The 139,095-nt window shown below is 57.4% G+C and overlaps 4 protein-coding genes across 6 annotated transcripts in view; 1 reads left to right on the top strand and 3 right to left on the bottom strand.

Annotated features, from left to right (window-relative positions):
• Nucleotides 1–13,937, bottom strand: part of PLEKHN1 (pleckstrin homology domain containing N1) — a 16,080-nt gene extending 2,143 nt beyond the window's left edge. Inside the window, exons 1-12 of the mRNA XM_054291865.1 lie at nt 13,858–13,937; nt 12,559–12,658; nt 10,174–10,320; nt 9,709–9,789; nt 9,450–9,537; nt 7,836–7,960; nt 7,192–7,326; nt 6,247–6,327; nt 4,160–4,229; nt 3,616–3,773; nt 2,724–2,918; nt 1,172–1,423 (exon numbers count right to left, since the gene is read on the bottom strand). Of these exons, the coding sequence (XP_054147840.1) occupies nt 1,172–1,423; nt 2,724–2,918; nt 3,616–3,773; nt 4,160–4,229; nt 6,247–6,327; nt 7,192–7,326; nt 7,836–7,960; nt 9,450–9,537; nt 9,709–9,789; nt 10,174–10,320; nt 12,559–12,658; nt 13,858–13,937 (1,512 nt within the window). The remainder of the gene's footprint in view (nt 1–1,171; nt 1,424–2,723; nt 2,919–3,615; nt 3,774–4,159; nt 4,230–6,246; nt 6,328–7,191; nt 7,327–7,835; nt 7,961–9,449; nt 9,538–9,708; nt 9,790–10,173; nt 10,321–12,558; nt 12,659–13,857) is intronic.
• A 5,026-nt stretch (nt 13,938–18,963) lies between these two features.
• Nucleotides 18,964–30,004, bottom strand: KLHL17 (kelch like family member 17). The gene is made up of 11 exons (XM_054292119.1): nt 29,717–30,004; nt 28,989–29,110; nt 28,370–28,591; nt 27,133–27,249; nt 26,554–26,767; nt 24,740–24,884; nt 23,569–23,736; nt 22,792–22,880; nt 21,884–21,957; nt 20,810–20,991; nt 18,964–19,265 (listed from the first exon to the last, which is right to left on the bottom strand). The coding sequence occupies exons 1-11, from the start codon at nt 29,925–29,927 to the stop codon at nt 19,037–19,039; spliced, it is 1,773 nt and encodes a 590-aa protein (XP_054148094.1). The 5' UTR covers nt 29,928–30,004; the 3' UTR covers nt 18,964–19,036.
• Nucleotides 30,005–39,258: 9,254 nt separating this feature from the next.
• NOC2L (NOC2 like nucleolar associated transcriptional repressor) lies at nt 39,259–59,312 on the top strand. Of its 2 annotated transcripts, none has more exons than XM_054292118.1 (19): nt 39,259–39,294; nt 39,412–39,588; nt 39,997–40,165; nt 40,550–40,669; nt 41,225–41,342; nt 41,679–41,769; nt 42,003–42,081; nt 43,790–43,900; nt 44,785–44,898; nt 45,101–45,289; nt 46,911–47,050; nt 48,775–48,886; nt 50,470–50,583; nt 50,770–50,871; nt 54,167–54,310; nt 54,691–54,804; nt 57,410–57,545; nt 58,224–58,358; nt 59,144–59,312. In XM_054292118.1, the coding sequence occupies exons 1-19, from the start codon at nt 39,275–39,277 to the stop codon at nt 59,305–59,307; spliced, it is 2,349 nt and encodes a 782-aa protein (XP_054148093.1). In that variant the 5' UTR covers nt 39,259–39,274; the 3' UTR covers nt 59,308–59,312. The 2 variants fall into 2 exon arrangements, with proteins under 2 accessions (XP_054148093.1, XP_054148092.1); XM_054292117.1 differs by having other exon boundaries at nt 39,994–40,165.
• A 2,239-nt stretch (nt 59,313–61,551) lies between these two features.
• SAMD11 (sterile alpha motif domain containing 11) lies at nt 61,552–136,394 on the bottom strand. Of its 2 annotated transcripts, none has more exons than XM_054292115.1 (14): nt 135,920–136,394; nt 134,066–134,157; nt 112,601–112,782; nt 109,782–109,832; nt 101,048–101,172; nt 87,986–88,078; nt 80,823–80,987; nt 76,435–76,582; nt 69,513–69,628; nt 69,113–69,191; nt 68,158–68,837; nt 64,046–64,170; nt 63,211–63,321; nt 61,552–61,783 (listed from the first exon to the last, which is right to left on the bottom strand). In XM_054292115.1, exons 1-14 carry the CDS (start codon nt 136,377–136,379, stop codon nt 61,553–61,555), a joined length of 2,658 nt encoding a protein of 885 aa, XP_054148090.1. In that variant the 5' UTR covers nt 136,380–136,394; the 3' UTR covers nt 61,552. The 2 variants fall into 2 exon arrangements, with proteins under 2 accessions (XP_054148090.1, XP_054148091.1); XM_054292116.1 differs by lacking the exon at nt 135,920–136,394 and adding an exon at nt 134,865–134,940.
• Between the last annotated feature and the right edge of the window lie 2,701 nt (nt 136,395–139,095).

The following is a 139,095-nucleotide window of genomic DNA, read 5'->3' as shown; positions in this document are numbered from 1 at the left end:
AGCCCCAGATTGGATCCTGGCTGAGCAGAGCTGGGAAATGCCCACCTGGCGCTGCCCACCTGGTGCTGCCCGGCCCAGATCCAGCCCTGCTGGCAGCACGCTCAGGCCAAGCAAGGCTGGCTGGTGCTGCCCAGGTGGGACACAGGGGCTCACCCCACTCCATCCCCATCCCACCTCCGTGCCGGGGGGAAGGCAGCAGGGTGGAAGCAGCTCCGGGGGTGCAGGAGGGCAGGGGGAGCCAGGAAGGACCTGCAGGGAAGGGGGGTCCAGGAGGGAAGGGGGTGCCCCCAGGGTGGGGTGACTCAGGAAGCCTTTCCCTATCAGATTCTCAGCAAGCCTTTCCCTATCAGATGCTCAGGAACAGAAATGCGGCCTTTGCAGGCACTCCCTTATCTCTGCTGGGGTTTCTGGGGTGGCCACAGAGCTCTGGCTCTGACTCATCCCCAGTTTCGGGAGCCTGGCTCTCATCCCTGTCCCTGCCTTTGTCTGGTGTCTGTTCAGCCCCAAGGCAGGATGGAAATGGGACGGGGCACCCACAGCTCATCCCCAGAGGGGCTGGAGTGGGGAATGGCCCTGCAAATAAAGTCCCAAGTGCTGCTCATCCCTGTGGGAGGACAGGGCTGGCTCCTGGCTGGGCCAGGGAGGGGAATTCCTACAGGAACAGTCACCCAGGGGTTGGGAAAGTGGCAGCACGCTGAAAACCTGATGGAGACATGCTGGAAAAGCCTGGGGAGAGGAGGCTGTGTCCCATGAGGCAATCCCCTCCCACTCATGGGCTGCCTCAGGAGCCGGTGCCCACGTGCCAGGGAGGCATTGCTCCATCTGCATTGCAACCTCCCTCCCACGGCCCCTTTTCCCACGGCAGGGATTGCACACCTGCTCTGCAGCACCTGCCAGGCCCCGGCCCTGCCAGCAGCACCAGCAGGGAAAGGTGAACCTCGCTCTTCCCAGGCAGGAGGATCCATCCCAATCCCACACCCAGCCCCATCCCACACCCAGTCTCATCCTACATCCATCCCGATCCTGCATCCATCCCCATCCTGCATCCAGCCCCCATCCCACATCCATCTTGATCCCACATCGAGCCCCTTCCCACCTCCATTTCCATCCCACATCCATCCCAATCCATCCCCACCCTCACCCATCCCCATCCCACCCCTCCATCCCTCACCGTGCCCGTGCCCGGCGGTGCCAGGGGGTGCTGCTGGGTGCCCTGTGCACAGTAGGGCTCCTGGTACACGGGGGACAGCATCTCTGCCCTGGGGTGCTGGGGGATGAGGCGGCAGAGGCTCCTCTCGCGCTCCTGCTCCTGGCCGGGCACCCCGTGCCCGCTGCCCCTGCCCCGGCGGGTCCTGGCGCTGCTCCCCCTGCGCAGCCCCTGCCTGGGCAGCGCCGGGCTGGGCCAGCTGGGCACGGCCAGGCTCTGCAAGGACAGTGCGGGGCTGCAGCTGCCTCTGCTGGGCTGGGAATGCACCGGGACATCGCTCCGGGCTCAGGGATCGCCTGTGTCCTGCCCTGGGCCCTGTCCCACAGCCCTGCCATCCCTGGGATGGGATTCCTGCCCCACAGCCCTGCCATCCCTGGCGTGGGATTGGGAATGGGATTCCTGCCCCACAGCCCTGCCATCCCTGGCGTGGGATTGGGAATGGGATTCCTGCCCCACAGCCCTGCCATCCCTGCGGTGGGATTGGGAATGGGATTCCTGCCCCACAGCCCTGCCATCCCTGGCGTGGGATTGGGAATGGGATTCCTGCCCCACAGCCCTGCCATCCCTGGCGTGGGATTGGGAATGGGATTCCTGCCCCACAGCCCTGCCATCCCTGCGGTGGGATTGGGAATGGGATTCCTGCCCCACAGCCCTGCCATCCCTGGCGTGGGATTGGGAATGGGATTCCTGCCCCACAGCCCTGCCATCCCTGCGGTGGGATTGGGAATGGGATTCCTGCCCCACAGCCCTGCCATCCCTGGCGTGGGATTGGGAATGGGATTCCTGCCCCACAGCCCTGCCATCCCTGGGATGGGATTCCTGCCCCACAGCCCTGCCATCCCTGCGGTGGGATTGGGAATGGGATTCGTGCCCCACAGCCCTGCCATCCCTGCGGTGGGATTGGGAATGGGATTCCTGCCCCACAGCCCTGCCATCCCTGCGGTGGGATTGGGAATGGGATTCCTGCCCCACAGCCCTGCCATCCCTGCGGTGGGATTGGGAATGGGATTCCTGCCCCACAGCCCTGCCATCCCTGCGGTGGGATTGGGAATGGGATTCGTGCCCCACAGCCCTGCCATCCCTGCGGTGGGATTGGGAATGGGATTCGTGCCCCACAGCCCTGCCATCCCTGCGGTGGGATTCCTGCCCTGGGATGGGATTCCTGCCCTGGCCATCACCTTCCCCCCCCTGAAGCTTTTGTTTTGGGGTTTCACAGCCTTGGAACCTCCTGTTTGCCCTTTTGTGATTTTTCTGTAATCCCCAAAAGCTCTAGTGCAGGGCAGAGGACTGGGATGGGACGGGGACTGGAACTGAAACTGGGATAGGATTGGAGCTGGGACTGGGATGGGAATGGGACTGGGACTGGAATGGCACTGGAAATGGGACTGGGATGGGACTGGGACTGGAATGGGACTAGAACTGGGACTGGGACTGGAATGGGACTAGAACTGGGACTGGGACTGGGATCTCTCAGCATCCCCAGGGGCACCCCAGGTTGGGTTTGGGGCTCACTCACGTGCAGAGGCTGGGAGTAGCCGGGGGACAGCGGCTCCTGGAGCAGGCGTCCCTCGGGGCCCAGCGGGAAGGAGGGGCCGTCGGGCAGGGAGCCGCTGCTCTGGGTCAGCGCGGTCAGCGCGGTCACTCTGCCCCCGGACGCCCAGGAGCTGCTCTGGCCATCGGAGCTCAGGGATCCCCTCACACTGCTGGGGAACTGCAGGGGACAAGGACAAGGACAGACCTGGGGAACTGCAGGGGACAAGGACAGACCTGGGGACACAGCCCTGGGGACACAGCTCTTGGGGACACAGCCCTGGGGACAAGGACAGCCCTGGGGACAAGGACAGACCTGGGGACAAGGACAGACCTGGGGACACAGCCCAGGCAGGAAAAACAGAATATCCCCACTTGGAAGGGACCCGCAAGGATGAAGAAGCCCAAAACCCATCCCTGTCCTTGTGCCAGTCACAGGCCATGTCCACCTCTGGTTGTGAAGGAATTCAATGTCATTTTTGCCCTGTATAATGCCCTGTATTCATAATTTAAATAATTGAAAATAATATAAAATAAATATTTTATAATAATATAAAATAAGTAATAAAAATAATAAAATGAAAATAAAAATAAAAATAAAAATAAAATAAATGAAATTAATAATAAAATAAATGAAAATAATAAAATGAAAATAATAATAACAGAATAAATGAAAATAATAATAAAATAAATAAATAATAAAATAATTAAAATTAACTAAATGAAAATAAAAATAAAATAAATGAAAATAATGATAAAAATAATAATTTAAATACTCCCCAGGGATCAGCAGCTTGCTGGCAGCTTGGAGCAGAGCCTGCCAGGTCACCAGAGTGTCACACAGGTGAGTTCCCACCCCAAACTGCAGCATCCCGTACCTGGCTGGCCTGTGGCAGCCTTGAGCCCACCGAGAAGCTCTCGGAGCCCGAGAGGGAGGAGTCGGCGTTTCGGAACTGGGCGGTGTTCAGGCAGTAGAGCCACTCCTGGTAGTCCTGGTAGCTGGCACAGGTCACCCGGATGGAGTTTATCAGTCGGCCTGGAAAACATCCCCACGCTGCTGATTCCTCCCTCAAAAATCCCTGAAAAACATCCCCACTGCTGATCCTGGGCTGGACCCTCAAAAATCCCCGAAAAACATCCCCACGCTGCTGATTCCCCCCTCAAAAACCCCCCTGCTCCATCCTGCCCTGCATTCCACAGGGTCTGGAGGTGCCGGGAACGCTCTGCCCTCCTGGCAGGACACAGAGCATCCCAAATTTCCCTGGCTGCCCCGCAGGAGGGTGGGCACAGCCCCGAGCCCCCCGTGGCTGTGCCAGCCTGCACTTCCCAGTGAGGTTCCCTCACCTCCTGCACATCCCAATGAGATTCCTGCACATCCCTTTGAGGTACCTGCTGTCCCCCCACCCCATGCCGGACACCCACCTTCGATCAGGAAGGAGCTTTTGTCGTTCTCCTCAAACAGCACCTGGATGGCGTTGAGGGGCAGCTCTCCCTGCAGAGACAGAGACAGGGCCAGGGCTGGGATCATGGCTGGGGTCAGGGAGCCAGCAGAGCTCCTGGCCGTGCCAGGGGGCACAGCTCTGGGGCACCTGGGCAGCCAAACTCTGCTCCCACAGGGGCAATTCCAGTGAGGTTCCCGCCTCCTGCACATCCCAGTGGGATTCCTGCCTCCTCCTGCACAACCCAGCAGGATTCATGCTGTCTCCTGCATATCTCAATGGGATTAACTGACCCTAACCCTCCTGGACATCCCAGTGAGATTCCTGCACATCCCAGCGGGATTCCTGCTGCCTCCCGGTGCTGAGCCACCCTCTGGATAAATTCCCACCTCCTCTGGATAAATTCCCACCTCGGGGATCTCACCAACATCCCACAGATCGCCCCAGCATCTCCCCCTCGCTGTTTCCCACCTCTCCCAGGGCCGTTTCCCATCGGAGCCCTGGGGTGAGCCCCATGGCAGCCCTTTCGCTGCCCCAGAGCCGTGCGGGGCAGCTCCTGCGGGGGCTGTGGATTTACAGAGCAGAGCTGCGGGCAGGGGAAGCTCCCGTGCCCCGGCACGCCTCTGGAAAAGCAGGTTCCCGTCCCAGGCCGGTGAATCAGCGCCGTGGGAAGGGAGCATCCCTGGCAAGGGAACGGGGGCAGGTTTAGGGTTTCAAAAGAGGTGAGCTCATGGGAGAGCCCGGCCCCGGCCCCTTTGCGGGGTGCCCCGTTCCCAGGAGATGCAAACGGCACTTTCCCAAAATCAGGCTGTGCCTGGGGCGAGTCCCAGCTGCTGGAAAACGCCATCCCGAGCTGCTCTGGGATGGGGAGAGCTCTGCCTGCTCCTGGCCCTGCTCTCCTGAGGGATGCTCTCCCCAGGGATCACAATAGAAATGCTCTGCAGGATGTGGAAAACGCCGTCCAGAGCTGCTCTGGGATGGGCAGGGCTCTGCCTGCCCCTGGCCCTTCCTAGGGACGACAATCGGAGCGTTCTGCAGGACGTGGGGCAGGGCCCTGGGGGGTTCGCGGGTTCACGGTGCATTTCACAGCCCTGCAGCCCTGCAGCCCTGCAGGGCTGTTTGTGCCCGGGGTTCCCGGTGCATTTCACAGCCCTGCAGGGCTGTTTGTGCCCGGGGGCTCACTGTGCATTTCACAGCCCTGCAGGGCTGTTTGTGCCCGGCTCGGTGACTCAGGGATGCAGCAGAGCAGCAGCTCCAGGGTCACAGACAGGCCACTGCTCCTTCTGGCGCATTTGTTCCAGCACAGGAGGAGCAGAGAGCTCTGGGTGAGCCATCAAACGGTGCTGCAGATCACAGGATCACGGGGAGGGAAGGGAAGGGCAGAGAGGCCCTGCAGCACCAGCCATTAACCAGCACAGCCCTGCTCGCGCTCTGCCGTGTCCCCAAGGGCCACCGGGGATGGCACTGGGTGAGTTCAGGGCCATTCTGACTGCTCAGAGCCTCTGCCTGCCTGTGCTGGGGATTCAGCACTGCTGCCACGGGCAGGCACAGCACAGAGCTGCTCTGGCATCCCTGGGATGCTCCCTGTCCCTGCTGTCCCTTCTGCTCCTGCAGAGGGAGAACGGTGCCAGCGCTGCACCAGCAGCAGCCTCCCTTCCCTTCCCTTCCCTGCCCTCCCTTCCCTCCCCTGCCCTTCCCTTCCCTCCCCTGCCCTCCCTGCCCTCCCCTGCCCTCCCTGCCCTCCTGTGCCCTCCTGTGCCCTTCCTGCCCTCCTGTGCCCTTCCCCACAGCCCCAGCTCTGCTGCCAGGCTGCGCCCAGCTCCAAAGTGGCACAGAGATGGGGGAAAAGCCCCCTGTGCCAGCTGCTGTCTGCAGCAGCTCCCTGCCAGCCCAGCCTCCTCCTCCTCCTCCTCCTGCTCCCTTGGCAGCAGCTCCTTGCCCCGGGCTGCTGGAGCAGAGCAGGGTGTTTCCCATGGGAGGGGATCCTGCCCCAGCCCAGCTGGCTCGGGAGGGGTGCCAGGAGCTCGGGAGGGCCGTGGGGAGCAGCAGGGCGCTCCGAGGGCAGCTCACCTTGAAGCACAGGCCGCCGGGCTCCTCGGACACGATCACCAGCGTGGAGGGGTACAGCACCAGCAGCCGCTCGTGCTGCTCCTGGGGAGGCACAAAGGGACAGGGCTAGAGCTCTGGGACAGCCAGGCTCAGAGCTGAGAGCCCTGGGCTCTGTTATCCTGACTGCAGCCGGGGCAAGGCTCTGGGAACAGCTGAGCTGAGCTGAGCTGGGAAACGAATTTGGGAAGGGCCAGGCTGCTTCTCTGTGCTCAGAGATGGATTTGGGAAGGGCCAGGCTGATTCCCTGTGTGGGAATTGGATTTGGGAAAGGCCAGGCTGCTTCTGTCTATGGGAAGTGGATTGGGAAGAGCCAGGCTGCTTCCCTGTGCTGGGAGATGGAGCCTGCACCAGTGATTCCATCCATGGATCCCTCCATCTATCCCTCAATCCCTCCATCCATCCATCCATCCATCCATCCATCCATCCATCCATCCATCATCCATCCATCCATCCATCCATCCATCCATCCATCCATCCATCAATCCATCCATCATCCATCCATCCATCCATCCATCCCCCATCCATCCATCCATCCATCATCCATCCATCCATCCATCCATCCATCCATCATCCATCCATCCATCCATCCATCCATCCATCCATCCACCCATCCATCATCCATCCATCCCCCATCCATCCATCCATCCATCCATCCATCGATCCATCCATCATCCATCCATCCCCCATCCATCCATCCATCCATCCATCCCCCATCCATCATCCATCCATCCCCCATCCATCCATCCATCCATCCATCATCCATCCATCCATCCATCCATCCCCCATCCATCCATCCATCCATCCATCCATCATCCATCCATCCCCCATCCATCCATCCATCCATCCCCCATCCATCCATCCATCCATCCACCCCTGTGTCCATCCCTCCCCGGAGCCGTGTCCTACCTGGAAGGGCAGGTGCTGCAGCTTCACCTTGGACAGGCAGAGGATTTCTCCCAGGGATTCCCGCTGGGTTCCCCTCCAGTCCTGCACGGGCAGGTTCTGCACGGACCAGCGCAGCTCCTCCTTGTCCCCGGGGCCCTGGGGACAGACACACGGAGCCCCCCTGCCCTCAGCCAGCCCTGCCCTGCCTGGGGGCCCCTTTTTGGGGTGGCAGGAGCAGGAGAGGGCAGGTAAATCTGGGCAGGAGGCAGTTTTGCAGCTGGGAGCGGATTGGCACCCTCCACAGCCAGCATCCCTGGGAACGCCTTTCCAAGGGGATATTTGTGTTTGACATGGGGAGGGCATTAAAGCACCCTCAGAGATGGGAGGGACAATTCCTCTCTAAGCTTCAGCCTCCTCCTGCTGATGTTTTGCAAGCTCTGGGTGGTTGCACAAGCACCAAAAGCACGAGAGCTTCCCTGAGGCTGACTCAAGCTGTGACCCCATGGAGGTTGTGCTGCTGGTGGCACCCGTGGTGGCAGCTCTTCCCCCCAGCACAGTGCCTCTCAGACCCCTCCTGCCAGCTCCTTTTGCACCCTTAATTCCCCAGGAAAGCCCCCAAAGGGAATCCCCCCCAGTGTCCCAGCTGTGGGACATGGGACACCCACCTGGGACAGCAGGGGCAGGGCCAGGCTCCCTCCACAGAGCTGGATCTGCTTCTCCAGGTGGTACAGCCACTGCTTCAGCTCGGCCTTGGACTGGCAGAACACCACCAGGGGGTTCAGCAGGGGCCCTGGGGGCGGGAGAGCCGGGCTGAGCAGAGCAGAGCTGGGCAGGGACGGCAGCACCATCGGGAGCAGCTGGCGCAGCTGGCACAGCTGGCACAGCGCCCAGCCCTCCTGGGTGTGGGGACACCAGGGCTCTGCTGCCACCCCTCCAGCCCCCATGGCACAGCTGGCACAGCTGGCACACTGGGAGATGGAGCCTGCACCAGTCACTCCATCCATGGCTCCCTCATCCATCCATCCATAGATTCTGTCCATCCATCCATCCATCCATCCATCCATGGATCCATCCATGGATCCATCCATCATCCATCCATCCATCCATCCATGGATCCCCATCCATCCATCCGTCCATGGATCCCCATCCATCCATCCATGGGTCCCCATCCCTCCATCCCTCCATCCCCAGCAGCCTGTGGGACGGCTCTGTGTGGGCAGGGACTGTCCCAGGTGCTGCTCTCCTGTGTCATCTCCCAGTGTCACGCTGGCTCTCCAGATGTGGAACACCAGCGCCTTTCTGGCACTGCTGGTTTATTCATTGCCTCCTGAACCCAGCCCGTGCCAGCCCAGCTGAGGATGACTCCGGACATCCCTGGGAGGCAGGGACAGCCCTGCAGTTGCTGATTTGAGTTTGCAGCTCTCGCTGGTCCCGGGGCACGAGCACAGCTCCCACACCTGCGCTGCTGCTCGGGGCAATAACCACCCCGGCAGGGTGCAGCGTGGATGTTGTGATTAATAATTCACCTCCGAGCCCGTATCCAGCCCTGCCTGCTGCAGGCTCACAGGGATCTGCCTCTGTGGGACCTGCAGGTGCCCAGATAAGCCCGGATAAACGGGGGGGACTTTGCCCTTCTCTGGTATCTTTAGTGCCCCAGTTCCTGCATTATTTACAAACAAGGTTTCACCGAGCCTTTGAAGTGTGTCTGGCTTGCAGGAAGTGCAGGGTGAGCAGAGCTGAGCTGGGAATGGGGGCACCGAGTGACTCCAAACCCATGACAGCAATTTGGTGTGGAGCCTTTGCTGCCCATCCACGTGGCTCTGGAGCTCTGGGGCTCTCCTGTTTCCTCCTCCCTTGCTTTCCCTGTTTCCTCCTCCCTTGCTTTCCCTGTTTCCTCCTCCCTTGGTTTCCCTGCTGATGCTGCTCTCGGGGCATTCCCTGGGCATCCAGCTCCTCACACCAATTATAAATGCAAATTAAAGCCAGCAGGAATCCCTGTGCCAGGGCATGACCCTCGGGCACCCCCGGGCACACCCCCAGGGCATCGCCCATTGCCACATCCAAAAAAGGGTCCAGGAGGAGAGAAAATGAGGAAAAGAACTGCAGGACACGCCTGGCACTGCTGCAGTGGGTGCCCAGACCCAGCCCTGTCCCCCTCTTTGGGTTCCCTGAGCCCAGTAGCCCCCCAGACCCACCTGAGATGTGCAAAGCGTGGTCCTGCAGCCCCCCAGACCCACCTGAGATGTGCAGAACATGTTCCTGCTGCTCCATAGACCCACCTGAGATGTGCAGAGCGTGGTCCTGCAGCCCCGGGCTCTGCTCAGCCCCCAGCTCCTGCACCTGCAGCTCCTTCAGAGGCAGCAGCTCCTGGGGAAGGAGGGCAGGGGTTACCTGGGGCTCCATCCTGCAGCACGCTGAGGAACACCCGAATATCCCACAGGGTTTTTCTCTCTCCATTCCAAACCTCAGCAAAGGAGGTTTGGCTGCCCGGCTCCCCCAGCGTGGCCACAGAGCCCAGCTGGCCCAGGTGAGCCCTACCTGGTAGGTGAGGCCATTGGGATCCGAGGACTGGAAGTACAGGTGGGACTGGAAGAGCTCCAGGAAGCAGCTGTGGACCTCCTGCACAAGGGACACCTTGGGGTTAGCTCAGGAAACCTCTGGAGTTATCTCAGGAAACCTCTGGAGTTATCTCAGGACACCTTTGGGGTATCTCAGGACACGTTGGGTTAGCTCAGGACACCTTTGGGGTTATTCAGGACACATTTGGGGCCATCTCAGGACACCTCCCAGCCTCCCTCTGCATCCCAAGCACGGAAAATCTTCTCCAAGGGTCCCACCTGTGCTGATGGAAGTGCCCCAGGTTCCATCAGCACAGATGTGGCAGTGCCCAGAGCAGCCCAGGGAATTCTCCAGGCTCCCATTTCCCACAATTTCCCCTCCCTCCCCAGTTTCTCCCCCATCCCCAGGCACAGCAAGCCCCACAAAGAGGCGCCTCAGCCTCACCTGGCAGTGCTGGAACTTCAGCTTGACCTTGGAGTAATAAATCATTCTGCCCAAATCCCTGACCACCACTTTCCTCCGGCCCCTCTTGAACAGGCTGGGGAGCCTCTGGTCCAGGTTCTCCTTCTGGCTCTCCTGCTTCTGGAGGATCTGTGCCGAGGGAAGAGCAGGTCAGGGCTGCTGCGAGGGGCATTCCCAGCACATCTTCCCAGCAGGATTCCTGGGACAGGGGCCCAGCATGGGCTGTTTGTTGTTGGGTCTCCTTGCCAACGTGCTGGGGGCCTGTGAGGAGATCCTGACCTAAAGCTGGGGCTCCTGGGCTGCAAAAGAGGAGGGCACGGGCACATTTCACTCCCAGGGCCTGGCTGAATGGGGGTTGCTGTTTTTAGGACAGGAGTTAACCCTTTCCTGCTGAAATCCTGCCTCCAGCTTCCCAGCTATGGGACAGAATTTAGGGAACAGTAAAAGTCTCACTGGGGCAGCTCAGAGTAGGAAAAACGGTGTTTGTGTCACAAATGCCGGGCAAAGAAAAATGGTGTTTGGTCACAAATGCAGGGCAAAGAAAAATGGAATTTGTGTCACAAATGCAGAGCAAAGAGCAGCTGGTCATGGGTGCAGCAATAACAAAACACAGGATAAGGGCACCGGCAGCACCTGGGAGTGGGGAGAGGGTGAAGTGATAAAATCGTGGGCACGGAGATAAGGAGCAGCACAAGCCACAGCTGCTGCTGCTGCTGCTGGGGACGGGGCAGCCGAATTTCCCAGGAATGAACAAGGCTGAGAGGAAAAAGCAGTGTGGGAGCTGGGAATGCAGCAGCACAGTGGGAAAGAGCTTCCAGAGGAGGGAGAGGCAGGGCCTGCACAGCTCCTGGTGTGGCAAGGAGCAAATGGGACATTTCCATTTCCCTCACCCAGCAGGCCTGGCAGGGGTGGCAGTGAGAGCCTGAGGGGATGGAGGTGATGACAGAGCACAGGAGCTGTGGAAAATCGGGGTCAGAGCTCTGAAATCTGCCCCAAACCCACGGGGATGCCTCAGCCGAAGGGGCCCGGCGCTGTCCCTCCCTCCGGGACCCTCCCCAGCCCCGTCCCGGCCATTCCCGTTATCCCGGCGATCCCGCGCTCCCGGATCCTCCCCAGCCCGCTGCCCTGACATGTTCCACCCCATCCTACAACAGGTAGAACCAGTTACTCATTAACTGCTCCGGCCCCCGTGAATCAGCAGCAGCACAGGAAGAGCTCAGCCGGCAGCAGGAGCCCCGGGGCTGCTGCTCCATGGGAAAAACACAAAATGAGCGGCTCAAAACACCAAAATGAGCGGCTCAAAACACCAAAGGAGCAGCCCCTGGGGCACTGGGAGCTCTGGGATCAGGGCAGGGGCTGCTGGGGGTGCCAGGAGGTGCAGGGATGTCACCTGTCCCTGTCCCAGGTGGGCAGCAGCGGCGATGCCATCTCCTGTGAGGGTGCCCTGTGCTGGCAGCTCCGCTCCGAGCCGGCCCTGCAGCTGCTGCTGCTGCAGCCAGAAATGCAGCAGGGAGAGGGGCAGAGCCCGGGCACCCTCCAGGGCACACAGGGAGCTCGTGGCCGAGCCCAGGGTTGGCATCCCCGTGCCCCAGGTGAGGGTCAAGGACGATTTCCATCCCACACTCCCTGGGCTCCCAGATGGGCATCGCCCAGTGACCTCTGCCAGCATCCCTTCCCCAGCACCCACTGCCTCTGACGGCTCATCCTGCCTCCCCAGGGGAGAATCCAGGGTGGTTTTTGCTGCCTGATCCCTCCGGATCCAGCTGATTCCCACAGGGAGCCTTCCCCGCAATTCCCTCTGCCTGGCACTGCGGCCGTGCCTCAGTTTCCCCTTCCCCACATCCCAAACGCTCCCAAAACTCCTCCCACACCCCCGGCCCACCCAGCAGGACCCACGGAGCCCTCGGGGGCTGCTGGCTCCCCCTGTGCCTTCCCCAGCAGGGCTGGGAACGGGGCCATGAGGCCACAAGGCTGGGCCGTGCCCGGGGCAGCCCTGCCCTTCCTGATTCCCTTCCCAGGCTCCTGCTAATCCGCTCCTGCTCCGTGGGAATGAATCATCCCACCTGCCAAAGCTCGCTCAGCTTCTGCCTTCCCTCCCAACCTTCTCCCTTCCCTCCCAGGCGACCCAGGAACAAAAGATCCCTCAGGAAAGGTGTGGGGGAGATGTCCCCATGTCCCCACGTCCCTGCAGCACCCCTGGCTGAGCCAGGTCCCCTCCACACCTGCACAGAGGCGCTCATCCCTTCCCAGGGGTCCCAATGGAACAGAGCTGCTGCTGCAGCCCCCAGACCCAAACCCAGCGTCCCTCCCGAATTCTGTGCTTGTGGAAGGTGGGGATGAACCCCTGGAGGTGCTGGGCATTCTTGCCTTGGCTGGGATGTACTGCAGGATTTTGTCCGTGCTCGTGTCCCGCTCCTGGCCTCCGTCGAGCCCAAAGAAGCTGGGCAGCTTTTTCTTGCCATTTTGTCTACAGGGAAAAAGGGGAAAAAAACCTTAAACACACATGGAAACGCAGGTCCAGGCTGAGGCATGGTGAATCCTGCCCTGAAATAAGGAAGCCGGCACACCAAGCATGCAATGTGTCACGGGCTTTCGAGTCATCCCAGGGATGACAAAGCCTGGGAGAGCTGAAAAGGGACTTTGCCACAGTTGTTGAGCTTTTTTCTTCTCTGCTTTTTCACGGGTCTTGGCTCAGCCAGATCTCTGGCTGGGACTTCCTCAGATTGCAGCAGAGACCCAGGACAATCCCCACGGGCGTGGGAAGCTGGGAGTCAGTGGGACAGGAGGGGCTCTGGGGCTTGGGAGCTCCACACAGGGCCCTGGAGCGAGACCCCCAAATACCCCAATGGATCCCCTCTCTTTTACCCCAAATTCCCTGAGGGATCCCCTCTCTATTACCCCACAGGAGCTCCTCAGGCCCCTCCAGGTTTTTCCCTGATTTCCGGCAGCACAGGGGACAGTTCAGGGTCTCCTTTCCATTAGAAACCCCCCAGCCCGGCAGAGTTTGGGGGTTTTTGGCACAGCCCTGACCCTGAACCCAACCCAGACAGGTTCATGAGGAATCCCCTGGTTCCCTGCAGGGTTCCTTTCCAGCTCTGGCCGTGCTGATGGGAGCAGTGGGAAGCTGGGAAGCTGCAGAGCATTCCCTGCCTGTGCCTATTTTGGGACAGCCACGGCACCTGAGTGTGGCCACCCAAATCCCCAAAGGGTTTCGCAGACGTTTTCTGCACCCAAATCCCCAGAGGATTTCACAGACATTTTCTGCTGCTCCCCCTTTGGGTTCACCAACACAAATCCTACAGCGGGTGCTGGGATTTGGGGCTTTCTCCCTAAAGCCCGAGCAGCGGGAATGTTGTTTTCTCACAAGTGTGAATAAGAGCTCTCCCAAGTGAAAACAGAGGAATATCGGGTGAATAACAGCACTCCCAAGTGAAAACAAGGGAATATCGGGTGTTCCGCAGCCTGTCCCGCCGGGGGAAGCTCAATTGCCCAAACAGAAATGAACCCAGCGGCGCTTGCCCCGTGAATTCCACCCCGGGCACTCGGGGCGAGCCGATCCCGGCTCTGGCAGTGCCCGGCACCCCCAAACCCACCGGGAATAGGAAATGCCCGCCGGGGAGATCCCGCAGGAGATCCCACAGCCCAGAGCCGGCTGGGGTTACTCACTCCTTTTTCAGCGAGGGTTTCCTTCGGAAGGAGCTCCTGAAGCCGCCGGGAGCCTGCGGGACACAGGCGATGTTCCCCATGCCGGGAGCGGGGCGGGATCGCTGGTGCGGGATCAGTGCGGGATCGGGGAGCGGTGCGGGATCGCTGGTGCGGGATCGCTGGTGCGGGATCAGTGCGGGATCGCTGCTCCGCGCCCGCCGCTCCGCGCCCGCCGGTGCCGAGCGAGTGCGAGCGCGGCCCGGAGCCGCTCCTGGCCCTCGGTCCTGCCCTCGCTCCCGCCCCGGGGCTGGGAGGGGCGGGCCCGGTACCTGCGCCGCGCCTGGGAATCCACCCCGAGCACCGCGGAACGGGGCTGGGGCCGCCCGCAAACCCAGCCCGGAGCGCCGGAGGGAATTCGGCACGGAAACCCATCCCGGAGCCTTCTCCCAAATGGAATTCTGCCCAGAAATCCATCCCGGAGCCTTCTCACAAATGGAATTCGGCTGATAAATCCATCCCAGAGCGTTCTCCCAAATGGAATTCTGCCCAGAAATCCATCCCGGAGCGTTCTCCCAAAAGGAATTTGGCACAGAAACCCATCCCGGAACTTTATCCCAAAAGAAATTCGGCCGATAAACCCATCCCGGAGCGTTCTCGCAAAAGAAATTCTGCCTATAAATCCATCCTGGAGCGCCAAAAGGAATTCAGCTCAGAAACCCATCCTGGAGGGTTCTCCCAAAAGGAATTCAGCTCAGAAACCCCATCCTGGAACTTTTTCCCAAAAGGAATTTGACTGATTAACCCATTCTGGAGGGTTCTCCCAAAAGGAATTCGGCCCAGAAACCCATCCTGGAATTTTTTCCCAAAAGGAATCCGGCCGACAATCCCATCCCAGAGCGTTTTCCCAAGTTTTCCCAAATGGAATTTGGCCGCCGCACCGGCGGTGATAAGGATGCAGTGAGATAAAGTTGGTGGTTGCTGTTTAAGCATTAACAAAAATCCCCGGGGTTGAAGGGTTCCGAAGGGTTCCCCCTTCCCAGCTGGGTTAAAGATATAAAAATAAACGGGAAAAAAAAAATCAAATGGGACACGAACCAAAATCTAGGAGTGGTGGGAAATGGATCAAGGGAGCAAAGGGCAAAAGGAGATGTGCATGAGCAGAAAAAAAAGAATAAATGCTTTAAAAGGAAGCAAACTGAAGGTTTCTGACTGTGCTGTGAGTGCCTCACTGCATGGAAATATAAACAATAAAAACGAGAAGTTAATGACAAAAGGTAAATGCAGACTCAGTATTTCTGTGCTGGAAAAAGCCCCCCAGGAATTACAGCCATAGGAAACAAGAAACCCTTTTTATTTTCAGGTGGCTGCTGAGAAGTGAACACAAAAATGAATGCTCTGGATCGAAATAGAGAGACAATTCACATTAGAAAGTTTGAAAGAGCTGAACACAAAGGGCTTGAGTCACTGTTGCAATTCAGTCTTGCAGGACCACGGAATTTGCAAAGAAATTGCATAATTTAGCAGGGATATCAGTGTTTCCATGGGTAAAAAACCACCCTGGTAATTATGGGGTTGCCAGTTGACAGTAATTCCTGGGAAAATGATGTAACAGCTGTGAGGGAGTTGGATTAACTTTGAGAATTACAGGAGGAGAATATAATTAATACAAATCAACACGGGGCTGTGGAAATGAGATCTTGTCAAAACAAATTGAACTGATGGCATGTTTGAAAAAAAAATCAGATGTAGTGAATACAAATAACAGTGATGTAAGAAACACCATAAAAGATGTGGTGTGACAAATCCGCAGGTTACTTCAGGAGGTTTTCCTGGGGAATCTGTTGGGATCAAGCTGGGGTTGGCAGACACACTCCTATTTGTGTTTTGCCCTAGCAAAATATTCCCCAAAAAGGGATTGCACGGCCAGGCCACACTCACCAGGAGAGAGCGGTTGAGAACGGATGTGCCACAACATTTCTCCCCATTTCTGACCTTTAAAGCAGCTCCTTTGTGGCCAGAACCCATTAACCCTTCCTGGCCCAGCGCAGCAGCAGGACCCCCCTCGGGAGGGCCCCCACCACAAATTCCCTGATTTTCACACAGGGGCTGCTCTGTGCTCTGCGCACAGCTGGGACAGAGCCCAGCACCTCCTGCCCATGGCCAGCAAACGGCCCCAGCTGTGCTCCGTGCAGGAAATGTGATTCCTCTTGGAGCCGTGGCTAACGCCGTCAGGCCGTGACCACGACGCGCTGCTCCTGCAGCTGGATCCCAATCAAACCTCCCAGCTCAGAGCAGGGACACAAACGCAGCTCCTGCTGCTGTCACAGGTGCTGGGACAGCAGTGACACCAGCAGGGCTGGCAGGGACAGGGGCACTGGGGCCACGAGGGGCTGACCTGCAACAGGGGCCGGGCACAGTTCGAGGGATAAAGGGGGGTTTGAAATAAATAGAGGAAGTTAAAGGCTAGGCAGAGTTAAAGGGATAAAGTGGAGTTTAAAGTAAATAAGGGAAGTTAAAGGCTAGGCAGAGTTAAAGGAAAAAAGTGGGGATTTATTTAAAGGCCTTAAAAGGATACACCTTGGGCAGAACAAGAGCTTGGCTGAGGTTACGCCCAAGATAGACTCAGAGTCAGGAGTTTTCACACTTTTATAAGTTTTGGTCCATTTCTATATTGGGGTTCACTGTCGGACCCCAGCTCCAGGCAATGCAGTCCCACTCTCCCAGTTTGCTCTCCTTCATTCTCTGCTGTTTGCACTTTTTGGACCTTTTGGGCCTTTTTGTTGTTTTCACTTTTTGGGGCTGAAGTTGCAGTGGTGTCCTTTGTTCTGGGGCTGGAAAAGGATTGTTCTGTGTGCCTGAGCTGTGAGGAGAACTTGCTGACACTTTATATGGAGTTCAGGGTTGCCCAACATCCTCTGGGGAAGAGCCTCTCCCTGATCTCCCTCCCAAACCCTCCCTGGCACAGCCTGAACCTCCCCTGCATGCTCAGGAGCAGCCCCAGGAGCCAGGGAAGGGACAGTGAAGGATGCACCAGGCAGGATCCAATATCCAAGAAAATGTCTTTATTGTACACGTTGGCTTCTATTGCTTGTATCCCCTCCCCAGCCCCACGTAGTGCAAAAAATTCAGAGAAAACAGAGTTCCACATAAATAAAGTTACAGAGAAATCAAAGTGACGACGCTCGGACATGGATCTGGACCAGGTGTGCCCAGCAGGGAGGCCCAGGGAGCCCCAAAGCAGGGCAGGGGCTCCAGCCTGGCCCTGCTGGGAACGACCCCAGAGCCCGGAGCCCCCCGGTTTGGGGATGCTCCTCTGCTGGGGGTTCAACAAGGAACATCTTGGGCGAGACAGCACGGACTGAAACCGGCAGGGAAGCCACACAGAGTTGTTCTCCTCCCCTCAGACAGCACAGACAGACAGACAGACACGGACAGGCGTCCCCTCCTCCTCCTCCTCCTCCTCGGCAGGGGACGGGCAGCACCAGGAGCGATCCCACCCTGGCACATGCCAGGGCGGGCGCTGACACCTCGTGTCCACACAGTGTGGGTCGGGGGGCTGGGGACCCCCAGAGGGTGCTGGGGGTTGTTTTTGCCCTTTCCTGCATAGTTTGGGCAGCACAGACAGGAGGTTCCCTCTTTGCTGGATTCCCATGGGTCAGGCTCAGGGGGATATTGCTCAGGAGCCAGCTGGGGGACACAGGAGCCACTCTGCCCCGTCCCTGCTCCTCAGGAAGCAGGATCTCCTGCTGCTTGACAATTCAGGCCCACAGGTACCACAGGAGTGAAATCTGAGCTCTGTGAGTGAGAACTGGGGAGCGGAGGGGGGGAAAAGGAGGAAGGAACGAGTTCCAAAGAGTTGGACCGTATTTCCAATGCTACATTTGAACATTTGGGCACATTGAGGTACCGGCGGTTGAGTCGTTCCTCTGCGGTGTGCAGAGCACCTGAGCTGTGCCTCAGCTCACGGCTCACACACACAGCACACCCTGAAACACCACAGCGCGGGGCCCTGGCTCTGGACAGGCCTCACAGTGCTAATTTAGCCAAGCTTTAGCTCATTAGAGGGGTTGTTTAATTGCCAGGGAGTCGCTGATTGGAAAGGGTCCCTCCCGTGCTGCTTTTGGCGTCTCACACATGCACACACCCCACCCATCCAGAGAGAACCTCCAGGGCACAGGAATCATCTCCTCCACAGATGGGAGAAGGAACTGCACCCCTCCTGCTGCCTGGAGAGCAGAGGGATGGGGAGTACCAGGGCAGAGTAAAAAACAAAGGGATATGGAGTCATATTAGCGCTCAAATAAAAAAAGGCAAATAAAAAAATTAATACCCAAAAAAGTAATGCCAGGCAATCCTCCTCCTTCGGAAGGCTGGACTGTTCTTCCTCCAAGAACTGATTCCTTTCCACACACCCAGAGTCTGCTTTGCAGAGAGGGGAACAGCAAACCCAGGGAGCCCCAGTGCGGAGCCTGGGCCAGCAGCGATGGCAGCGGTGCCACCGAGGTCCTGCACCACCTGCCCGGCCAGACCACGCTCAGCCGGGAGCCCAGGGGAGCCCTGGGGGGCTCGGGACCCTCCCCACCCTGCAGGGCTGTGCCTGGGCTGGGCTCCTTCTCTTGCTGTGGTTAAGGCATCAAAGAGACGCCCTCGGAGCGGGGCAGCGTCCGGAGCGGGGCACGCGCCTCGGGCTGAGCTGGCTACAGTGACATTCAGAGTGGGGGTCACATTGTCCCCCGGGGCCACCACAGGGCTGGCAGTGCCCCCACAGGGCCCCACAGGGCTGGCAGTGCCCGGTGGCACGGCTGGAGCACGGCAATCCCAGAAGCAGCAATGGTTTGGGGTCCCCCTTGCCCAGAGGAGCTTTGGGGGTGCTGGATGAGTCTGGCCGCAGGCAGAGCCCCCTGTGCCCTCCTGGAAGCCCAGATGGTGACCCCATGGGTGTCCCCAGAGCCCCCTGTGCCCTCCTGGAAGCCCAGATGGTGACCCCATGGGTGTCCCCAGAGCGGGCAGAGCCCCCTGTGCCCTCCTGGAAGCACAGCTGGTGACCCCATGGGTGTCCCCAGAGCGGGCAGAGCCCCCTGTGCCCCCATGGAAGCACAGCTGGTGGCCCTGGTGGCCCCGTGGGTGTCCCCAGAGCCCGCACAGGGCCGGGCCGGCTCAGGCGCTGTCCCCAGGCCCCGGGGCACGGCCGGGCCCGCTGTCAAAGGCTCGTGGAGGACACGGAGAGCGTGGGCGAGGAGGGCGGCGGGAAGTTGAGCAGCTCCAGCACGGCCACCCCCACGCTGCTGCGGCGCGTGAACATGCACGAGGCCGCCACCCACTTGTTGGTGCGCGGGTTGTACTTCTCGATGGAGTTGAGGCTGGAGCTGCCGTCGTTGCCGCCCACGGCGTAGAGCCAGCCGTCCATGGCCACCAGGTCGTGGGTGCTCCTGCAGGGACAGCACGGGGTGAGGCTGGGGGTGCTGGGGGGGCTCAGCACGGCAGGCACCCCACAAACAGCCCGTGGAGAAATGAACTGTTGGGGCACCAACAGGCAGAGCACAGCACAGAGCCACTGATGTCCCCCTTCAGTCTGACACTCTTGTCCAAACCTCATCAAATACCAAACCCCATCAAATACCAAACCCCATCAAATACCAAACCTCATCAAATACCGAACCCCATCAAATACCGAACCCCATCAAATACCAAACCCCATCAAATACCAAACCCCATCAAATACCAAACCCAATCGAATACCAAACCTCATCAAATACCAAACCTCATCAAATACCAAACCCAATCGAATACCAAACCCCATCAAATACCAAACCCCATCAAATACCAAACCCCATCAAATACCAAACCTAATCAAATACCAAACCCCATCAAATACCAAACCCCATCAAATACCAAACCCCATCAAATACCAAACCTAATCAAATACCGAACCCCATCAAATACCGAACCCCATCAAATACCAAACCTAATCAAATACCGAACCCCATCAAATACCGAACCCCATCAAATACCAAACCTCATCAAATACCAAACCCCATCAAATACCAAACCCCATCAAATACCAAACCTAATCAAATACCAAACCCCATCAAATACCAAACCCCATCAAATACCAAACCCCATCAAATACCAAACCTAATCAAATACCGAACCCCATCAAATACCGAACCCCATCAAATACCAAACCTAATCAAATACCGAACCCCATCAAATACCGAACCCCATCAAATACCAAACCTCATCAAATACCAAACCCCATCAAATACCAAACCCCATCAAATACCAAACCTAATCAAATACCAAACCCCATCAAATACCAAACCTCATCAAATACCAAACCTCATCAAATACCAAACCCCATCGAATACCAAACCTCATCGAATACCAAACCCCATCGAATACCAAACCCCATCAAATACCAAACCCAATCAAATACCAAACCTAATCAAATACCAAACCCCATCAAATACCAAACCCCATCAAATACCAAACCTCATCAAATACCAAACCCTATCAAATACCAAACCCCATCAAATACCAAACCCCATCAAATACCAAACCCCATCAAATACCAAACCCTCTGAGCTCCCCCTTCACTCTGACACTCTCACCCAAACCTCATTGAATACCAAACCCCATCAAATACCAAACCCCATGAAAAATACCAAACCCTCTGAGCCCAAAATCCTTGGCCTTGCAAGCCTTAATTCCTCCCACAGCCCAGCAGCAGCATCTCGGTGGGCTCAGCCAGCTCAAGCCCTGGCTCTTTATGGCCACACAAAGGGCAGAGGATAAATCCCTGTGCAGAACAGCCCTGCTGTGCCCTCCTGGCTGTGCCTCCAACCCCTCTGAGCACGGCAGCAGCGTGCTGAGCCAGCCACAAACCCCGAAACTCCGGTGTGTCTGTGTTTTGTGGCACAGCAAGGTGAGATCCCCGCTCCTGAGGCTCCAGAGGGCACAGCCCCTTCCTCACCTGCGGATGTTCATGGGGGCCACGCTCTCCCAGGTGTTGGATTTGGGGTTGTAGCGCTCCACCGAGTTAAGGCAGCTGGTGCCATCATTGCCCCCGGCCACGTAGAGCATCCCCTCGAGCACAGCCACACCTGCACTGCTCCTGCGGCTCAGCATGTTGGCAATGGGGCTCCAGGTGTTCATCTGGGGACAGGGAGCCCATCATTGCCATCCCACACACCCCTGCCATGTCGGCAATGGGGCTCCAGGTGTTCATCTGGGGACAGGGAGCCCATCATTGCCATCCCACACACCCCTGCCATGTCGGCAATGGGGCTCCAGGTGTTCATCTGGGGACAGGGAGCCCATCAGCCACCCCACAGAGCCCTGCCAGGTCAGCAATGGGGCTCCAGGTGTTCATCTGGGGACAGGGAACCCGTCATTACCACCCCACAGGGCATCTCCCACCCATCCCTGCCAGGTCAGTCCTGCTCTGGCCACACAGTCCTGCCATGAAAACCCTCTTGGGGGCATCACTTTGTTCCTCCCCGCTGTCCCGCAGTTGGCAGGAGCAATCTCACTGCCCGGCTCAGAGAGCACGGCAGCAGCTGGCAGGAGCCATCCCAGGGGCACAGGGATGCCCGTGCCAGGCCACCAGTTGTGCCCCAGCTGAATGCCAGCCCAGCCTCAGGGACTGAGCTGTATCTATTTCCAATCTGGGCGAGTGCAGCTGGGGCTTTGCAGCTCAGGAAAAGACTCCAGAACCTTCCCTTTGATGTCCCTGCAGTGACTGACCCTGCTGGGCAGAGCTGTGTCCCCAGCCCGCCACACTCCCAGCTGAGCTGGGAACAGCTCAGGGCACGGACAGGACCCTGCTGCCCTCAGAGCCACGGGCAGTGGGGCCAGGGGCTGTTCTGGGGTCCAAACCTCACAGGGAGCTCTCCCGGAGCAGCTTTGGGTCGCTGTGCTCAGGAATCCGCCCTGGCTGCTGTGTCCCTGCTGATCCCCCTCCATCCCCCAGCCAGGCACGGCGGCTTGAGGCCTTCCTGAAGAGGGGAGGAGCACAGGAGTCACCCAAACCCCCTCCCACACTCACCTGGGGCTCGTACTTCTCCACCGTGGCCAGGTGTGACGAGCTGTCGTAGCCCCCCACTGCATAGAGGTTTCCTTCTGCAAAGACAGAGCACAGGCATGAGCTGAAAACACATCCCTGTCCCACTCACAACGCCACCGGTGCCACTCTGGGGGTGCCCACACAGGTCCAGGCTGAGCCCCAGCACAGGTGCCACTCTGGAGGTGCCCACACAGGCTGAGCCCCAGCACAGGTGCCACTCTGGTTAAAATTAGGGAAGTTACATTTCGATAATTAGCACGGACTGAGTTATAAGAATTAAAAATACTTTTTAACACATTATTAAAATAAGGAGAAGAGAATTTACTTTCTTTTAAAGCTTGACGCAGTTCTTTTACATCATGGTGAGAAAGACTTTCAAATCGTGGATTTACATCATCACGATTACACCTTACAGGTAATGCAAAGAGTAGTTTCTTTGAATTAAAATATTTTTTAAAATTTTGATTAATATTAGACTAATTAGGTAATTGTAATGGAGGGTCAACTTTTAACTTAGATTGTTTTTTACTTTTTTTTTTCTCAGTACTACTGTGTCTGAATTGGAGGAGTAGGTAGCATTACTATTAGCTGTTTTGGGAGTTCTTGGCAGAGGTGTTGCAGAGGGGGCAGGAACTGGAGCAGAGCAGCACAAGGAACCCTCAGGAGCCTGCCCAGGACCCCCCAGTCCCCTGGCAGCACCCACCCAGTGTGGCCAGGACCCCCTGGCAGCACCCACTGGGCATGCCCAGGACCCCGACCCCCTGGCAGCACCCACCTGGCCTGCCAAGGACCCCCCCAGCCCCCTGGCAGCACCCACCCAGCGTGCCCAGGACCCCCTGGCAGCACCCACCTGGCCTGCCCAGGACCCCCAGCCCCCTGGCAGCACCCACCTAGCGTGGCCACGCGCACGTAGCGCCTGCGGGTGCTCATGGCAGCGATGGACGTCCAGGTGCCCGTCAGCGGGTCGTACCTCTCTGCACTGCAGGGACACAGGGACAAAGCTGGGACACTGGGAAAGCCCAGGGCAAAGCTCCCGGACACGGGGGGCTCTCGCAGATTGGGGACAGACAGGGAAATGCAGGGGGAGCTGACACAGGCTGGGTTCTGTTGGGGCAGGGGGATACAAAGAGGGGAGAAGGAGGTGTGTCGCTGACATCTTTTCATTAAAAATCCTTTCCTTAAGATTTTTTCCTCCTGAGAAGCTGAGAGGCTTCAGGAACAAAATGCAAACAATGGTTATCTGCTGCTGTGGGATGCAACAGGTGCATCTGGGATTGGTCTCGTGTGGTTGTTTGTAATTAATGGCCAATCACAGCAGAGCTGGCTCGGACAGAGAGTCTGAGGCAGCTGCCTTTGTTATCATTCTTTTCTTTTCTATTCTTAGCTTAGCTAGAATAGAAAAGATTTTAGAGAAGATTTCATTCTTCTGAGATGAAACCTTTCCTTCTATTCTTTACTACAGTTTTAATGTAATCTATATAATAAAATAATAAATCAATAAATCTGAAACATGGAGTCAGATCCTCGTCTCTTCCCTCACCCTGAGAGCCCTGTGAGCACTGTCACAGAGGTGAGCTGTCAAACATCCACTCAAGGCTGGGGAGCAGGGCTCCCAGCTCCAGGACAGGGCGTGCAGGAGCAGGGAGGCTGCAGCCAGGCCACCCTACCTGTTGAGGCACGAGGCCCCATCGTAGCCCCCGGCGGCGTAGAGGAGCCCGTGCAGGGCTGCCACCCCCAGGCAGCTCCTCCTGGTGCCCATGGACACCTCGGGCTGCCAGCAGTTGGTGACAGGGTCGTAGGACTCCACGGTGGCCAGGTCAGAGGTGCCGTCGTAGCTGCAGAGGGGGAGAAGGGGCTGCTCAGGGAAGCTGTGCCTGCCCCTGGATCCCTGCAGTGCCCAAGCTGGACGGGGTTTGGAGCAAAGCGGGATGGTGGAAGGTGGGATGGGTGGGAGGAGATGAGCTTTAAATTCCAACCATCCAACACAAACCAGTCTGGCATTCTGAGGGAAATGGGCAGTTCAGGAGGGGGCACTGCCCATGAGGAATGCCCATGGGGCACATCAGTCCTGTGGGGTCAGTCCTGCTCCTGCCATGAAAACCCTTTTGGGGGGTCCTCCTTTCTGTCCTCTCCTCTCTCCCACAGTTCCCAGGAGGAATCTCAGCTGCCTGCCCCAGAGAGCCATCCCAGTGTCACAGACATCTTTTATGGAAAATCCCTTCCTTAGGATTTTTTCTCCTGATAATCTGAGAGGCCTCAGGAACAAAATGCAAACAATGGTTATCTGCTGCTGTGGGATGCAACAGGTGCATCTGTGATTGGTCTCATGGGGTTGTTTCTAATTAATGGCCAATCACAGCCCGGCTGTCTGAACCGTCTCAGTCAGGCACAAACCTTTGCCATCACTTCTTTTCTATTCTTAGCCAGCCTTCTGATGAAGTCCTTTCTTCTATTCTTTCAGTATAGTTTTAATATAATATATATCATAAAATAATAAATCAGCCTTCTGAAACATGGAGTCAGATCCTCATCTCTTCCCTCATCCTCAGACCCCTGCGAACACGGTCACGTCCCAGGGGCACAGAGATCCTTGTGAGCAGGGAAGGGGCTTTTCCATGGCCACCCATGGGATCCTGGATCACGGTGCCCGTCTGTGCCCCCTTACCCTCCCACAGCATAGAGCTTGTTCCTGATAGGGGCGATGCCATCGGGAGCCCAGCAGCAGCTGGCAGGAGCCACCCCAGGGGCACAGTGAGCAGGGCAGGGGCTTTTCCAGAGCCACCCCAGACATCCAGGATCATGCTGCCCATCCGTGCCCCCCTCCCCGTGCCCCCTTACCCTCCCACGGCGTAGAGCTTGTTCCCGATGGCGGCGACGCCGACGCGGGCGCGGCGCGTGGACATGGAGGCCACCATGTGCCAGCGGTCCGTGCGTGTGTCGTAGGCCTCGCAGTCCCCGTGGATGGCAAACAGGCTCCCTCCACCTGCTCGGGGAGGGCCAGTGTTGGAACTCAGCACATCCCTCCTGTCGGGGTCTCTGGCTGCTCACAGCGACCCCAAGGAAAGCTGGAAAGGCTCTTCGCAGCCTGGCGGTCAAAGAAGGAGTCAGAGCTCTTCGTTTCTCAGTCTCAAGGTTGTTTATTGTACCTGATCTATAAAATTCTTTCTCCTGCCCTGCCAAGGTCCACTCAGCAAGAATGGCAGAGGCACTGTGCCTGCCCTCGGGGCAGTGTTATCTAACACAGGTGATAGGTATTGGAAAGTAATTGTAAATGTTGTACATGTAGTTTTTAGTATAAAAAGATAACACCGCCCTGGGGGCAGGCAGAGCGCCTCTGTCTGTCCTGCTTAGTAGACCTTGGTTGGACAGGAGAAAGAATTTTATAGATAAGAAACAATAAGCAAACTTGAGAATTAGAACAGAAGAGCTCCGACTCCTTCGACCGCCAAGCTGGGAAAAGAGACTTTCTAACACATCTGGGGGTCACTGTGAGCAGCTAAACCCCAAGAGCTGAGGGGAGCAAACACAGCCCAAACCCCTGGGATGGGGCAGGGATTTTGGGCAGGGATTGGGGCAGTGATTGGGGCAGGGATTGGGGCAGGGATTGGGGCAGGGTTTGGGGCAGGAATTGGGGCAGGGATTGGGGCAAGGTTTGGGGCAGGGGTTTGGGGCAGGGATTGGGGCAGTGATTTTGGGCAGGGTTTGGGGCAGTGATTTTGGGCAGGGATTGGGACAGGGTTTGGGGCAGGAATTGGGGCAGGGATTGGGGCAGGGATTTTGGGCAGGGTTTGGGGCAGGGATTGGGGCAGGGTTTGGGGCAGGGGTTTGGGGCAGGGATTGGGGCAGGGTTTAGGGCAGGGATTGGGGCAGGGATTGGGGCAGGGATTGGGGCAGGGATTGGGGCAGTGATTTTGGGCAGGGTTTGGGGCAGTGATTTTGGGCAGGGTTTGGGGCAGGGATTTTGGGCAGGGTTTGGGGCAGGGATTGGGGCAGGGTTTGGGGCAGGGGTTTGGGGCAGGGATTGGGGCAGGGTTTGGGGCAGGGATTGGGGCAGTGATTGGGGCAGGGATTTTGGGCAGGGATTGGGGCAGGGTTTGGGGCAGGGGTTTGGGGCAGGGATTGGGGCAGTGATTGGGGCAGGGATTGGGGCAGGGGTTTGGGGCAGGGTTTGGGGCAGGGATTGGGGCAGGGTTTAGGGCAGGGATTGGGGCAGGGGTTTGGGGCAGGGATTGGGGCAGGGATTTTGGGCAAGGATTGGGGCAGGGTTTGGGGCAGGGATTGGGGCAGGGTTTGGGGCAGGGATTGGGACAGGGTTTGGGGCAGGGTTTGGGGCAGGGATTGGGGCAGTGATTGGGGCAGGGATTTTGGGCAGGGATTGGGGCAGGGTTTGGGGCAGTGATTTTGGGCAGGGATTGGGACAGGGTTTGGGGCAGGGATTGGGGCAGGGATTGGGGCAGGGTTTGGGGCAGGAATTGGGGCAGGGATTGGGGCAAGGATTTGGGGCAGGGATTGGGGCAGGGATTTTGGGCAAGGATTGGGACAGGGTTTGGGGCAGGGATTGGGGCAGGGATTGGGGCAGGGGTTTGGGGCAGGGATTGGGGCAGGGATTGGGGCAGGGATTGGGGCAGGGGTTTGGGGCAGCAGGCCCTTACCCACAGCGAAGAGCACGGTGCTGGCGCCCTCGCAGCGGCGCGGGCGCGTGCGGCTGTTGCCCAGCACCCCTCTCTGCTCGGGCATCAGGTGGTACTTGAGCGCCTCGATCAGCAGGTCCTTGCACTCCGAGTGGTGCCGCACCAGCAGCTCCGTGTCCACGTGGCTCATCAGGAAATCCCGGCTCAGCAGCGGCAGCCGCACGCACTTCATCAGCTGGGGGGACAGCAGAGCCGGGAGTGGGACACGGGGACTGGAAGGGGACAGCTGAGAGCAGGGAGAAACTCCTGGGGCTGCCCCATCCCTGGGAGTGCTCAGGGACGGCTTGGAGCAGCCTGGGATAGCCAAAGATGTCCCTGTCCATGGCAGGGGGTGGAATGAGATGGGATTTAATGTCCCTTCCCACCTGGACTGGAAGTGGTAGGACGGGGTCCTGCTGCTCCTGCCCTGTCCTGCAGCTTCCTCCAGCCCAGGCACTTGGAGATGGTGGGCACAACCAGCCCCCTTCCAGCACTCTCCCCTTTTCCCAACCCACTCTGAGCCCTTCCCAGCCCACCCTCAGCCCGTTCCCAGCACCTCACCCTGGGCACGTGCTGTCTCCTGCTGTCCACGTCGTGCTTGACCCAGCTGAGCACAGCCCTGTACACCTCCTCCTCCGAGGGCACGTTGAGGCTGTCGCTGGAGATGAGGTCCAGCACCTGGGGAGGGCAGAGCTGCTCGGTGTGGAGGCACTCCCAGCTCCCAGCACAGGGAGCAGCAGTGCCAGCTCTGCCTCCTGGGCGTGCTGGGGGCTCCAAACAGCGACTGGGTGCCCCAAAGGCAGCAGGTGCAGCTCTGTGGGGACATCTCTGACCATTCTCTCTCCCTGGCTCTTTTCCCGTCACTGTGGCTGAGGCTGCTGCAACGCCTGACAATTCTCCCTGCAGTGGCAGTGGCAGCAGGGAGATGACTCTGCTGGCATTTGTCCCTTCTGTATTTCCTGGGACAGACCCAGCAGCCCTGGCTGCTCCCAGCCCTGTCCCTTCATCTGCCAAGGGCTGCAGAGCTGCAGCAGGGGCAGATGGGACCCTCCCCTCACTGTCACCTCCCCCTGCCCCAGGGATGGGTGACAGAAACGCCATCCCCTCAGTGCACATCCCTCAGGCTTGTCCCTGACACACAGAGCAGGACAAGCTGTGCTGCCCCCTGACCTGCACCATGCCAGCGGGGCCTCTGGCACAGACATCTTTTATGGAAAATCCTTTCCTTAGGATTTTTTCCTCCTGAGAAGCTGGGAGGCCTCAGGAACAAAACGCAAACAATGGTTATCTGCTGCTGTGGGATGCCACAGGTGCATCTGGGATTGGTCTCATGTGGTTGTTTCTAATTAATGGCCAATCACAGTCCAGCTGTCCAGATTGTCTCGGTCAGTCATTTATCATTTCTTACAACTTCTTTTTCTATTCTTAGCTAGCCTTCTGATGAAATCCTTTCTTCTATTCCTTTAGTATAGTTTTAATATAATATATATAATAAAATAATAAATCAGCCTTCTGAAAGAGGCGTGTTCGCTCAATAACAGCTGCTCGTAAGGAGCTCGCTTGGGTTTCAGGATAGCAAACTCAAATTCATTTTGCTTGGTTTTTCTTGCTAGACCATGATGCTAAAAGGCACAAGGGTTGATCTTTGCTGTTTATAGCTTAGTTTGTTCATTATTATTTCATCTTTCCCTTACGGTACGCAGTCTCTATCGCGCCAATGGCGTCTTTGCATGGAGTCAACACTCTCGTCTGTTCCCTCCTCCCGGGACCCTGTGAACACCACTGTCACAGGCCTCACCTGTTTGAGGGGCAGCAGCATGAACTCCTCAGTCTTGGACACCTCCACGAAGTGCTGGAGCACGTACTTGTGGGCAGACTTGAGCAGGTCGCTGCACGAGTGGGTGTCAGCAAAGCCCCGGATGCCCAGGCAGTTGGAGGGGTCCAGCTGGCTGAGCAGGAACTTGCAGCAAGCATCCCTCACACCATTGAGCTGAAGCAGGCTGGCAGCAGGGAGAAGGGTCTGGCAGGGTGGAAAAGAACGGGGCAAAAGGGAGTTCCCAGGGCAAGGAAACGATTTCACCCTCGTCCCACTGCGAGGCACGAGCAGAGCAGGTTTAGTGAGTGAGCACCTCCAGGCACAGAAAGGACAGAGCACTCTTGGTTTCTAAGGTGGAGAACAGCTGGGGAGGACACCTGTAACTCCCCCCAGGGCCAGGTGCTCAGGAACAGGGCTGGGAACTGCACAGAGCTTTGAGAAATCACCTCTGGGAAGGGAAGGGAAGCAGCTCAGCTCCCTGAGCGCTGCCAGCCCCAGCTGCCACCACAGGCACAGCTGGCAGTGCTGAGCAGGAGAGAGGAGAACCCAGGAGGAAAATGTGGAACAGCACAGCTTTGGGAGCAGGGGGAACAGCTCCTACCTGCACATTGCCCTCTCCCACCACGATCTCAGCCGTGTAGGCGTACTGCACCAGCTGCTCCAGCGCCTGCGGGTCGATGTCGTGCAGTGTCACATGGGTCTGGCGGCTCTCACTCATCTCATCTGGGCCAAAGGACACCCAAAATGAGCAAAACCCCCCCAGCAGGGCTGCTCCCCCACAGGAGGATGCGTGGCAGCAGCTGCATCCACCTCTGCATCCCAGCCCAGGGAGGGTTTCTGTCCAACTCTGGGGAATGGGGACCAGGATGGCAGGAGGGACACCAGGGTCCTGGGCAGGGGGACACCAGGATCCTGGGCAGGAATCCTGGGCAGCGAGGGACACCAGAATCCTGGGGAGAGAAGGACACCAGGATCCTGGGCATAGAGCTGTGGGCAAAGGGAATCAGGGAAGGGAGGGAAATGGAGGATTAAACCATGCATGGAACAAGTGGTTTGTTTCTGGAAGGTTTCCTGCCCAGCTCTAGGGACTGGGGGGCAGGTCTGCAGGACGGGGGACAGGATCCTGTGCAGGAGGGGGACACCAGGATCATGCACAGGGGCAAAGGGACTCAGGAAGGCAATGAAATGCGGAATACTCCTGCTCTTGCTGACAGAAATGACACATGAAAGGGCAGAGCAGTGAGAACAGGGAGGGGATTTGGAGAGGGGAGGGATTTGGAGAGGGGAGAGCTGCCAGCCTGTCCCTGGGGAAGAGAGGACTCTACTTGCTTGTGAACATGGCGTGGAAGTAGGGGCTGCACGACGCCAGCACCACCTTGTGGGCCTTGATCTCCTTGGTGGCCACGTGCAGGACGATGTCGCAGAGCAGCCCCCGCTGCCGCATGCGGTTCATGCACACGAAGGCGTCGTGGTAGTGGCGTTTGGAGTTGTGGGAGATGCTGTGCCCGTCGCGGTTCAGCAGCTGCACTGCCCCTTCCATGGCTGCGGTGGGCACCGGCGGGGGCAGCGCCCTCCCGCCGCCTCTGCCAAAGGGGCAAACAAAGGGTTAACGGCGGCAGGGGGCTGCAGGGTGGATGGGGGTACGGGGGAAATGGGGGGATGTGGTAAATGGGCTTCAAAGGGGTCACTGCGGGCAGGGGAAGAGCCACAGCCAAGGTGGACCCAAAACGGAACCAAGATGGGCAGAAGGTGGACCCAAGGTGGATCCAAAATGGACCCAAGATGGACACAAGATAGACCCAAAATGGATCCAAGATGGACCCAAGGTGGATTCAAGACGGACCCAAGATGGACCCAAGATAGACGCAAAGTGGACCCAAGATGGACCCAATATGGACCCAAGATGGACAGTAGGTCACGAGTTTTCACACTTTTATAAGTTTTGGTCCATGTCCATATTGGGGTTCCCTGTCCAATTCCAGGTCCATGTTCTGCAGTGCCACCCTCCCAGTTTGCCCCCCTCAATTCCCTCTTTGCACTTTTTGGGCCTGGAGCTGCAGCTTGGTTCTGGGGCTGGAAAAGGATTGTTCTGTGTGCCAGAGCTGTGAGAAGAACTGCTGACACTACACATGAAGCTCAGAGTCACACACCAATGCAGCACAGAACGTGGAAAACATGAAAGCTCAAACTTAAGGCATCAGTCCAGGCTTTAGCCCTGGGTGATCCCTGTGGGAGCCACCACAGCTCAAGCCCCCTGTGCTGACAGCGGCCCTGACAGCTCTGACCAGGCCCTGACAGGGAAATGTCATCTGCTTCAAACAAAGAGGGGAAACTCAGGCTCAATATGGGGAAGGAATTCTCCCCTGCGAGGGTGGGGAGGCCCTGAATGGATTTCCCAGAGAAGCTGTGGCTGGATGGAGCTCAGAGCCCCCCGGGATGGTGAAAGGCATCCCTGCCTATGGAACCAGATGATGCTTCACACTCCCTTCCAACCCGAACCATTCAGTGCTTCTAGGAAAACAAACGCCGCCTGCTCAGGGAGCATTTATTCACGCGGAGATTTCCTCCCCCTGCTGCTGTTTGCACGCACAAGGCCTTTGCGCCGGCGCTGGGGGGGCGAGCAGGGATGACTGAGCAGCAGGAGGAAGGAGGGGGAGGCAGCACAAGCAGCTTGAACCCGTCCCGAGGCCGCCAGCTGCCCCCGCATCCCTGCGGCGAGAGGATCCCCTCGGCCCCCGCTCCTGCACGCCTCCAGCATCACCCAAAATAGCAAAGCAGCATCCCGGGCCTGCTCAGCATGGCTGCAGCCCGCCCTGCCATTCTATGGAGCAGTTGTAGTGAGAGGATCCCCTCGGCCCCCGCTCCTGCACGCCTCCAGCATCACCCAAAATAGCAAAGCAGCATCCCGGGCCTGCTCAGCATGGCTGCAGCCCGCCCTGCCTTTTTAAAATAGCAAAGCAGCATCCCGGGCCTGCTCTGCCTCGGCTGCAGCCCACCCTGCCTTTTTATGGAGCAGTTGTAGCACGTACGGAGGCCGGGGGAGGATGGAAAGATGAATAAACATCTTTTATTTCCTGTGCGGGGAGAGAAGCCTGCAGTGCCCTTTGCTGCTGGCATCACCCGGGTGCCACGAGGTCCCTGCTGCCCCTGGCACAGGCAGGGCCTGCTGGTGCCCTCCAGAGGGACAGCAGCGTGGCACCGTGCCCTGGGCACCAGGGAAGAGCCCAGGATTGAGGTCCTGTCCTCCAACATCTCATTTTGGGGAGCTGCAGCATCCCCGGGACACCCCATCTCCTAATTGCCATGTGCTGGCGGAGGTGCCCACAGAAAACAGGGTTTTTGTTATTTACATCCCTGCCTGGGCTCCAGAGGGGCAGGGTTAAACTCCAGAGGGGCAGGCACAGAGCCCAAAACACCAGTGGGTTTGATTATGAGCCATGGAGCAAGTTACCAACCTTACATGAAGATCAGCAAGCCACCACAGTTTAAGTAGAATGATAGTGAAGTTATCACGGGGTGAAAAAGCAGATTTCGGGGTTTTTAGACTGGGGGTTCAGGGGGCATGACGGAGGGATCTGGGCATGCCCAGCCTTTCTCCTTCTTCTTCTTCTTGGCCTCCATCTTCTGGGTGATGGTGGCACTTTTGGATTGGTTTAGAGTAGAAGCTCACTGTCTAACACAAGTGATACGTATTGGGAAGGAATTGCAAACATTGCACACATAGTTTTTAGTATAAAGACATAACACTGCTCTGGGGGCAGGCAGAGTGCCTGGAACTGTCCTGCCAGACAGACCTTGGCAGGGCAGGAGAAAGAATTTTTTATAGATAAGAAACAATAAACAACCTTGAGACCGAGAACTGAAGAGCTCCAACTCACTCTTCAAGCGTTCAGGCTGGGAAAAGAGACTTTAACATTTCTGGGGTCACTGTGAGCAGCTAGAGACCCTGAGACTGCTCCCTGTGCCCTGTGCCACCTCGCTGGCAGCACCAAGCATCCCTCATTTCCCTGGTAAAACCCCATTCCCAGGAAATGAGGCTCTGTGGGGTGTCACTAATGGGAACACCAGGGACAGAGCAGCAGTGTCAGGGCTGCACAAACCCATCCTGTGGGCAGCAGCAGCAGCACCGCACGTGTCCCCACGGGCTGGGACGGATGTGCTGCCTCCCCTGGAATAACTCTGAGCTTGTGGCACACAAAAAAAACCCCAAAAAAACAAGAAAAGGAGGCGTTTGTTTGGCTCCTCCGCGCCAGAGCGTGGCCGCGCATAACAGCTCTGTTAATTAATGCAAATGATCCCTGCCCAAAGGGAGGCCTGTTCTCCGCACACAAAAACACCATATTTTGCTGGGAGCGAAGAGAAGTGTGCGGAGCAATAAACAGAGCATCCTCCGGGGAGAGGCTGCGAGGCTGCCCTTTCCCCAGGAAGGGCCTGCAGAAAGGCTTTGTGTGGGCAGCCTGGAGGGGCATTCTGTGTCTGCCAACAGAGCAGGGCTGGGGGGCAGCAGGGCCACATCCTGTGCAGCTGCTGCCGTGGTGGGCACAGGGAGCAGGGCACAGCCCCCATGCCCCCGGGCCTGGCACGCAGCCAGGCTCCAGCCCATCCCCTCCATCCCTTTGTGCCTCCTCCCTGCTGGAAAATCAGCTGTTTGTGCCCAGCCCCGCAGCTCCCACTCAAGGGAGAAGGCACGAAGCCCTCGGTGGCACTCAGCAGGAACCCAGCATGGCACAGCAGCACAAACAGCTCTGCCAGGTGGCACCGTGGGGCCAGGCCCCCCTCCAGGGCTGGACCCCCCAAAATGGCACAGCCAAACCCCACCTGGGATGGAGAAAAAGCTTGGATCCCCGGGGAAGCAGAGGATCACAGTGCAGCAGCATTTTTCCATCAATAATCAAGTGCCAGGGCTGTTTGCACAGCCACAGCAGATCTGCACCGCCCTTGCCCTTCAAACTGGGATATCTCAAATTATTCCTTCTTCCAGAGGGAAATAATAATAATAACTCCTATTTTGCAATTATAAAAATAATTTCTATTTTGCGATTTATTACGAAATAAATTTATTACAAAATAGCGCTGCCACCTTTCCCACAACCAACCCCAGCAGAGAGGATGGATGGGAACCATTCAGCTGTGCCCGTCCAGGAGCCAGATGCCAGGCAGGCACTGAACCCAGGCAGCTGTCCCCAGCAGGATGTGTCACCCAGTGCCACTGACACAGAAAATGAAACGCTCTGGGGTCCAGCCCTTGCTCAGCCTGCAGCCAGGGAGCTCCCACAGGCACTGACAGCATCAGCAGCTCGTTGTGAGCTCAGCTTGGGAGAGCTCAGCCTGCAAAGCTGAGCCTGGAAAAGCTCAGCCTAGGAAAGCTGAGCCTGTGAAAGCCAGGGCTGGCAGGCAGCAGAGGGAGGGATCTGCTCTGGCACCAAGGGGATGCTCTGAGCTGCACATCCTCATTGCTCCCCACAGCAGAGTTCTGCACCTGCACAGAGCTCAGGGCTGAGATTTTGGATGGAAGTGGCAGCAAGGGAGCTGTCCCTCCTGGAACCAGCCCTGCCTTTGGGAGGGAGCAGGAACTGGGGAGCTGGCAGTGCCAGGGAAGCTGGGGACACAGGAACACACAAATGGGGTGAGCAGCAGGGACAAGGAGCACAGCCCGGCCCTAAAAACCCCTCCAAACCTGCTAAAACCCCTCCAAACCCCCTAAAAGCCCCTCCAAACCTCATATCCTCCATCCCCTGCAGCTCCCTGGCACGGCTGTGCTGCCTCAAGGCAGGGCAGGGCAGCACAGACAGCGCTGACTCTGCAGCACTGAGAATCCCCAGCTCCCAGGAGGGCTGGGGCTTTTTTATTTATTTAATTTTTTTTTTTTTTAATGAATTAGGCATAACTGACACGCACTGAATCCTCCTGTCTAGACATCTGCAGAGAAGTGACAAGCTGCCAGGGAGGATGTGGAGCCTCAGCAAGGGGGTGGGGAGGACAGGGAAAAGCTGCACTCAGCTGCCAGCTCCAGGCACAGGCAAGGAGGGCTCTCGGCACCCTGACCTGGACACGTGGAAATGGAGCAAAGAATGGGCCCAGAGCAGCTCCTCCCAGCCCCTCCTGGGCCCTGCTGCAATCGCCACTGTCTCCTAATTACAGCCTGGCTCCTCGTTATTCCCTGGGGAGTTTTGCTGGGAAGCTCCAACTGCTCTCAGTCACCCCAAAAAGGGAGCACGAGGCAGAGGCTCAACGCCCTGGGACATTCTCACATATCAGGGGGATGAAGAGCACCCTCACCATCCTCATCCCAGTGCCCACAGCCGTGTCCTCACCTCCCCCAGGCAGCAGCTCCTCCAAACTCAGCCTTTGTCCTGCAGCTCCAAGCAAGGCTCCATGCTTGAGGGGTTCCGAGGCATCTGCGCCAAGATTTGGGTCATTTTCAAGTGATGGGTGGTGAGGGTCAGCACTGAGGAGGTGTGGGACTGCTGAACTGCCGGGCTGGGGAGGACCCAGGAGTGGGAATGGATTCCTGCCAGAAGGTGCAGGTGCCTGCTGCACTGGGCTGGACTGCAGCTCCCAGAGCCCAGCACAGAGCACACCAAAAGCTGAGCAGGACGAGCCCTGTGGCTCTGAGAGGAGCTGCAAATGTGGGTCATGTCCTGATTCCCCTGCCCAGCGTCCCCAGCAGCAGAGCTGGGCACAGCTCTGGTCACCAGTGGGCATTGCTGGCTCAGCCCTCTCACACCACGGGCAGGGATGGTTCCCAAAGCTTCCTCCAGCCCACACAGACCAGCCCAGCTCTGCAGCTCCTGCTCTGAACCAGCTCTGAGCTGCTCTGGAGCAGTGGGAAAGTCATTCCAAGGCAGGAAACAAAAGGATTCCCTCCCATCTCCTGGCCAGCAGCAGCACAGGCCACATCCCCAAACACTGAGCTATGTGACACCATGGCCTTGAGCTCGGTGGCACAACGAGGGCCTGCCAAGGCCAGCAGGTCCCAGCCCTTGGGAACTGCAGCTGGAGGAGCTCAAATTCCTGTGCCTGAGGAGCCACATCCTCCAGGGATGGTTGCAGCAGCCCAGGAGAGCAGATGGAGCCTCTCAGGCCTCCCAAACCCGGGCTGTGCCCCAATCCAGGAGGCAGCACTGGGGCTTCAGTGGGGCTGCTGAAATGGAGCAAAGCAGGGCCCAGAGCAGCTCCCCAGCAGCTCTGCACATGGTGTTCATGAAATACAGCAAAGAATGGGCCCAGAGCAGCTCCCCGGCAGATCTAGAAATGGCTGTTCATGAAATGACCAAAGAATGGGCCCAGAGCAGCTCCCCAGCAGATCTGCACATGGTGTTCATGAAATACAGCAAAGAATGGGCCCAGAGCAGCTCCCCAGCAGATCTAGAAATAGCTGTTCATGAAATGACCAAAGAATGGGCCCAGAGCAGCTCCCCAGCAGCTCTGCACATGGTGTTCATGAAATACAGCAAAGAATGGGCCCAGAGCAGCTCCCCGGCAGGTCTGGAGCTGCTGTTCCTGACATGGAGCACAACGAGGGCCCACAGCAGCTCCCCAGCAGCTCTGGAGATGGCTGTTCATGACACAGAGCAGGGAATGGGCCCACAGCAGCTCCCCAGCAGATCTGCACATGGCTGTTCATGACACAGAGCAGGGAATGGGCCCAGAGCAGCTCCCCAGCAGCTCCCCAGCCCTTCAGAGGACGCCTGCTCTGATTTCCAGGCCGTCTCCAGCACCAGGCTGGCACAAGGCAGCGGGGCAGATGGTCACTGTCTGTGCTGGCAGAACAAAGCCCTCCCAGTGCCACCCCCACGGAGCTGCCCCGGGCTGGCAGCAGGCACTGGGACCCCCCAGCCCCCCGAGATGCCCGGGAGCTGCTCCCTGTGCGTGCTGGGCTCCCCAGCCAAGGGAGCAGGTGCCTGGTGCGCCTGCCAGCGCCTGGTGTGCTCTGAATTAGCTGCTCTCCGCTGTGATTCATTAATCACTCGGTGCTCAGGAAGGAAACTCGCATCTCTACACCGAACATCTCCCCGGGTCTTACTCACTGCTCTGCTGAATAAAGGGTTTCCAGCAGATGTTCGTGGGCCAGGGAGAAACTCGGGGTGCAGAGGGAAAGGGGTTTGCTTTGAAAACCATAGGGTTTTCAACCCTGAGGGGTCAGTGAGCCCCAAAACACCAAACTTGTAACAAATCAGCGTGAGTGAACCCAAAGCATCAAACCTGTAACAAACCAGCATGAGTGAACCCCAAAACATCAAACCTGTAACAAAACCAGCATGAGTGAACCCCAAAACATCAAACCTGTAACAAAACCAGCACCAGTGAGCCCCAGAACACCAAACCTGTAACAAAGCAGCATGAGTGAACCCCAAAACACCAAACCTATAACAAACCAGCATCAATGAGCCCCAAAACATCAAACCTGTAACAAACCAGCACCAGTGAACCCCAAAACGCCAAACCTGTAACAAACCAGCACCAAACAACAAAGAGCACCCACAAACATCCACGTGTTGCTGAATCACCCCAGAATCACCTCCAGCAATGCAGAGCCCCCCGGAACAATGCTGTGGGACAGCAGGAAGTGACAGCAGAGCTGCACAGAGAGCCACCAAAGCAAGGCCAGAGCTCCTGCGGGCTGGCACAGTGCAGGGACAGGCAGGGACAGGCAGGGACAGCCAGGGACAGCCAGGGACAGCCACCCTGTCCTTCCCTGCCGAGGTGCAGGGCTCTGCTCCCCGGAGAGGGAGGTTTTGCTCAGCCAGCAGAACCAGCCCAGCTGCCAGCCTGGCCTGAGCTGCAGGGCCAGCTCCAGCCCCAGCTCCAGCCCCAGCAGCGATGCTGAGGCTCAAGGAGAGCCCTCTGCCCCGGCAGCCACTGCAGAGGCCACCAAAAAGCTGCGTCCCACAAGTTTCCAGGAAGGAAAACGCCTCTCCCCGTGCCCTTCGCTGCCAGCCCCGAGCCCCCAGGGCAGGGGACACCCCGGAGCCGCGGCTTTCCCATTCCAATGGGATCCGGCAGCACTTGGCAGAGGGCAGGCAGGGAGGGCACAGGGATGCTGCCGGCCCGGGGTGATGCAGAGAGAGCGGCCGCAGGGCTGGGCAGGGCACCGGCCGCTCCGAACCCCTGCGGATGTTCGGGAACCACAGCGGTTGTGCCAAAGCCTTCGGAAGGGGCGGCGGGGTACCCCGAAAGGAAACTGGCTCTGCGAGGAGGGATGGGCAGGGGCAGCGCCGGCTGCGATGGAGCGGCGGCTCCTCCGGGGTACCCCTATCATCCCCGGGGACCGCTCCGTTACCGTGCCCCCATCCCGTTATCGCTCCGGTGTGCCCCATCCCCGGTGTTCCCCCATCCCGTTACCCCTCCGATATTCCCCCATCCCCGGTGACCCCTCCGGTGTTCCCCCATCCCGTTACCCTCCGCTCCCGCTCCTCCCGCGGCCGGGCCCTGCGGGAAGAGGGGCAGCGGGAGAGAGAGAGAGGAGGAAGAAGAGGGAGAGGAAGAGGCAGCCGGAGAGGAAGAGAAGCGGAGGCGCGGGCGGCAGGGCCGTGCCCCGGCGGTACTCACGGCTCCGGGGCGGCCACGGCCCGAGCCGGGCGATGCTGCGGGTCCCGCTACACCCGCAGCGGCCCCGCGCCGGGGATTCGGGGCGGGCCGGGGGCGGGCAGGTGCGGCGGCGGCTCCGGGGCTGCGGCTTCCTCCGTCACCCGGAATAACCCCGCGGCGGCCCGGCCCGGCCCGGCCCCGCACGTGTGGCCGTGTGTCCGTGTGGCCGTGTGTCCGTGCGCGGGCCCAGCGCTCCGAACCCAGCGGCACCGGCCCCGCTGCGGGCCCGGCACGGGCACCGGCACCGGGGGCGGGGCCAGCGGCCGGGGGCGGGGCCAAACGGGGAATGAGGCGGGGCCATGAGCAGAGGCCACGCCCCCGCTGCCGAGCGCCGCACAAAGGGTGAGGGGCGGGGCTAATGCGGGGGCGTGACCAGTGCTGGTAGGCGTGGCCTGAGGGGTGTCCGGAAATAATCTATGCAGGGAAAGAGTTTTGGGGTCGTGGAGCGCAACCTGGGGCCGAGAGCACCTTGTCAACACCCAGAGCACCGAGTGCCACCTCCAGCGATGGGGACTCCCAACGCCTCGCTGTGCAGCCCCTGCCAAGGCCTGGTCAGCCATTCCACTGAGAAATTCCTGCTGGTGTCCAACCTCAAACCAGCCCTGGTGCAGCTTAAAACTCCGTCCTTGTGTCCTGTCACTTGTTATGTGGGCAAAGAGACTGACCACTACCTGGCTACAGCCTCCTGTCAGGTTGGTGTGCAGGGTGAGAAGGTCCCATCTGAGCCTTCTTTTCTCCAGGCTCAGCTGCTTCATAGAACATGTGGTGCAGACCCTTCCCCACCTCCATTCCCCTTTGTTGGACACACTGCAGCCCCGCAGTGTCCTTCTAGTGGACACACTGCACCCCAATATCCTTCCAGTGGACACACTGCACCCTGATACCCTCCCAGTGGACACACTCCAGCCCATCAATGCCCTTCCAGTGGACACACAGCATCACAACCCTCTTCCAGTGGACACCCTGCAGCACCCCCAGTGTTCTCCCCGAACTGAGGGGCCCAGAGCTGGTCAGGGCACTCGGGGCACGGGCTCTGCAGTGCGGAGAAGGGAGACGATCCCATCCTTTCCCTTCCCTTTCTTCGCTGGTCCCGATCCTGCCCCGGAATATTCCCGGGACAGAGGGATCGGTGGGCGGGGCGGGGCCAACACAGAGGGGCGGAGCCAGTGTTGTTATGGGGCGTAGCTAAACCCGAAAATAATGTGAATTTACATATTTATGGGCGTGGTCTTATCGCCCCGCCCCGGCCGCGCTGCACGCCGGGACCGGAAGTGGCGGCCGCGTGGCGGAGGCAGCATGGCGGCCCCCGGGAGGAGGTGAGCGCGGCACCGGACGGGAGCCGGGAGCGGGTCCAGGAGGGGCCGGACACGCCGGGATGGGCCTTCCCCTCGCACACGCTCCTTTCCCCCCTCATACTCTTTTCTCCCCCGCAGAAAACTGGAGGAGCTGAGCCTGGACGAGTTCCTCGCTGCCGGCTCGGACTCGGAGCATGACGGCGGCTGGGAGGATGAGGAGGAGGAGGAGGAAGGCGGCCGGGCCCTTAATGGGACTGCGAGGCAGAGGCGGCCGAGCGGGAAGGCGGCCCAGGGGCTGCAGGCACGGCCGGGCAGGTGAGAGGCGCTCAGCCGGCACAAAAGGAGATTTTTCTGCTTTTCACAGCTCCCTGACAGGAGGGGACAGCCCCAGGCGGGGCTCTGCTCCCAGGGAACGGCCTCAGTGTCACCAGGGCAGGCTCGGGGGGACATCAGCAGGAATTTCTCCATGGAAAGGGTGGTCAGGCCTTGGCAGGGGCTGCCCGGGGAAATGATGGGGTGCCCATCTCTGCAGCTACTCTGAGGAACTGAGAAACAGATTTGTGATGGTTTTTCCCTGTGTTTCCATCTATCCCACTGCAGTCTGGTATCTTGCTGTCAAGATTTCTTAATCCTTAACGAAATGTTTTTGTCCCAGCCTCAGCAGAGCTCCGAGCAGTGAACAATTAATGAACAGTTAATGAACCATTCATTCTGTCCCAGCAGGAAGAAGGGAAAGGCGTCAGAGCACAAGGATCAGCTCTCCAGGCTGAAGGACAGAGACCCCGAGTTTTACAAGTTCCTGCAGGAGAACGACCGCAAGCTGCTGGACTTTGATGCCTCGGACAGCTCAGAGGAGGAGGAGGCTCTGCACAGACCCCCTGACACCCTGGAGGTACCTGCTGGCATCACACACCTCGGTGCCGTGGGCAGTGTTTGTGTTCCTGAGTGATTTGGGCTGCAAAGGGACTTGGAACTCATCCTGCTCCGAGCCCAGGCTGCCCCAAGCCCTGCCCAGGCTGGCCTTGGGCCCCTCCAGGGCTGGAGCAGCCCCAGGGTCCTGTGGCAGCCTCACAGGGAGGATTCATTCCCCACATCCTGGGCTGTCACCCCGTCGGGTGTTCATTCCATCTGGAGCATCCCTGCTTGGCACAGGGTGCTGGGGCAGCGCTCCCAGTCAGCCCTGCTGCCTCCTCACAGTGCTCAGTGAGAGCTGGGCCAGCCAGGGCTTGGGGAAACCCTTCAGCATTAATTCAGTCCCTCCTGCTGCTCTCTCTAGGAAGCCAGTGACGAGGATGAAGATGATGAGGACGAAGAGCAAGAAAAAGTCAAAAGGAAGAAAGTTTCCCTCATCCATGTGAGCTTGAAGATGGTGGAGGAGTGGAAGAAAGCTGCCCAGGTGAGCAGGGAGTGGGAGCACACAGCACTGGGGGGTTCTCCTCCCTGCCTGTAAAAGGGCCAGCTTGGGGTTTGTTTTCATGTGCCACAAAGTTTATTTATTTATTTGTTCGTGTGGCAGAAAATTTATTTATTTGTTCATCTTGCACAAAATTTATTTGTTCATCCAGCACGAAAATTATTTATTTATTTGTTTATTTATTGGTTCATCTGGCACAAAATTTATTTATTTATTGGTTCATCTTTCACAAAATTTTTTTGTTTGTTTATCTTGCATAAAATTTATTTATTTATGTATTTATTTATTTATTTATCTGTTTGTTTGTTCATCTGGCATAAAATTTCTGTCCCCAGCCCCCAGAGCTCTTGTGCCTTCGGCTTGACTTTGGGCTGTAAAATTCGAGTGCTGCCATCTCATATGAGGGGGAAGCTTCAGAAGTGTGGCTCAGAAGAGGCCAGAATGATCAAATTTGGGGTTTTTACCCTCTGGCAGCAGCTCCAGGAGCTTTCTTAGTCCCATCTATTCCCTCAACATCCCCTTTTCTTCTCTCCCCAGAGGAATCTCACCCCAAAGCTCTTCCATGAGATCACCCAGGCCTACAAGGCAGCCGTGGCCACCACCAAAGGGGACAGTGGCGGTGACCCCAGCAAGTTCCAGGTGACTGACACTGCAGGTGAGGGAAGGGGACTCATCTGGGGGAGTTGGGATGAGCCCTGGCAGGAGTTATTCGCCCTTTCAGTGCATCCAGGAGCTTGTCCTGCTCTGCTGCTCTGGGAGCTTTTCCTTCCAGGGTGGCTTTGGTGCTGTTTCCTTGGGGAGGGGGCCCCTGTGCCTGCTGATCTTTGATGAAAAATGGAATGTGAGGCAGACTGGGGGTTTCTAGAAGGAAATGCAGGAGTTCTGCCGTGGAAATCACTGGTTTCAGTTCCTCGGGGGCCCCTTTTCCCATGAGGAATGCCAGAATTCGTGGAAAATCACTTACAGTGCTTTCCTGCCTTGTTTCACCCAGTGTTCAACGCCCTGGTGTCCTTCTGTATCCGGGACCTGTTCCACCTCCTGCACAAGCTGCTGCTCCCCAAAGCCCCCAAGAACAAGCTCAAGTGAGTCTGGGGGGTTTGGGATGTTCAGGAATCTGGGGGGGTTCCAGAGCTGCCTTTGGGCCTGGGGAAGGGGTGCCAGCTCATCCAAACACTGAGTGCCTGCTGCTGCTCACAGGGCTCTCCTGTGCTTCCCCCAGGGAAGAAGGAATTGATCTCACTGCTCGTTTTGCGGCTGAAATCTGATTTATTTGGGGTTTTTTTTAAAGCTAAACCCAACTCTTGCTCCTTTCCAGAATGGTTCTCCCTTCCACCAGCCCCCTGTGGGGAAAGCTCCGACTGGACATCAAAGTTTACCTTGGCTGTACCATACAGGTAAGAGACATGATCATTTTCTGGTTGTGGGTCACTCTGTGCCTTGCTGGGCTGTTTTGGGGTGAGGCAGGTGGGGTTTGCCCCTCTGAGATTTGTGTTCATTGTTTCCTTGGGTTGTTTTGGAATTACTTGGTCCAATTAACAATTTGGAGCTTCGGAGGATGCTTGGGTCGGAGTAGGTAAGGCAGTAAAGAAGGGTTGAATTAACATTCTGGCAGCTCTCTCTGTTTTAATTTGTCTGGCAGATTAATATTTAATAGGCTTTAAAGGAGTTTGCAGTCTGTGTTCTGCATTCTGCATCATTAATTCAGTTTTTGGTGCTGTGATCTCTGCACTTGAGGCAAACACTGAGATGTTCTCTTGGTGATCTCACATGAGGCATCTCTGACTATGACAGAGTTCCATCCCACCCATGCAGAATTTCTGGTGTTTCAGAGATGATTTATGGATTATTTCTGGAGGAAACTCCTGCCCCCACTTAATTTTATTTTGAAATTGCTTTGTTAGCATCCCCAAATTGGAATATTAAAACCAAACCAACGCTGATTCTTGAGCACTGAGGGAAGGGATGCCAGGAGTGACAACCAGGAGCTGCTGCTGTGCCTCAGCTGGGAGCTGGCACAATGACTTAGCAGAAAGAGCAATTGGATCAGGAGAGCTTTTTGCTTTTTCTTTTTTTTCCTCTCAAGCTGTGGTGCCTCTCTCCAGCAGCAGAGCATTGCAGACAGGGAAAAGCTGGGGATGCAGTCCCTGGGAATGCAGTCCCTGGGAGCAATCCCTGCTCCTGGGCTGCCTCCTGAGAGCCCTCAGCCCCAGCCTTCACCACTGTGGGTTTTCTGGCACCATTTCTGAACAAAATCTTCTCCTTTTGGTGTCCTTGGCCAAGTCTGCTCAGTCCAGAATCCTTGCGGAGCGAGGAGGAGGGTGAGGAGGCAAATTAAATGCGGACAAAATGCCTGTGCTGCCTCAGCAGCTGGGGCTGCATCAGGCAGAGCCTCTCAGAGTCACCTGGAGCTCACCTTGACTCCAGACTGGAATCTGGCTTTGCTGCAGTGAGCTGAGCTGGACAAGCTGCACACACACAGATTTGGCTCTTCACATTTTGTCAGAGCCTTTCCTTGAGGGAGAGGTGACCCAAATACCCAAAGAGCTCCAGCTTCCCACCCAGAAATCCTGGAGAAATCCAGCAACTGCCAGGCGGCTCAGGTGATGTTTCCTTGTGCAGACTGGGGGGGAGTTGGGCCATTCTGGTGTCCAGCTCTGCAGATAAAGTGGAGCCCCCAATCCCAGGCTGAGGGACCTGCAGGGCAGCTCTCACCCTCTGCCCTGGCCATTCTGGTGTCCTGCTCTGCAGGTAAATGGGATTTTGCAGTGTCCATGCAGGAGGTGCTGTGTGGTGAGCCCAGGGGCCGTGAACCATGCAGGGACAGCACCCTGAGCCCCAGTCCCAGGCTGAGGGACCTGCAGGGCAGCTCTCACCCTCTGCCCTGGCCATTCTGGTGTCCTGCTCTGCAGATGAAGTGGAGCCCCATTCCCATAGTGAGGGTCCTGCAGGGCAGCTCTCACCCTCTGCTCCTGCCCTGATCCAGCTGTGGGGTTTGTGTGAGCTCCTTCCTGGCCGAGCAGTGTTGGGAACCAGTGAAATGCAGCTGGCACAGGAGGGTGACAGCCCTGCCTGCCAGCTGGGGTGTTTCTTTCTCCTCCTCAGCTGCTGTCCTGCCTGACAGAGGCCTCAGTGGGTGCAGCAGTCCTGCAGCACGTGAGCTCCACAGTCCCATACTACCTGTCCTTCCCCAAGCAGTGCCGGGCCCTGCTCAAGGTAAGGGCACGGCTGGGATGTGCCATTGGCCTCTGAGGTGCTTTTCCCTCCTTCAGCTGAGCATTTGTGGTGTTTGGGCTGCATCCCCTGGCAGGCAGTGTTCTGTAGAGTTCCCTGCTTTGCAGCTGTTCCTGCAGAGCGTTCCTGCCTCTGCAGGTGCCACGGGGGGATGCCAGGCTGAGGTGGCTGTGGGGGTGGCTCTGTTTGGTGCTGCTGCTCCCCAGGGAGGTGTTTTGGGAAGCTGCTTCCTCCTCCCAGACGGAGGGATTGCTGCCAGGCCCTGGGAATGCCTGTGCTGGGGGTGGAATATTTCTGTGGCAGCTCAGCCTCAGCCGCTGAGCGTGAGCAGCAGCACAGGAGGCGTGGGGGACACAGGGGCAGCAGGGTGGCATTGACTGCAAACTGCAGCTCTGCAAGCAGCCAGGGGAGCCTTTGGTGCTGGAGATGGCTGGAGTCAGGCAGGGCTGGAGGCTGGCACTCCTCCCAGCTGCTGCAGGCATTTCTGAGAGGGCTCTTCCAGCCCTGCACTGAGCCCCCTCTGTGCTGGGCCCTTCACTGGTGCAGCCGAGCTGTCTGGGTGTGGGGGCACCCGGTGCTCCTGGGGGAGATGGAGCCGCTCAGGAGAGGTCAAATGTGTGTTTAACCGCACAAATGAAAGCTGAGTATTGTTTAGAGGGGCTGGGTTTGGACAGGTTCCTTAATTGACCATGGGAACATCAGCCTGGGCTGTGTGTGTGGTGTCCCGGCCAGAGTGTGAGGACAGGAGGGCTGCCAGTGACTGACTGACAGCACGTTGTGTCACCTCTGTGTCACCTCTGCCGGGAAAGGAGGGAGGTTCAGGCCTGTGTGTGCCTTCGCTCACCTGTGTCTGTGTTTTGTCCCAGCAAACCATCACTCTGTGGAGCACAGGGGAGGAGACAGTCAGGGTCCTGGCCTTCCTGGTGCTGAACAAGATCTGCAGGCACAAGAAGGAGGTTTACCTCAGCCCCCTGCTCAAGGTAAGCCTGGCTTTGCTGAGATCTGCACCTTTTCTTCCTCAGGTTGTGTGCATATACCTCAGAGCCTTGAGCTGCAGCTGAGCAGGCGCTGGAGGTGATGCAGGCAGCCTCCAGAGACCCAAAGAGGGCAGAAATTGTCACACTGGAAGGGGCAGAGAACTCCTATTTTACACACTGCTTTCTCATCCTCTTCCCCCTGCAGCAAATGTACATTGCCTTTGTGAAGAACTCCAGGTTCACCTCTCCCAACGTGCTGCCCATGATCAACTTCATGCAGAGGACCCTGACGGAGATGCTGGCCCTGGACAGCGCCGCGTCCTACCAGCACAGCTTCATCTACATCCGCCAGCTGGCCATCCACCTGCGCAGCGCCATGACCCTCAGGAGGAAGGTGGGCACCCTCCTCATCCTCATCGTCCTCATCCTCCTGGAGCTCCCTGCAGCGGGGCTGGGCACGGTTACAGGTGTAAAGAGGGGATTTATTGCTGGGCACCATCCTCATCCTCATCCTCCTGGGGCTCCCTGCAGCGGGGCTGGGCACGGTTACAGCATAAACAGGGGATTTATTGCATGGCCTTGGCAGGATACACCACGGGCAGGACAGGAGCCTGAGGGAGGCTCTGTTGGTGTGGAGGAAGAAATGGAAAATATTAATCACAATATACCACAATGTACAGCAGCCTCTGGTGTGAAACAAGCAGGTAAAGCACATATGGGTAGGGTTATGGAAACCACAAAGCCCTGAGCTCCAGGCACACTGCAGCTGCCAAAGGCATCCCAAGGGGAACACAAAACTGCCACAACATGGCTGCCTCTGTGGCTTTTTCCTTGGAACTAGCCCTAGGCCGGTTTTACAGCTCTTCCTAGGCCACCCTGGGGTGTTGCAGCTCCCCAGCAAATTCTGGGGCATTTAATGGGCTTAACAAAGCAGCTCAGAGCATTGGGAGCAGCCCTGGTTTCAGGCACCTCCAGTGTGACCTGGGAAATCTGAGTCAGATTGCTGATCCTGGATTTTGTCCTGTTTAGCAAAACAGACCCCACAGATTAATTGCTGAGCTGCCCCCAAACAGGGCAGGGTTGGTGCCCAGCTAAATCTCCTGGCCTGTCAGACATGGGGATAAATAAGCAGAGATAAATGAAGTCTGGGCTGCAGATCCCCTAATTGGATTGCACTGGCTCCTTACACCCTCAGTTGTGGCCCAGACAAGGAGTAAATCCATTTGATTTCACAGCTGGGGGGGCTCGTGGCCCCTCAGATGGGCATGGCACCACCAGAGTGTCCAAATGCAAGCACTAAGCCTGTCTGAATGGGCAGGGATGGTGCTGGAAGGTGATTACAGAGCAGATTGCTCGTCTGCTCTGTGCAGGAGGAGCTGAGAAAATCTTTGTGGTGCATCCCAGAGACCTGGGGAGAGCTGGCACGGCCCTGCCACGTCCAGCTGTGCCTTGGCTCAGGGCCCTGCTGCAGGGCTTGCCCCAGAGGCTGCAGTTAAACATTCCGTGCCTGTCTCAGGACTGTGCATCATCCTGCTGCTCCATGCAGGAGAGATCAGCTGGGCCTTGGAAATCTGGAAAAAAAACACAAATGGGGGCTGAGGCACCTTGTGAGTGCAGTCTGCTGTGGTTTGGGCAATTCCTGCAGAGCGCAGGACTGAGGGAAGGGTTTCCTTCAGGGAATCCTGCTCCAGCTGGGCCTTTATATTTTATTATTATTCAGGATTCTCCAGAAGTTCTGGGCTGATATTTGCTCCAGTGCTCAGCTCAGGATTCCCTGTCCCTGGCCAATCCCAGTCCCTGCTGTGATGTTGGGAACTTTTCCGTCTCAAAGCAGCCCCACTTAGCACAGCAGCCTGGTTTTATTCACTTTATTTCTCCTCCAGGCACTGGTACCAGTGAACTTGCTGCCCTGGGAATGGCAGCTGCAGTGTTGTTATTCCTCCCTGGGCAGGGAGCAGAGTGAGCTCCTATCAAATGCCACATTTTCACATTTCTGCCTTTATGTTTGCCTGCAGGAGAACTTCCAGTCAGTCTACAACTGGCAGTACATCCACTGCCTGTACTTCTGGTGTCGAGTTCTCAGCACCATCCACCCCAGTGAGGTCATGGAGCCCCTCATCTACCCCTTGACACAGGTCATCATTGGCTGCATCAAGTGAGTGGAGCTCCTCATTCTTTTTGCTGTGCTTTGGTGTGTTATTTTACTCTTCTGTGATTTGGATTTAACCATGAATGGTCTTTTAATTGAAATTTTCCAGCCCAAGATGTGTGTGAGCAGCTGTTTAGGGGGTGACAGAGTTGTGGTGTGGGTTATTTTTTTCTCTTTGTATAAGAAAAGTCTCAGCCTGAATAACCTGGGCAGATTATCCTTGTAACTGCAAGGAAAATGATCCAGAAAATCCTCATCTGCAGCTCTGTAAATGCATTTAGAAGCTGCATTTTTGGTGCCTGTTTGTTGGGACTGGAAGAAGTGGGCCACAGTTGTTGTTTTCAGGGTGTCTGCTGAGAATTCCCTCCTCACATCAGCTCACGTGGATGAAATGTTTGTGCTCTGAGGTGCCTGTTAACATTAGCATTGAGGGAATTTGGGGATCTCTGGTGATCTCCCAAATCCTGTTAGCTCTGCTAACCAGATTCTCAGCTCTAAAGCCAGCTCTGGAGGAGCTCCCCACGGTGCTGGAGATAAGCAGATTTAAACGATCTGATAAGAGGATGCAAACATCCCCCTGGCACCCCCTGCTCTGGGATGGATCCAGGCACCTTCCTGCCTGTCCAGCAGATCACCCAGGGGCTGGGAACAGGGATTGGGGTGAGGCCCAGCAGGGTTTGAGCAGCTTGGCATGAGCTGCAAGAGCTGCCTGGTGAGGCTTTGGGGTTTGGGAACCCCCCAGGTGGGTTTGGGGTCACCTCACTGTGCCCTTCCAGGAGCTGAAGGAGCTGCAAGGGAGATGGAGAGAGGATTTCCAAAGGATGGGGGGACAGGACACAGGGACTGGCTCCAAACTGAGACAGGGGCCTTCAGATGAGAGAGCAGGAAAAAATTCCTGCTCCTGAGGGTGGGCAGGCCCTGGAATGGATGTCCCAGAGCAGCTGGGGCTGTCCCACCCCTGGAAGTGTCCAAGGTCAGGCTGGACAGGGCTTGGAGCAGCCTGGGACAGTGCAGGGTGTCCGTGCCATGGTGCTGGGTCAGCTTTAGGTCCCTTCCAACCCAAACCATTCCCTGACTCTGTGATTCCAGCCTTGGGAAAAGAGTCAGATCCCACCTGGATCCCCTCGGAGCCAGGCTGGGCTGTGGACGAGGCAGAGTGGCAGCTCTGGGGGCTGTGGCTCTGTGGGACAGGCACTGTGTTTTTATTTAATAGTTTTATTATTTTTATTTGAATTTATTTTTATTTAATATTTTTATTTTTATTTTTATTTAAAATTTTTATTCTTTTTATTTACTATTTTATTTCTTTTTAGTTAATATTTTAAAATTATTTTATTAAATATTTTATTTAATATTTTATTTTAATCTAATATTGTAATTTAGTTTTATTTAATATTTTTATTTTTATGTATTATTTACTATTTATTCTTTTTATTTATTGTTTTAATATTTTTTTTTTTTATGTAATTTATTTCTTTTTATTTCTTTTCATTTAATATTTTTATTATTTTTATTTTTTAATATATTTATTTTTATTTTATATTTTAAATTTTATTTGTATTTAATATTTTTATTTTTATTTACTATTTTATTTCTTTCTATTTCATGTATTTGTTTTTATTTATTTAATATGTTAAAATTTATTCTTATTTCATATTTTAATTATTTTTAATTTTTATTTAATATTTTTAATTTTTATTTCTTTTTATTTCTCTGTTTTTGCTGCCCAGGCTGGTGCCAACGTCTCGGTTCTACCCCCTGCGCATGCACTGCATCCGTGCCCTCACGCTGCTGTCGCAGAGCACCAGGACCTTCATCCCCGTGCTGCCCTTCATCCTGGAGGTGGGTTGGTGCCTGCCCCACGCCCTCAGCAGCAGCTCTGGGCTCCCACTGTGCTCCCTCCCTCAGAGCCCTGGCAGGCAGCACCACAATTGCTGAGGAAATAGAAAACGGAAACTGGAATTCAGCTTTTGCTGTGTGGGAGCTGTGCCTGGAGCAGCTGGGTGCAGCATGGCCCCCCAGGCACGGGGGGAATTCAGAGCTGCAGGAATTCCCCAGCCCCATCCTGCTGCTGTGCTCATCTCTGGGGAGGGCACAGCGGCTCCTGACTGCAGACAGTGGGAAATGGAAGGAAAAAACACTTCAAGAACGAAAAAAACTTACGCATATCTTCCTGAAGGAGGCCTGGGAGCTGAGAAAATGGAATTGCTGCGTGCCAGCTCCCTGCCCACTCCCCACGTGGCAACTGGGAGTGCCAGAAATCCCTGAATCCCTCTCCTTCCTGCCCTCAGTCTGCCTGTGGTTTCCTGGTGAGGTTCTGTGGCCCCCGGTCCCTCATTATCCCCTCCCAGCCTGCCCCCAGGGTTCCTGGACATCAGTGAGGCCGTGCCCAGCCTGGCTGCAGCCCTCAGCGTGGGAGCCACACTGCCTCCCTGCCCTGAGGCCCTGCCAGCGCCCCTGGCTGCCCTCCCCTGCCTGCTGGAGGGTGCCAGGGAGCCCCAGAGGCTGACCTGGGCGTCAATAGCTGTGTTTGGGCCACAGAAATAACTGTGCATAACGAGGCTTGTGCCATCGATCCCCCAGGCAGGGGCTCTTTGTTTGCACTCCCGTCCCTCCCTCCCAGAGAGCCTGGATTGACAAATAAAACGTCAGGAATCAATAGCAGCCTCCTGCTCCTGTGGCCTGGGGGCACTGCTGTGACCTGAGCAGCCTCTGCCTGCTCTCAGCCTCCCTGTGCTGCATCCCCACCTCGGGGATGGGCTGCTGCTGGATGTGCTGCTGCTGCTCACAGGGAGGGAAATGGTTCCCTGCTCTGGAGGGCAGCCCCGGAGTGTTTGGGCACTGCAGAGAGGAGCTGGGGCTGCTGCAGGGCGTGGGTGAGCAGGAGGGGCTGCTCACCCCTCTCTGGGTGCCAGCAGATGTGCAGATGTCACCAGCTGGTGGCTTTTTTAGTTCAAATGACATTGGAGCCTCCCCTGATGGCCACGTGGCACCTGCCTCAGAGGCAGTGCTTGGAGCAGGTGTCCTGGAACAGTGATTTCAGTGACAATAGTGAATTTGGTGTGAGCATCACTTTGTGTTGCTTTGGAACTCTCCTCACTTCAGGGACAGCTCCAAACCCCACTCCAGCTCTGGGGTGCAGCCTCTCACCGTGACAGAGTGGGGCTGAGGAGCAAACCCCAGCTTCCTGTGCCCTTGCCTGTGCTGGTTTCCTCTTCACACCTTGCACAGCCAGGGCTCCACAGCCTCAGGTGTGGTTGGTTTGCTCCCTGCCTGGGATATTTGGGAAAGCTGTGGGGCAGTGAGCAGGAATTGGGGTTCCTGGGTGGTTTTCTTGGCTCTGCCACCACCTCCCCTTGGCTGTGTTGTGTGCTGGTTGCTTTGTGCTGTGATCACCTTTACACTCTTTTTTTCCCCTCTTTCAGGTTTTCCAGCAAGTGGATTTCAACAAGAAGCCAGGACGGATGAGTTCCAAGCCCATCAACTTTGCTGTGATCCTGAAGCTCTCCAATGCCAACCTGCAGGAAAAGGCCTTCAGGGTGAGTGGGACCTGGGCTCCCTGTCCCCAAGGGAACGTGCCCCGTGTCCCTGTCCCCAAAGGAACGTGCCCCGTGTCCCTGTCCCCAAAGGCTGGACAGCCTTTCCCAGGCTGGGTTTGGGTGCTGTAGGAGTTCTGTGGGGTTCAGGTCGTTCCCAGTCCCGTGATTTGTGTTTCTCCTGCTCAGGATGGGCTCATTGACCAGCTCTATGACCTGCTGCTGGAGTATCTGCATGGCCAAGCCCACAGCATTGGCTTCCCCGAGCTGGTTCTGCCCACTGTCATCCAGGTAAGGGGGCAGGCACTTCTGGGGGTGCCATGGATGTGCACGGGGTGGGATGAAGTGATTTAAACTAACAGTGACCTCAGGATGGCCCTCAGAATGAGGGGAGAGTCACTTACCTCTGCTTAATTTTAATTTTAATTTGTATTTGTGTTTTGGGGAAGAACAGAGGCATCCCATCCAGTTAGGCTGGAGGCAGGGGAAGGTGCTCTGGAGTTTGCCATCTGTTGGGAGCCAGAGGCTGCAGAACTGCTCTGGGATGGGGCTGGGATGGTGAAGTCAGCTGAGTTCTTGGGCATTCAGAGCTGTTGCTGTGGGGTCTGGGAGCAGAACCTGCTCTGAGCCCCGGCTTTTCCTTGTGCTCAGCCTCCCCGAGGTGCTCTCCACAAGATGGCAATCTTCCCTGCCAGTCCGGCATTCCCAGTCTTCCCTTCCCAATCTTTCCTTCCAGTCTTCCCTCCCTTCTCAGGCTCCCTCACGTGGAGCTGCAGACAGCCCAGCTCAGTGTGCCACTGTTGGGATGTGTTCCCTCATTCCCTCTGCTTTTACCTCAGGGCTGGCTGCTGTCACATCCTCTGTGGGGACACGAACCTGTGCTTGTCCTGCTGTGTGCCACCAGTCCCTGCACGCCTTGGGGTGTCCCTGGAGCCCTGGCTGTGCCCCACAGGCTGTTTGGGGTGTCCCTGGTGCTGGGGCTGTGCCCCACAGGCTGTTTGGGGAGCAGAACTCTGTATCCCTGCTGAGGGCTGGCATCTGTCAGGGGCTGGCATGTGCCAGGCTCTTGGCTGTGTGCCCCGGGCTGGCACAGGGCTGCCTTGGCTGCTGGGAGCTGGCAGCCCCTGTGTGAGCAGCCAGAGCAGCTCCTGGGCCTGTGGCTGTGCCCGTCCCCCCTGTTGGCAGCCCTGTGCTGCAGCCAGCAGCTCTGGGAGCTGTGCAGGGCTTTGCTGCATCCCTGCATTGCTGCGTTCCTGCCTGGCTGCTCTGCCCACAGCCCGGGGCGTCTGCCAGGCTGGGGCTGCCCCTGGCTCCCTAAAGCTGCCTGGGGAGAGGATTTTCTGCTGGAGAGCTTCCAGCCCAGCCCTGCTTCCATGCATGTGTGCCCAGCCTGCCTCCCTCCCTGCTGGGCTGCTCCAGCTGGCAGGGGCTGTGTCCCTGCTCCTCCTCCTCCTCCTCCTCCTCCTCCTCCTCCTGCTCTGGGGGAGGCTGGGCTGAGCTTCCCAGGCTGTGCTTCCCAAATTCTCTGCTGCAAGGCAGGAGGCCCTGGCAGATGAAAGGAGAGCCAGCGGGGATGGGAGGCACTTCAAAGCTGCTGCTGCTGCTGCTGGCCCAGGGCTGAGCCGTGGGGGCTCTGCCTGCAGGGGCTGGGGGGAAGAGCCCCTGCCCTGCCCTGCCCTGCCCTGCCCTGCCAGCAGCTCTCCTGTCCCCAGCCCTGTCCTCAGGGCAATGTCCCTGTGCCAGCAGGGAGCTGGGCAGGGTTTGGCTCCCCTGCAGCACTTCCCGTCAGAGCAGCTGGGGTTTTGCTCTGGGGTTTTGCTCTGGGGTTTTGCTCTGTGGGTTTCAGGCTGGCACTGGGACAGAAGCAGCCCCAGCAATGCCAGGGCTGGGCTGGGAAGCCTCAGTGCCATGTCCACAGACACACGTGGGTGTGCTGAGTGCTTCACTCTGCTGAGATCCCCTTGTTCCATTTGGCAGGGCAGGGAAGAGCACACACAGACCCTGCTTTTCCCCTCTCTGTCCTTCATCCTCTTTTACTGCCCTGGTTGTGTCCCTGCCTCTCCAGCCATGGCTGAGATCTCGTTGGGTTCCATTAATTTCTGTGCAGGGGTGGGACTGTGAGGGGAGCAGGGAGGGAGCAGGGGCTGTGCAGGGATGGAGCAGGGGCTGTGCAGGGATGGAGCAGGGGCTGTGCAGGGATGGAGCAGGGGCTGTGCAGGGAGGGAGCAGGGGCTGTGCAGGGATGGAGCAGGGGCTGTGCAGGGATGGAGCAGGGGCTGTGCAGGGAGGGCTGTGCAGGGATGGAGCAGGGGCTGTGCAGGGATGGAGCAGGGGCTGTGCAGGGAGGGAGCAGGGGCAGTGCAGGGAGGGAGCAGGGGCTGTGCAGGGATGGAGCAGGGGCTGGGGCTGTGCAGGGATGGAGCAGGGGCTGTGCAGGGAGGGAGCAGGGGCAGTGCAGGGAGGGAGCAGGGGCTGTGCAGGGATGGAGCAGGGGCTGTGCAGGGATGGAGCAGGGGCTGTGCAGGGAGGGAGCAGGGGCTGTGCAGGGATGGAGCAGGGGCTGTGCAGGGAGGGAGCAGGGGCTGTGCAGGGATGGAGCAGGGGCTGTGCAGGGAGGGAGCAGGGGCAGTGCAGGGAGGGAGCAGGGGCTGTGCAGGGATGGAGCAGGGGCTGTGCAGGGATGGAGCAGGGGCTGTGCAGGGATGGAGCAGGGGCTGTGCAGGGATGGAGCAGGGGCTGTGCAGGGAGGGAGCAGGGGCTGTGCAGGGATGGAGCAGGGGCTGTGCAGGGAGGGAGCAGGGGCAGTGCAGGGAGGGAGCAGGGGCTGTGCAGGGATGGAGCAGGGGCTGGGGCTGTGCAGGGATGGAGCAGGGGCTGTGCAGGGAGGGAGCAGGGGCAGTGCAGGGAGGGAGCAGGGGCTGTGCAGGGATGGAGCAGGGGCTGTGCAGGGATGGAGCAGGGGCTGTGCAGGGAGGGAGCAGGGGCTGTGCAGGGATGGAGCAGGGGCTGTGCAGGGAGGGAGCAGGGGCTGTGCAGGGATGGAGCAGGGGCTGTGCAGGGATGGAGCAGGGGCTGTGCAGGGAGGGAGCAGGGGCTGTGCAGGGAGGGAGCAGGGGCTGTGCAGGGAGGGAGCAGGGGCTGTGCAGGGATGGAGCACGGGCTGTGCAGGGAGCACACAGCTCCAGAGTGCCCTGGCAGAGCCCAGAGTGCTGCAGGATTTCTGGTGACACTTGTGCAAGGGAAGAAAAATGATAATGGATGTGGCAGCGGATGGAATGGATCTGGGGCTGCAGCTGGGGGATCAAGTGAGATAAATCCAGTGACAAATGCATCTCTCAGTGGAGATAAATATGCAGCACCTATAAAAAATAAATATTTTAGGAGGGGAGGGCGAGGGCAGGACAGGCTTCAGCAGCAGAGGGATTGTGCTGATGGTTTCTTTGTGCTTTGGGGAGGCAGGGAAGGTCTGGGTCTGCATTCCCATTTTTCTGGGCTGGTGCTGTGCTGGCAGCTGGGATGTGCTGGAGGGACAGGGACAAGGCTCCCTGCCATGGCTGCAGTTCTTCCTGTCCCTTCCCTCCTGCAGCTGAAATCCTTCCTGAAGGAGTGCAAGGTGGCCAACTACTGCAGGCCCATGAGGCAGCTGCTGGAGAAGCTGCAGGAGAACTCAGCCCACATCTGCAGCAGGAGGCAGAGAGTGACCTTTGGGGTGGCCAGCACCGCTGCTGTGGTGAGCATGGGGACATGGGGACAGCATGGGGACAGCATGGGGATATAGGGACAGCAGGGACATGGGACACAGGGATGACATGGGGACAGCATGGGGACATGGGACAGACACTTTTCCACTTCAGCCTTTGGCTCCCTGTGTGTCCCTGCAGCCCCCAGGCCGGGGGACAGTTCTCAGTGCCACCACTCCTGACCCAGCAGCTGCCTCAGTATCTGAGGCTCAATTCACAAATGCACTGAGTGCTGCTGGCCCCCACATTGCCCAGGAGCTGGGAAATGGGGTTGGGAAAGGGTCCCCACCGTGTGCCCCTGGCTGCCTGTGCTGGCTGGAAGGTGCCTGGAAACCCTTGGAATGTGTGTGTGTGTGTCCTGTGTCCACAGGAGCAGTGGGAGAAGCAGCTGAAGGAGGAGGGCACGCCCCTGAGCAGGTACTACACGCAGTGGAAGAAGCTGAGGGAGAAGGAGATCCAGCTGGAGATCAGTGGCAAGGAAAGGGTGAGCAGCAAACCCTGGGTGTGACCCTGGGTGTGACCCTGGGGACACCAGAGCCACGGCCTGGGGACAGCCAGGGGGTGCTGGGGCTGGGGACAGCAATGGGGACAGGGGGACAGCCCAGAATGGGGCCAAGCTCCTGCCCCAGACTGGCCCTGCTGCTGTGGTTGGACCCTGCCCTGCTGCTGGAGCAGCTCTCTGCAGATTTGGGGTTTTTTTCTGTTCAGAAAGGCAGATTTGGGGGTTTTTTCCTGTTAAGAAAGGCAGATTTAGGGGTTTTTTTCTGTACAGAGAGAGGCAGATTTGGGGTTTGCTGTGTTCAGACAGAGGCAGATTTGGGGTTTGCTCTGTTCAGAGACAGATTTGGGGTTTGCTCTGTTGAGAGAGAAGCAGATTTGGGGTTTGCTGTGTTCAGAGGCAGACAGATTTGGGGTTTGCAATGCAGAGAGGCAGATTTGGGGTTTGCTGTGCTCAAAGAGAAGCAGGTTTGGGGTTTGCCGTGCTGCAGGCTGCCCTGCAGCCCTGCTGGTGAATGGGGCCGTTGTGTGCCTCGGTGGGGACTGGTGCCTTAATGATGCAGCTTTGTGAGCCCCAGCAGGAGAGGGAGCACCATGAGGCCCATTAGGGCTGGGAAAATCCATGTCCCATTAGCAGCCATTGGGGAAGAAAGGCAATAACAGGAGAAAAAGAAAGCCAGCGTGGCTGGGAGCTGCAGCCTGCCTCAGACAGCAGCTCTGACCCTGCCTGCCCATTCCATTTGCTTTTCCCAATGCTTTCAATGGGATGGGGACTAATCAGCTTGGTGAAACCCTGCAGATAGCAGCCCTGAGCTGGGGATTAAAAGGCTGGCCCCCAAATTAGCTAATTAGTGCTTGTGTGTGATGAGCACAGGGCTGTGGGCTGTGCCAGTGCAGGTCTCAGTCCTTTGGGGCACGCTGGGTTTATTTTGTGCCCATCCTGAGGGGTCTCGAGGGGGGAGTGGCACAGCCAGGTCCTGCTTGGTGTGCTCAGGCTGTGCTGATGTCCCCCATGCTGCCTTTGGAAATGGGGATTTTTCCCTGTGGGAATGTGGGACCCCAGCTGGCAAACCCCAGCTGCCAGGACAGGGGCCTGCCTTGTGCCCAGAAATGGGGGAATGATGGAAATTATGGGAATTGTGGAAAATGCCTTCACCCCTCGGTGGGGCTGCAGCACAACCAGCCTGGGGCTGCCCCATCCCTGCACGTCCAGGCCAGGCTGGAGGAGGCTCTGGGCAGCGCAAGGGGGCCCTGCCATGGAGCTGGGGCAGATTGGGGGTCCTTTCCTGCCCACACCAGCCTGGGCTGGGTGCCAGCCGTGGGGGCAGCAGCCTGGCAGTGCCCCTGTCCATTTTGCTCCCCAAATCTTCCCTGGCACCTCTGGGCTGTTTTTAAGGCCAGCCCAGAGCTGCTCCCAGCACACACAGGGAGGAGCAGAGGCCTCTCCCCTGTGGCAGCAAGAGCAGTGGCAGGAGGATGATGATGGTGATGATGATGATGATGATGATGATGATGATTTAAAATGAGGCCCCCGCAGTGGTGGAGGGTGATTTGTTCCCTTCCCTGCCATCCCTGCTGGGCAGTGCTCAGCCCCAGGATCAGTGTGGCCCAGCTGGGGACCATAACCCTGAGCAGGCTGGGGGAAATGGCTGGAACTGGCTGCAGGAGCAAAGCCACAGCTCCACCTCGTGCCCGTGTGTCTGTGCCCTCCCACTTGGGCTGCTCTGGCTGCTGGGGGTGCCTGTGCTCAGCCTGGGGAGGCTTTGGGGTGCTCTGAACACTGGGCTGTTCCTGGCTGCTGGGAGCATGGCTGTGCTCAGCCTGGGGAGGCTTTGGGGTGGGCTGGGGGTGCCAGGGGCAGCAGGTGAGTGCTGGGGGTGCCAGAGGGTGCCAGGGGCAGCAGGTGAGTGCTGAGTGTGCCCAGGCCAGCCCTGGTGAGCGTTTCCAAGCCAGCTGAGCGTTTCCAGGCCAGCCCTGGTGTGGGCTGATGCCCCAGTGGCCCCCAGGAGGGGTGAGCAGCCGGGCAGGCTGAGCTCCCAGAGCACTTGGGGTTTCATTTGCATTCCGATTGTCTCTGCCCTGCCGGCCTGAGCCCTTGCAGGTAAATCCCCCCCTAATCCCCCTCCGGAGAGGTGTGAAGAGCACCGAGGTGGTGTCAATGGAGGGCAGTTAATGGCATCGATATTGGCTGCCTGCTCCAGGGGCCCCATCGATCTCCTGCAGGGCATGGATGCAGCCCTTGAGCATCCCCAGCACCTGGAACGCTGGAATCTGCACCCAAACCCAGGGGGTGGCTCAGGGTCTGCTGCTGCTGAGGTGCCCCATGGATGGATATCCCCATCCCCACCCTCATCCCTGCTGGGCTGCCAGCCCTGCGTGTTCCATGAGCTCAGGCAGTTTGTGAGGGCAGGATCAGAGCAGAGCAGGGTCTGGGAGCCGCCCTCAGCCCTGGGACCCTCACAGGTCTGTGGCTGGCAGCTCACAGCCCCAGCTGCTGTGGGCAGAGCCCAGTGCTGCCTCCAAACACAGCCTTTGGCACCCAACAGCACAAGGGAGGGCTGCTCCTACGCTGGGCTTTGTTTGCTTTCCAGCTCGAAGACTTGAACTTCCCAGAAATCAAACGCAGGAGGCCGGATGAGAGGAAGGAGGAGGATAAGAAGGAATTCAAGGATCTCTTTGAGCTGGACAGTGACTCTGAGGAGGAGAATGGTGGATTCTCTGTGAAAGGTACAGGGCTGGGGCTGGGCTTGCCTTCTCCTTGTCCACAATTCCAATTTCCCTGTCCACAGTCCCCTTTTCCCTGTCTACAGCTCCTTTTTCCTTGTCCACAGTCCCATTTTCCCTTTCCACAATCCCTGAGCAGGTTCTGTGCATGGCAGGGGCTCCCACCAGCACGGGGACCTTTGCTCCTGTCCCTGCTGCACTTCTGATTTATTATTTTATTTTATTATTCATGTTATCCTGCCTGGTGCTCCCAAGGAGCCCAGGAATCCCGGAGAGCAGGGGCTGGTGTCACCTGGCTGTGACCACGAGAGGGCCACAGGAAATTGTGCAGAGTTTGGGATGAACCCGGGAGTTCCTCTGGGGTTTGGGATGTTTGGGATGTCCTGGGTGTGTGAGAAGGGCAGGAAGGGAGGGAGGGAGGGGAATCTGCAGCCCCTCCTTGGTGCTGTGGATCCAGGGGAGGCTCCTGCTCTCCCGTTTCCAGCAGGATTTCTGGCAGAAAGGGAAAGCTGGGAATTGGGAATGGCTCAGGAGGAGGTGCTGGCCCCTGCAGCACAGGGAAGTGCCTTTGGGGGGATATCAGTGAGAAATGAGAAATCTGCCCCGGGTGAGTCTGGCCCTCCTGAGCTCCCTCCCTCCCCTGTGCTGCTGCTCTGCTCCCTCACACCCTGAACCCTGCAGGGAAGGGCACGGCCTCGGATGACAGCTCGGAAGCCAGCAGCAAGGAGTTTGGGGAGGAGGATGATGATGAAGAAGGAAATTACGAGGTGGAGGAGGACGAGGAGGAAGAGCTGGAAGAGGACAGCGAGGCAGAGGGTGAGTGGGGATTCCTGACGGCACCAGGGCTTTCTGTCCTGCCAGGGTGCCAGGAGGGGCTGCACAGACCCCGAGGGCAGAGCTGGCAGCCCTGAGCTGCAGGGAGCAAAGGGTTAAAGTGCCCCCAGCCCCTCTCATGTCTCCTCAGGGCCCTCCTGCAGGAGGCTCAGCCCGGCCTGGGGCACACAGACCCTGCAGGTGCCACCCCAGGGTGCCCTCACCCTTCACCTGGGGCACAGGGGCACGGGGTGACCCTTTCCTTGCTGGAGAGCTCCCAAATTTCCCTTGGTGTTCCTGCCCCAGTGGGGCCCTTTGGCCTCCTGTTCCTGCCCCAGTGGGGCCCTTTGGCCTCCTGTTCCTGGGGAACTCTGGGCTCCTGTATCTGCCCCAGGGGGGGCACTTTGGGCTCCTGTTCCTGCCCCTGTGGGGAACTCTGGGCTCCTGTTCCTGGGGAACTCTGGGCTCCTCTATCTGCCCCAGGGGGGGCACTTAGGGCTCCTGTATCTGCCCCAGGGGTCACTTTGGGCTCCTGTTCCTGGGGCACTTAGGGCTCCTCTATCTGCCCCAGGGGGGGCACTTTGGGCTCCTGTATCTGCCCCAGGGGGGGCACTTTGGGCTCCTGTTCCTGCCCCTGTGGGGCACATTGGGCTCCTGTGTCCCCCCAGGCACTGCTGCTGTGCCCAGCCCTGCAGGGCCCTCCAGGACGAGTTAATGAGTGCCTGGCACTAATCAGTGACCCCCTGGCAGGCAGGCAGGATCCCTGACCCTGTGTCTCTCCCCAGCAGAGGAAGGCAGGGCAGGAGCCCAGCGTGCCCAGGGTGCCCAGGATGCCCAGCGTGCCCAGCAGAGGCAGAGCTGCCCCCGGGGCCTGTCCCGCTCGGACCTGCAGCAGCTGGCACAGGGAGGGGAGGACCTGGTGCAGGACCTGGAGTTTTCTGACGAGGACTGAGCAGCCCAGCCTGGACTTTGCAGCTCAACGTGGACTTCTCCAGCTTTTTCTACCGGTTCTGCTTTTGGTACCAATAAAGCCGAGGCCGAGTCAAGGCCAGTACAAACTGCTCAGCAGAGGGAATAAAACCCCATTGAAATCTGCTTTCAATAGCACAGGGTTCACTTGCAGCTCCTGCTGAGTGGGCTGAGCAAGGGCAGGGCCAGGGTTTGTCCGAGGTTCCCCCTCTCTGCCCCAGCAGCCACCCCAGATTCAGCTCTGGGGCCGCCCCCAAACCCTCCTGGTGCCCAGAGTGCCCGAAGGACTGCAGAGACTCTGCCAGAGCTTTGCAGCTTCCCTGGAAGCCTCGATCAGTTCAAGCTGCCCCAAGTGAGCTGCAGAAGGAAACTTTCAATTAAAGTTTCTTGGGTTAGGGACGTGCAGGCATGAAGGAATAAAGAAAGGCAAAATTGATAATGTAGGAAACACTGCCCAGGTGAGAACTGCACCACTTTAACTGTAAAAAAAAAAAAATCACTTTGTAGAAGATTTTAACTGACCTGTCCTTCCCAAAGAGAAAGGAATTCCCTTTCTCTCCTGGCTCTAACTTGGCTGCCTTGTGCCAGCTGGGAGCCAAGCCTGGATGGGATTCCAGGCAGGAATGTGGAAAGGAAGGACAGAGACTGCTTGGGTAAAGCCAGGTACCATCTGTAAATTAAGTGGTTTTTTTATTTAAATTGATTGCTGGAAAGCATTTTTATCGTGATGTGATGGATAATGAATTTTTTTTTCCTTTTTTTACAATATAAAGAAGCTAAAGTACCACCAAAGCTACTCTGTAAGAAAAACGGCAGCACGTGCAACGTTTAAACAAAAAACAAACCCAAAAATAAAAAGGGGATGGGGGGAGGAGAGGGAGAGAGAGAGAAAAGTACCACATGTGATTGTTGCTCACAACTGTACAAGTCACAGGAGGTCACCCCAGCAGTTCCCAGCTCATTCACAGTAGTAAAAACTCTGCCCATTGCTCCAGCCTGGCCCCCTCCCTGCAGCCAGGGCTGGGGGGGCAGGGGTCTGTCTGGTGGGCCCCAGCAGCCAGATGTGCACTGATCCACCTCTGGAACAAGCGGCCAGATGTGCACTGATCCACCTCTGGAACCAGCAGCCAGATGTGCACTGATCCACCTCTGGAGCAAGCGGCCAGATGTGCACTGATCCACCTCTGGAACAAGCGGCCAGATGTGCACTGATCCACCTCTGGAACCAGCGGCCAGATGTGCACTGATCCACCTCTGGAGCAAGCGGCCAGATGTGCAGTGCTCCCCCTCTGGAGCAAGCGGCCAGATGTGCAGTGCTCCCCCTCTGGAGCAAGCAGCCAGATGTGCACTGCTCCACCTCTGGAGCAAGCGGCCAGATGTGCACTGCTCCACCTCTGGAGCAAGCGGCCAGATGTGCAGTGCTCCCCCTCTGGAGCAGCCAGGTGTGCACTGATCCACCTCTGGAGCAAGCGGCCAGATGTGCACTGCTCCACCTCTGGAGCCAGGCTGCACACGCAGGAGCCTCCTCCCCCAGAGCAGCTGCTGCTCCCGGGCCCGACCATGCCAGGGGAATCCATCCACCCCTGCGGGGCTGGGGCACGGGCACCGTCCCCCCTCTCTGGGCACTGCCAGGCCCCTGTGCCAGGGCAGGGTGGCTCTGTACCATCCGCACGAAGTAAACATGGACGGGAACTTGCCTTTTGTCCTTTTGTTTTTTGTGTCTCTTTTTTTTTGTCTTTTTATCCTTTTTGTCTGTCTTTGGTATTGTTTTCAAAGTTGCTAGAGATGCATAGAACACCTGAATGAGGACGTGAGCCCGGTTGCAGGGAGGAGGAGAGCTTGGCTGGGGTGCCTGTGGATGGGATTGTTCGCTCGAGGTACCGGGGCAGCAGCGGAGCCCCTTCCCCTCCCCGTGGAGGCACAGCCCGAGTTCCTGCAGGCAGAGAGCAGCCCGTCCGTGCCTCCCCTGCAGGGCTCTGCAGCTCCACCGAGCAGCGTGGAAGGGACAGCAACGCCGCCTCCATCCTCCAGCATCCTTCTCTTCACTTGGCGTCGTCCCACGACAACATCTTTGGATCATTTTCCTTCCTTCCCTTTCAATGTTTTTTTTTTGACAGTTCGGAAATCTCCGTGGTTCTTCTTTTATTTTCCCCAAACAAATAAAAAAAAAGCAAACGCATCCAAAATAAAAAACCACCCAGAAGAGACCGTTCCTGCGGTGGGCCCCGTTAGGAGGGGGGCTTGGCGGTGTCGCCGAGCAGGGCGGCGCTGCCGTTCTCCTGCTTCGGGGAGCCCCGGCCGGGCGCGGCGCCGAAGGGCGAGGCCACGCTGCCGGTGGAGGCCGGGCGGAGCTCGCCCGGGGCCGCCTCCCGCTCCGGGGGCCGCAGCCCCGGCGGCTGCAGCGGCAGCGCCAGCGGGAACCCGGCCATGCACAGCACCCGGCCCAGGCGCTTGGCCACCTGCGGGACACGGGAAACACAGAGGTGAGGGTGGGAGAGGGCAGTGGGGGGAGTGGGAGAGAGGGGGAGCACCCAGGGGCGTGCAGGACGCCAGGGCCGGGCTCAGTCCCGAGGGCTGCTGGCAGAAGAGTTCAAACAGCCCTGGGTGTGTCCAAAGGCAGCCCGGACACGGCTTGGGGCGCCCTGGGACAGTGCAAAGTGTCCCCCCATGGCAGGGCTGGCGTGGATGGGATCGATGTTCTATGGAGCAATCCCATCCCAGTGCCCCTGAAAACCAGAGCGGGGACGGTTCCCTCCTCTCCTTTCCTCAAGGATTCTGTCCTGCAGCCCTGCTCCTGTTCCCGGGCACTGCTGGAGCCCCAGGGCTGCCCTGGGTGTGCTGGGACAGCCCAGCTGAGGGGCCCGGGCTCAGCCCTGCCCTCTTACCCACGGACACTTCACAGGGCCCTGCTCTCTGCCCAGGGCACAGCACTGCAGGAATTGCTCTTCAAAGGGCCAAGGCAGGGAGGGAAAACAAAACTGCTGAGCCTCTCCCTGCTGCAGCAGCTCCTGCCTCCCTCCCAGCACCTCCACAGCTGCTTCCCATTTGAGCTTAACCAAAACCAGGGGCTGCTGCTGGACCCAGACAAGTGGGACATTATTCAGGGAGCAGCATCGGGGCTCTGCTCCCCCCGTCCAACCGCCAGCCCTGCCTGGTTATACAACTTTAAACACTATTGATGGAATTGAAGGCATTTTTCAAGCTCGTATCTCACATTCCCCCCGCCCCAAGCCCCATCTCCGAGCTGTTCAGGGCTCTCTTGTTTTTTAAGGAACATAAGAGTTTTATTTCCTCCTGAATTGACCCACGGGGAACAATTGCCCACAGACCCTTTTTACGAGCCCCTCATAAACAGGGAGGGCTGCAGGGAAAGCACTAAAGTCTCTCATTGTTTGTTCCGAGGCAGCACGAGCAGCGTGGGCTGGGGCGCCGTGCCAGGCTGGCACTGCCACGGCCCTGCAGGACAATGCCAGGGACACGGCACAGCACGGGCAGCAGGGAATGCCCAGCACTCAGGGAAAGGATCCAGCAGGGATGCTCTGGGTTTGAGTCCCCCTGAAGGGAGGGGGAATGGAACTGCTGTGGCTGGAACCAGCCCGTTTAGAGCCTCCCTGTTATTCCCTCGCTGCACCCCTGTTACTCCCTGCCACCACTCATCCTGGACTATCTATTTCTGCCCCTGGGCAGGGAATTCTGTCAGTGGTTTCTCCCTCAAACAGCTGTGACAGCTTTCAGGTGAGGCTATGGAACATTTTCAAGGACAAATAAAGCGTTCTTGAAACAGAATTGCAACTGAATTATTGCTTAATAAATTATACTCCATAAACCACGTTTCTGGACACCCCAGGGACAGCTTCACCTGTTCTGGGAGAGGAGATTTTCCTACCTGTGACCTGATCTTCAGGGCAGGTCCCAGCTTGAGCCCCATGTTGTTCAGTAAGTGCTCTTCTGTCAGGAGGGGCAGGGTCTCCCCATCGATGGCCTGCTCTCGGAATACCTGAGGGGACACACAGGGACACACCTGAGGCACCCTGGAAAAGGTGAACTCAAACCCCTCAGAGCCTGGATTTATCCCCCAGGGGTGTTTGCAGCCTTGTACCCATCCCTCTGGAGCCAAGGGGATTTTCTGCTCTCGGACCCAGCACAACTCTCTGCACCCGTTCCCTTCCCCTGCTCTGCAGGAGCCAAAACTTCCCTAAAAGACTCCACAAAAAGCCTGGACTTGGGGAAAGCATCCCCTGGGGGCAGAGACAAAGCTGAATCCCAGCCAGGCCGGGGCAACTCTGAGTTGTGCTGGAGTTCCCTGAGATGTGGTTCTGCAATCACAGCATTCCAGGGAATCCTGCAGGGCTCTCCTGGTTCTGCAATCACAGCATTCCAGGGAATCCTGCAGGGCTCTCCTGGCTCTATATGATGAATATTCCAGGGAATCCTGCAGGGCTCTCCTGGTTCTGGAACCACAGCATTCCAGGGAATTTTCCAGCATTCTCCTGGCTCTGGAACCACAGCATTCCAGGGAATTTTCCAGCATTCTCCTGGCTCTGGAATCACAGCATTCCAGGGAAGCCCCCAGGCCCCATCCCACAGCCTGGCTGGCAGCGGGCTCAGCAATCCATGAGGATAAAACCCAGGAAGGCCCTCAGGGCTCTGAGATGGAGCTCCCAGCTGGGAGGCACCAGACCCCCAGGGAAGGAGGAGGAGGATGCTCCCTTTGGGTGTACCTGAGTGTACTCGGTGCAGCCAGACAGGTTGGACACGAAGCTGCACACGTCCTCCACCGTCCATTTGCTGATGTCCTCCAGCGCTGGGCTCTCCTCCCCATCCAGAAACAGACCTCCCATGGTGCCTGGGGTGTGGGAAGGACGGGAGGAGAAAGGAACATAAATCATTAAAATCCCACACGGACAACGAGCAGCCTGCAATCTGAATATCTGTCTCCAGCCACACATTCATCTTTAATGACCTGTCAATTAAAGCTCTGGGCAGGGTCAATTCATGGGCCTCTTCCTCCTGGAGGTCCCTGGCTGGGGGAGGGAAGGAAAAATCCCAGCTAATGCATTTCATGTGTGCAACGCTGCTCAGCTGCGGGGGAAGCGGGGAGGGCAGGGCAGCACGGAGCCTGCAGGAGTTTGTGCTCCCAGAGCACAGAGCTCGGCCTGCCCGGGGGCTCCTGGAACAGCCCTGCTCCTGGAACGTGCCAGGAATGACAACGGGATCGCTGGGGAGCTCCTGCTCATTCCCATTCCCATTCCCAGGGCTGGAATGACAACAGGATCGCTGGGGAGCTCCTGCTCCTTTGGAATGGCACCAGGGATCACTGGGCAGCTCCTGCTCCTCCCCAGGGCTCCAGTCCCACCGTGCCCAGCCGGAGCTGCGCTGTCCCTGCCAGCCCTGTCACTGTCACACAGAGGGTGTCACCCAGAGGGTGTGACAGTGGCTCCCAGGGGCTGGGGCAGCCCCCCGGCCCTGCAGCCTGACAGAACACCCAGAAAAACCCCAAAGGGAGCCAGGGACAGGCACAGGGGGGTGGAAATGGGAACAGGAACACTCGGGGACTCAGAGCTGCTGCGGGGGAAAGGCGAGGACACAGAACAAAGCAAATCCCACAAACCAAACCAAATCCCACAAACCAAACCAAATCCCACAAAACGCCTCTTTAGGGTGGGGAAAGCCAACAGCAGCCCCTGGGACTGGCTGCTGTTTGGAGCAGCAGAGCACAAGGACGTTTACAGGGATGAGAACATCCAGGATTCTCAGGCAGGGAAAGAGTTTATGAGGGGTGTGAGCTGCTCTGCTCAGCGCATGGAGAATGCAATTGCCAGGAGAAAAATATTTCTCCCAGGAGCCTGTCATGACAGAATGATCTGTCCTGTGGGCTTGGGGCTTCTCCCTGGTGGATCAGATGGATGCAACCCCTGCTCCTGCCCACAGCCGTGGGACAGCACAAGGGAAAAGCAGATAAAGCAAAGCCACGGAGGGGAGCACAGGCCAGGGAGCAGCCAATTCCCTGGGGAATAGCCCAGGGAACAGGCAGGGAAAGCAGCAGAGCCACACACAGGGCCCCACACAGAGCCTCCAGCACAGCCAGGGAGGCAGGGAAAGCTCGGAGTCTGCAGGGTTAGTTATGGTGCCAGGGAGATGGTTTAGGGCAGCAGGGCCTGCCCAGGGAGCAGGCACAGCCTCTGCAATCGTCCCCACACGTTTCCTTCCCATTTCCTGCTCCCTGGGCTGTCCCTGGGCAGGGGACAGCTGGGGCTGCTCACCCAGAGCCACAGCTCCCTGGGATCCTGTGATCCCTATCCCAGCCACAGCACCCTGTGATCCCTGTGATCCCTATCCCAGCCACAGCACCCTGGGATCCTGGGATCCCTATCCCAGCCACAGCACCCTGTGATCCTGTGATCCCTATCAGAGCCACAGCACCCTGTGATCCTGTGATCCCTATCCCAGCCACAGCACCCTGGGATCCTGGGATCCCTATCAGAGCCACAGCACCCTGGGATCCTGGGATCCCTATCAGAGCCACAGCACCCTGTGATCCTGGGATCCCTATCAGAGCCACAGCACCCTGGGATCCTGGGATCCCTATCCCAGCCACAGCACCCTGGGATCCTGTGATCCCTATCAGAGCCACAGCACCCTGGGATCCTGGGATCCCTATCCCAGCCACAGCACCCTGTGATCCCTGGGATCCCTATCAGAGCCACAGCACCCTGGGATCCCTGTGATCCCTATCAGAGCCACAGCACCCTGGGATCCTGTGATCCCTATCAGAGCCACAGCACCCTGGGATCCCCATCAGCCACAGCACCCTGGGATCCTGTGATCCCTATCCCAGCCACAGCACCCTGAGATCCCTCTGATCCCCATCCCTGTGTCCCCTCCCTGCTCTGGCAGCCCAGACAATGAGAACAAATGGGTGCCAGGGGCTGCAGGGCCGCAGCTCCCGTCGCAGTAATGACCTGTCAGCTCACAGCAGCCACCAAGGGCAGCGCCAGAGCCGGGCCTGCTCTGCCTGGCTGCCTGATAAATGACGCTCGGGGGCTGCAATGGGCTGGGGAGCGCTGCAGCAGCTGGGGCCTGGCCTGTGGGGCTGGGAGGAACCCATGGTGCCAGGACAGGGATCCCCAGCCCAGCCTGGGCACACGGGGCCACCCTGGCACCAGCCCACCTCTGGGCTCCATCAGCTCTGCCCCTTCCCCATCCCCATCCCCGAGCACCCCCTGTGCCCCCCAGTGAGGGCTGGGGTCAGGAGCAGCACAAGGCTGCGCTAATTGCTCTCCAGACTGCAATCAATAGAAGGATTTTAGCCTCCTGCACACTCCATCCTTCACCTCTTCCAGAGGACGAGGCTGCACAGGGCCCTGGGAGGAGGAGGAGGAGGAGGAGGAGGAGGCTGAAACCTTGAGGAGATGAGGTCATCGAGCCACAGCCCCAGAAAGCAGCTCTGGGAATGGAGCTGGACCAGCAGGGACAGAGCAGGGACAGAGCAGCTCCTCCTCCTCCTCATCCTCCTCAGCTGGGTGCACAAAGGGGCTCAGGAATTGTGTGGCACAGGGGTTCAGGTGGCTGCAGCCCTGCCTGCCTGCCTGCCCTGGGTGCTGTGTGCTCCCCCAGAGCCACAGAACACATTTGTCACCCGCCCCAGGACGGCTGGATCAATACAACCCTCAATATTTCAGCTGCTGAGCTCCCACCTCAAGCCCTGGCACTGCATCCTCCACACCCCCTGTCCTCCCGAGGCTTTGCAGGTGGGAGGATCCGCTCTGGAGCAGCACAAACCCTCAGGGAGAGCCAGAAGCCAAAGAGCCCTCAGGAACAGACCCCCAGCCCTGGCTCAGGCTGCACAAGGCAGGGGAGGAGGGCAGGGAAGCCCAGCCCGGAGCTGTGCTGGTGATATAAATCCAAAGTGATAATAATAAATGGGCTATTACAGCGTCTCACACACGGCTGGGGGAGGCAGGGAGGGCAGCCAGCCCCAGCCCAGCTCCCCACAGGGCCAGCAGCACCGTGAGCTGAGCCCAGCCCTCTCTGATGGCCGGGAGGAAAGGCTCCTGCAGCAAGGCTGGGCAGCCCGAGGCAGCAGGAATATTCATCATCCTGGCCACCTGCCTGCCGCTGAAACATCGCTGAAAAATCGCTGAAAAATCGCTTCCTCCTTGCTGCCTGGGAGGCAGCTCTAATGAGGGATGGGCAGGCAGCTCCTGGCGTGGGGAACAGCACGGCACAGGACAGGACAGCTCAGCTCAGCACAGCACAACAAGGCACAATATACACAGCACAGCCCCCCTCTCCCTCCCCGTGTGCCCTGCCTCCTGCTAATTGCTCGGCCAGGTAATTAGCTGGGGCAGGTTTGGGTTCCGGGCTGGGCTGGCGGGGCTCCCGGGCTGTGAGACCCCATTTGTGCCGCCCCCAGCCTCTCTCAGGGCTGGCAGTGACCTCCCTGTCTGTCTGTCTGTCTGTCTGTCCCATCCAGCGCAGCTCCCTCAGGGCCTGTGACACAGAGAGGCACCACAAAGAGCCCCTGCCCTGGAACAGGGCACCTGGGAACCAGGCTGGAGAACCCTCCAAGGCCATCAAATCCAACCTTTGCCCAACGCCCACCTCGTCCCCAGCTCAAAGCACCACGTCCATCCGTCCTTGGCCACCTCCAGCGATGGTGACACCACCACCACTACCCTGGGCAGCCCGTCCAACACTTGACCACCCTTTCCATGCACAAACTCTTCCTTTAGAGACAAGAGAACCTCGCAAAGCAACCACAACCATGAGCAGGAAGCATTCCAGCCCTGCCAAACCCACCCCTGCCCCACCATCACCTCCCCAGCCTCACCTGCATGGAAGTAGGGGCTCATGGTGTAGGGGAAGCCGAAGGGCAGCGGCTGCGGGGCGGGCAGCGAGGTTGGAGGCAGGTATTTCACCTCGGCCTTGCCCACGGCGGGCCCCAGCAGGTGGCTGGGGGACTCGGCGCTGGAGGAGCCGCAGGGCGCCGCACCGGGCGCCGCGCCCGCCTCGCCCGCCTCCTTGGCGCCCTCGCAGGCCTTGCCCGCGCCGCCGTCCTTGCCCTCCTTGGGCTCCGCGGCCGCGCCGCCCTCGCCCTTGAGCGCCTCGGCCTTGTCGTCGCCGTCGCTCTCCGAGTCCTTCATCTCGTCGTCGTTACAGTCCTGGGCGCCCGCGCGCGGCTCCCGCGGCTCGCCGGGGCCCTGCGGCTCGGCCCGCGCCTGCGAGGGGCCCTTGCGGCCCGCGCGCCGCGGCTGCTCCTTGGGCGGGGTGGCGGCGCCCGGCGCCAGGGACAGCAGCGGCGCGTTGTTGTGGCGCAGCACCAGCATGGCGTTGCGGCGGGACAGCTCGTCCCGCAGCGCCTGGCCCTCGGGCACGTCGTGCACGCTGCGCAGCGCCGGGTGGTCGGGGGGCAGCCCCGGGTGCAGGCTCAGCGGGTCGGCGGCCAGCAGCCTCTGCCGGTGCAGGTTCTCCAGCTCCTTCTGGCGGATCAGCTCGGCCGACATCTCCAGCCTGTGTGTGGGGAGAGGGGATTGTGGCGAGGGGTTGGAAGAACGTGGTCCCACCCAGCCCTGCAGGAGGGAGGTGTGACCCCCACACCTGGCCAACATCTCCAGCCTGCGTGGGGAGAGCAGATTTTGGTGGGGGTGTGGGGAACGTGGTCCCACCCAGCCTTGCAGGAGCCAGGTGGCACCTCCACACATGCACAGGCCTCGCTGGGACCCTGCTGTGCCATCCCCACCCAGCCCACCCCACAGCAGGACAAACCCAGCCCTTCCCACTCCTACCTGGCCAGGTTTTGCTTCCGGAGCATCTCCTGCTGCCGTGCAAACATCTCTGCCTGTGCCGGCTGCAGGAACCCGTAACCTGGGCAGGGAGAACACTGCGGGTTATTGCTGTCAGCACTGACCCCTGGCTGCCCCAGGGCCAGCTCCCCAGGGGGCGAAAGGACACCTGAGTGTCCCACCTGAGTGGTGCTTTTTGTTCCAGAGCCCAGCCATCCCCCCTCACTGCCATGGCAGGAACACAGGGCCAGGAAGAGCAGCCAAGGAATCTGCTCCTCTGGCTGCAGAACCAGGGGCAAGTTGGCACAGCAGCCATGGGGAGACACAGAAATCCTGTGTGGCTGCAGGACAGACTGTCCCAGGCTGCCCCTCTGCCCTGCCCTAGCATCACCTGGGCACTCACCTGGTGTCTGGCACAGTGCTGAAGGCACCCCGAGGAAGGGAGGTCTCAAGTGGGGCCCCAGGGCGATGTGGGGAGCGTTCTGGGGCGACAGCAGAGGCGGAGGGTGGGAGATCTCCCTGCAGGAATCACAAAATAAAGCCCTGTTGGAAACCTGGAGGCTCCCAAGGGCTCAGGAAGAACATCCTGGCTCCAGATGAGCTGCATCCTGCCCCAGAGGCTCTCTCTGCCTCCTTACCCTCATGCAGAGCTTCTAAAGTGGAGAGAAAAAAGCAAAAAGAGCAGAACCAAAAGGGGAACAAAGCAGCCAGGACTCCACAGGTCCCACACACTTCCCACCTTTGCTCCTGTGGCTTTTCAGCCGGGCTGTCCAAAGGATTTGCCCTGGCAGCTTAAAAGGGAGGGCTGAGGATGCTCCATGCGCCCCTCCCTCATCACATTTGGGTTTCTGCCTCCACTACCTCACACCTGAGAAGGAATTCTGTGCTTGGGGAGTGGGTTTGGGAAGATCTGAAAGCATCACGGGCTTGCAAAAACACCTTTCCTAGCCGGGCTAAGGGATGACCTTTAATTGTGGAGAGGAAAGCTGAAGTGAGGCAGAGGGAAATACAGACAGGAGAGGGATGTGAGCAGGAAGGGCAGTGAGGTCAGGGGGAAGGAATCCTGCTGGAGAAGGGTGGGTGAAGCCAGGCAGAATGGGCAGAGCAGACGCCAGGGGCTGGGGAGACTCAGAGAGGCAGCACTGGGTGGTGGGAAGGGGACAATCCTGGAGAGAGGCAGGGAGCACTTGCAGCAGCAGGAGAGAAGGCAGGGAAATAAAAGGCAGGAAGGGAACAAGAGCCAAGGTCTCTTCCATTAGTCAAATCTGCCCTGGGAGCCTGCAAGCAAATCTGCTTTCCGGCTGCACGTCTCTTAATTCCTTTTGATGGCCACTTACAACATTATTACCTTCAGCAGGGCATCCAGAGGCACAGCCAAGTGCCGGGCCATTTATTTTCATTCTACAGTATCTCCCTGCAAAAATCTGCTCTGGGAGAGGCTGGAGGCCAAGGCACAGGGAGGCAGAGGGTGCCTGTGACTTTGCCACAAACACAGCACGTGCAGAGGCGCTGCTGCGGGGGGATAACAACGGGAGCATCCTGGCCATCCATGGATCATTGTGGGCATGGATAGCTCATGGGAATGGATCAGATTGTGGGCATGGATCAGAGTGTGGGCATGGACAGTTCATGGGAATGGATCAGGTCATGGCCATGGATCAGGTCATGGCCATGGATCAGCTCATGGCCACGGATCAGATCACAGGCATGGACCAGGTCATGGAAATGGATCAGCTTCTGGGAATGGATCAGCTCATGGCCATGGATCAGACTATGAGCATGGATAGCTCACAGGAATGGATCAGCTCATGGCCATGGACAGTTCATGGGCATAGACAGCTCATGGACAGCCAGACAAGGATTCCTGAGCACGAAGTGGGCGAGGAGAGCCCTTCCCAGCTCCGCTTTACCCCACTCTGTGCATGCACTGCACCACACCGACCCGGCTGCGCTCCCCCTCCCCAGTCCCTCTATTCCCGGTGCCCCCTCCCCTCCTGCCGTCCCCGTGGCCTCTCCGGCTCCGTGCCCCCCTCCCCGGCTCTGCCCTAACCTAATTGAGCCCCGGCGGTGTCTGGAGGCGCGGCGCGGATCGATCGCGCTGCCGCAATGGTAATGCCGCCCGCGCGCCGCTGGCAGCTCCAATTAATCTCAGGTAACGCCGCGCTCGACCTTCGCCTCCGAGCCGGGGCAGCAGCCAAGCGATGCTTATGTAATTACACCGTGAAGTGTGTAATCACCTGCCCTAATCCCCGAGGCCTCGCAATTAGCCGGGGCCGCGGTCGCGGGGCTGCCAAGTGCTGCTGCCACCCGGCCGGCCCGACGATGAATGAGGGACAATTAAAGCGGCGTGACGGGGGCTCCGAGGTGTCCGCTCGATCGTAATTAGCTGTAATCACGGCCAGACGAGCCTGGCAGACGTGCTGGTCGTTTTATAAGAAGCAATTTAGGAAATCAAGCCGCTGTTAACCATCGCGTGGCCGTGCTCTCCTTCCCCCGCCTGCCTTGGGGATGTGCGCGGTGCTGCGGGACATCCAGGCTGCCCATGGAGAGCCCAAAAACAAAGGAGCTCCTTGGCTGGTGCCAGTCTGTGCCCAGGGAGCAGAGGGTGGGATGGGATCAGGGCTGGGAGCTGGGAAAGGAGAGGTTCTCCATGGTGGCAGCCCAGCGCTCACCCCAGGTTGTTTTGATGCTTTCATGTTGTGCTACGGGCACGACTTTGATCCCTGAGGAATCCACATCTGCTCCAGACTCTGCAGTTCATTCCCTCAGAGCTTCCCTGCCTTCCTGGGCCGGGCAGAGCCCTGGGGAGCCCCTCAGCTGTGTGACACGAGGGACAGACCCTCTGTGCCAGCCACAGAGCCACCCACGGGCAGAGAACCTGTTGGAGCCGGCCCTGCTCCCTGCCAGCCCCTCTGCCCCATCCCTGGCACAGGAGGGAGGCAGCAGCACCAGGCTGTGCCCTGGCACAGGGCTGGGCACCCTCCCAGCCTTGCCAGCCAGCTGGGAAAAGAACTGGCAAGGGCAGAGCACAAAGCCCCCGAGACCTCAACAAAGGCTGCTGTGCCTTCAGCCAGGTGTGCAGCCAACACTGACCCTGCATCCCCTGCCAGCTACCTGCCAGCCTCGGATCCCCCATCAAATTCCCAAATTCCTTCCTACTCGGCTCAGAGTCAGAACTGCAGCGCCCTGCTCTGAGGAGGTGAATTTAGCCCCTGGCAATTACATCTGAGAAGCCTTGTCCTTCCCTGGAAGAGAGCAATTCTGTGCTGCTCACATTCCTCCCCTGCCCCCTTTTCCTTTCCCCCCCCTGAAATGCCAGCTGGAGGCTTGTGAGCTGGGTATTAGGGGATTTGCACTGCACGCTGCTAAATTTGATATGTCCTTTAACAGGAGACAAATGGTTCAGGAGGCTTAAAAAGTATCGACTTTTCTTTAACAATAAGCACTAATGGCCTTCAAATAATCAATATTTAAAGTCATTACAGGGTTACACATTATACTGTTAAAACCAAGCCTTTCACTTTAACCCCATGATATCCTCCCCAGGCTGGAGCTGAGTTCCCCCCCGGCTCGAGCCAGGCTCTGGGGGCAGGCTGGGAGCACAGGCTGTGACTGGAGATGTGAGAGGGTCAGGAAATGCAGATTGAAACCGGCAAGGCATGGAAATAAATTTAGAACGGATGGAAGAAGAGGGGAAGGGAGGGGGGGAAAGAATGCATGAAAGCTCTGCTTTCTTCTGCTTTGCATTTGATAGGAAGAGACACTTTAAACCCGAGGTAACAGGCAGGAGGCACAGAGCTCCTGGCTGCTCTGCCATCCCCAGACACTGCCAGCAAGGGAGAATAAATAAAATCAAAGGCCTTGCTAGAAACGCTGTTTGGGATTTCCAGGCAGGAAAAGAACATGTGCTGGCACTGGAGAGGGGCTGCTTTGTGCTGGCCCCTCAAAACGCAGACTGCTGAAACCAAACTGCTTAAAGCAGGGCAGCATCTTTGGCCTTTGCTCTGCAGCACCTTCAGCCAGGTGGGAACCAGGGAGGAGGGATCCTGGCGGGGCAGAAATCAGAACAACAGAGCCTGCAGAGAGGAGAGGGGACACAGGGCTGGGGTGGGTGAGAGCAGGACAGAGATGGTGCCCAGAGAGGGCAGGAGATGAGGGCAGGAGATAGTGCCCACAGAGAGCAGGAAATGTGCCCACAGAAGGCAGGAGCTGAGCCCAAGGAGGCAGCAGGAAAAGGAAAACCTCCCCAGAGCAGGGAGGAGGAATGAGGCGGTGGAGAACAAACCGTAGCAACAGCAGATGGGAGGAAGGGAATCCAAAAAGCCAGGCTGGGTATTTTGGGCACATCTCTGCTGAGAGGAAGCCTCTGGCTGGTGCAGGGTGTCTGTCAGCCCTGCAGGGAGGCAGGGGGTGTTTTAGGGGGTGCCTCTCTCAGGCTCAGTCCTGCCAAGGGGCTGGGCTTCCCAGGACCCTGTGGTGGGGGGGCTGCTGGCACCTCAGCCTGGCACATTCCGTGCTCCTGGCACTCCTGCTGCCTCCCCCGGCTCCTGGGGGACGAGCTGTGCTCCCCCTGCCTGCTCAGAGCCACGCTGCCTGTGCCAACACCTGCCTGGCTCTGTCCTCCTCTGCCCTGAGAGGGGCGGGACCCCCAGAGCCCACAGCTCACCGTGCAGGCACAAAAACCAGCTCCCAACAGCTGCCAGCACAGAAAAACGCACCCAACACAGCCAAGGAGCTTCACATCAGTGAGCAGAGAGGGCAGCACAAAAACCCAGCCCTGCCCCAGCTCCTCTCCAACCATACTGACCACACAGAGTCCAACACCTCACCCAGCCCTGCCCCAGCTCCTCTCCAACCATACTGACCACACAGAGTCCAACACCTCACCCAGCCCTGCCCCAGCTCCTCTCCAACCCCACTGACCACACAGAGTCCAACACCTCACCCAGCCCTGCCCCAGCTCCTCTCCAAGCCCAGTGAGCAGAGAATCCAACACCTCACCCAGCCCTGCCCCAGCTCCTCTCCAACCATACTGACCACAGAGTCCAACACCTCACCCAGCCCTGCCCCAGCTCCTCTCCAAGCCCTTCTCCGTGCAGGCCATGAGAGATTTCCCCTGCAGAGGAATTTTTCGCCGCGCAGAGAGAAGCGGGGATGAGCACCTCGGGGAGGAAACGCCAGGCTGAAGGAGCCCAGCAGAACTCTGCCAGCAGAGCCTGGAGGCACAGCCAAGGAGCAGCGTCCCAGCAGCTCTGCAGGGCGCAGCCACCTGCCGGCCCTGCAGGAGAGGCAGCAGCGTGCAGATGGAGGAGCTCCAGGCTGGAGTGCTTACGGCGGCACCTCTCAGTTGTACCCTCTCCTCTTCCAAGTCTTTTTATAACACTGAACTCGAGCATCTTCCCAAGCAGACCGCCAGGCCCTGGCATCCCAGCTGAATCCCTCTCCAAAGGATCCAGGAAACCAAAACCACGAAGCCAAATGAATTCTCCAGCAGACTGTGCCTTGGGTCTGCTTTTGGCAGCATGTCTCAGTTCCACTGACTCCAGGGAGCACAGAGATGAAGGCACCAACCACTCTGCCCCAACCACGACCCTGGCCCAAGAAAATCCATATCCGTGTGCTTGTGTGCCTCATCCCCACAGAGCCAACCTCCCAGCCCCTTTCTGACCAGCAAAGATGCGATAATTAATTAATTAATTAATGGCACCCCTGGACCTCCCCAAGCTCAGTTCACCCCTCCTGCCAGCAGCACCTTCCTGTGAGCAGCCTCCAATTAATTAATAATTAATTAATTAATGGCATCCCTGGGTTCATCTGGACCTCCCCACAAGCAGCCCCTCCCCTGAGCAGCCTCCAATTAATAATTAATTAATTAATGGCACCCCTGGGTTTATCTGGACATCCCCACGAGCAGCCCCCAATTAATTAATAATTAATTAATTAATGGCACCCCTGGGTTCATCTGGACCTCCCCACGAGCACCCCTCCCCTGAGCAGCCTCCAATTAATTAATAATTAATTTATTGCTGGCACCCCCGGGTTCCTCTGGGCCTCCGCACGAGCAGCCCCTCCCCTGAGCAGCCCCCAATTAATTAATAATTAATTGCTGGCACCCCTGGGTTCCTCCCCACGAGCCCCCCTCCTGCCTGGACGCTTTCTCGGGCAGCCCCGGGGCCGGGCTGGCTCCTCTCCAGCCCACACAGCGCCGGGGAAAGCGGCTGCAGAGGCTCCCCCGAGCCTGCGTTCCTCCCAGGCCTGCTCAGGAGCTGGGATTTACGGCCTGGGTTAGCCACAGCACACGCTGTGGGACAGACAGAGCCTTCCAGGGCTGCCCGGCCCCTCCACAGCGCAGAGGTGTTGCTGGGAGAGCAGGAAATCCAGGCAGGATCTCCAGGGATCCAGGAATGGGGGAATTCTGGGCTCAGCACAACCGTGCACTGATGGAGCAGCCTGCTCTGCACCCAGCCCGGCACAAAAGCCAAGAGAAGTGGAAATGCCAGAGCCCTTCCCTGCTCATCCCATGACATGCACAGCCCGTGCATCCCCACAGCCCCCTCCTGCCCCTCCATCGCTGTCAGGAACGCACACAGCTTTAATTTAATTTCCCTCTGAAGTTCTTGATTGCAGAGGGAATGGCTCGTGGCACAGAGCAAGATAAATGAGCTAGAATTTCCTGGGGGTGGGGGATATCAGCTTTCCAGCACTCCCGGCAGTGGGAGAGGCAAGCTGAGGCTCTTTTCCCTAACAAAGAAAACTTCTTCTCTCTCTGTTCCACCTCAGAGCGTTTCTCCTCTCTCATTATCTGGGGATGCTACGAAATGCAAACTTCAACACCTCAACTTGCTCTGTGCCCACAGACAGGTGAGAGTGGCACCTCCAGCACGGGTTTGGGATCATCCCAGCCTGGCACTCGCTCCCCTGGATGTGGACGGGCACAGGCAGAGACTCCCCCCTTTCCATAGAGACACCCCAGAGCGGGGCAGGAGCATCCCCACCCAGCACCTGCACAACCCCCAGGGGAGACGGTCACACCTTGCCAGGGGAATCAGCTCTGCCCAGCTCAGAATGACACAACCCCAAAAGCTGGAAAAACCCTCTAAAACCACAGAGTCCAGCCACCATGGACACCACCATGGTCACAACCAAACAACGTCCCCAGCGCCACATCCACACGCTTTTTGAACACTTCCAGGGACGGTGACTCCCAAACTGCCCATCCCATCCCATCGATCCCATCCCATCCCATCCCACCCCATCCCATCCCATCCCATCGATCCCATCCCATCCCATCCCGGCAGACCCCGCCCCGGGGCCGTGCCCGGTACCTGTCGGGGAAGTGGCTGTCGCGGTGCTGGGGCAGGCCCTGCTTCCTGCGCTGGCTGGACGAGTTGCTGCCCGAGGGGATGTGCGCTTCCATCGCGCCCGGGGTCCGCGCCGCCGCCGCCGCCACCTCCTGCCGCGCCCGGAGCAGATCTGGGGACACGGGGGAGCGAACGGTCAGGAGATGCTGGGGGAGCGGCTGGAGCTGCTGCTGGCCGGCCCCGAGCCCCGCTCGGACACACGGACAGACACGCGGACCCGCTGTGCCCCAAGCCCGCTGGACACACGGACAGACACACGGACCCGCTGTGCCCCAAGCCCGCTGGACACACGGACAGACACACGGACCCGCTGTGCCCCGGGGCCGCTCCCGGCCGCGCCCGCAGCCCCCAGCGGCTCCGCTGTCCCTCCTTCCCGGTCTGTCCCCCCTTCCCGGTCTGTTCCCCCTTGCCCGGGGCCAGCCCGCGGCTCGGCGGGGAGCGGCGGCCCCGGCTCCCACCGGCTCTCACCCCGCGGGGAGCGGCGGCCCCGGCTCCCGCCCGGCGGCCCCGGCTCCCGCCCGGCGGCCCCGGCTCCGAGCGGCTCCGGGCGCGATCCGCCCCCGCCGCCCTGGGAGCTGGGCGGCGGAGGAAATTGTGCAACTACGGCAGGGGGGTGGATTTGCGGCTTAATTGCCTTCCTGCCGGAGGGAGGGAGGGAGGGAGGGAAGGATGGAAGGAGGGATGGATGGAAGCGAGGGGAGCGGGAGCAGAGCGAGGCATTCATGGCCCGCGCTCCCTCTCCCGGCCGGTCCCGAGCCGAGCCGCGCTGGCACCTGCCCCGCTCCTAGCGTGTCTGTCGGGGCTCTCTGTGCCCCGTGGGGCTCCGCAGCGCTGAACCCGCCCAGAACAGGGAAGGGCTGGGCCCCGAGCAGCTGAGGATGGGGCACAGAAGGGGACCCCCCTCCCAGCCCGAGCAGTGCCCGGAGACAGCTGCAGGTGAGGGGGAAACGCTGCCCTCGTTCAGCCTGCACTGCCCTGGGACCATGGCAGGACTGTCACATGTGTCACCCTGCCTGTAATACCTGTGGCACCCTGCCTGTGACGCCCTGCCTGTGACAGCCAGGTCACCCCACCTGTGACAGCCAGGTCACCCTGCCTGTGACACCCTGCCTGTGATAACTGTGTCACCCTGCCTGTGACACCCGTGCAGTGACACCTGCACAGCCCCTTGAGGGGTCAGTGCAGCCCGCACGGTGCCCTGGGATGGACAGAGCGGGCAAGGCCAGAATCACACATGCACACGGCCAAGGGGCCCCAGGGAGGGGCAGGTGATGCAGGTACAGCCCAGGTGCCCTGCCCTGGCCCCAGGGAACAACGAGTGACATGGACACACCTGTGCCAGGAGCCCCTCAGTGCCGGTGTCAGTGTGAAATCCCCCTGCACACAGCTCACACCCCAGCCAGAGCCTCTGCTGCCCTTCACGTGGTGCACAGGAAACCTCCCTGACACCATCAGCTGCCACAGGAAACCACAGCACAGCTGGGGAGAGCAGCAGCACGGGCAGATTTACCTCCCCGAGCACAGCCTAGGCAGGATCAGCTCCAGCACCGACCCTCAGAGCCCTCACACCCAGCAGCACACCCACCTCATGCACCTCTTCCCACTGTAAAGCTGTAGGAGCACTGCAAACCCTGGAATGCCACGCTTCCCATCTCTGTGCCTCCCTTTTCCCCACCAGGCTCTTTCTGCAAATCCCAGCCAGCTCTCCTGGCACCACGATGTGCCCAGCCCAGCCTGAGCTCCATCAATCACAGCATCCAACACCGTGGTGATGCTCAGGGCTGGAGCCCCGTGCTGGGCTCAGAACGTTCCCACAGCTGCTGCTTGTGCTGGCAGCAAGGGGGACAGGGGGGCAGCAGTGCCCAATTCCTGCCCTGGACAGGGGGACAGCCGTGCCCAATTCCTGCCCTGGACAGGGGGACAGCAGTGCCCAATTCCTGCCCACATTCGTGCCCCAGCCGAGGGGACAAACACTGAAACCATTCTGAACTGCACGAGCACGCAAGGAACAGCCAAACACCATCAGATCACAGGAAAAAAAAACCCGGAGAATTCGCCGAGGCAGGCAGAGCGTGCAACCTTGCAATGTTTATAAATTAATTATCTGAAAAGCCCAGGTCAGCGCTGATTGCCACGGCGGCTGTAATTTAGAGGGCTGGCGTGCAGCCAGCTGCAGGAGCCGCATTGATCCTGAGTGACCGCAACAACCCCCGCTCACACCCCCTCCTCTCCCCTGCCTCCCGTCCCTGCCTGCTGCCCGCCCCCCCCCGAGGATCTGTTATTTACAATCCCACCCTGACAGTTGGGAAATCAGATTGATTGACAGAGGGACGCTGGCGGATGGAGGTTCCAGGCACGGAGACAGACTGAATTCAGAATGTGGGATGAATGCCACTGGGAGAACGGGGGAGGAGGAGGGAGGGGGGGGGGGAATGGAAAGCAATTAAAAAAAAAAAAGATTTCTAAATTATTAACATTTTTTAAATTATTAATGTTATTGGTGCCTCCGTGTGAGCCCGCAGATAAACTGCGCTTTGTACTGGCACTAATAATTTATAGCCCAACCAGAGCCCTGTGGTGTGGAGACAATCCAAAAATACACCAAGTTTTGTCTTGTCAGAGCTCCCCCAGCCAGTGTGCCCGTGCAGGCTCCTTCTCCCCCCAAACCCCAGCGCGGCCCCCCCACAAATGCTGATGAGGGAATTTAATCATCACCACAAAAACACGCCGGGCTCTCAAGGTAATGAGCTCCTCTCGTTATCCTGGGGGCAGCGGTGACCCAGCTGTCCCCCAGCACACTCCGGAGGGATGGAGGTGTCCCTGTGGCCAGCAGCCACCCAGGGCCAGTGTCTGTGCCAGCCCTGGTGCCACCCCACGCTCTGTGCCGTGCCCAAGCCCTGCCAGGCTCCAGTCTGAACATTCAGTGCCACCCTTTTGTCACCCTCTGTGCATCCCATGTGCCATCCCGGCCCTGTGGCACACAGCTCTGCCCCTCAGCCACCAGAGCCGGGTTTGCAGGAACTCTGCAGTGCCTGGCACAGCCCAGCCCCAGCCCCAGCCGCTGCCACCTCCCCACGGGGCCGGGGCAGGTTTGTGTTTGTGCCTGTGCTGATAAGCAAATCCTTCCTCCACAGCAATCCCTGCTGCCCCCAGAGAAGCCAATCAAATCAAACAGAGTGGAAAGAAGACAGCCTCTTCATTAACCTAACAAGGAGCCCTGGGGATTCACACTGGGAGCAGAGATCCTCCTGCAGCTCCAGCGATGCTCTGCTGGGGCTGCCGCTGCTCCCGAGGCAGGCAGGACGTGCCAGCCCTGCTCTCTACCTGTAAAGGGATGCTGTACCTGGGCAGGGATGCTGTACCTGTACAGGGATGCTATACCTGTGCAGGGATGCTGTACCTGTGCAGGGATGCTGTACCTGTGCGGGGATGCTCTGTACCTGTGCAGGGATGCTGTACCTGTACAGGGATGCTGTACCTGGGCAGGGATGCTCTCTACCTGTGCAGGGATGCTCTGTACCTGTGCAGGGATGCTGTACCTGGGCAGGGATGCTCTACCTGTGCAGGGATGCTCTACCTGTGCAGGGATGCTCTGTACCTGTGCAGGGATGCTGTACCTGTGCAGGGATGCTGTACCTGTGCAGGGATGCTCTGTACCTGTGCAGGGATGCTGTACCTGTGCAGGGATGCTATACCTGTGCAGGGATGCTGTACCTGTGCGGGGATGCTCTGTACCTGTACAGGGATGCTCTGTACCTGTGCGGGGATGCTCTACCTGTGCAGGGATGCTCTCTACCTGTGCAGGGATGCTGTACCTGTGCAGGGATGCTATACCTGTGCAGGGATGCTGTACCTGTGCGGGGATGCTCTGTACCTGTGCGGGGATGCTCTGTACCTGTGCAGGGATGCTGTACCTGTACAGGGATGCTCTGTACCTGTGCGGGGATGCTCTCTACCTGTGCAGGGATGCTCATGATCCTGCAACCTCCTGGTGCCCCCTTTAGGCACAGCCCAGGACGTGCTGGATGCAGCCAGCTCCCTCCAAAGCATCTCCCATATCCATCCCAAGTGAGTCCAGGGCTCAGGAACAGCTCCCAGACCCATCCCATACAACCCCAGGGCTCAGGAACAGCTCCCAGACCCATCCCATACAACCCCAGGGCTCAGGAACAGCTCCCATCTCCATCCCAAACAGCTCCAGGGATCAGGAACATCTCACAAATCCATCCCAAACACCCCCAGGGCTCAGGGACATCTCCCAGACCCACCCCAAGCACCCCCAGGGCTCGGGGCCGCCCCCATCCCACTCCCCCCGTGCCAGCAGCCCCCGTGCCCGTGCCGGCCGTGCCTACCCCCGTGGCTGGGCACTGCCATGCTGTTGGCCAGCTGGAAGAGGCGCTGCTGCTGCTGCTGCTCCTCGAAGGAGCCGTGCTCGTTGAGGGCAGACATCATGCGCCTGTAGTGCTCCTCGGGGGTCATCTGCGCCACCTCCTCCAGCGCCGGCGTCTGCGACGTCTCTGGGGACAGACGGACACACGGACACGCTCAGCCCCGGGGAATGGGGCAGCTGGGACACGGGGTGTCCCGCAGGACAGCTGGGGGTCCGCCCACATTTGGTATTTATGGGGAGTGTCAGAGGGGATGTGCTGGGCTGCGCCGAGGGGAATTCAGGCTGCAGGTTGGGAAGAAGGTTTTTACAGAAAGGTGATAACGTTCTGGAATGAGACCAGGACTCAGGAACATCTTCCAGACGCATCCTAAATGAGTCCAGAGCTCAGGAACATCTCCCAAACCCATCCCAAGTGAGTCCAGGACTCAGGAACATCTCCCAAACCCATCCCAAGTGAGTCCAGGACTCAGGAACATCTCCCAAACAAGTCCAGGGCTTGGGGCATCTCCCAAACCCATCCCAAACAACTCCAGAGCTCAGGAACATCTCCCAGACCCATCCCAAGTGAGTCCAGGGTGCCAAGGTTTAGTTGAGGTGCTGGGGCTGAGCTGGACTCAGTGGTCTTGAAGGTCCCTCCCAACCTGAGGATTCTGAGAATTTGGGGGAATTCTGTGAACTGGGGGAATTCTTTCCTTGTAAGAACTGAGAAGCCTGTTGGTAATTCAGAACTCAGCAGAGCAAGGCCTGACAGTGCTGCCACCCACCGCAGGGTCAGTGCTGCCATCCACCAAAGGGACAGTGTTGCCATCCACCAAAGGGACAGTGCTGTCACACTCCCAAGGGACAGTGCCACCCACCGCAGGGTCAGTGCTGCCATCCACCAAAGGGACAGTGCTGCCATACACCCAAGGGACAGTGCTGCCATCCACCAAAGGGACAGTGCTGCCATACACCCAAGGGACAGTGCTGCCATATACCCAAGGGACACTGCTGCCATCCACCAAAGGGACAGTGCTGTCACACTCCCAAGGGACAGTGCCACCCACCGCAGGGTCAGTGCTGCCATCCACCAAAGGGACAGTGTTGCCATACACCCAAGGGACACTGCTGCCATCCACCAAAGGGACAGTGTTGCCATATACCCAAGGGACAGTGCCACCCACCCGGCCAGCCCCCAGCAGGACCCTCAGAGCTGGCCGTTTCCCCTCTGGCCCCTGCCCCAGCCCCCTGGGGGCTCCCGAAGCCCCTCCCTGCCCATGCAGTGCCCGAGGGATGCCAGGCTGGCAGGAAAACCGCAGGGGTTTGTGTTTACTGTAAGCACCGCTCTCAGTAATTACTGCTCTCCGCCCTGGCTGCTCCAGCGCTGCTTTATCTCGCATCTCTCCCACAGGCAAAGCCTTTTCATTACCCACAGAGGAACTCCCGGGCACAGGGGAGGGGGTGGCAGGGCTGGCACTGGCAGGGCCACCCTCCCGTGTGCCCAGTTCCTGTGCAGGGCTCACGGGGGTGGCGCCTGCCACAGCACGGCACTGGTAATGCTGCTGGGGGCTGAGAGAGGGGCTCCCATCGGGAAAGGGGCGTGGGGGCAGCAGGAGCAGCCCAGCACACACAGGGGCTGAGAAATGGGGCAGCCCAGGGGCTGGGGCTGCCTTGGTCTGACACCCAACCCACAGGGCTCAGCCTTTGGGGGTGAAACTTTCCATGGGTTGTAATGAAACCACCACCCCCTCCCGAAAATACAGGGGGGAAGCATCATCATCACCATCATCATCATCATCATATCATCATTATCATCATATCATCATCATCATCATGATAGCATCATCATCATGATATCATCATCATCATTATCATCATATCATCAACATCATTATCATCATCATATCACCATCATCTCATCATCATCCCAATAATGAATTATAACAATAATAAAATAGAAAAGTAAATAAAATAAATAACAATGAATAATGAGTAACTATAACAACAATGATTGTAATTATAGTGATTGAAATAATAATAATAATAATAATAATAATAATAATAATAATAATAATATCATCTGAGCTGCACACCATTTCCGCACGGCAGGGCTGCATCCCCGGCTGCCAAGAGCAGCAGGGAAATGCCTCCAGCTCAGCCCAGCCCGGCAGCAGGGCCAGGGCTCTGCTCACACAGCACTCTGGCTGCCCTGCAGCCCCAGCCCGTGCCCCAGTGACCCACATCTGCACGCTGCTGCCTCCCTGGGCTGCTCCCGGCCCTGCTGCATCAGGAGCTGGGCTCCCTCCCTGCCATGGGTCCCCCAGCCCCACTCCCAGACCCCAAGGGCAGGGCAGGGGCTGCTCTGGGACAGCCCTGCTCCCCCAGCCCCATCCCAAACCTGCAGGACAGCCCTGGCAGCAGCAGGGGAGGGAGGAGAGGGCAGAATTCCCTTCCAGGTCTCTTCCCAGCAGAGAGGATTCCCTCCTCCTCCTCCTCCTCCCCCAGGGATGCAGGAGCTCACTGCCTCAGCTCCCTCCTGATGCTCTTACCCAAAGGTCTCAGGAGCAAAGCCACAGACCTGATTTAGAAAAACACTGATTTATTTTTTTTTTCTTCTCCCCCCACAGCTGTGTCATTAGAGCAAAGAAAAGGGAGGGGGGAGGGGATTTAATAATGCTTAATTACCATAAACTCCACGGGATCAGCCGCAGAGCAGATTTCAGGTGCAGGGAGGGGAGGGACAACGGGGGTGGCTGCGAGGGGAGGCTGAGAGGAAGGAGGAATCCAGGGAAAGGCTGGATTTCCACGCTTAAAACTTGGGAGATTTCACATGACTCAGCCAGCAGTAATTCCAGCTTTGCCGGAGCTTTGCTGTCTGCTTTTGTCATTACCAGGGGTAATGCTGGAGACTGATCTGCCAAAGCTCCCGCGGCCGCCAGGTGTGAAATGGACTCTGGGCAGCCCCGGGCAGGCTGTGAGAGCCAGGCCAGGCATCTGCCGGGCCCTGCGCAGCCCCAGGACAGCCCCTGAGCAGCCCAGCCCATCTCCCACCTCCCAGCACAGCCAGGGCAGCCCCTGGGCACTGAGCTCCTGCACAGCCAAGGGCATTTCCCTGCTGCGCCAGGGCATCTCCCCAGGCTCATCCTGCCCAGGCCATGCAGACAAGGCAGGAGCACCCAGCCTGTCCATCAACACACCCCAGACAGGCCAAGGTTCCCTTTATTGAACCCCAAGGACCTGCGGCAAACCCAGCTGAGCCCAGGGCTGCCTCAGCAGCCTCAGGGGTTTTCCTGCCTGTGCCCACTCCTGGCACGCTCAGCAGCCTGGCTTAGGGGCACTGATGCTGTGAACAGGGCCAAAACCTCATTTCTTCCCCTGGCCTAACTGGGGAATCAGCTGCCAAAGCCACCAGCACGTGGGTGTCCCCCCAAGGAGAGGGACAGACGGACAGAGCTGGGTCTGAACCGCTCAGCTGCAGTCCAGCTCCGGTTCTGGGCTCCTCTGTTAAGCAGAGATCTCGTTTTGTTCAACTGGTCCCCAGCAGCACAGAGAGGAGGATGGCGGCGGCAGCAGCAGCAGCAGCAGCCTGTGAGCTCAGCCCCATGCAGGGTGAGAGCCCCAGAGCGTTCCTAGGTGTGTTTCCCAGCCCTCCATCCAGCCTGCTCTCCTACCTCTCCATCCATCCAGCCTGCTCCTGCTCTCCCAGCCCTCCCTCCATCCAGCTCTCCCACCAGAGGGATTTTCCAGCTGCTCCAGCAGGAACTGAACGCTCTTCCCAATTTTCCCTTTCCCATCCTCCAGCTCCAGCCTCGAGGCGCTGGGGAACCGTGTCCCCCTGCCCTGGCAGCCCAGGCCTGGCTCCAGAACGCTCTGCTCCGTTTGGCAGGGCCGCGTTTCCCCAGCCAGGGCTCCCCTTTGATCTCTGGAGCGGGCTCTGGGGAGGGAGCAGGGCAGGCACGGGGGCTGTGTCCCCCTGCGAGGGTTTCCAGCCCCACAGGTGTTTTTGCACTCAGCCAGGGAGCAGCAGGGATTGCCTTGGCTGCCTCTGCTCCCCTCGGCACGCCAGGAGCGGCCGCGGCAGCGCCAGCGCCAGCGGGGCCACGGGCTCTGTGCTCCTCCTCCAGAGCTCCTCTTCCAGAGCCTTCCCTTCCAAAGGCTCCTCTTCCAAAGGCTCCCCTTCCAGAGCCTTCCCTTCAAAAGGCTCTCTTTCCAGAGCCTCCCCTTCCAAAGGCTCCTCTTCCAAAGACTCCTCTTCCAGAGCCTCCCCTTCCAAAGGCTCCTCTTCCAAAGACTCCCCTTCCAAGGCCTCCCCTTCCAAAGGCTCCTCTTCCAAAGCCTTCCCTTCCAAAGGTTCCTCTTCCAAAGGCTCCTTTTCCAAAGGCTCCCCTTCCAAAGGCTCTTCCAGACCTTCCTCTTCCAGAGCTTCCCCTTCCAAAGGCTCTTTCAGATCCAGCCCAGCTGTGCCTGAGCCAGAGCTGCTCCCAGGGCCAGTGTGGGATGGAGAGGGGCAGGTCCTGCTGGGATGGAGAGGGCAGGTCCTGCTGGGATGGAGAGGGCAGGTCCTGCTGGGATCACTGGGATGGAGAGGGCAGGTCCTGCTGGGATCACTGGGATGGAGAGGGCAGGTCCTGCTGGGATGGAGAGGGTAGGTCCTGCTGGGATGGAGAGGGCAGGTCCTGCTGGGATGGAGAGGGCAGGTCCTGCTGGGATCACTGGGATGGAGAGGGCAGGTCCTGCTGGGATGGAGAGGGTAGGTCCTGCTGGGATGGAGAGGGTAGGTCCTGCTGGGATGGAGAGGGCAGGTCCTGCCCTGGATCTCTGGCACGGAGAGGGCAGGTCCTGCCTGGAGCCCATCCCCACCGCAGGGATGCAGGACATGCAGCAGCAGCAGCAGCAGCACCTCCAGGAGGCCCAGGACCCCCGGGCTGCAGGAAAAGGGGTGCCAGGAGATGCTGCAGGCCTGGCTCCCCCAGCAGGACACTGGGACTGGTGGGACCCTGAACTCCAGGCAGCCCTGGCCCCCCTTCCCACTCCCAAATCCCCCCGGTGCCCAGCAGCACCCACAGCAGCAGCTCCCAGAGCCCAGGGCAGCACCCATGAGGGCCCATCCCGTCTGGGAATGGTTCCCCACACGAGCTGCAGCCTCCTGCTCCCTGCGACACAGGGATCCTGTTTTCCCCATGGCATCCATGGCACACTCATTTACTCATTCAGGATGGGAGCTGCCGCCGCTGGGGCTGGGACACAAACCCCGGGGGCAGCCCCTCCTGTCACCCCCTCCTCACAGCACAGAAACCTCAGCCCCTCACCATTCCAATGAGCTCCAGCATCAGCACAGCCCGGGGGGCTCCCCAAGGATTTCATAAAAACCAGTGGGAGATCAGCAAAAGCCCCCGTTCCCAATGTCCATTCTGCCTCACCTCAAAGTGGGAGCAGAAAACAAAACTTTGCTTTATTCAGGGCTCCCTGGGAACCCCTCTGTTCAAAAAGCTGGGGAATCCCTGGAGCTCTGGGAGCCAAGGGCAGGATTCAATCCTGAGTGCTTCCTGCAAAGCCAGGGCTCCTCAGCCCACAAAATAAAGGTGGGGAGGCCAAAGGAAAGGAACAGAATGAGATCCTGTGCCAAAAACATCCACCTGTGCCAGCTCGGGCACTTCTTCAGCATGAATCCAAAGCAATCCCTCGGACTGGGTGAAGTTCAGCCCATTCCCAGCCAGGCCCCACAGGTTCTGTTCCCTGCACTCAGCTCTCAACCACAAACTTGGGATTACCAGGGGCACAACCTCAGCTAAAAATATAAATATAAATATAAATATAAATATAAATATAAATATAAATATAAATATAAAGTATAAATATAAATATAAGTATAAGTATAAATATAAATATAAATATAAATATAAATATAAATATAAATATAAATAGTGTGTCCCAGGGGCCTTGTGCCTGATGGAACAAATGTGTTCATGAACCTGTGGAAGCATCACCTGGAACTCACCTGCACAGCCACCAGAAATATTTCAGAGATAACAGGAATAGAGCAAATGGGAAAAAAAATCAAGGAAAACATGAGGAGGAGCAGTTTAAAGGGTTCCCAGCAAGATCTGAGGCGTTTCTGCTGCCATGAAAGAGTTAATGGGCAGGAGAGGGTTACATCAGAGAGAGGATTTGGTATTTTCCATAGAACTCTCAGAGAATTCTGCCCCCAGAGCATCCTGTGGGCACAAGGAGGGCAGAGCCAGGGACGCTCTGTGCCACCAGGATGCAGGACGGGTCCCACAGCGGATCCCACAAAGCAGAATGTGCGGTGTGAGGCTGAAGGAGGCTCCAGGACACGGTGCTGCCCTTGGAGATGCCCTGGATGGGTCCCTGGGATGCAGCTGGGCTGGTCCATGGGGCAGGACCAGCCCCAGAGCTGCTCTGGGTGCCCAGGGAGAGCAGCTCTGGGCACAGGCACGGAGCTGGGTATTACTGACACCTCATTAGCCCGATACTAACAACAAAGCCTTTCAGTAAACGGCCTGCAAAACCTCATTTACCCAACCTGGAGACAAACTCATTAACTGCAGGCTCCATTAGCCAGCCCACTCTGCCACTCGTAAAGAAAGTTTAAAAATCCTGTTTATAGGAAAGAACTGGAAGGCAAATCAAGAGATAAAAAAAATATAAATAAATAAAAAGACAACAAACCAAACCCTAAATAGAGAAACCTTCTGCAGATTCCATCTCTATAGGAACGGTGCCATAAATGCACAAGAGAAAAACTCAGCAGCCCCATTCTCCCTGGCAGGCTCCCTTTCTCCCTTTAAAGGAGCAGATGCCAGCACGATAAGCCCGTGTGTACCTTTCACACGGAGCATGTCACCGAGACATTTCTGCCTGAAGAAAGCAGGAACACCCCTGAGATCCACCTGGAGGGCTGCAGCCTGCTTTGGCTTTTCTTGTTTTTTTGATCATGAAGCAATTACAGCAATTAAGAGGCGATCCCTGCGTGCCCTGCCAGCAGATAAAGGGAGGCAGAGCCTCCCCCTGCAGCCCCGGTGCCAGACACAGCTCCCACCCCACAGCCCTCCCTCCATCTCCATTGAGTTCCAGGGGGGAAAGCAGAAGGCAGGGGAAGGGGACGGGGAGCAGAGCAGCACTTACCCTTTGGGGACACACTCCGGGCCTTCTTGCTCTCCAGAGGACACTCACTGCTGCTGTTGGGGGAACATACTCTCCTCTTGCCTAGAATCTCATCTGCAGGGAGAGCAGAGAGCTCAGTGTCAGAGAGGCTGCACTTTGCAGGAGAGACCAGAGACACTTTGCTGCTTTGCTGCTCTCTCTCTCACACACGCTCTGATATTGCGAGCAGAGAGAGGAAAAAATGAAAGTAAGAAAAATCATCATCCTGAGAGCCTTGATCTGCTTTCCTAATCACGCAGCCCAAAAGCACATAATGACTATTCATACTCTGATCAATGCAACGTTTTCCAGCCATAAATTCTGAATCCAGTTGATTTCCTTACTGAGTTTCATCATTTGCTCTGGTGCCTTTTGTCCCCCCGGTGTTTCCACTCCTTTCATGCCCTGATGCAAAGCAACTGGGGGGGAGAGGAAGGGGAGGAAAAAAACAACACAGGGAAGGGATAAAAAAAAAAAAAAAAAAACCACAACAGATCTCTGAATCTTCCTAGCACAGGATCTGTGTCTGTCTCCGTCTCTCCCTCTCAGTCTCTCCCCTCCCTCCCTCCTCCTCCTCCCTCAAAACCTCAAGGTCCTCAGCAATCTTCCCCCTCTGGATTGCACGGAAACGCTGGAGCCCTGTGCATTACTGCAGCCCTCGGAGCAGCCCCGAATCCCTGAGACACAATTACAGCGTCCCCGAGCAGCTTCGGAATCAATATCCTCCCTAATAACGCCGGGGAAACTGAAAGCATGATGGTGCATATGGGCAGGAAGGAAGAGCCCGCTTGTCACTGCAAGCACCAAACCCTCGTCTATCAAGGGCTTGTTAAAGATGCAGCATCTTAAAGGAGAGAAAATGATAATAATAATAATAAAAAACCGAGAAACGAGGGGAGAGAAAGGGCTGGATGTGCCCGAGAGCCCAAGCGCTGCCAGGCTGCTGCAGTGTGGGGGTTAAGGGAGGCTACAAACCCCCGGCTCCTATTTATAACAACAACAACAACAACATCCTCCTGTTCCAGGGGACAGTTCCAGCCAAGAACTGTCCCCAGCACTCAGCATCACTCCCCAGCACCGGGGATGCAGCTGGGCAGCCCAGGTGCTGCCGTGGCTGGGATGTAGTGGGGATGTATTGGGGATTTATTGGGGAGCAGAGCACAGCAGCCCCAGCAGGTGCCTCTGCCCAAGGGGCATCTCAAGGCTTTGAAAGAGACATTTCTGCCTCCAAACTGAGCCTGCCAGGACCCTGCCACCAAATCCTGCACTGGGGATGGTGCAGAGCCCAAAGGCAAAAAGGCACAGCAGAGCAGAGGGAGCTCTCAGCACCCACATCCCGGCTGCCCGTCCATACAATCGGGATTTTCCCACTCCTCCTGCCTCAGTTTACCCCTCACACAACTGCGTTTCCCAAGCTCGAGGGTAGCAGGGAGCATATCCAGAGCCTGTCCACAAAATCAGAATTTTCTCTGTCCATACAATCGGAATTTTCTCTCTCCATACAATCAGAATTTTCCCACTCTTCCTGCCTCAGTTTACCCCTTTTACAACTCCTGCCCAGCCACTGTCAGCTCCCCAAGCCTGGGGCTCGCAGGGAGCACACCCAGAGCCTGTCCACACAATCGGAATTTTCTCTGTCTATACAATCGGAATTTTCTCACTCCCCCTGCCTCAGTTTCCCCCTCTCCAAGCTCAGGGCTGGCAGGGAGCACTCCCATAGCCCTCAGCTCCCTCCCCCTGCCGTGCTCCATCCCTCGGTGCTGATTTTCCTGGAAGCTTTGCCCGGTGCTGCAATCCCCAGCGCTGGAGGCCACGATCACACATCCTGCTCCTCCGCAGCCGGGGCTGCTCCCAGCCAGGCTCTGTGGCTTTGGGACCAGCTCCAGTCTGTGCTCTGCTGGGCTGCAGGCAGAGCAGCCTCCACGGCAGGAGCTGGTGACAGCAGCACGGGCTCCATGTGACAGCCCTGGGATGTGAGCAGTGAAGATTCCTCGCGTTCACAGCTCTGCCAAGGCTCCTGTTCCCCCCTCCCGTCCCTCCCGCTGCTCCTCTCCCACCCCCGGGCCCATCTGCCGGCAGCGCTGCTCCCTCGGGGCTGCCATGCACTGATATGCACAGATATTCACAGATATGCACTGCTATTCACAGATATGCACAGATATGCACAGATATTCACAGATATTCCCTGCTATGCACAGATATTCACAGATATGCACTGATATGCACAGATATTCACAGATATTCCCTGCTATGCACTGATATTCACAGATATGCACAGATATGCACAGATATTCACAGATATTCACAGATATGCACTGATATTCACAGATATGCACAGATATGCACAGATATTCACAGATATTCCCTGCTATGCACTGATATTCCCAGATATGCACAGATATTCCCTGCTATGCACTGATATTCCCAGATATTCCCACTTGGCACAGATATTTCCAGATATTCACAGCCATTCCCTGCTACGCACTGATATTCGCAGATATTCCCACTTTGCAGATATTCCCAGCCATTTTCAACTACTCACAGCCATGCCCAGATATTCCCACTTTTCACAGACATTCCCAGATATTCCCACTTTGCACAGATATTCACAGCCATTTTCAGCTATTCACAGCCATGCCCAGATACTCCCACTTTTCACAGATATTCACAGCCATTCCCAGCTTTCCCAGATATTCCCAGATATTCCCAGCCATTCCCTGCCCATTCCCAGCCATTCTTAGTTTTCTCAGCTATTCCCATGTCATTCCCATGTCATTCCCAGATATTCCTTGCTATTCACAAACAGTCCCTGCTATTCCCCTGCCATTCCCTGATTTTCCCAAGCCATTCCCAGCTATTCCCTGATATTCCAAGCCATTCCCTGCACATTCCCAGCCATTTCCTGCTATACGCATATATTCCCAGCCATTCCCACACACCCCAGCCCCATCTCCCCCCCGGCCAGGGGCAGGGCAGGACCAGGATCCCGCAGAGCTCTGACCTGGCCCCAGGTTATTGCCCGGCCTGGCTTCATCACACTGCAGTTCCACTGATAACGTCTTTCACTCTCAGCTGTGATACGAAAACCTGCCCTGATCTGGCTCCCTTTCAGCTGCAGAGCTCTGCAAGGAGGCAGAGCAGGGACTGGGGAGCAGAGCCCCAGATACCTGCCCATCCTCTCGGGTGATGCTCTGCACCTCCTGCAGGTGCAGGGCTGATCAGAGCCCCACATGTGCCTGCCCATCCTCTCGGGTGATGCTCTGCACCTCCTGCAGGTGCAGGGCTGATCAGAGCCCCACATGTGCCTGCCCATCCTCTCGGGTGATGCTCTGCACCTCCTGCAGGTGCAGGGACTGGGGAGCAGAGCCCCACATGTGCCTGCCCATCCTCTCGGGTGATGCTCTGCACCTCCTGCAGGCGCAGGGCTGAGCAGAACCTGCCTGGGGCTCTGTGCTGGATGAGCAGCAGGCACTGAACGCACAGCCCGGCTCTGGGAGGGGGCTGAGGCATCCAGAGCTGCTCTGCCAGCTCATCTGCAAAGCAGATTTGGGTTTGCTGCTGCTGCAGAGTCAGGGGCGATGGGCACGGGCTGCTCCCACGCTGGCTCTGTGCAGGTGAGGGCTCAGGGCAGCAGCAGGACAGCAGCTGGGCGCTGCCCAGCTGGCACAGCTGGCACGGCAGCCAGCCCGGGGCATGTTTTGTCTCCTGGCTGCTCTAATCCTCAGGCTCCCCACGCTGAGCAGAGCCAGCCCAGCTAAGCAGCCCAAGGCTCTGATCAGCTTCCAGCAGAGCCTCAGGCTGGGGGATTAGAAACCCTATCCCCAGAACCCCCAAAGGCACAGGGGGGCTTCGTCCCACCCTGCGCAGGGCTCTGCTCCAGGGACACCCCTGGGCACGGGGGTCACCAGGCAAGGGAATCAGAGAGGGCTGGGCTGAAGGGGCTGCAAGGGGCCCCAGTTTGGGCCCGAACTGCACAATGGGGAGGGATGGGGACCTGTCTCACGCTCCCCACCCAGCTCTGGGGCTGCTCTGAACGATTCCCGGAGCACAGAGTCCTGAGCAAACAGAGAATGGAGCCAAGTTCCACGGGAAAGCACCCAGGCTGGGCCAGCCAGCATCCACGGGAGCACAGCCCCTCTCCCACCTCCTCCCCATCGTTTTAGGAGAGGGGGAAAGGGAAAACCATCCTCCATCTCCTCCTCATCACTTCAGGAGAGGGCAAACCATCCTCCATCTCCTCCTCATCACTTCAGGAGAGGGCAAACCATCCTCCATCTCCTCCTCATCACTTCAGGAGAGGGCAAACCATCCTCCATCTCCTCCTCATCGTTTTAGGACAGGGGAAAGAGCCATCCTGCCTGGCTCTGAGCTGCAGCCCTGAGCAGGACAGTCCCCACTGCGATGCCTTGGCAGCCTCTCCCTGCTCTCCTTTGGCAGGGACAGCTCCCAGAGAGGAGCTGTGAGCCCATCCCGGCCACTCCTGCTGTCCCTGTGCCCTGGGACACCCTGGGGACACCCTGGGGACACCCTGGGGACACTCAGGCCCCAGGGGTGACCCAGAGGGAGGAGCAGGGGATGCTGGAGCCATCCTGCTGCCTCTCATCCATCGGGGAATGTGCCCCAGCACCCCCCTGGCTCCCAGGCTCGCCCAAAATTCATTTTTACAGTGAGCACCGAAGGCACAGGGAGGTGGTAAATATTCATAGTGCGAGAAAGGCTCGTGGAAAGGATATACTGCACTTAAGAGAGAGATGTGAATTAATTTTATATGCTGCAGAGAGGCTTTTTAGCAATCACAAACTTGTGAATCTCAACTTTCTTTTAGAAAAGCTCTAAAGGACGCAGCTGGGAGGGTGGGCTGGAAGTCCAGGCTCATTTCCCTGCCTGGAAAGGAGCAGGAACAGCGGGAATTCTGACAAACCAGAGACACGGGCACAGCCAGGCTGTGCATTCGCCATCCCTGGCAGTGCCCAGGCCAGGCTGGGCAGGGCTGGGAGCAGCCTGGGGCAGTGCAAGGTGTCCCTGCCATGGCAGGGGAGGCTCTGGGTGCTCCCTTTAAATTTAATTTTAATTAAATTATTTATTAATAAATAAAGATTTTTTATTTATTATAAATTTATAATAAATTTATAAATTTGTTATAAATAAATTTATAATAAATTGATTTTTATTTTTACTTTTATTTTTATTTATTTATTTAATTCCCTTCCCATCACTCCGGGGTCCCGTGAGCACAAACCCCTCGGGCAAAGCCTGTTTGGCCCCATGTCCCTGAGCCCTGGGGGTGTCCCCTGGCCCGGGGACAGCACCCCTGTCCCCCTGCAGGCTCAGGAGGCAGCAGAGCTGCTCCAGCTCCCTGGAATTCTGCTTTTCCTGCCCCTTCCAGAGCGTCCCCTCAGCCCAGGCCTGCCCAGCAGAGCTGCTGGTGGGGCTGGACCCCCTTAGCACCATTTAAATGTCCAATTGCACTCATTCAGCCCCTGAAAAAAGCCCCGCTGCTCCTGCAGCCCGTGACAGCTTTGACAGCCAGACTCCTTAATTCCTTTTTCTTATTCCCTTAATCTGTCATCTTTATCAGGCTGGGGAAGTGCCAGGCTGCGAGCAGGAGCCCCGGCCCCGATCAATCTGCACATTACAGCTGACAGAATGGTGCTAATAACTTATTGATCTCATGTTTGCCAGGCCCCGGCGGGGCTGGAAGGCTCCCATTGATTGGCTTGGGGGAAGGAGGGTGGAAAACCTTCAAATTGTCTCCTTCCCCAGGAGCTGGGCAGGGAGGGAGGGCAGGGACCTGCTCAGGGAACCCGGGAGGAGGAGGAGGAGTGCTGAGGAAGAAGGATGTGTGTGAGAGAGATGGGGATTAGGAATGGAAAAGGAACTGGGGGGAAAAGGGTTTGAGAAGAAAGAAATGCGAGGAGGAGGAGGAGGGGGAAGAGCAGGGAAGGGGAGAGAAGCAGAGGAGAAAAGGAATTGGGAACAAAAAGACTGTGCAGAGCTGAGAAATGAATGAAAGAGGCAGCTGAGCCTCTCCTTGCTCGCAGCAAATCATTAATAAAACCCTCCCCGTGCCCAGCCCTCCATCCCTGAATAACTCTGCCCAATCTGCTCGTGGCTGGCACAAAGCAACGCTCACTGCCCGGGCAGGGTGGGAGCAGAGCTTCACTGGGGACAGGGCAGCAGCAGCAGGACAGTCCCTCGGTGACAGAGCCACAGTCCCACCCTGAAATCCCAGATCCTCCTTGATCTGCTCTGCAGAGACCAAGGGCCACCAGGAGCCACCAGGGATGCTGAGCCCTGCCCAGCCTGGCCTTGCTGATCTCAGAGGTCTTTTCCAACCCTGAACTCCAACAACAGGGCCTGGCCTTCCCCAGCTCCTTCTGCTCCAAAGCCAAGGGTAAAACCTGAGCAAAAAACCAGCAAAACCCCTGCCCTGACCTGTGCTGGCACAGCCAAAGGAAACACTCCCTTCCACCTTGGCTTTTCCCACTTCCCAACTCCTCTGCCGGTATTACAAAGGCTGTTGGCTACATCCCACTCCTGCACTTTCAGGAGGTGCAAAACCAAAGTTAAACAGAGCCCAGAGAGGGGAAACAGAGCCCAGAGAGGGGAAACAGAGCCCAGAGAGGGGAAACAGAGCCCAGAGAAGGGAAACAGAGCCCAGAGAGGGGAAACAGAGCCCAGAGAGGGGAAACAGAGCCCAGAGAGGGGAAAGAGAGCCCAGAGAGGGGAAAGAGAGCCCAGAGAAGGGAAACAGAGCCCAGAGAAGGGAAACAGAGCCCAGAGAGGGGAAAGAGAGCCCAGAGAGGGGAAACAGAGCCCAGAGAAGGGAAACAGAGCCCAGAGAGGGGAAAGAGAGCCCAGAGAGGGGAAACAGAGCCCAGAGAAGGGAAACAGAGCCCAGAGAGGGGAAACAGAGCCCAGAGAAGGGAAACAGAGCCCAGAGAGCGGAAACAGAGCCCAGAGAGCGGAAACAGAGCCCAGAGAAGGGAAACAGAGCCCAGAGAGGGGAAACAGAGCCCAGAGAGGGGAAACAGAGCCCAGAGAAGGGAAACAGAGCCCAGAGAGGGGAAACAGAGCCCAGAGAGGGGAAACAGAGCCCAGAGAAGGGAAACAGAGCCCAGAGAGCGGAAACAGAGCCCAGAGAGCGGAAACAGAGCCCAGAGAAGGGAAACAGAGCCCAGAGAGGGGAAACAGAGCCCAGAGAGGGGAAACAGAGCCCAGAGAGGGGAAACAGAGCCCAGAGAAGGGAAACAGAGCCCAGAGAGGGGAAACAGAGCCCAGAGAAGGGAAACAGAGCCCAGAGAGGGGAAACAGAGCCCAGAGAAGGGAAAGAGAGCCCAGAGAGGGGAAACAGAGCTCCAGCTCCAAGGGCAGGGGATGCAGGGCAGGGACACAGCCTGGACCCTCAAGGTAAACAATTGTCCTTCAGGGGAAAACATGTCAACAACAGGGCCTGGCCCTCCAGCTCCTGGCTGCCCATTTGGTGCTGATTTTCTGCTCAATTTAAGGCAGCAGTCCAATAAAGGCTGCTGCTTTTTTTGCCCGTTGTTTGGCTGAGCTAAATGAAAACACGTCTGCAGCCCAGCTCATTACCCCAGCCCTGTGCTGGGATCCTGTCTCCAGCCATTAGCAGCAGCATCCCTGATCCCAATTCCTTTTCATGCCCAATATTAACTCCTCCTTAGCATATGAAAGCTCTGGGGCTCAGTGCAGAGGCAAACCAGGTCACTGCAAGGCCATGGCAGGGACACGGAGCCCAGGGCTAGGCCTGAGCAGCCAGCTGTGCATCCACACTGGAGATAAAAACCCCAAATTCTCACTTTTGAATCTCTTTACAGCCCCAAAATTCCTCCTTGTCCCTTGCTTGGCCAACAGGGAAAGATGGGGCAAGAGGGTGAGCACAGGATAAATCCTCTCTCAGGGAGACAGCTCAGCTCTGTGGTGTTTTTGAGGTAATAAAACCCCAAATTCTCACACCTGAATCTTTGAATTCTCACATCTTAAGCTCTTTACAGCCCAAAATTCCTCCTTCTCCCTTACTTGGCCAACAGGGCACCATGTGGAAAGACAGGACAACAGGGTGAGCACAGAATAAATCCTGGGAGAGGTTTTTGCTGCAAAAGCACCAGGAACACAGGAGCACCTGGAAAAGCCTCTCTGGAGCTCTGCAAGGCTCTCAGGGCTTGTAATTCCCACTACACTGACCAAAAACCCTTGGAAAAGCCTCTCATGTTTGTCATTCCCATGGCACTGCCCAAAAACTCCTGAAAAGCCTCTCAGGAGCTCTGCAAGGCTTTCAGGGCTTGTAATTCCCACTACACTGACCAAAAACCCTTGGAAAAGCCTCTCATGTTTGTCATTCCCATGGCACTGCCCAAAAACTCCTGAAAAGCCTCTCAGGAGCTCTGCAAGGCTCTCAGGGCTTCTCATTCCCATAACATTGACCAAAAACCCTTGGAAAAGCCTCTCAGGTTTGTCACTCCTATCACAGTGACCAAAACCCCCTGAAAAGCCTCTCTGGAGCTCTGCAGGGCAGGCTCAGCCCCAGGTGCTCCTGCTCACAGGGAATTTCTCCTGCCTGGGGCAGCACTGGGGCTCTGTGTCCCCTCTGTGCCCTCTCAGAGCCCCTCCAGCCAGCACAGCAGCTCCCTGAGCACGAGGGGCAGAAGGAGGAGAGGGAAGAGCTACCCACCTTCCTCTAGCATGAGGGAGCCTGAATCCTCCACTTCTATCCATGCAAATAGTCCTACAGCCACTGGAACCCCATGAAATCTGGCACTGCAGAACAGAGGGTGTGTGAGGAGAGAAAGAGGAGAGATTAACAGGATTTTTGGGCAGGACAGGGATGAATCAGAGCCTGGGGAGCAGGTGCCAAGGGCTGGCTCAGGCCCTACAGCAGCCTGGGGGAGGCACTTGGAGACCCCCAGGGAAGCACGGAGCCCATTCCATGCGCCTTTGCTCTCCTCTGAGGTGTTTTTGAGATGAAACAACTCCCCTTCCATCCCCAGCTGCAGCGCAATTAGCACCAAGGAGAGCACTCCCCACTGCAGAGCCAGCAGGGAATCCTCTGCAGGGTCAGCCGAGGAGGGACCAGCCCTGGTTTGTAGGGAAGCTGCTCTGGGGGCTTGGGGAATCCCAAATCTGCTTTTCCTGCTGCCCCCTGTGCAGGCTGGCTTGGGGAATCACCAAATCTGCTCTTTCTGCTGCTCCCAGTGCAGGCTGGCAGTGCCACGGGGAACCAGCCTCAGCCCAGCCCCAGGCAGCTCTGCCCTGAGCCCTTCCTAAACTCAGCAAAGCCCCACAACCACACACAATTATTTTGCAGCCCATTTCTGCATTTCAAAGACCATCCAGACCCAGTGATATTGCTGATTTCCCAGCCCATGCTGCTGGAAACTACAGCACTGCCTCTAATCCTGGTTGTACCAACCAGAGAAGGAATTCCCTGCCAGCATTAATCACAGAGCAGCCAGCCCTGCCAGCTCCAGCCTTTTTGCTGGCAATGGGCACATCTGTGCCATTTGTGCTGTCCTGGTGCCCAATCCTCCCTGGGGCTGGGGCAGGGAGGAGCAGGCACTGCTGGGTCCTGTTCCAGCAGCACCTGAGCTCCTCCTGCCCTGCCTGGTTCCCAATCCCACCCATAGAGCAGCACAGGAACGTTTCAGCAGCACAGGAATGTTTCAGCAGCACAGGAACGTTTCAGCAGTACCAGAACATTTGAGCAGCACAAGAACGTTTCAGCAGCACAAGAACGTTTCAGCAGCACAGGAACGTTTCAGCAGCACAGGATCATTTCAGCAGCACAGGAACGTTTCAGCAGCACAGGAACATTTCAGCAGCACAGGAACGTTTCAGCAGTACCAGAACATTTCAGCAGCACAGGAACATCTCAGCAGCACAGGAACGTTTCAGAGCAGAGCCCTGCAGCTCCCAGGCAGGACTTTCTGAACCCCAGCATCATTTATTCAGCGTTGTTTGTGTGCAGGTGCCTCCAGGAGGGGGAGATTCCCACAACCCAGCACACAGGGCAGTAACTGGGGGCAAAGTTCCTCTGCCCTTCTTGCTGGAACAAAATGGTTTCAATAACTGCAAGCAGTGCTTCACCACCTCTGAAAACTCTGTGTGAATTCATCATTGCCCAGCTCCCCTCCCAGCAGAATCAGCCCCAAGCACAAACTGGACCTGGCCCTGGGGAGAGGCGACAAAGTGACAAAGTCCCCCCTGTCCCCTCAGACACCTCCTGTGCCCTCCTGACCCTTCTGAACACCCCAAACCTGCCATTCCTTAGGGCTTTGTCACTGCCTTGGTGCCTCCTGTGTGCCTCAGCCTCCTCTTTTTCACTCATGAACGTTTCACAGGATCAGAAACTTTGGGAAAGACCTCCAGGACCAGCCAGGCCAAGCATTAACCAGCCTTAACCAACCAGCCTTAACCATTAACCAACCCACGTCCCCAGGTGACCTGGACACCTCCAGGTGGTGATTCCACCTCTGCCTTGGGCAGCCTCTTTCCCCAAGAAACTGTTCCTAATATTGATAATATTTCCCCTAAAAATTGTTCCTAATATTGACAGTATTTCCCCCAGGAAACTGTTCCTAATATTGACCATATTGTTCCTAATATTGATAATATTTCCCCCAAGAAATTTTTCCTAATAATTGCTCCTAATAATGATAATATTGTTCCTAACAATTGTTCCTAATAATGATCATACTGTTCCTAATAATTGTTCCTAATATTGATAATACCATTCCTAGTAATTGTTCCTAATATTGATCATATTGTTCCTAATATTGATAATACCGCTCCTAATAATTGTTCCTAATATTGATAATATTGTCCCTAATATTTGTTCCTAATATTGATAATATTGTTCCTAATAATTGCCTCTCATATTGATCATATTGTTCCTAACATTTGCTCCTAATATTGATCATATTGTTCCTAATAATTGCTCCTCATATTGATAATATTGTCCCTAATAATTGTTCCTAATATTGATCATATTGTTCCTAATATTTGCTCCTCATATTGATAATATTGTTCCTAATATTGATCATATTGTTCCTAATATTTGCTCCTCATATTAATAATACTGTTCCTAATAATTGCTCCCAATATTGATAATATTGTTCCTAATAATCATTCCTAATATTGATAATATTGTTCCTAATAATTGTTCCTAATATTGTGCCTCTGCTGGCACAACTTGAGGCCATTTCTCACAGTTTCCTAATTTAAAAACAAACCAGAGCAGCTCAAACACCAATTAAGAGAGAGGAGTCAGAGCTCCTACACCTCATCCCTTCTCCTGGTGGGAATGAGAAGAACCCTTTGCATTTCTGGGATGCCACGGGTCCCAGGGAATTCCAGCAATGCTGATCAGGCCCAGCAGCTTCTCTGCAAAGCAAACAAGACCGAAACCCACTCTGACACCCAGGGTCAGCTGAGCCACGCAGGCTGCAGCAGGGTCACGGGGAAAAATGGATTTATGGCCAGATTGGCCTTTGGAGCTGCGCAGGGAAAGGGGCTTTGGGAAATTGTTAATGATGAGATTGGAGATGCAGCTGTGAGAGCAGAGTCTGGGAGCTGCCATGGCTGATTTACGCACACACACACCATAAACCCCTCCTGAGCCCATCCTCAAGATGTGATTGACGTTTTCACCCCATTCCCAAAGATATTCAGGTGTGGGGCTCCCTCTGGATCTGGGGTTCACTCACACACTCAGCAGAATGACTGACAAAACACATGAACACAACCAGACAGATTTTCTGAGAAGGCCTAAAACAGCTCACAGAGAGATGCAGCTCTGATTTGGAAGGACAGGGTATAAAACTGAATAAAACACAATAAAAACTGACAGAAACCCCAGCTTTTCCTCAACTTTCATTTCTAGTTGAAGGATCCTTCAATCAACAAGCAGATGTTGGTTTATTTATCCCAGACTGTCACTTGTGGACTTCTGCACCACCAGACGACCCTTCCCCAGACCCCACCCAGGGCAGGATCCCACAGGAGCATCTCTGGTTCCACACTGGGTGCATTTCAAACCAGCGAAATAACCCAAACCTTCCCAGAAACGCAACCCACCCTGCTCCCAGCGAGCTGGCAGCCCTGCAGCAGCGCGGGGAACCCGAGATTAATGAAATTACAAATCCAATCGTGCTCTGTGCGAGGCCTTTCTGCCTCGCTTGGCACCAGCCCTGGGGACGCTGCCGTGCCGTGCGCCTCAAGCTCCTTTGGCACAGCCCGCTGGGTCTGGGGACCTCCAGAGGGCTTCTCCAGCACCACAAACCCTTCCCACCTTCCTCAGCCACCCTCCCCACCTTCCTCTTAGCCACAGCACCACAGCATTTCCTCCAGCTGAAATGCAACATGGAAAAATCCAACAGGCCAACAAAGGGACTGGGGAGCGAGCGTAGCCGTGATATTCTATGAAAAACCCTTTTGCCAGGATTTTTCTCCTGAGAAGCTGGGAGGCCCCAGAAACAAAATGTAAACAATGGTTATCTGCTGCTGTGGGATGCAGCAGGTGCATCTGGGATTGGTCTCATGTGGTTGTTTTTAATTAATGGCCAATCACAGTCAGCTGGCTCGGACTCTGAGAGTCACACGAGCTTTTGTTGTCATTCCACTTCTTTCCTCCTGATGAAACGCTTTCTTCTGTTCTTTTAGTATAGCTTAAATATATATTAATATGTATAAAAACTATTATATATATATATGTACACACACACATATATATATATCATAAAATAATAACTAATATTTCATAAAATAATGTATATCACAAATATATATAATAAAATAATTATAATATGTAATAATATATATAATAATATAATACTATATAGATTAATAATAATAATAATAATAATAATAATACCTATCATAAAATAATGACTCAGCCTTCTGAAACACAGAGTCAAGATTTCCATCTCTCCCCTTGCCCTGGGACCCCTGTGAACAGCAGCACAGGCGAGAGGGAGCGGAGGGGAGGGAGCCCACGAGCCCGGGGCAGCAGGGGCGCCCCAGCCTCACCTGCTGCTGCCAGCCCCACGTCCAGGGGGTTCCTCTTGAGCTCGCAGCGGCTCTGGCTCTCTGGCATGCCGAGCTGGCGGCCCTGCTGCAGGCTGGAGATGATGCTGGACAGGTCGGTGTCGCGGCTGCGGCAGAGCACAGAGACCCCACGTTAGGGAAACCGCACCTCTGAAAGCACCTGAAGTACCAATCCCCCAGAACTGATTTTTCCCCCAATGTGAGCACAGCTGGGAGAGGTTTTTGTGTGCGGCAGCACTGCTGGATTGCAGGATTGCCCCTTCCTTCCCTCCTTCCCCTCCCTCCCTCCGTAACCTCTCCCGGATTTTCGAGGATTCCAAAGCCCTTCCCAAACTCCCCTCTCATTTCCCATCAAGGGCCCTGCAGCTGCCAGAGCTGCTGATTCCTGGTCCCAGCCCTGCCAGAGAGAACTTGCGTGGGCCAGGACTCGCATCGAGGATGGAAAATCTGCGAGCGGAGGAATTGGCAGAGCTGCTCCAGAATGAATAGGAAACTTGAACTGAAATAACTGATAGTTTTCTATCAGCTGCCACCCTTCTATTCTTGCAAACCCAAGTTTTTCCATTCCATCAGTGCTGGGACAAAAGGCTGTTTGGTTTGATTGAATGATGGTTTTCTCCTCAGAGAGGAACCCACCACGAGCCCGGGCAGCAGCGTTCCCCAGAGCTGAGGGCACAGATTTATTTACAAAACCCATTTTCAACTCCCCCTGCAACAGATCCTGAAACAATGCTCTTCCTTCTGGGAAAGAGACTGTGTTAGAGCAATTCAGCATTATTTTGCCTGCTCTCCTTGCATCACACTGCTGCTAACTAGGCTGGGTTAGTCCTTTTTTCTATTTGTTTTTTCCTTCTATGGAGATAATGGACACAACAACCAATTCGCTGTAGCAGATACTGCAGCTCAGTGGTGAATTCTTTTGCTGGCCAACCACTCTCCAGTTGCAAAATATTCCTGAGTCAAGGATCTACAAGGAGCGAGGAGGAGGAAGAAGGTGGCAGGAGCTGGTGGTGCTGGAACATCTCCCTTTGGTTTGTCCGCTTGCAGGAGATGCTGAGCTCCCCATCCTGTCAGCACCAGGGGCTCACCCCCAGCTCAACAGGACAACTTCTCCTCCTGCCCTGCCTCTGAAGGGAGGATGAGAGCCAGGAGAGCCAGAGACACTTGGCAGAAAGGACAGAAATAAGTGAGGAATAAACGAGGAATAAACGAGGAATAAACGAGGAACGCTGCCCTCCCTGCCCAGCCACAGCTCCCTCCCTGCTCCCACCCGGGGTGTCCTCACCTGGGCCCGGCAGGGCAGCCCGGAGGGTGCATTATCTGCAGCATTACCAGCCCTGATCTGCCTTAAATATCCCCCCGTGCTGCTGCTGGCCCCGAGCAGCTCCGGGGCTCCAGCCCAGCCCGGCTGCAGCAGGGACGGAGCTAATCCGCGTCTAGCTGCTGCTAAGCTCATCAGCCCAGGACAGAAAGTCTTGAGGTACTTTCAGCGGGCGTCTGGCCGCAGATGGCAGGGGAGCTGCAGACACAAACAGCCCCTGATTCCCTCCAGGATCCCCATCCCGGGGGGATCAGCAGGAGCAGGGATGCCGGGCTCCCAAATCCCCCGAGCAGCCTCCCACCTCCCCCCGGAGCTCCTTATGCAAGCACGAGGCTCATTACTTAAGCAAGCCCACAGGTGAGTGGGAAGCCCATTTCTCCTGTGCCAAGCAGTTTTGGGTCTTATCCTCTTTTAGCTGCCACCTTTAAGATGCATTATGCAAATATTTTGGTGTCTTAAGTCATTTATGGGATTAATGTGAAGTGATTATCAGTTCTTTTTAATCATGCCAATCAATAAGCGGCTGTCAGGGACAGAGGACAAATGCAGATAAACGCTGCCATCAGCACAAGGCCCGGAAAGGGCGGAGGAGAGGAGCCAGGAGAGCAGGGAGTGGGAAGAGAGAAATGGGATAATTGCATCTTTGCATTTGCACGCTGCCTCGCATCCCAATGGAGCCCAGAGCAGGCTGCTGGGCAAACACCTTCGGCTGCTGGGAGGGATTGTTCCACCCAGCAGGAAAATGCAGCCCCTCTCCGTGGAGCAGCTCCTCAGAGCCCAGGGAGGGCAGAACACCCGGAGGGATCCAGGGGAAACAGAGCCCAGTGCAGGGAATCGTCGCCACCAGCACCAGCAGCGCTGCTCTCCTGTCCCCAAAGAAACATCATGGTGTGCTGCTCTCCTGTCCCCAAAAAAAAACATCATGGTGTGCTGCTCTCCTGCCCCCCAAAAAAACATCATGGTGTGCTGCTCTCCTGTCCCCACAGAAACATCATGGTGTGCTGCTCTCCTGTCCCCACAGAAACATCATGGTGTGCTGCTCTCCTGCCCCCACAGAAACATCATGGTGTGCTGCTCTCCTACCCCCAAAAAAACATCATGGTGTGCTGCTCTCCTGCCCCCACAGAAACATCATGGTGTGCTGCTCTTCTGCCCCCCCAAAAAAAATCATGGTGTGCTGCTCTCCTGCCCCCAAAGAAACATCATGGTGTGCTGCTCTCCTGTCCCCACAGAAACATCATGGTGTGCTGCTCTCCTGCCCCCAAAAAAAACATCATGGTGTGCTGCTCTCCTGCCCCCAAAAAAAACATCATGGTGTGCTGCTCTTCTGCCCCCCAAAAAAAAATCATGGTGTGCTGCTCTCTTGCCCCCAAACCTCCTGCTGTCTGATTTTCCATGGTTTAAAATAAAAACCATCAAGGTGTGCACAGGTGCATCAGCAAATCCATGTTCAGGGGGCCACAAGCTCAGTCCTGCCTCAGTTTACCCCTGGAGCCAGGCAGAACCCAGTCCCATTCTCCACCCCACTAAAAACACATCGAGGTGTGCACAGGTGCATCAGCAAATCCACGCTCAAGGAGCCACAGGGACACTCCTGCCTCAGTTTACCCACTGGATCAGGCAGATCCCAGTCCCATTGTCCACCCCAGCCCCCAGGCTGCTGGCCTGTGACCCCAGTGGGCACAGAGGTGCTGACAGATGTCCCCGAGGGTCACAGCCACCCCCAGCCTGCCCAGGCAGACCCAGGCTGGCACAACGCCTCCCAAATGCGCTTCATTTGCGGCCATTAGCAGCGAGTGCATGTCTGAGGAGGAGAGGGACGAGCAGACTAATGGCTGGAGACAATTAAGCAGAGGATAAATCAGTGTCAGGGCTCTGCAGAGCGCAGGCAGCCAGGCGCCCGCAGGCTCTGCTCGCAGACTGCACGGGGGAAGGAGACGGCCCGGGCAAAATGGGAATAACTCCCACCAGGGGCTGCCCTTCCTGGGCAAAATGGGAATAACTCCCACCAGGGGCTGCCCTTGCCGGGCAAAATGGGAATAACTCCCACCAGGGGCTGCCCTTGCCGGGCAAAATGGGAATAACTCCCACCAGGGGCTGCCCTTCCTGGGCAAAATGGGAATAACTCCCACCAGGGGCTGCCCTTGCCGGGCAAAATGGGAATAACTCCCACCAGGGGCTGCCCTTGCCGGGCAAAATGGGAATAACTCCCACCAGGGGCTGCCCTTCCTGGGCAAAATGGGAATAACTCCCACCAGGGGCTGCCCTTGCCGGGCAAAATGGGAATAACTCCCACCAGGGGCTGCCCTTGCCGGGCAAAATGGGAGTAACTCCCACCAGGGGCTGCCCTTGCCGGGCAAAATGGGAATAACTCCCACCAGGGGCTGCCCTTGCCGGGCAAAATGGGAATAACTCCCACCAGGGGCTGCCCTTCCCCTCCTGCAGCGCCCTCTGCCCCCAGTGAGGAGGTGCTGGGGCTGCTCCCAGCGCCTCATCCTCCTCACGAGTGAGGCTGAAGGAGCCGGGCAGGCTCTGCCACCCTGCTGGCACTGCCAGCTGTGCCCTGCCCTGAGCCCCAGGGTCACCGCAGAGAGATGCCAGCCAGGAGAAGGGATGTGCCAGGCAGAGGAGGAGTTCAGCCAGCTGCAGCTGCCAAGGGCTGCTCCAGAGTGAGGGGTGGGTGTCAATGTGGAGCTCCAGAGTGAGGTGTTGTGTAATTTTGGAGCTCAGGCTCTCCCTGCCCTGCTCCAGAGTAAGGTGTTGGTGTAATTTTGGAGCTCAGGTTGTTCTTGCTCTGCTCCAGAGTGAGGTGTTAGTGTGAATTTGGAGCTCAGGCTCTCCCTGCCCTGCTCCAGAGTGAGGTGTTGGTGTGAATTTGGACCTCCAGAGTGAGCTGTTGGTGTGAATCTGGAGCTCCAGAATGAGATCCTGTGTAATTTTGGAGCTCAGGCTCTCCCTGCCCTGCTCCAGACCTCACTGGGCTGGCAGCTCTGGGCTCTGGGATGCCCAGGAATGGAGCAGACAGCAGAGGCCACCTGGCCCTGCAGCCTCAGGAGCTCCAGAGAGAGCTGGGACAGAACCTCAGGGACTCCCAAAGCAGCAGGGACAGAATTCCACAGGTCCAGGAACTGCAGGAGAGCTGAGGGAATGGGGAACAGACCCAGCACCACACCAGAGTGGGGAACTTTCCCTAAAGCTCCATCAAATCAAAGCAAAGCTGGGAAAACACACTCAAAATTCTCTGCAGGAATGCAAAGTAGGGGACTGGAAGAGAAGAGAGACTCAGAAAGTGAAATAGGGAAGGAAATAAAATGGAAAAACATTTCTTTTAGAACACATCCCAGCGGCTCTCCATCCCTTTAACGATCAGGCAGTAAGTGCAGGGATTATATTAAATTTTCCCGATCAATAGAGCAGCCATAAAACTGCCCCGACCCTCTGCCCCTCCCTCCAATAAAGAAAGGGAAAATCCAATATGCAAAGGGAGGGATGTCAGAGCTGCAGGGAGGGGACAGCAGGGCAGGCACCGGGGCAGGGGCAGCTGCACCCAGGGCTGTTCCAGGGCTCAGGTGCAGGCTCAGGGCATTCCCTCTGCATTGGAAACCCTGGGTGTCACTGCCCCCCTGACCCCGCCTGGCCAGGCCGAGGCACCAGCAGGAATTCTGAGCGATCGGTGTCTCCTGCAATGGAACAACCGTCCCTGGCTGTGCCCTGGCTGGCCCCAAGCAAGGTCAGTGTCCCAGGGCAGCCCTAAGCCGGGCTCCTGAGTCAGCAGAGGCAGGGCTGGGATCAGGGAAAGCCTCAGCTCAGCCCCAGCGCCCCTCCTGGCCACGGTCACCTTGGGCAGAGCCCCAAAGCCACCCAGGGCCACCCGGGGCTGGGATTGGGGTCAAGGGGACAGGGCAGGGTGGGGGCAGCGGCCTGAGCCCTCCTGTGGGGCTGGCACCTTCCTGGCAGGGCTGGTACATGTCCTGTGGGGCTGGCACCTTCCTGGCAGGGCTGGCACCTTCCTGGCTGGGCTGGTACATGTCCTGCTGGGCCGGCACCTGTCCTGCAGCACCAGCCCCTCCCTAGCTGGGCTGGCACCTGTCCTGCTGGGCTGGCACCTGTCCTGCAGCACCAGCACCTGTCCTGCAGCACCAGCACCTGTCCTGCAGGGCTGGCACCTCCCTGCTGGGCTGGTACATGTCCTGCAGGGCTGGCACTTGTCCTGCAGCACCGTCACCTGTCCTGCCAGCACTGGCACCTCCCTGGCACAGTCAGCCAAGGCAGCTCCTGGAAATGCCCCCCACCACAGGAGCAGGATGTTCCCATGGGAATTAATTCTGTTCTCTAAACAAAACCCAGCAAGCAAAGCTCAGGGAAAGCCACCCCTTATTATTATTTTGATTTGTAAAACATATTTTTATATATTTATCATATAAATATATTTTATAGTATATTTATACTGTATATTGCATTGTATATAATTACATATTATATTGTATTATTGTATATTATTATACTCTATTATATATTATATTTTATTTTATACTTATATATTATATTATATTGTTATACACATTATGTATTTTATTGTATTATCATATATTATACTCTATTATATATAATATTGCTATATGTATTGTATTATATTTATTCTATTTATTATATATAAAAATATATTTTATTATTAAATACAAGTATATACTATAAATACATTTCTTTCTTGTGTATTATAATATGTATATGTATATTATGTTTTATATATTATATTGTATAGTGTGCTTACTATTATTATTATTATTATTTTGAATTTGTATTATATTTTCATTGCTCTCCTTTTGCGTAACTTTTAAGACTTCCCCCCTGGTACAAAGCCCTGTGTGTCACTGTGTCCTTGTCACCCACGATCTGCCAGAACAATTCCCCAGCCTCCCCCTCTGCCTGCCAGGGCCCTGCACCCCTGAGCTTCACCCAGCAGCACCAAGGGAAAAGGGGACATGAGGAGAGGAAAACAGGAGGATAAACAAAGTTTTCCCAACTGGAGGGAGCAGAGAGGCCTGAAAACCCCAACCCTCCCCATGGGCAGCACAGCCCTAAATCTCCCTGCAGCCTGAGCCTGGAAAAACAAATTAATCATCCTGCAATGTCCCCAGCAAAATGCCCATAAAATTTCATTAATGCTCGTGACAGTTCATAAAAATGATCAGTAGGGCTGGCAACTCCAAAATAAGGTGGAAATAAGTATGAAGATGTTTTCACTGTAAGCCTGCTCTGTCATTCAGCTCCCTGCAAGCTCATAAATAAAAAGCAGCTGGAATTGCAGCACCCTGAGAGAGGGAGGAGAGGCATCCCTGAGTGTGGGACCTGTCAGGAGATTTCTGCTCTGCAGGGACAGGGACGTGGGGCTGGCACAGCTCACGGGGCTCAGGGCTCCTCCAACACCCCGAATTCCCCTCATTTCCTCCCCTCACCAAGGGCAGATGGTGAAATATTAAAATGATATTAAAATAATGCAATGCGTGGAATAAAATAATGGGAAAAATGGAAAATAAAATGAGCAGCTTTGATCGGTGCCACTGATAATGTCACTTGTGTCACCCAGCAGAGCTCTGCTGAGTCAGGAGCAGCCTTGACACCTCCACCAGCAGCTGCTTTTCAATCCTGCCCTGCTCTCCTTTCCAAAGCACGGAGCTAAATCACTGCAGTTCCCATTTTCTCTGCTTCTCCCATCTCCTTTCCCAGGTGTTTTTCACCTCCTCCTTTTCCCCAGCCTGATTTATGTCCCTTCTCCCCTGTTCCATTCCCCTTCAGCAGCTGCACACCCAGCAGGGCAGGTGTGGGACAGCACCTGAACCTGTCTGCCAGCCCTGCTGGAACTGAAATCTGCTTTACAGGGCTGGTGCTGCTCAAACACAGAAACCCCCAAATCCTTCCTCTGCCACACAGCACTACCAGGTTTGTTCCCTTTTACATGGGCTGGATGGGCGGCTTTTGACAGCTGGGCTCCTCAGGAAAAGCAAAACTTCTGCTCCCAATAGGAATTACTGAGGTTTCTCCCAGGACAGAGCTAAACTGAAGGGAACAGTCAAGCTGAGGAAGACCAGGAAATGCATCTGACATAAAAACCAGACCATTATTTTATTCCACACACTGCAAGCTCAGAATTATTTTTTTTAAGACAGGGATTCTAATTTCCAAAGGTGTTGGCACCCTCAGCTGCCATTGTGCAGAATCATTGCTCACAGGGCCATTAATTAAGGCACTGTCAGCACTTCCATCCCAAACCTCTGCCTTTTAGGAGTTTATAACGACCATAAAATTCTGCTCTGGGCTGAAATTTCGCATGGAAGGAATCCATCCCTTTGTATTTGAGAGTCCCAGCACTTGGAGCAGCCAGGCAGGGTTTGCAGTCTAGGGCTGCCTTTCCCAAACCTGCTTTTATGGTGCTGAGCTGCTGCACTGGCTCCTGGTGCTCACTGTGGGCTGGGTTTGTGCTCCTAACCTGGAACACTTGGGAATTGTGGCGGTTTGTGGCTCACAGCTACAGCCTGAAACACCAGTTCAACACCAGAGAATTGCTCTGCCCTCACTGCTCCCTGCTGGAGGATGAGCCCACGTGGATTTCCCACCTTCATTATTCCCATGGCCAAGGCTGAATCCCTCTCCAGTTAAAGACATGGACATTGCTCCAGCAGTAGCAATAATTTCCCTTTTTTTCCATCTCTAACTGAACAGGCTCACACAAAACGCCAAAAATTCCCTTTTAGCAAAACTCCAATTTCCCCCTGGCAGATCCTGATTTCCCCAGCACCCAGGAGTGGAGGGACCCCCCCAGACCCCACCCTGCCTCCTCCTGCTGCTTTCTCCTCCCTGAGAAGTTTCCCAGCTCAGATTCATTGCTCTCATTCCACAAATCAATCAGTTTTCTACAACTCAAGGGCTGCATCCTGATCTGGAAATCCAGAATGAAAAAAACCTTTCAAAATGCCAGGTTTTAGTGCACATTTCTGGGTTTTTAAAGGATGAGAGGAGTTTGTGGCTGCTGGCAGCACATGAAGATAATGCACCACGCCCAGGATGTCAGGGGTCACAGAGGAATATTCAGTTTGCAACTGGAGAGCCTCAATTCATGAATTTCCACCTTCTTGGGACCAGAGTAAACCCATCAAAATTGGGGTTCCTTTAGAAATCTCATCAATCCTCTCTTCCAATGGAAAAGGGACTGTTTGCCCCACAACTTCCCCCAAAATAACAACAAAAGAGAGGGTGTGTGGGAAGGGGAGGATGAGGAACTAAGGGAGGAAGAAATTAACCCCAGAACTGCCAGAAATGTTCATTTCCATCCATCAGCACCCAGGAACAATCAGAAACTCTCAGCCCACCACACAGAGAGGGGCCCAAAAACGGTACCTGCAAGAGCTCTCTCGGAAGGAGATGTTCAGATCCCAGTGGGTGTGAATCCTGCAACAACAAACAAACCAAAAACAGAGCTCAGAGGCAGGGCTGAGCACTCATGTCCTGCCCCTGAACCCTGCTCCAGCCTGGGGACCCCGAGAGACCCCCCAGCCCCAATTCCTGCCTTGTTTAGCCCCAGTTCCAGCCCTGTCCAGCCCCAATTCCTGCCTTGTTTAGCCCCAGTTCCAGCTCCAATTCCTGCCTTGTTCAATCCCAATTCCAGCCCCAGTTCCTGCCTTGGCCAGCCCCCAATTCCAGCTCCAATTCCTGCCCAATTCCAGCCCTGTCCAGCTCCAATTCCAGCCCCAATTCCTGCCTTGTTTAGCCCCAGTTCCAGACCCAATTCCAGACCCCAATTCCAGCCCCAATTCCTGCCCAATTCCAGCCTTGTCCAGCCCCAATTCCAGCTCCAATTCCTGCCTTCTCCAGCCCAAATTCCAGCCCCATCCCATTTTAACCCAGGCCTGGCCCAGTTCCCCATCCCAGTTTAACTCAGGTTTGCTGAAGCCTGGCCCAGTTCCCCATCCCAGTTTAACCCAGTTTAACCTAGGCCTGGCCCAGTTCCCCATCCCAGTTTAACCCAGGCCTGGCCCGGCTCCCCATCCCAGTTTAAGCCAGGCCTGGCCCAGTTCCCCATCCCAGTTTAACCCAGGCCTGGCCCGGCTCCCCATCCCAGTTTAAGCCAGGCCTGGCCCAGCTCCCCATCCCAGTTTAACCCAGTTCTGCTCTCCGTGGGGGCCAGCAAAGCCCCCCAGCCCGGGGAGGCCACAGCAGGTGAATTAAGGCCGGAGCAGATGGGACACAGCCCCTGCAGGGCCCAGCTGTCGTGTCTGGGCTCTGGGGCCGCTGTGCTGCTCCTGACGTCCCCAGGGCCATCACGAGGGGGTCAGGCTGCTCCTGATGTCCCCAGGGCCATCACAAGGGGGTCAGGCTGCTCCTGACGTCCCCAGGGCCATCACGAGGGGGTCAGGCTGCTCCTGATGTCCCCAGGGCCTCCCAGGGCCATCACAAGGGGGTCAGGCTGCTCCTGATGTCCCCAGGGCCTCCCAGGGCCATCACAAGGGGGTCAGGCTGCTCCTGATGTCCCCAGGGCCATCACGAGGGGGTCAGGCTGCTCCTGACGTCCCCAGGGCCATCACAAGGGGGTCAGGCTGCTCCTGATGTCCCCAGGGCCATCACAAGGGGGTCAGGCTGCTCCTGACGTCCCCAGAGCCTCCCAGGGCCATCAGGAGGGGTCACTGTTCCATTCTCCCCCCACTGGAACAGGAGACCCCTGGGCTCCCCTGTCTGAGGGATGAACGCTCAGGGATGCTGGGGCTGGGAGCAGGAGATGCTCCCTGGGCACTGAGCACTGAATTCCTGGTTTTTCCACCTGTTCCTGCCCTCAGGGGAATTCTACCTGTCCCACCTGCCCCCCACACTGCAGCACAGGTCCCAGGGAAGGAAAGAACAAATGCACAAAATCAGGGAAATGAAAAGCACAAGGGCACAAAATCAGGGAAAGGAAAAGAGCAAGGGCTCAAAATGAGGGAAAGGAAAAGAAAAAGGGTAAAAAAGCAGGGAAAAGAAAAGGGCAAGGGCACAAAATCAGGGAAAGGAAAAGAGCAAGGGCACACAATCAGGGGGAGCTGAACCCAGCTGGGAGAATCCTGCTCCCCCCAAGGAAATTAAAATTAACCAAGGGGCACAAACTGCAGGAGAGCACAGCCCTGGCAGGCTGGGGATCACTGCCTGGGAGCTCCCACACATTCCTCCTTCATTTCCCAGCAAACCAGGCACAGCAATTACAGTAATTAAAGATTTGAGATAAGGGCACTTTGTGTTTGGGGGGCCCAGCGTTATCAATTGCAGTTATCACGTTGTTCTCCCCCTAATGAGACAACCCAGCACTAATTCTGCTGCATTAAAAGCACAATTAAAGGGGCAGGAGGGGCAGGGCAGATCACCAAAGCTGACTGGGAGGGTTCCCTGAGCTCCTGAGCAGCCCAGGTGCATCCCAAAACACATTTCCATTTCCAGCAGCACCACTGGACAGCTGCAATGATAAAATTAATTACAGGAGGCTTTATGGGCAGAGCTGGCTGCTCCTTCCCTGAGCTGCTGAGGGTACCAGCATCTGTCTGAGCAGGGGGAACAGCTCCTGCACTGCCAGCCAAGGAGCACATAAACCACCCGGAAAGCAATTACTGCCCTCAGCTCCCTCTGCTCTGCTTTTACAGCCTTGTCTCAGGAGCTGAGCCCTGCTGTGCATCACGGGGAGGTGACAGCCCAGGGGGACGGGGCACAGTCCTTTGGGGCTGTGCTCTCTGGGGTCACAGATTTCCTGAAATTCCTGCTTCTCCAGAGGGCTGGGAGCACCTGGAATTTGGGAGCTGAATATTGAGGGCACTGAGGCCCCCAGGAGAGGATCTGGAATTTGGGAGCTGAATATTGAGGGCACTGAGGCCCCCAGAAGAGGATCTGGAATTTGGGAGCTGAATATTGAGGAGGGCCCCGGTGAGGGTCACCACTCACTCAAGGCCATCCCTTCTCCTCCTCTAGGGCTGCACAGTCCCAGCATGAACGTCCATGGCACTGAGAGGAACAGGACCAAAATCCAGCAGCTCCTGCTCCCTGCTGCAATTCCAGCATCGTTCCCCTGCCCCCGGAGGCTCTCAGGATGCTCTGAGGCTTGGAACCAAACACAGAACCCCACAACACCTTGGCTCCCTGGGGCAGGGCTGCCTGTGCCCAGGTTCCTGTGCCCGTGTGCCCCCAGCCCTGCCCGCAGGTACCTTCTTTTCATGATACTGATGTGCAGGTCCTCCTCCTGCTTCACGTGGGGCTGCTGCTGCCCATGGCTCCTGTCGCTGTCCTGGCTGTCCTCGCTGGGGGACAGGAGGGGGCCCAGCTCCTTCTTGGGGACCCTGCTGGGGGGCAGGGGGATGCTCCTCTTCTCTGCCAGCCGGCCCCGGTTCTGCCACGGGAGAGACAAAAACACAGGGTTTGGTGAGGAACCTCAGCATTTCCACAAACACCACTGAGAAACCTCAGCATTTCCACAAACACCGAACAAAAACTTGCTCATCTCCGTCAGAAAGCTCTTCCTGACCAGCCACAGCTGTCACACACGGCTCACAAAGCACACGTGGCTCACACTCGGTCACTTTTTAAAGGACTTTGCAGCTCAGGCACTTCTGATTGTGATTTCTCCAGTCCTGACCAAGCCCTGCCCTTCCAGCCTCTCCCAGCCCTTCATCCCCAGCCTGCCCCTCATCCTCAGGGAGGGGAAAGGAGGGAGGCAGCACAGTCAGGCTCCAATCTCTGCCTCCAGAATATTTCCCAGCTCACCACTCAGTGAAAGCTTTCCCAGGGAACTCCTGACCCTGCAAACCACAGAGCTGCACTGCCACTGCCCCACAGAATCGCAATCTCAGCCAATCAAATGGAACTGGATTTCATTTTTAATCCAAGTCCCAGTGGAACTGGGATGGGAACCCCAGCGAGGCCATGAATTTGAAAATATCAAAGCTGTCTGCAAGGTGATTCACGTGCCTGTGATTCAGCCCTCAGAAATAATTATTATTGGATAAAAACCTGCAGGAGAAAGCGGCCCCTGCTCCCAGGTGAGGCTGGCAAGCACAGGGAGCAGCCAGGGAACGCTGGGGCAGCTCTGGGAGCAGGAGCATTCTAAATCCCTTCCATATGTGAAGGAAATCCTCGAGCCCAGACAGCATTTTCCCCCTCTTTTTATTGATAACAAAGATAGGGGAGAGGAAAGGGGGAGGCTCAGAGAGCCTGGGATATTTTCCTTTGCTTTTCCCAATAACAAACCTGGGGAATGGCTTTAATTAGGGCATTACAGAGCAGAGGGGACACATTCCCTGCAGGAGTGGCAGAGTTTGCACTCCCCTCAGCTGTGATCAGTGCCAACACCTCCCAGAGGGCCGGGATAATCCTGCCCTGTCCCTGTCCCCTGGGCCTTCATTAGCCCCGAGTGCTCCAGGGAAACATCCAGCAATTATTAAATAATAACATAAATGATAATATAAACAATAGCAATAAACAATAATTAATAATTATAACTATATTTATAAATATAAAACAACTTATAACTATATTTATAAATATAAATGTAAATATAAATTTAAATGTAAATATAAATATAGATTATAGGTATAAATATAAATATAGATATAGGTATATATAAAATATTAATGTAAATGTAAATATAAATAACTGTAAATAATAATTATGGATAATAAATCTATATTTTAGATTTAAACATCGAAATAATACATATAAATAACAAATAGAAATAATAAATCTAAATAATAAGTTAATTTTTTTCTCTGGAGACATTTCCCCAGCTCTCAGGGAGCAGAGGGTGTGGATGCTCTCAGACATTTCCCCTCTGTTCCCAATCCCAGCTGTGGCACCTCTGGAGCAGCAGAACAACAGGAGCAGCTCCCAGGGCTGTCCCTGTCCCCACGCACAGAACGCTGCAGAACCACCCAAAAATGCCAATTCCCCTCCCCTGCGCCCTTTCCTGCAGTTTTACTCCTTTCCCAGCCTCCCGTGCCTCCCACCCCACACAGCCCTGAGCCTGCAGCCCCGCTCTGCCATTTCCCTGCCACACCTGGGGGATTTCCCAGCAAATTGTATTACTTTATTTGGTCAATTGGCCTACAAATTGATTTTCCTGTACAAATAATGAACATTTATGGTTATTTTCCCCATAGACTGCTTTATTTCACGTGTAACAAAGACTGATTTCCTGCAGGTTTCAGACCTGAGCTGCAGCTCCTGTGACCCCTGGCTGATGGATGGCAAAGGGCTCCAAGCACAACTGGAGGGTTTGGGGCTTTTATTTCTACCCTGAGGTGGCTGCTGGAAGCAAATGTTGGTACCAGAGCGAGGCATTCCACAGAATAAATGGGAATAAATTGTTTTAGAAGAGATTCAGTGCTGGGATCAGGCCAAGGAAATGCAGGGGAAGGAGATGGGGATAGAGGGCAGAGCTGGCCTGTCCATCACAGATTTTGGGGGAGTGGGCACATCAAAAATCACCAGAACACACAGCCAGCTGCAAAGGATAAATCCTGGTACCCCCAAAATCACCAGAACACTCACGCAGCTGCCAAGGATAAACCCTGCACCCCAAAAATCACCAGAACACTCACCCAGCTGCCAAGGATAAATCCCTATATCCCAAAAATCACCAGGAACACTCACCCAGCTGCAAAGAATAAATTCCTATACTCCAAAACTCGCCAGAACACTCACCCAGCTGCAAATGATCAATCCCTGCACCCCAAAAATCACCAGAACACACCTCCAGCTGCAAAGGATAAACCCTACACCCCAAAAATCACCAGCTCAGCACTCTGTGAGCCCCACCAGGTGACACCACGCGATTTCACAACATTTGTGTTCATAACTAATGCTGGGAAATGAGTGACCAATAAATGCAGTGGCTTCCCAAGGAGCACAAGGGAGGGTGCAGGGGGTGTTGGGAGTTGTGTGTTTTGAAGGTAAACACAAAGAGAATATAAAAAAAAAGTAATACTAGAGAGGTAAATAATTCATCAAAAGAGTGGAGAACAAGAAGCTGGGAGGGAAGAAAGGAAAAGGAGCAATGCCAGAGGGAAGAGTCTTCTGAGAAGGTGAAAAAACCCCAGCCTCACATGGGAGTGGAAGCAGAACCAGAGTCAATTGGGGTAAAACAGAGGGGAAGTTTGGAAATTTAATGTGGAAATGGCCTCTCCCCTCTGGGCACTGAGGAATTCCAGGGTGGGAAGCAGAGCTGGGGTCTGACACCATGGACAGAGCCTTGGAGCAGCGACAACACTGCAGGGCTGGGGATTCCTGAGGGAATTCCAGGAGCAAAAACCACCCAGAGCCCCCAACCCTCACCTGTGACACACTCAGCAGGGCTGGGGATGCCTGAGGGAATTCCAGAATTCCAGCAGCAATCCCACCCAGAGCCCCCAACCCTCATCTCTGACACACTCAGCAGGACTGGGGATGCCTGAGGGAATTCCAGAATTCCAGCAGCAATCCCACCCAGAGCCCCCAGCCCTGACCTGCTGCACACAAACCCTCACTAACACACTGTGCCCACAACCTGGAGGTTTCCTCAGTTTGGGAACCACAACCTGCTGCAGGGTTTTGCTGCTGGCCACTCTGCAGCTGCTCTGAGCCCCAGCCCACCTGCAGAAAGCCAAGTGAAACCACGAAATTTCAGAGTGAACACGCTGGGTCTGTCCTGCACCCCAGGCTGGGATGATGCCTGGAAAGGCCCAGGCTGGGGTTCCACCTGCATGAGCTCAGGTAAAACACACCTGTGCTGGGCAGGGGAGCTGTGAGAGCACCTCCTGCACAGCAACCTCAGAAGCCCAATCTAACCTTTACCTGCTGATTTCCCAGGCCCCTCAAAACAGAACAGCCCAGCAAATAGGAGCTGCACCAGTGACACTGTGCCAATCCCAAATCCCCTGAGCTGCAGCAGCCTCGGGCTCCTCCTGATCCTCCTGGGCTCTGCTAAGCAGCTCCGGGTCACCCCTGGGCACTGCAGCAGGCTGGCACAGGGAAAGCGAAACCCCACCTGGCTGCGTTTCCGTCTCATCTTCCTCCTGCAGGAGCCGCCACCTGCAAATCCCAGCTCTGGATTCACCCCTGCAGACAGCCAGAGCCAGGGTGGCACCTGCTCCACAGGTCAGGGAGGAATCCTGCTCCTTGGGACTGGGGATTTGGGCCGTGGAGAAATCCTGCTCCAGGGATTCTTGCCATGGAGAAATCCTGCTCCATGAATTCCTGTCATGGAGAAATCCTGCTCCAGGGATTTGGGCCATGGAGAAATCCTGCTCCATGAATTCTTGCCATGGAGAAATCCTGCTCCAGGGATTCTTGCCATGGAGAAATCCTGCTCCATAAATTCCTGTCATGGAGAAATCCTGCTCCAGGGATTTGGGCCATGGAGAAATCCTGCTCCATGAATTCTTGCCATGGAGAAATCCTGCTCCAGGGATTTGGGCCGTGGAGAAATCCTGCTCCATGAATTCTTGCCATGGAGAAATCCTGCTCCAGGGATTTGGGCCGTGGAGAAATCCTGCTCCAGGGATTCTTGCCATGGAGAAATCCTGCTCCATAAATTCCTGTCATGGACAAAACTTGCACCAGGAATTCCTGCCATGAACAGCCCTGCCACGGACAAATTCTGCTCCAGGAATCTTTCTCAGGATTTCCCTCACTCCAGCTCAAAGCAAAAGTAAAACACCAATGCCAGAGCACAGCACAACGTGCCCTGCACTCCACAGGGTGTGCAGTACCACGCCAATAATAATAAAAGTTATTTATTTAACAGGGTCATCTCTGCACAGGCAAAACCCAGCACAAACCCAAATTCTGATGGAGAAACGGCCAAAATAAGGGTTAAACCAAACCAGGGTCAAACTCTCACACCCCTTGGTTCTGCAGGCAGCAGCTCAGGAGTGAGGCAGCCCCTGAGCAGTGAATGCCCCATTAAAACCAACAGGATCAGGAGCACAAATCCCCGCAGAGCCTCCCCAGGCCCAGCTGGAGCTGCTGAGGCAGGGGAGCCCTGCCCAAACCCTGCAGCAGCACCAGGCACACCCCTGCCTCTGCTGGGACACTGCAGCTGCAGGAAAATCCCCCCTGAAATCACACTCGGGGTCGGGAAGGCAAACAAAAGACAAGAGCAGGATGGTAAAAACACAAATTAAAGGAATAATAACTGCGGGTTCTTCCACCCAGCCAGCCAAGGGGGGATTTGGGGAAGGAAGTGATTTAGGGGGAAGCAGTGATTTAGGAGGTGTCCAAGCAGAAACTTCCAAAATTATTCGGGTTTAAATCAGCAAACTTGGGTACTTTGCTCTCAAAGACTTGCAGAATTCCAACCCAGGGAAGTTCTTGTGACACTTCAGGTATTTAATGAGCCTCAGAACAATGAGGAAATACAAGGTGAATGGGAAAACACAGCACTGTGACTGTATTTTAAAAAGCTTAAGCAGAATAATCCCAGTAATTTTATAACCCCCAGGAGAAATAATGAAATAGAGGAAACCGAAGAAGTAATAATAAATTAACAGGGGGTGATATAATTTATGCAAATTAAAGCTTGTTAATGGAAAATATGTTAAACCAATATATCTTTTTTTGCTGGGACAACAGTGCCAACACAACGTGCTTGGGTTTCTGCGAGGATGGAAGCCGTGCAGCCCAAGGAAAAGCGCAGCAACTCGGAGCCCATCATTCCAAACACCCTTCAAACACACTTTGTGCAGGTCCTGCAGTGGTTTAAAGACAACAGCACACACATCAAAGGCAGAGCTAAATCCTCCCAAGGCAAGGATGATTTCTGCCCTCTGCACACGCCAGGGGACAGAAATGCTCCCCAGCCTTTGGAATTACTCTGAACTCAACTTCTGCCTCAGAAATCCATCACAGCAAGGTGAGACTTCAAAAAAAACCCCAAACCCAGATCCACAGTGCTGATACAAACCAGCCCAGATCCTGACCTGCACCAGCAGCTCATGAATTTCAAGCCAAAGATGCTGTAAGAAATCACACTGCTAATGCAGGAATTAGAGAATGAATTGGATTTTAATTCTGAATTAAAGGCATTCTGCAGAGGAGCTGTGATTTCTTGTGCTTTCATGTATTTTTGTATTTTCGTATTTTCATGAATTTTGCCATGAATTTTGCCATTATTTCTTCCATTAATTTTCCATTATTTTTTCCATGATTTTTTCCCATGATTTTTTCCCATGATTTTTTCCCATGTATTTTGTATTTTTGTATTTTCATGTATTTTCATTTTTTTCTTTAACTCTAAAACATTGTAATAGCTAAGAGTGATGGTGGGCAGCGTTTAAGCAACCCCAGAGCTGGAAATTCCAGTGCACTGAATCATCCCTGGAGAACCCTGCAGTGCCTTCCTCTGCAAGGGCACCTTAGGGTTAAGTGGGTGAATCCCAAGGGGGAAGTAAAAGAGGAATTGATATTATTTGTCCCCTCTGGGAGAGGAAAAAAAGAATAAAATTAAAAAAGGCAGGTTTGTGCGGCTCACTCCGTGCCACAGAAAAAAGAGATCTCAAGAAGCACAGCTGTGACGAGCAGCAGGGAAAGTTATTGATCTTGAAGAATTCATTTTTATTATAAGGGCTGGTACTTTTACTTATTTAATAAAGGCCTGGCGTCAAATCAGCGAGAATTCCAGGATTATCTAATTCCATCTAATCTCATTCAATCAGCGATGCTGCAGAGAGGAATGTTTGCCCTTTCCTGTCTGCAGGGGCCATCCCTGGTTGTCCTGGCAACCCAGAGCAGCAGCAGCAGCAGCTGCATCCCAGCCCTGGCACTCCCCAACCAGCTGGGATAAGGGGATAAAGGAGGGCTGGGGTCCCAGGGGGCTCTGGGATGGGATGGGCAGGGCTGGGGTCCAGGGGGCTCTGGGATGGGATGGGATGGGCAGGGCTGGGATGGGATGGGCAGGGAGCAGGAGCTGCTGGGGTGGGATCCAACCCAGCCCCAGAGCTCTGACACACACGGACCCAGGGCAGGGAACAGCCAAGAGCCCTACCCAGGAGCTGTGCTGGCTTACAGCTCCTTTAAAGTCCTTTAGGAAAGTCCTTTAGAGGTCCTGGAGCCCTTTAAAATCCCAGGGCTGCTGCTGAAACCAATCCCTGCGCTGAACTGGGCACCAGCTCCAAGCAAACACAACTTTTCTAAAATAATACAGAAAATACAGAAAATACTATTTTGGGTCAAGGAATAATTAAATAAGAACAGAGGAGATTTCTTTTCCAAACCCAGGGCCAATCACAAAACCCCAGGCGTGGAAGGAACCCTAACTCCCAGCAATGGCAATGGCAAATGGGCAATTGCAGCCCTAAATTGCTGTCCCACGGTGGCAGGTGCCCCATGGCAGGGACAGCTCCGGCAGGATTCCAGCAGGGACCTCCTCCTGCTCTCCCTGTGCCACAGCTGGGCCACAGGGAGCCCTCTGCAGCCCTGACCCGATGGGCAATTCCAAATTAATGAGGGTTCTGAGGGCACCCTTTGCCTGCCGGCTCCCTCTGAGCCAGGCCAGTGAGCCGGACACTCAGCAGAGCAAATTAACACAGGTGCCCGTGCCCTGGAGCACCACAGACAGCCCTGAGCACTTTAATGACATCTCTAAATAATTCTGACAGCAAAATTACTCCTCCTGTGTCACCTCTCGGCTGCCCTTGACACGGCACTAACGAGGCGATGCTGCTTCCCCTGCTGCCCCCCGTTTGTGTGTCTGTCCTTCCTTCCCTCCCTCAGAGCGGAATTCAGCAGCACTGCCGCTCTCCTGGGTCACACTGAGGGCTCAGGAATTCAGGAATTGCCTTTCCCTGCAGCAGGGCCCAGCACACTGCAGGGAATGCTGAAATGCTGCGGGGTGAGGGATCCCTGGGAGCATCCTAAGGAGAAGGTGATGTGTTCCCTCCACAGGAACCCTCCCACACCAAGCTCAGCTGGGATTTTCCTTCCCTCTCTCTCCTGGCCTGGTTTCCGCAAGCCCTGGCCTCACACAGGGCCCCTGCTCTGCCCCTCCATCCCACCAGAGCTTCCATCCCATTGTCTCCTCTCCAGAGCAGGGACCTTCACCCCAGCCCCTGCACCAGGGCAAACCTCACCCCTCTGGAGCCCCTCAAAGCCCCTCTGAGATAAAATTATTTCCTTAAACCACAGCCGCTCCTACATCTCCGCTGTTCCCTCCCAAGCCTGCAATCCAATTAATATTTTCCTTTCCAGAGGGTATTTAATAATCCACAAAATTAAATCCTTCAGCATTGTGCTGGCACCGTCAGCGCCATTGATCTGGGCTGGTTGTGCCTCTGTGCAGAACAATAACTGCTCCTGCTGCTGCTGCAGCCCCCAACAGGGGCAGCTGCTGCTGGTGCTGCCCAGGAGCAGGGCTGGGACCATCAGCAGCAACTCCCACCCCAAAGAGCTTTCACAGCCACCCTGATTCCATTTCCAGCTGTGTGCCATGGAAGAGAGGATGGGGGCTATCCCATGCAGGGCTGGGACCATCAGCAGCAACTTCCACCCCAAAAAGCCTTTCAGAGCCACCCTGATCCCCATTCCCAGCTGTTTGGCATGGGAAAGAGGATGAGGAGCAGAACTGGGACCATGAGCAGCGACTCCCACACCCCAAAGAGCCTTTCAGAGCCACCCTGATCCCCATTCCCAGCTGTTTGCCATAGAGAAGAGGATGAGGAGCAGGGCTGGGACCATGAGCAGCGACTCCCACCACACAGAGCATTTCACAGCACCTCTCCAGCCACCCTGGTCCCCATTCCCAGCTGTTTGCCCCCCAAATCCCCCTCTGCAATGCTCCCTGGCCCCACAGCAGTGGATTTTGGGGGCCTTTCTGTGGCAGCAGCAGCACAGGGGTTCCCACTGTCCCCAGAGCAGGAGCCCTGGGAGCTGGACCAAGCTCAGCACCCCAAACTCAGCACTGGGGGGGCTCTGGGGGTCCCTCACCCCATCTCAGAGCAGGATTCACCTCATCTCCAGTTCCTCCATAAAGGTGAAATCTGACAGAGATCGAACCAACTTCTGTTAAGAATTCACCCTGCGAGTCTGCAGTGCAGCACGGGTTAAAATCCACCTGGGCCAAGCCCTTTAAAACAACAAAACAGACCCAAAACAACCCTGCAAACAAACAGAGAAAGCCCATCTATCCCAAAACCTCCAACAAACACTAACCTGAACTGAAATGAGCTGGATTAAAAGCAACAAGCCAAATCAGCATGAAACCAACAAATAAAAACCAACAGACTGTGCCAAAGTCCTTGGGGGGATTTGGAGGTTTGTAATTCTGCTTTACAGAGGGGCTTTTTCCACATTCATGAGGCTGCCCTGAGGGCACAAAGGCAGAGTTATGGAAACAGCCCCTGCACACAAACCCCAAATTCCCCAGTCCCATCCCTGAGCCCAGAGCAGCTCAGAGAGGAACCCAAATCTGATCTACTCAGTTCACAGTGAAATTTCAGAATTAATCCTGCAAGGAAATTCTCCAGCAGGCAAAGTCCCCTTGGCACAGCAAAGTTCTCCTGGAAGACTCGTGCCTGGTGTGGGAGATTCCCTTTTTGGTGAAAACCTCTCAGTTTGGATCCCACCACACCCAGGAGCCCCTGGATGTCCCTTCCTGGCCTTGCTCTGCTCCCCAAGGAAACTGTGGAGCAGCCAGGGAAGGAGAGAAAGGAGCCCAGCACCAGGAGTGACACAGAGCCACTCTGGGCACACACAGAGCCACTCTGGGCACACACAGAGCCACTCTGGGGGCACACACAGAGCCACTCTGGGGGCACACACACAGAGCCACTCTGGGCACACACACAGAGCCACTCTGGGCACACACACAGAGAGCCACTCTGGGGGCACACACAGAGCCCACTCTGGGCACACACAGAGCCCACTCTGGGCACACACACAGAGCCACTCTGGGCACACACAGAGCCCACTCTGGGCACACACAGAGCCACTCTGGGCACACACAGAGCGCACTCTGGGCACACACACAGAGCCACTCTGGGCACACACAGAGCCCACTCTGGGCACACACACAGAGCCACTCTGGGCACACACACACAGAGCCCACTCTGGGCACACACACAGAGCCACTCTGGGCACACACAGAGCCACTCTGGGCACACACACAGAGAGCCACTCTGGGCACACACAGAGCCACTCTGGGCACACACAGAGCCCACTCTGGGCACACACACAGAGCCACTCTGGGCACACACAGAGCCACTCTGGGCACACACAGAGCCACTCTGGGGGCACACACAGAGCCCACTCTGGGCACACACACAGAGCCACTCTGGGCACACACAGAGCCACTCTGGGCACACACACAGAGCCACTCTGGGCACACACAGAGCCACTCTGGGCACACACACAGAGCCCACTCTGGGCACACACACAGAGCCCACTCTGGGCACACACACAGAGCCCACTCTGGGCACACACACAGAGCCACTCTGGGGGCACACACAGAGCGCACTCTGGGCACACACAGAGCCCACTCTGGGCACACACACAGAGCCACTCTGGGCACACACACAGAGCCCACTCTGGGCACACACACAGAGCCCACTCTGGGCACACACAGAGCCCACTCTGGGCACACACAGAGAGCCACTCTGGGCACACACACAGAGCCACTCTGGGCACACACAGAGCGCACTCTGGGCACACACACAGAGCCCACTCTGGGCACACACAGAGCCACTCTGGGCACACACACAGAGCCACTCTGGGCACACACACAGAGCCACTCTGGGGGCACACACAGAGCCCACTCTGGGCACACACACAGAGCCACTCTGGGCACACACAGAGCCACTCTGGGCACACACAGAGCCACTCTGGGCACACACACAGAGCCACTCTGGGCACACACAGAGCCCACTCTGGGCACACACACAGAGCCACTCTGGGCACACACAGAGCCACTCTGGGCACACACACAGAGCCCACTCTGGGCACACACACAGAGCCCACTCTGGGCACACACACAGAGCCCACTCTGGGGGCACACACACAGAGCCACTCTGGGCACACACACAGAGCCCACTCTGGGCACACACAGAGCCACTCTGGGCACACACAGAGCCCACTCTGGGCACACACACAGAGCCCACTCTGGGCACACACACAGAGCCCACTCTGGGCACACACAGAGCCACTCTGGGGGCACACACAGAGCCCACTCTGGGCACACACACAGAGCCCACTCTGGGCACACACAGAGCCCACTCTGGGCACACACACAGAGCCACTCTGGGCACACACAGAGCCACTCTGGGCACACACACACAGAGCCACTCTGGGCACACACACAGAGCCACTCTGGGCACACACACAGAGCCACTCTGGGCACACACAGAGCCACTCTGGGCACACACACAGAGCCACTCTGGGCACACACACAGAGCCACTCTGGGCACACACACAGAGCCCACTCTGGGCACACACAGAGCCACTCTGGGCACACACACAGAGCCCACTCTGGGCACACACAGAGCCACTCTGGGGGCACACACAGAGCCCACTCTGGGCACACACACAGAGCCCACTCTGGGCACACACACAGAGCCACTCTGGGCACACACACAGAGCCACTCTGGGCACACACACAGAGCCCACTCTGGGCACACACAGAGCCACTCTGGGCACACACACAGAGCCCACTCTGGGCACACACAGAGCCACTCTGGGGGCACACACAGAGCCCACTCTGGGCACACACACAGAGCCCACTCTGGGCACACACACAGAGCCACTCTGGGCACACACAGAGCCCACTCTGGGCACACACACAGAGCCCACTCTGGGCACACACACAGAGCCCACTCTGGGCACACACAGAGCCCACTCTGGGCACACACACAGAGCCCACTCTGGGCACACACAGAGCCCACTCTGGGCACACACAGAGCCCACTCTGGGCACACACACAGAGCCACTCTGGGCACACACACAGAGCCACTCTGGGCACACACACACAGAGCCACTCTGGGCACACACACACAGAGCCACTCTGGGCACACACACACAGAGCCACTCTGGGCACACACAGAGCCACTCTGGGCACACACAGAGCCCACTCTGGGCACACACAGAGCCCACTCTGGGGGCACACACAGAGCCCACTCTGGGGGCACACACAGAGCCCACTCTGGGCACACACAGAGCCACTCTGGGCACACACACAGAGCCACTCTGGGCACACACAGAGCCACTCTGGGCACACACACAGAGCCACTCTGGGCACACACACAGAGCCCACTCTGGGCACACACACAGAGCCCACTCTGGGCACACACACAGAGCCCACTCTGGGCACACACAGAGCCCACTCTGGGCACACACAGAGCGCACTCTGGGCACACACAGAGCCACTCTGGGCACACACACAGAGCCCACTCTGGGCACACACAGAGCCCACTCTGGGCACACACACAGAGCCACTCTGGGCACACACAGAGCCCACTCTGGGCACACACAGAGCCCACTCTGGGCACACACAGAGCTACTCTGGGCACACACACAGAGCCCACTCTGGGGGCACACACAGAGCCCACTCTGGGCACACACACAGAGCCACTCTGGGCACACACACAGAGCCACTCTGGGCACACACAGAGCCCACTCTGGGCACACACAGAGCCCACTCTGGGCACACACAGAGCCACTCTGGGCACACACAGAGCCCACTCTGGGCACACACACAGAGCCACTCTGGGCACACACACAGAGCCCACTCTGGGCACACACACAGAGCCCACTCTGGGCACACACAGAGCCACTCTGGGCACACACACAGAGCCACTCTGGGCACACACAGAGCCACTCTGGGCACACACACAGAGCCCACTCTGGGCACACACACAGAGCCCACTCTGGGCACACACACAGAGCCCACTCTGGGGGCACACACACAGAGCCACTCTGGGCACACACACAGAGCCCACTCTGGGCACACACAGAGCCACTCTGGGCACACACAGAGCCCACTCTGGGCACACACACAGAGCCCACTCTGGGCACACACACAGAGCCCACTCTGGGCACACACAGAGCCACTCTGGGGGCACACACAGAGCCCACTCTGGGCACACACACAGAGCCCACTCTGGGCACACACAGAGCCCACTCTGGGCACACACACAGAGCCACTCTGGGCACACACAGAGCCACTCTGGGCACACACACACAGAGCCACTCTGGGCACACACACAGAGCCCACTCTGGGCACACACACAGAGCCACTCTGGGCACACACACAGAGCCACTCTGGGCACACACAGAGCCACTCTGGGCACACACACAGAGCCACTCTGGGCACACACACAGAGCCACTCTGGGCACACACACAGAGCCCACTCTGGGCACACACAGAGCCACTCTGGGCACACACACAGAGCCCACTCTGGGCACACACAGAGCCACTCTGGGGGCACACACAGAGCCCACTCTGGGCACACACACAGAGCCCACTCTGGGCACACACACAGAGCCACTCTGGGCACACACACAGAGCCACTCTGGGCACACACACAGAGCCCACTCTGGGCACACACAGAGCCACTCTGGGCACACACACAGAGCCCACTCTGGGCACACACAGAGCCACTCTGGGGGCACACACAGAGCCCACTCTGGGCACACACACAGAGCCCACTCTGGGCACACACACAGAGCCACTCTGGGCACACACAGAGCCCACTCTGGGCACACACACAGAGCCCACTCTGGGCACACACACAGAGCCCACTCTGGGCACACACAGAGCCCACTCTGGGCACACACACAGAGCCCACTCTGGGCACACACAGAGCCCACTCTGGGCACACACAGAGCCCACTCTGGGCACACACACAGAGCCACTCTGGGCACACACACAGAGCCACTCTGGGCACACACACACAGAGCCACTCTGGGCACACACAGAGCCACTCTGGGCACACACAGAGCCCACTCTGGGCACACACAGAGCCCACTCTGGGGGCACACACAGAGCCCACTCTGGGGGCACACACAGAGCCCACTCTGGGCACACACAGAGCCACTCTGGGCACACACACAGAGCCACTCTGGGCACACACAGAGCCACTCTGGGCACACACACAGAGCCACTCTGGGCACACACACAGAGCCCACTCTGGGCACACACACAGAGCCCACTCTGGGCACACACACAGAGCCCACTCTGGGCACACACAGAGCCCACTCTGGGCACACACACAGAGCCACTCTGGGCACACACAGAGCCCACTCTGGGCACACACACAGAGCCACTCTGGGCACACACAGAGCCACTCTGGGCACACACAGAGCCCACTCTGGGCACACACACAGAGCCACTCTGGGCACACACAGAGCCACTCTGGGCACACACACAGAGCCACTCTGGGCACACACAGAGCCCACTCTGGGCACACACACAGAGCCACTCTGGGCACACACAGAGCCCACTCTGGGCACACACAGAGCCACTCTGGGCACACACAGAGCCACTCTGGGCACACACACACAGAGCCACTCTGGGCACACACACAGAGCCCACTCTGGGCACACACACAGAGCCACTCTGGGCACACACACAGAGCCACTCTGGGGGCACACACAGAGCCACTCTGGGCACACACACAGAGCCACTCTGGGCACACACAGAGCCCACTCTGGGCACACACAGAGCGCACTCTGGGCACACACAGAGCCACTCTGGGCACACACACAGAGCCCACTCTGGGCACACACAGAGCCCACTCTGGGCACACACACAGAGCCACTCTGGGCACACACAGAGCCCACTCTGGGCACACACAGAGCCCACTCTGGGCACACACAGAGCTACTCTGGGCACACACACAGAGCCCACTCTGGGGGCACACACAGAGCCCACTCTGGGCACACACACAGAGCCACTCTGGGCACACACACAGAGCCCACTCTGGGCACACACAGAGCCCACTCTGGGCACACACAGAGCCACTCTGGGCACACACAGAGCCCACTCTGGGCACACACACAGAGCCACTCTGGGCACACACACAGAGCCCACTCTGGGCACACACACAGAGCCCACTCTGGGCACACACACAGAGCCACTCTGGGCACACACACAGAGCCACTCTGGGCACACACAGAGCCACTCTGGGCACACACACAGAGCCACTCTGGGCACACACACAGAGCCACTCTGGGCACACACAGAGCCACTCTGGGCACACACAGAGCCACTCTGGGGGCACACACAGAGCCCACTCTGGGCACACACAGAGCCACTCTGGGCACACACAGAGCCACTCTGGGCACACACACAGAGCCACTCTGGGGGCACACACAGAGCCCACTCTGGGCACACACACAGAGCCACTCTGGGCACACACAGAGCCACTCTGGGGGCACACACAGAGCCACTCTGGGCACACACACAGAGCCACTCTGGGCACACACAGAGCCACTCTGGGGGCACACACACAGAGCCACTCTGGGCACACACACAGAGCCACTCTGGGCACACACACAGAGCCCACTCTGGGCACACACAGAGCCACTCTGGGCACACACAGAGCCACTCTGGGGGCACACACAGAGCCACTCTGGGGGCACACACAGAGCCCACTCTGGGCACACACACAGAGCCACTCTGGGCACACACAGAGCCACTCTGGGCACACACAGAGCCACTCTGGGCACACACAGAGAGCCACTCTGGGCACACACACAGAGCCCACTCTGGGCACACACACAGAGCCCACTCTGGGCACACACACAGAGCCCACTCTGGGCACACACAGAGCCACTCTGGGCACACACACAGAGCCCACTCTGGGCACACACAGAGCCACTCTGGGCACACACAGAGCCACTCTGGGCACACACACAGAGCCCACTCTGGGCACACACAGAGCCACTCTGGGCACACACAGAGCCACTCTGGGGGCACACACAGAGCCACTCTGGGGGCACACACAGAGCCACTCTGGGCACACACAGAGCCCACTCTGGGCACACACACAGAGCCACTCTGGGCACACACACAGAGCCCACTCTGGGCACACACAGAGCCCACTCTGGGCACACACAGAGCGCACTCTGGGCACACACACAGAGCCCACTCTGGGCACACACACAGAGCCACTCTGGGCACACACAGAGCCCACTCTGGGCACACACAGAGCCACTCTGGGCACACACACAGAGCCACTCTGGGCACACACAGAGCCACTCTGGGCACACACAGAGCCCACTCTGGGCACACACAGAGCCACTCTGGGCACACACAGAGCCACTCTGGGCACACACACAGAGCCACTCTGGGGGCACACACAGAGCCCACTCTGGGCACACACAGAGCCCACTCTGGGCACACACACAGAGCCACTCTGGGCACACACAGAGCCCACTCTGGGCACACACAGAGCCCACTCTGGGCACACACAGAGCTACTCTGGGCACACACACAGAGCCCACTCTGGGGCACACACAGAGCCCACTCTGGGCACACACACAGAGCCACTCTGGGCACACACACAGAGCCACTCTGGGCACACACAGAGCCCACTCTGGGCACACACAGAGCCCACTCTGGGCACACACAGAGCCACTCTGGGCACACACAGAGCCCACTCTGGGCACACACACAGAGCCACTCTGGGCACACACACAGAGCCCACTCTGGGCACACACACAGAGCCCACTCTGGGCACACACAGAGCCACTCTGGGCACACACACAGAGCCACTCTGGGCACACACACAGAGCCACTCTGGGCACACACAGAGCCACTCTGGGCACACACAGAGCCACTCTGGGCACACACACAGAGCCACTCTGGGGGCACACACAGAGCCCACTCTGGGCACACACAGAGCCACTCTGGGCACACACAGAGCCACTCTGGGCACACACACAGAGCCACTCTGGGGGCACACACAGAGCCCACTCTGGGCACACACACAGAGCCACTCTGGGCACACACACAGAGCCACTCTGGGCACACACACAGAGCCACTCTGGGGGCACACACACAGAGCCACTCTGGGCACACACACAGAGCCACTCTGGGCACACACAGAGCCCACTCTGGGCACACACAGACCCCACTCTGGGCACACACAGAGCCCACTCTGGGCACACACACAGACCCCACTCTGGGCACACACACAGACCCCACTCTGGGCACACACACAGAGCCACTCTGGGCACACACACAGAGCCCACTCTGGGCACACACACAGAGCCCACTCTGGGCACACACACAGAGCCACTCTGGGCACACACAGAGCCACTCTGGGCACACACACAGAGCCACTCTGGGCACACACACAGAGCCACTCTGGGCACACACAGAGCCACTCTGGGCACACACACAGAGCCACTCTGGGGGCACACACACAGAGCCACTCTGGGCACACACAGAGCCCACTCTGGGCACACACACAGAGCCACTCTGGGCACACACACAGAGCCACTCTGGGCACACACAGAGCCCACTCTGGGCACACACAGAGCCACTCTGGGCACACACACAGAGCCCACTCTGGGCACACACACAGAGCCACTCTGGGCACACACACAGAGCCACTCTGGGCACACACACAGAGCCCACTCTGGGCACACACAGAGCCACTCTGGGGGCACACACACAGAGCCACTCTGGGCACACACACAGAGCCCACTCGGGGCACACACAGAGCTGCCTTCCACCCAAACAGGGCCCAGGAGGAGGCTCAGGAACCTCAGGGCTAACAAACAGATTTGCTCCTCACTGGCATTTTTGAAGTTAGCAGCACAGAGTTCCTCCCTCCATCCCTGACAAAGTCTTGGACTGGGGCCTGAACCTCAGGGCAGCAAAGGAAAACAACAACCACGATGAGGAAAGCAAAAAGCAGCAAATAAAGGAATCACACATAAATCAAACCAAGAGCAAAACACGGCCCAGCACATGAATTCCCACTGCCAGTGCTCAGCCCTGCACAGCCACCCTGTGCCTCTGCATGGGATGGACAGGGGCAAACCCAAACATCATTTACGGCTCCTTTGGTTTGTTTGTTTGAATGTGGCCACGCCACAACATGGGGAGATGGGTTTTCTCTACCTGAACCCCCTAAGGGCCACATTTCCAACAGAAACCCTATCCCAGAAACCAAATATCCACGGGAAACAGAGGGAAAAGAGGATGAGGAGCAGCCAGCCTCCAGCCCTGACTCCCCTTCAGAGGCTGCACCAGAGAATGGAACACACAGCAAGGGTCACACTCTGTCTGTAAGGGAAACAATCCAGTGGTTAGGTTTGTCCCTCCACTGTTATCCTGGACCTGTGATGCTGGAGTTCACAGATCTGAGGCATTTTGGTTCCTCAAAAAGGAATTCAGAGCTGCTCTCCCCTCCAGCCCTGGCTGTGGGCTAAAAGCAGAGATGGAGAGGATGCAGGGGTGGGTTTGGAGCAGAGGGAGCCCTGCAGGGAATGGGGCTCACCAGAACACACTGGAACCCGTCCAGGGCTCCACACAACACGAACTGTGCCTGCCCAGAACTGACAGGGAGAGCCCTGCTCACACTGGCAGCTCACTCTGCAAGGTTTGGCAGCCTGTGCCTCCCCAAAACCAAAGGGACCTGTGCCATTCTCCCATCCAGAAACCTCAGTGAGGGCACAAGGCCCAGGGGCAGCCCCTGGTTCCCCACGGCTGTGCCTGCACCTCGGCCCTGGGGAGGGCACTCAGCCCTGCCTGCATGCCAGGGGAGGGAGGGAGGGATGGACAGAGGGATGGACGGACGGGTGGATGGTTGGATGGATGGATGGATGGACGCATGGAGGGATGGATGGATGGATGGACGCAAGGATGGACGGACGGACGCACGGACGGATGGATGCCTGGCTGCCGGCCTGGATGCCGGGGGCAGGCCGGGGGCGGAGGCGCCGGCGGGGCCGCTCCCCCCGAGGCTCGGGGCAGGAAACCGGCGGTCGGTGCGGAGCGGCCCCGGCGCCGGCCCCGTCTGCAGCTGCAGCGCGAGCGGCGCGGGCGGCGGGGGGCGGGCGCCGGGCCCCGGGGCCGCCGGGTCACGGGCGGGGAACGCGGCGCCAGCGGCGGCCGGGGGGGAGCGGGGGGACCGGGGGGCCCGGGGCGCTGCCAGCCCGGCGCTGCGGTCGCTGCAATTTCCCCTCCAGACCGAGCGCGGCCGGAGCGGGCAGGGGCTCGGAGCCGCCGGCGCTGCCCCGGGGCTGACAGGGACTGGGAGGGGACACGCACAGGGGACACGCTCGGGGATGCCAGGGCGCACACGGGGGACACGCACACGGGGGACACGCACACGGGGGACACGCACACGGGGGACACTGTCACCGCTCCCGCAGGGCTCAGCCCGGAGCACAGCGCTGCCTTTGCTGCCCGATGGGCTGATGGATCACGCAGAGGTGCCGACCCTGCCACGGCACTGCCCCGGTTTTGCCGGCCCATCCCCGCTGCCCAAGGACCGACTGCAGAGCGTGGCAGCAGCAGCAGACAGCACCAGCTCCCCATCTGCACAGCCCCACCGATCACACCAGGACCGGGCACTGCAAGTCTCTGTCACTGCACTATGAAATATAAAGCATTTCTACTTCTGAGGAGAATCAGCCCCTGGATCTCAGCGGTGCTCGAATGGGCAATCACTAAATGGGGAAATAAAAACCATGCCAAATTCCTAATCCTCCTCCTTGTGTGGCTGCTCTGGATGGGCAGTGGATGCAGCTACCACAAAGAATTCAGGTTCGAAACGTGGAACTGTCCTTTGGTGAGGGACAGGAGCGAAGCACAGCACAGAAAGTGCAGGGAGCACTGAGAAACAGCTCTGACAGAGCTCCTCACTGGGCTCTGGCCTTGCTGTGCAAATTCTGACATCCTAAACCCCTTTTCCAGCTAGGGAAGCAGTGGGAGGCAAATCCAGAAAGATTTATTTCTCCTTGCCCAAAGCTGCACCAACCTCATTTTCCCCTCTATCTACACTTTCCAAACCCAGTTCTCAAATACTGTACCACACACTGGCTTCATGCAGAGCTGTCTGTGCCGGAAATTCACCTGAAAACCCTGAAAATGCTGCTGCTAGGAAAGTGCATCGTGAATTTTGGGTACTGCTAGCCCAGAAAACACCCAGCAGCCAGCATCACCTGGCCAGGCACTGCTCACATCCCCACACAGCATCACCTGGCCTGGCACTGCTCACATCACACAGCATCACCTGGCCAGGCACTGCTCACATCCCCACACAGCATCACCTGGCCAGGCACTGCTCACATCCCCACACAGCATCACCTGGCCTGGCACTGCTCACATCCCACAGCATCACCTGGCCAGGCACTGCTCACATCCCCACACAGCATCACCTGGCCTGGCACTGCTCACATCCCACAGCATCACCTGGCCAGGCACTGCTCACATCCCACAGCATCACCTGGCCTGGCACTGCTCACATCCCCTCACCACAGCACACCCCTGGCACCGGCAGATTCTGGCTCTGAGCCACACAAGTGACCAGACAGACAGACAGACAGAACTCCCAGCTGGAGGGAGCTGCTCACACCCCATCCCACCTTGTGCCCCCCACTGCCGGGGCTGGGGAGAGCCAGGTCCCAGCACAGTGGGGTCAAACACCAGGCAGGGCTGTGGGTGGCTGTGCCACACCACACAGGCAGGGCACATCTCCCCGTTCATTTCTGAGCTCTGGGTTACTGCTCTGAACCCTTTCCCGCGGTGTTTGTAACACAGAGGCACCAGGCAGGACTGGAACTCCCAGCTCTGTCCTTTCCAATCACAGACGCTGCATCTGAGCACAGACTGCCCACTCCAGCCCAAGCAAGCAACAAAACCAAAAATGGATGATTTCCAGTGGATAAAATCACGTAAATTTCCACCTGTATTTGTTTCCACAGTGCTACTGGCAATGTTTTAAGTTGTTGCTCTTTCAGACCAAGAGCTGCTTCTGCCCTCCCAGTTATTGTACTTTATGGTTATTTTTACACACCATGAACTGTTTTAAGGCCTTACTTTACTACAATTCCAGTCACCTTTTATTTATACCATCAACATCTTTCCTATGAAAATGCTGATGAGAGACTTTGAAATTCTCAGGATAAAAGCAAGAATACACAAGGAACCCCAAATCTGGGAAGGAAAGATCTACAAAAGCCATAAGTGAGCTATGCCATGAACGACGCTCAAGCTGTCAGCATTTGAGTTGTTCCTCATGCAGCTCACCTCACCACGGTTTGTACAAGGCCTCCTCTCACTCTAACACGTGGGCTACAATTACATTTCCCTTTTGCTTTATTTAGCCACTTTCACACCTGTGCACAATGCACAGAAACCAAGGGGTGGGAACACCAAAGCGGCTCCTCAATGATTTGCCTCTGCACACACACAGAGCTCCCCCTGAAAACCAAAAAATGCCACCGAGTGCTGCTTCCTTCAGCTCAAACACTGCTCTTCTTGCCGTCTGCTCTGCTTCCAAGCTCCTCTCTAACACTGCAGGAACCCTCCCAGGGCAGGCAGGGCTCTGGCAGCCTCCACGACCCTCACGGTTCCACCAGCATAGAAGAGCAAAGGGAATTTTTCTTTTTTTTTTTTTTTTTTTTTTTTTAAGGGAAGGAGGCAGAGGAGAGGGAAGATGTCTTAACCAAAGCACATAGTTTAACAATAATCTTACCACTGGAGACGAAATTCGACACCCAGGGCAATCACAGATTGGAGGATGTACCTGTAAGATTCCTTTGGACATAAGAGTCTTCAAACTTTTCCCTAGATGCAGAAGGGGAGAAAAAAACAGAAGAAAAAAAAAGAAATCAGCACGTTTATAAAAGGAAAGTATTTAGGGAAGGGGGGACGGGGGAGGCACGAGTTTGCTCCCATATAAACAGCCCTCCCCTTGCCTGCCCAGCAGCACCATCCCCGACTGCAATGCAACCGAGTTTGTGCCCCGAGGGTCCCGGGGAAAGGGAGCCCAGCACAGCCCGGCACGGCCCCGGCAGGAACCGGGGAGAGGAGCCCGGCACGGCCGGGTACAACCCCCGCGGGTCCCGGGGAAGGGGAGCCCGGCACAGCCCGGCACGGCCCGGTACAATCCCCGCATGTCCCAGGGAGAGGAGCCCGGCACGGCCGGGTACAATCCCCGCGGGTCCCGGGAAGGGGAGCCCGGCACAGCCCCCGAGGGTCTCAGGAAGGGGAGCCCCGCACAGCCCCCGAGGGTCTCAGGAAGGGGAGCCCCGCACAGCCCCCGAGGGTCTCAGGAAGGGGAGCCCCGCACAGCCCCCGAGGGTCTCAGGAAGGTGAGCCCCGCACAGCCCCCGAGGGTCCCGGGTAGGGGAGCCCCGCACAGCCCCCTTAGCCCCGCCGGGCTCGGTGCCGGCGCTGCCGCAGCCCCGGGGAAGCGGAGGCGCTCCCGCAGCTTCCGCAGCCCCCGCAGCGGGCACGGCCCCGGGCACCTCCCGCCGCTCCTCCTGACTCACCCCAGAGCGGCTGAGGCTTCCCGAAGGCAGCGGGCGCGCAGCCATCAGAGCGCCGGGCGGCGGCAATTAGCGCGGCCCCCGCTCCCCGGCGATCGATACCGCGCCGAGGTGTCAGTCACCTCCTAATCGCTCCTCAGCCCCCCGGGCCGCCGCCTCCAGCCCTGCGCTCATCAGGAGCCGCCCGGGCCGTGCCCGCCCGCCCCCGCCGCTCCCCCCGGGCCCGCTCTCCACCTGCCGCCCGCAGCAGCAGCGGCGGCAGCGGAGCCGCGACTGCGGCGCCGGCTCGGGCGGGGAGGGGAGGGAGGCAGGGCAGGCGCCCGTCAGCAGCCGCCGGCGCCGCGGAGGGCCCGCACCACCCAGCTGCGAGGGGAACACCCCCGAGCCCCGCCCGCCGCCCCGCCGGTGCCGGCCCGGGCCGCGCTGCCGCTCCCCGCGGCGCCGCCGCCGCCGCCGACACCGACACCGCCGGCGGCGCGCAGGGGCGGCGGGAGGGAGGGAGGGAGGGCAGGGGGCCACCGACAGACCGACAGCCCCGGGGCACCGAGCCCCCCGAGCCCCTGGCACCGACCGCACCGAGCCCCCCGAGCCCCTGGCACCGACCGCACCGAGCGCCCCGAACCCCGGGGCACCGAGCTCCCCAAGCACCGACCGCCCCGAGCCCCCGGCACCGAGCACCCCGAGCACCGAGCCCCCCGAACCCCGGGCACAGACCACCCCAAGCACCGAGCACCCCGAGACCCCGGGCACCCCAAGCCCCGGGGCGCGCACCCCGCCACCCGCCCGCTGTTCAAATCTCTCTCCCCCCCGCGCCACATCAAACTTCTCCCCGGCGGAGAGGAGCCCCCCAGATCCCCCCCGCCTTCCCCAAAAGCCAACCCCACCCCAAAGGGAAGCGTTCCCAAATGGCTCGGAAAAGTTCGGCGGTACCGCGGCGCGGCGATCCGCAGAGAGGGGCCGGGGCAGCGGGGAGGGGGCTCGGTTCTGCCCGAGCACGGGGCGAGAGGGAGGATGCGAGGAGGAGCGAGGCGGCGCGGGGACCCCGGCGCTGCCTTTACCTTTGTGCCTGATGCTGCGCTTCCAGTCCTTGGCCGTCTCCCTGCCGCTGACGAACTGGAACTCGTTGGGGGTGAGCCACTCTCCCCGGTACCGGATGGAGGGTCCTTTGCTCCCTTGGCACAACTTATTGATGTAGAGCAGCGCCTTGTTCTCCCCGCACTCCACCTCGATGCAAGGCTCCCCGTTGTCAAAGAAGGGCTGGAAATCCGGGATGGAGGAGAACCTCTCCAGCATCAGGTCCTCGGGGAGGTGCTGGGGGTGGTGCGGGTGGGGCTCCTGGAAGCCCAGGTACGCGCGGTGGGCGAAGATGTGCTCGTACGCCGGCGGGTGCGGGGTGACCACCGGCATGGCAGCGGCGGCCAGGGGCGCCAGGTACTCGGGCAGGGTTTCCATGGGCTGGTTGAAAGCCGCCAGGGCCATCTCCTCCCTGTCAAGTCGCTCCTTCTTGATGGCAGGCATGGTGCCGCCGCGCTCCCCGTGCGCCCCGGCGTCTCCGAAGCACAGCGGCTGCAACGCCTCCGGCTCAACTTGCCCCGGCTCCGGCTGGAGTTTGGCCGAAATGCGCCAGCAGCAGCAGCAGCAGCAGCACGGGCACCTTTGGCGCTCGGGTGCCGGAGGTGGCTGGTATCCCCCGGAGCAGCCCGCTAACAAATCTCCTGGGCTGGTCCCCCAGCAGAGCTGTCCGGGATCCCTCTCCCACGGAGAGCCTAATGGACCGTAGACCCGGGAGCTGCCGTGTGCCTCGCAGATCTGCCCCTCCGGACTAATACCTGACATCTCGGAGAGGTCTCTGCTGCCGTAGACATTATTTTGGTGTAAGGAGGAAAAAAAAAAAAAAAAAAAAGCTTATTGATTCCCCTAGATCAACCCACCTTCTCGCCAGGCTGGAGGGCTCCCCGCCGCCCAGCCAGCCAGCCAGCCAGCCCCCTTTCACCCTGCCCCCCCGCTTCCTTTAAACTGACACCTGGTTTATTTATTTATATGCAATAATTAAAATTAAACGCTGCGCCCCCGCCGCCGCCGCGCGCCCCCTCCCCGCCCCGCCGGCGCCCGGCGGGAGGACGGAGCCGCGGCCGGGGCCGGCGCTGCCCGCGGGGCTCCAGACGCCCGGGCGGCGGCGAACTTTCCCCGGGGCCGCCGCCTCCCTCCACCTGCGCCGCGGCCTCGCCCCGCTCCCGGCGGAGCCGCTCCGCTCCCCGCGTTTGAATCCCCGCTCCCGCAGGAAGCGTGCCCGAGCGCGGGGCTGCGCTCCTCGCCCCTCTGTGTGCACACGTATATAAATATATAGATCTATAAATACAAGCGCTCCGCACACGCACGGCCGCACGGACATCTACAGAGCCGTCCCCGCCAGCGCTGCGCTCCCCGCAGCTCCCGGGCCGGGCCGGGCCCCCGAGCCGGGACAGACACGCATTGATCGGGGCTCAGAAGTCACCGCACAGTTCGGAGACTCCGACCAAACAAGATTTCCCTCCGCCGCCGCCGCCGCTTCTCTAACTTGGCCCATTTAAACAGCGGAGGCGCTGGGAAGCGCCGCGCCGGCGGCGGCGAGGGGGTGAGCGACGGACGGCGGGGCCAGCGCCGGATCAGCCTGCCCGGGGCCACCGGGGGGACACAGACCCGCGGGGACACGGCCGGGACTCGCTGTGCCACCCCCCGGAACCCCCGGGCACGGGGCTGGCAGTGCCCGGCCGATGGGAGCTGGATCCGGGAGGGATGGAGGGATGGATGTGGATAGATCCATGGATGGATGGAGGGATGGATGTGGATAGATCCATGGATGGATGGATGGATGGATGGATGGATGGATGGATGGATGGATGGATGTGGATAGATCCATGGATGGATGGATGGATGGATGGATGGATGGATGGAGGGATGGATGGATGTGGATAGATCCATGGATGCATGGATGGATGGATCGCGGGATAGAGAGATCAAGGGATGGATGGATCCATGAATCCATGGATGGAGGGACAGATCCATGGAGGGATGGATCCATGGATGGACAGAAGGACACACGAGGTGAATTTTTTTCTGTCACAAGCTGTGGCAGGCACAGCACAATGTCCATGTGGAACTGCCCCAAGAGGACGAGGTGGCCCAAAATGAAGCTGTGTGGTTGTCACAGGGATGTGTCACCTCAGCAGGATGGAGTTCCCTGCCTCTGGATGCCAAAGTGGGATCCAATGGGCAGGAGGAATCCTACCCAGGATGGCAACAACAATAAATTATCCCCCTACCCACGGGACAATAAATGTGCCCACGAGTCCCTGGCAGTGGCAGAGCAGCGGGAGCTGTGTGTGAGCGCTGCCTCAGAGCTCGCAGCAGCACACAGAGCTCCCAGTGTGTCCCAGGCCGTGTCCCCTGACTTACCTTCCTGCAGGGCGGGCTGGGGACAGACTGGCCTTGCCCTGCAGCCGGTGAGGAGCGGCTTTGCTGTGTGCCAGCAGCCCCTGGCACAGCTGGCAGGGCCATTGCTGAGCTCCCTGCACCGTCCTTGTTTTGTGCCATTTTATCCCCCAGGAGCTCCAGCTCTGGGATCCATCTTTGGCTCTGATGAAGGAGGCACATCCACAGACCCATCAAACCCTCTCATTGAGGCTTTCAGGCTTAGGCTCTTATTCTTAATGCTCCTGATTGCCTGAGATGACAGGGGGAAAATCACTTTCTATTATCACCTAATGATCCAAGGAGAATGCTTGGGAGAGGCTGTGGGAGACACAGACATTGCTGTGGCAGCCAGAGCATCCTGGATGGAGGGCAGAGGGGCTGTGTGGTGAGAGGGGCTCACTCTTGGCTTCCAGAAACCTTCATTCTATCACATCCAACTGCACTGGGCTCTTGAGAGCCTTGGGTTCTTCCTCAGCCTTCCCTTGACTCCATCTCCTTTGGAGCTTCCTGGGCCTGACTTCCTTGCACTCTTTAAGGGAGTGGGGATTTTTTCTCGAAGCTTCTTTCCTTTACAGCCATCAGGGCTGTTACCCTTCCACCTCAGGGCAGGGACAGCTTGGCCACAGGCTCTCCAAGGGAAGGCCCCGTGTTTGCTCCAGGAGGGGTGACAGGAGAGCAGGACAGGCTCCATCCTGCAGGAGCCTCTCCCACACGGGGAAGATGCTCCGGCAGATCTCAGGGAAGTTTGGGGGTGCAAGAGGCACAGGCTGGGACTGATGCC

Source organism: Melozone crissalis, unplaced genomic scaffold (assembly GCF_028551555.1).
Source record: "Melozone crissalis strain CALT ecotype California unplaced genomic scaffold, PUWL_Pcris_2 ptg000107l_1, whole genome shotgun sequence".
Classification (NCBI taxonomy): domain Eukaryota; kingdom Metazoa; phylum Chordata; class Aves; order Passeriformes; family Passerellidae; genus Melozone; species Melozone crissalis.
Note: the sequence above shows the minus strand (reverse complement) of the source record. Positions and strands in the feature narration are given on the sequence as shown.

Excerpts from the sequence above, each read along its gene's own strand:
- KLHL17 (XM_054292119.1), bottom strand. The coding sequence starts at position 29,927 with ATGGAAGGGGCAGTGCAGCTGCTGAACCGCGACGGGCACAGCATCTCC. Across the intron at positions 27,250-28,369 it reads TGCTGCTGCCCCTCAAACAG|GTGCTGGACCTCATCTCCAG; the intron begins GTGAGGCCTGTG and ends TGCCCTCCCCAG. Across the intron at positions 20,992-21,883 it reads TGGAGAAGTACGAGCCCCAG|ATGAACACCTGGAGCCCCAT; the intron begins GTGAGTGTGGGA and ends CCCTGTCCCCAG.
- NOC2L (XM_054292117.1), top strand. The coding sequence starts at position 39,275 with ATGGCGGCCCCCGGGAGGAG. Across the intron at positions 39,589-39,993 it reads CTGCAGGCACGGCCGGGCAG|CAGGAAGAAGGGAAAGGCGT; the intron begins GTGAGAGGCGCT and ends ATTCTGTCCCAG. Across the intron at positions 50,584-50,769 it reads TGCAGGAAAAGGCCTTCAGG|GATGGGCTCATTGACCAGCT; the intron begins GTGAGTGGGACC and ends TCTCCTGCTCAG.
- SAMD11 (XM_054292115.1), bottom strand. The coding sequence starts at position 136,379 with ATGCCTGCCATCAAGAAGGAGCGACTTGACAGGGAGGAGATGGCCCTG. Across the intron at positions 134,158-135,919 it reads GCGCAGCATCAGGCACAAAG|GGAAAAGTTTGAAGACTCTT; the intron begins GTAAAGGCAGCG and ends TTCTGCATCTAG. Across the intron at positions 112,783-134,065 it reads GTCGAATTTCGTCTCCAGTG|AACCGGGGCCGGCTGGCAGA; the intron begins GTAAGATTATTG and ends CTCCCGTGGCAG.